This window comes from Lichenostomus cassidix, chromosome 9 (assembly GCF_008360975.1).
Source record: "Lichenostomus cassidix isolate B80296 chromosome 9, HeHo_3.0, whole genome shotgun sequence".
In the NCBI taxonomy this organism is placed as follows: Eukaryota; Metazoa; Chordata; class Aves; order Passeriformes; family Meliphagidae; genus Lichenostomus; species Lichenostomus cassidix.
In genome coordinates this window covers 22,293,858-22,430,353 of record NC_139490.1, presented here as the reverse complement: position 1 = coordinate 22,430,353, position 136,496 = coordinate 22,293,858, and the positions used below count along the sequence as shown (strand labels likewise).

The 136,496-nt window shown below is 54.5% G+C and overlaps 8 protein-coding genes across 16 annotated transcripts in view; 4 read left to right on the top strand and 4 right to left on the bottom strand.

Moving 5' to 3' along the window:
* Positions 1–16,003, top strand: part of TRPM2 (transient receptor potential cation channel subfamily M member 2) — an 18,327-nt gene extending 2,324 nt beyond the window's left edge. The window contains exons 4-33 of one of the 5 annotated variants that reach the window (XM_085069872.1): positions 401–569; positions 1,020–1,200; positions 1,601–1,767; positions 2,313–2,493; positions 3,093–3,154; positions 3,336–3,536; positions 3,893–3,995; positions 4,220–4,341; positions 5,291–5,641; positions 6,035–6,172; positions 6,814–6,943; positions 7,229–7,374; positions 7,507–7,619; positions 7,749–7,962; positions 8,569–8,687; positions 8,977–9,109; positions 9,246–9,417; positions 9,676–9,859; positions 10,041–10,219; positions 10,361–10,493; positions 10,607–10,694; positions 11,261–11,348; positions 11,689–11,840; positions 12,337–12,413; positions 12,504–12,605; positions 12,871–12,957; positions 13,100–13,205; positions 13,767–13,868; positions 14,329–14,445; positions 14,709–16,003. In XM_085069872.1, coding sequence (XP_084925998.1) covers positions 401–569; positions 1,020–1,200; positions 1,601–1,767; positions 2,313–2,493; positions 3,093–3,154; positions 3,336–3,536; positions 3,893–3,995; positions 4,220–4,341; positions 5,291–5,641; positions 6,035–6,172; positions 6,814–6,943; positions 7,229–7,374; positions 7,507–7,619; positions 7,749–7,962; positions 8,569–8,687; positions 8,977–9,109; positions 9,246–9,417; positions 9,676–9,859; positions 10,041–10,219; positions 10,361–10,493; positions 10,607–10,694; positions 11,261–11,348; positions 11,689–11,840; positions 12,337–12,413; positions 12,504–12,605; positions 12,871–12,957; positions 13,100–13,205; positions 13,767–13,868; positions 14,329–14,445; positions 14,709–14,834 — 4,243 coding nt within the window. In that variant the 3' untranslated portion in view covers positions 14,835–16,003. Of the gene's footprint in view, positions 1–400; positions 570–1,019; positions 1,201–1,600; positions 1,768–2,312; positions 2,494–3,092; positions 3,155–3,335; positions 3,537–3,892; positions 3,996–4,219; positions 4,342–5,290; positions 5,642–6,034; positions 6,173–6,813; positions 6,944–7,228; positions 7,375–7,506; positions 7,620–7,745; positions 7,963–8,568; positions 8,688–8,976; positions 9,110–9,245; positions 9,418–9,675; positions 9,860–10,040; positions 10,220–10,360; positions 10,494–10,606; positions 10,695–11,260; positions 11,349–11,688; positions 11,841–12,336; positions 12,414–12,503; positions 12,606–12,870; positions 12,958–13,099; positions 13,254–13,309; positions 13,702–13,766; positions 13,869–14,328; positions 14,446–14,708 lie in introns of those variants that run through there. The other 4 variants (XM_085069871.1, XM_085069876.1, XM_085069875.1 and 1 more) reach the window with 4 other exon arrangements.
* Positions 16,004–16,846: 843 nt separating this feature from the next.
* LRRC3 (leucine rich repeat containing 3) lies at positions 16,847–19,813 on the top strand. Its single transcript, XM_085069870.1, has 2 exons — positions 16,847–17,079; positions 18,419–19,813. Exon 2 carries the CDS (start codon positions 18,432–18,434, stop codon positions 19,296–19,298), a length of 867 nt encoding a protein of 288 aa, XP_084925996.1. The 5' UTR covers positions 16,847–17,079; positions 18,419–18,431; the 3' UTR covers positions 19,299–19,813.
* Positions 19,814–20,526: 713 nt separating this feature from the next.
* Positions 20,527–30,800, bottom strand: TSPEAR (thrombospondin type laminin G domain and EAR repeats). The gene is made up of 12 exons (XM_085069869.1): positions 30,189–30,800; positions 27,722–27,942; positions 27,072–27,310; positions 26,855–26,945; positions 26,294–26,450; positions 25,784–25,915; positions 24,927–25,159; positions 23,716–23,902; positions 22,804–23,033; positions 22,529–22,716; positions 21,858–21,959; positions 20,527–21,591 (listed from the first exon to the last, which is right to left on the bottom strand). The coding sequence occupies exons 1-12, from the start codon at positions 30,280–30,282 to the stop codon at positions 21,438–21,440; spliced, it is 2,028 nt and encodes a 675-aa protein (XP_084925995.1). The 5' UTR covers positions 30,283–30,800; the 3' UTR covers positions 20,527–21,437.
* A 7,612-nt stretch (positions 30,801–38,412) lies between these two features.
* Positions 38,413–58,589, bottom strand: UBE2G2 (ubiquitin conjugating enzyme E2 G2). Of its 4 annotated transcripts, none has more exons than XM_085069867.1 (6): positions 58,434–58,589; positions 52,997–53,032; positions 52,866–52,911; positions 47,454–47,572; positions 43,558–43,763; positions 38,413–41,770 (listed from the first exon to the last, which is right to left on the bottom strand). In XM_085069867.1, exons 1-6 carry the CDS (start codon positions 58,474–58,476, stop codon positions 41,741–41,743), a joined length of 480 nt encoding a protein of 159 aa, XP_084925993.1. In that variant the 5' UTR covers positions 58,477–58,589; the 3' UTR covers positions 38,413–41,740. The 4 variants fall into 4 exon arrangements, with proteins under 4 accessions (XP_084925993.1, XP_084925992.1, XP_084925994.1 ...); XM_085069866.1 differs by having other exon boundaries at positions 43,623–43,763; positions 58,434–58,580; XM_085069868.1 differs by lacking the exon at positions 58,434–58,589 and adding an exon at positions 58,210–58,380 and having other exon boundaries at positions 43,623–43,763.
* Positions 58,590–60,399: 1,810 nt separating this feature from the next.
* On the bottom strand, positions 60,400–63,124 carry LOC146433479 (small ubiquitin-related modifier 3-like). The gene is made up of 4 exons (XM_085069864.1): positions 63,008–63,124; positions 62,590–62,718; positions 61,093–61,164; positions 60,400–60,781 (listed from the first exon to the last, which is right to left on the bottom strand). Exons 1-4 carry the CDS (start codon positions 63,026–63,028, stop codon positions 60,719–60,721), a joined length of 285 nt encoding a protein of 94 aa, XP_084925990.1. The 5' UTR covers positions 63,029–63,124; the 3' UTR covers positions 60,400–60,718.
* Positions 63,125–74,138: 11,014 nt separating this feature from the next.
* Positions 74,139–83,078, bottom strand: PTTG1IP (PTTG1 interacting protein). The gene is made up of 7 exons (XM_085069863.1): positions 82,925–83,078; positions 80,200–80,252; positions 79,103–79,211; positions 76,478–76,580; positions 76,301–76,366; positions 75,871–75,917; positions 74,139–74,916 (listed from the first exon to the last, which is right to left on the bottom strand). Exons 1-7 carry the CDS (start codon positions 83,001–83,003, stop codon positions 74,873–74,875), a joined length of 501 nt encoding a protein of 166 aa, XP_084925989.1. The 5' UTR covers positions 83,004–83,078; the 3' UTR covers positions 74,139–74,872.
* Positions 83,079–95,815: 12,737 nt separating this feature from the next.
* LOC146433477 (diacylglycerol kinase beta-like) lies at positions 95,816–121,008 on the top strand. 2 transcript variants are annotated; one of them, XM_085069860.1, is made up of 25 exons: positions 95,816–96,120; positions 101,157–101,423; positions 103,589–103,665; positions 104,679–104,844; positions 105,573–105,812; positions 106,546–106,716; positions 107,020–107,069; positions 107,638–107,712; positions 107,802–107,921; positions 108,804–108,921; positions 109,222–109,310; positions 109,631–109,747; positions 109,857–109,955; positions 110,104–110,217; positions 110,305–110,378; positions 110,487–110,561; positions 110,650–110,735; positions 110,940–111,029; positions 111,389–111,549; positions 112,525–112,589; positions 113,473–113,563; positions 116,135–116,336; positions 117,472–117,592; positions 117,676–117,736; positions 118,163–121,008. In XM_085069860.1, exons 2-25 carry the CDS (start codon positions 101,357–101,359, stop codon positions 118,259–118,261), a joined length of 2,628 nt encoding a protein of 875 aa, XP_084925986.1. In that variant the 5' UTR covers positions 95,816–96,120; positions 101,157–101,356; the 3' UTR covers positions 118,262–121,008. The 2 variants fall into 2 exon arrangements, with proteins under 2 accessions (XP_084925986.1, XP_084925988.1); XM_085069862.1 differs by lacking the exon at positions 95,816–96,120 and adding an exon at positions 100,511–100,637.
* Positions 121,009–122,985: 1,977 nt separating this feature from the next.
* Positions 122,986–136,117, top strand: ETV5 (ETS variant transcription factor 5). The gene is made up of 13 exons (XM_085069859.1): positions 122,986–123,131; positions 123,617–123,752; positions 123,908–123,995; positions 124,145–124,192; positions 124,295–124,345; positions 129,225–129,354; positions 129,464–129,727; positions 131,396–131,655; positions 132,362–132,421; positions 132,834–132,902; positions 133,253–133,422; positions 134,136–134,237; positions 134,399–136,117. The coding sequence occupies exons 2-13, from the start codon at positions 123,708–123,710 to the stop codon at positions 134,618–134,620; spliced, it is 1,509 nt and encodes a 502-aa protein (XP_084925985.1). The 5' UTR covers positions 122,986–123,131; positions 123,617–123,707; the 3' UTR covers positions 134,621–136,117.
* The last annotated feature ends 379 nt before the right edge of the window (positions 136,118–136,496 follow it).

Genomic DNA, 136,496 nt, shown 5'->3' with positions numbered 1-136,496 from the left:
CCCTCACCAGGAGAACAGAAGTGAGGTTTGGTGACAAAGCCGCAGCACCAGGAAATCCCATCTTTCTGTCACAGGGATTTACAAACCCCTTTTTGACTGGTTCTTCACCACGTGGTGAATCACCAGATGGCTGAGATTCTGTGTCCCAGTGAAAAACTTTTCCAATGCTTTTGCATGCAGTCATTTCCAACCTAAGTACTTCTGTCCTAAATCTCTACCGGTGGAAGTATTTCTTCTTTTCTCTTAATTTCCCCCCAAACAATGCCCTTGTTTCTGCACAAGCTCTGAGCTGGAGGAGCAGCTGGGTGGGAGATGTGGGTGCCTGTGCTGTTCTAAGGAGGTTGGGCTCTGCCTTTCATGTTCCAGCTGTTCCCAACAAAGGTGTTGGTGTGTGTTTCAGGAGGATCGTGTGTGAGTGTGGCTATCTCAGGGAACAGCATCTGGACGATGCTGCCAAACCTCCCATCTTCCTGGGGAAGGAATGGGACGCCAGCAGGCACATCCAGGAAATGCCAACGGATGCCTTCGGTGATATCCGCTTCACAGGCCTGGGGCAGAAGACAGGGAAGGTGATCTGTTTGTCCCACTGGGGGTGCAGGGGCAGCCAGTGTTGGGGTCTTGCCATGGCAGATGGCATGGGAGTATTTCCCTCCCGAATGAGAGGACGTTTGGATTGCCCCAAAGGCAACAATGACTCAGGCAGTGGAGGGGGTAAGACAGGACCCCTCCTCTCTCTCAGCCTTAGACCCTTTCTGAAACAACAAGACCCATGATTCAAGGAGTGGCTGTCCCCTGTCCCCATCCTTAGATTTGTCTAGGGAATGTTTTTTTCTGGGGAAATGAATGGGAATAGGGTCATGGACAAAGAGTTGGACTGGCAGCAGCATTGCTTTGCTGTGGAATGACTTTGGGAAGCCTCTGGTTCTTTGGTGGGACAGGAGGAATTGTGGTGAAGGTGTCCTGTTACCCTGATTCCATTGTTTATACCCAAAATGTGTGTGTGATCCCTTGTTTTGCAGTATGTGCGTGTCTCCTCGGATACCCCTCCACGGGTCATCTACCACCTCATGACACAGCACTGGGGCCTCGATGCACCCAACCTGCTCATCTCAGTCACTGGGGGAGCCAAAAACTTCGTCATGAAGCCAAGGCTGAAGAACATCTTCCGGCAAGGGCTAGTCAAGGTGGCTCAGACCACAGGTAAGAGACCACGGAATAATAAAATCACAGAATCATAGAATAGTTTGGGTTGAAAGGGACTTTTAAAGGTCATCTGGATGCAGAGGGTCTCCCTGTGATTGTACCTGGCCGTGCCAGGTTCAGTAAGTTGGGCTGTTCTGGTGATGCTAAGCTGTTTCAGGAGACTTCTAGGTCCCTACCTGGACCACGACTACCAGGGATGGGCTGCTCCTGCTCAAAGAGGCTCAGAGGGAGCTGGACTCAGAGAGGTGCTGAAAAGGCACTGCCTGTGCTGCCAGGGCAGGGAAGAGACATCTTCTGGGGGATGAAGCATCCCCAAGGACCCACAGCCATATGGGGGAGGCTGGGAGATGGCTGTGGGCAGAGCCTCTCCCTTCCCACGCCCCTCTGTGACCCCCAGGAGCCTGGATCATCACAGGAGGGTCCCACGCTGGTGTGATGAAACAGGTGGGAGAGGCAGTGCGAGACTTCATCCTGAGCTGCAGCCACAAGGAGGGCGAGATTGTCACCATTGGCATTGCCACCTGGGGGACCGTGTACAACCGGGAGAGCCTCATCTGCCCCATGGTGAGCCGGGCAGAGCCAAGGGGGGATTGCTCTGCCTATGCCTGGGCTGCCGGAAAAGTCCTGCCAAGGACTGTGGTGGGAAAAGGTGCTTCCAGATGTCACTGTGGCTGGCAGCCCTGGAAAACCCAGCGGTACCAGAAGTGATGGTCATTGAAGTTCAGAATGGTTTGGGTTGGAAGGAATCTTAAGGCTCAGCTCGTTCCACCCCCTGCCATGGGCAGAGAACCTTTCACTAGACCAGGCTGCTCCAAGCCCCATCCAAGCTGGCCTGGAACACTTCCAGGGATGGTGCCCGGCTGGTATTTGGTGAGAAGCTCCACCACCCTACCCAGTGTCTTGAGTAGGCCCTGTGCTTCCCCTGGGGGGACTCTTGTGGGTGTGAGGGCAGGTGGAGCATGGGGCAGGGCTGACATGAGCGCTGTGGGGCACAGCGACTCTTTGGCCAAACTGTCCCCACATGCTGACCCCTTTCTGTCCCCACGTGCTGGTTACTCTCTGGTGCTCCTCTGCCAGGCTTCTCCCAGAGTGTCTCCTGCACTTTACAGGGAGGCTTTCCTGCTGAGTATGTGCTGGATGAGGAGAACCAAGGCAGCCTGTCATGCCTGGACAGCAACCATTCCCACTTCATCCTGGTGGATGATGGGACCCATGGGAGGTACGGCGTAGAAATCCCCCTGAGGACCAGGCTGGAGAAGTTCATTTCGGAGCAGACCAAGGTGAAAGGAGGTAATGGCAACACACAGCCCAGCCTGAGGCAGGGATGGGCCGTCCCCCTGGGATGGTGTCCTTCCTGGGCTCCAGCAAGAGGCTCAGGCTTCCCCCAGCAGATCCAGGCACAGGGTGTGAGAGGATTGTCACGATGAATGTGAAAACTGGCTCCTCAGTGACACAGATCAAAGGGGCTTTCTCTGCCAGACCAATGGGATCACTAAAGGGGTGCCCAAACCTCATGATGATGAGCTGATCAGGAGGAGTCCTTTCTCCCACAGGGCTAGGGCCCAAGGGAGCTTCCAGGTGTCAGCTTCTCACTGTGCAAATGATCTCCTGTTATAAGACATGCACACGTGCTCACAGAATGCCCTGAGATGGAAGGGACCCATAAGGATCCTCGAGTCCAACTCCTGGCCCTGCACAGAACATCCCCAAAAATCCCACTGTGTGTCTGACCTGCCATGCCAGGCAGTCACCTGGTTTCCCTCCCCTCTCCTGAATCCTGGCATGTCAGGGACAGTGCTCCCACCTTGCCTTTCACACCCCACTCAGAGGTGACCATTGTGGGGGATCAGCCCTATGGGAAGGTGACCCTGGATTTTGCTTCCCTGCAGGCGTTGCCATCAAGATCCCCATTGTGTGTGTGGTGCTGGAAGGAGGCCCTGGGACTCTCGATGTAAGAACTGCTGGTGCCAAGCTGAGGAGGGGGTGGAGGAGGGACAGCTCCTTGCCAGGAGCAGCCAGGGTGCTGCTCTCGGTGGTGCCACCCTGACAGGAGTTCTGGGAGCAGCAGAGGGACCCAGGAGACTCTGCTGGAGTGTGGGTGGGATCAGACCAACCTCCCCACTCTGCTGCAGACCATCTACAACGCCATCACCAACGGCACCCCCTGTGTGATCGTGGAAGGCTCGGGGCGCGTGGCAGATGTCATCGCGCAGGTGGCCAACCTGCCCGTGGCCAAGATAACCATCGCCTTGATCCAGAGGAAACTGAGCGTCCTCTTCCATGACACCTACGAGCTCTTCACTGAGAGCAAGCTGGTGGAGTGGACTAAGAAGGTGAGTCCCTTGCAGGCTCCTCTGAGGTTTGGGAGACCAAAGGGGTCCCAGGGGTCCTGGCCCATGAGCAGCAAGGATCCCAGGGGGAAGTTTAAGGATCATAATTTAAGGCCCCCAGCCACCCTCATCCTCATCCTGGTGGGCACCCCAAGGGCTCAAGCTCTGCTCCTCCACTGCCTGCTCCTTTTGGGCAGGTAGGGAGTGCTTGTGACCAGCCCTGCCATGCTGGGGGACACAGCACAGGAGTTCTGCAGGTGACAGAGGGGAGTGAGGAATCACCCTGCACAGTGCAGGGGCCTGTGGGAAGCAGGGAGGAGATGCTGCTGCTGATTGCTTGCCCACGGCTCTCCTTGTAGATCCAAGACATAGTGCGGAGCCGGCAGCTCCTGACCATCTTCAGAGAGGGCAAATATGGCCAGCAGGACGTGGATGTGGCCATCCTCCAGGCCCTCTTCAAAGGTGAGGGTTGGGGACCTTCCTGGGAGGATGGGGTGAGGTGAACAGGATAGGGGTCAAGTCACCTCCTACCACTGCTTGACTTGTGGGGTCACCAAAGCACTCCCCAAACTTTTTACTGGGGAGAGATGATTATCCAAAGGGCCACACCTCCAAGGAGGATTTCATGCAGTATCTTCCCCCCGTGTAGATGATCCTCTGTTCTAACACATGCACTTTGCATGCAGCATCCCGAAACCAGGACCACTTTGGTCGTGAGAACTGGGACCACCAGCTGAAGTTGGCTGTGGCCTGGAACAGGGTGGACATTGCCCGAAGTGAGATCTTCACAGATGACCACGACTGGAAGGTAAGGCAGTCCCTGAGCTGTTTTTCTGGTCAGGCTTACAGCTTGTCAGGCCTGTGGATATGGAGGGCACTTCTCACCTTGGCTGTGCCTGGGGAGAGTTTCAAAGGGATTTCTTTTGGGCCCTGAACTCCCAGTGCATTAACAGAGGGGCTGTTTTTCAAAAATGTGCTTGAACACCCAAAACAGAGATAAGCACACACAAAGACAATTGGTATTTTGTTCAAAACCAGTGTTTTTAAAGACAATCTGCCCACCTAGAACCTAAAATACCTCTTGACAGCTGTGCCCTGTGGTCACTGCTTAAATAGCAATTTGTCTCTAAAAGCAGCCTGGTGCTTCCCTGCTCAAACTGTACCACAGAGTGGGGCAGGAGCCAACTCTGCCATCCCATGCCTGATCCTGCTGTTGAGAAGCCAAGGCTGAGCAGGGTTGTCTGTCCTTTCTGATGGGGCTGTGGGACTTGGAAGGGATTTCCCTGTTCCAGCCAACAGTTTGGGTTCCCCCAGGTCACATACCTTTGATAGGACTGGGAAGGGCTGGTGGGAACTAGGAACCCAAAAGTGAAACATTTGAGGATATATGCCCCATCCCTGGAAATGCTGAAGGTCAGGCTGGCAACCTGGACATCTGCAAGGTGTCCCTCCCCCTGTCAGGAGATTGGAAGGAGATGAGCTTCCAACCCAAACCATCCTGTGATTTTGTGATATTCATGAACTTGGGATAGATGGTCTCTGCCCTAGTCATCCCTCTGTCCAGTGGCCAAGGGGGCAGAGGGCTCCACTGCCCTCTTCTAACCCCCTGGGAATATCCCACAAATTTTAGTGCATCCCAGATGCTCTTTCACATCCAGAAACTCCTCATGTGCTTAGGGATAAAATCTCCCCCCCAAGTGGGGAGCATGGTGGCTTTAAAACCATGGAACCCCTCACCTCTGCCTCTGGCCTGCCAGCCCTCAGATCTCCACCCCGTGATGGCAGCTGCCCTGATTTCCAACAAGCCAGAGTTTGTGAAGCTGTTCCTGGAGCAGGGAGTGCGTCTCAAGGAGTTTGTCACCTGGGACACCCTGGTTTACCTCTACGACAACCTGGCACCGTCCTGCCTGTTCCACAGCAAGCTGCAGAAGGTGCTGCTGGAGGAGAGAGAGCACACAGCCGGCTCCAAAATGCCAAGGCTGCAGATGCACCACGTCTCCCAGGTGCTGCGGGAGCTGCTGGGCTGCTCCACGCAGCCTCTCTACCCCAAGCCCAAGCACACAGAGCGGCCCCGGCTCTCCATCCCTGTGCCACACATCAAGCTGAACGTACGCATCTCCGGGTGACCTTGTGGCAGGGGTGCAGCAGGGAGGGGACACTGGCTCAGAGAGTCATCCTGGAGGTGCAGCTGGGTCTCTATCCTCTTGTCTGCTCGATAATCCTACTAAAAGTGCCTTAAAGCTCTGCCCTGCATTGCAGGTGCATCTCCCACCTTCCTACACCTGTAGCACTGTGTGCATGTGTGATGCTGGTGGGGCAGGACCTGGTGGGGTGGGTGCACAGCTCTACATGATCCCAGCCCTAGAAAAAATGAGATACCCAGGAAAAGTCCAGTCTTGGCCACCCCTCTATCTGGGCAAAGTCCTTTCCATGAGTGGTGGATGAGGGGTTTGAGTGGCTCTGTGCTGAGGGAGCAGCTCTGAGCACTGCACACCTTGCAGGTGCAGGGCTCAAGTCTCCGCTCCCTCTACAAGCGCTCTGCTGGCCGAGTCACCTTCACCATGGACCCTGTCCGGGATCTGCTCATCTGGGCTGTGGTCCAGAACCGCAGGGAGCTGGCAGAAATCATCTGGGCCCAGGTATCACAGCCCAGAGCTCTGGTCATGGCTGAGGGACTCATCTGGGGCCAAACCTCCCAGGCCCAAGGGGAACAGTGGCACCTGCTGGGATTTGGGATAGCGGGAGAGCTGTCCTGAGCTGACCCCAGCCAAACAGGACAGGCTAGCCAGCCTGCGGACACCTGGTGTTCATCCTCAGCCACACCACAGGGTCAATTCCCCCTTTCCTGGCTGAAACAGGAAGAGAGGATGTGCTGGGCCAGAAGTGGGCTAGTCCTTGCACAGGCTGAGAGAAGGCTGTGCACACAGAATCACAGAAGGTGGGGTGGAGAAAGCTTCCACCCATAAACAGTGTTTCAAGCCAGGAGGCAGTGTAGCTGGTGGCACAGTGGACATCCCAAGGAATCACTCCATCCCATCAGCCAAGGCATCCCACAAAGTGGGCAGGGCTGTCTCTGTATTCCCCATGGCAGTGGGGTTATCCAGAGGGGAGCTTGGCTCAGCCCTTGTCATAGCAAGCTGTCCATCCTGAGCACCAATCCGTTTGGGACACCCTCCTTCCCTCCTGTGGGAGCTGGGGAGGGCTTGGCAGATCTTCTGGGACGTGACAGACAGAGTCCATGTTGTCTTGTCCATACTCTCCTTATCCTCTACTGTGCCAGAGCCAGGACTGCATGGCGGCTGCACTGGCCTGCAGCAAAATCCTGAAGGAGTTGGCCAAGGAGGAGGAGGACACAGACACCACAGATGACATGCTGGCCCTGGCCGAGGAGTATGAGCACAAGGCCATCGGTGAGTGGGAGGGCACCAGCACCCCAGAGCTGCTCCTGCACCCCAGAGCTTCTCCTGCACCCCACAGGGCTGGCAAGCTTTACCCAGGAGATAGCTGGGAGTGACAAATGAGGGTCCCATCCTCACAGTCTGGGTCATGATGCTGCAAAGGCCATGCCTGGATGGTGGTGGGAGTGCAGGGAGTAGCACTGTGTGGTTTAATGTCCTGATCCTGCTCCCAAGGGTGACTCTGTGGGTCCCTGGCCTTGGAGTTCAGCCTCATCTTCCTGGTTCTGGCCCATCCAGGTGTGTTCACAGAATGCTACCGCAAGGATGAAGAGAGAGCCCAGAAGCTTCTCACCCGTGTCTCTGAAGCCTGGGGGAAGACAACCTGTCTGCAGCTGGCATTGGAGGCCAAGAATATGAATTTTGTGTCCCATGGGGGTGTCCAGGTGGGTTCCCAGAGGTGGTCCTAGGAGGGAATGTGCCCAAGTGTCCCCAAGATCTCAAGTTCCTCGTGGGTAGCAGTGGGACTCTGCCCTTCAGCCTCTGTAACCAGCACTCCTCTTCCTCCCTCTTCACAGGCTTTTCTAACCAAGGTCTGGTGGGGGAAGCTGTGTGTGGACAATGGGCTTTGGAGGGTGATTACATGCATGCTGTTCTTCCCCCTGCTCTACACCAACCTCATCACCTTCAGGTACTGCTGGCAGCTACACACCTGCACTGAGGCAGGGTTTGCTCCAGCCTCACCCTGAGGCTGGCTGGGGGAAGCTGCCATGGCATCTCCCTGGGCAGCCCAGCCCACATCCATCCCTGCTCCCAGCAGGGAGAAGAGGCTGCAGCCCATGGGCTGCCTGACACGCCTCCGAGCCTTCTTCACAGCCCCCATCGTCATCTTCCTCATGAACATCCTCTCTTACTTCACCTTCCTGCTGCTCTTCGCATACGTCCTGATGGTTGACTTCCAGCCGATGCCGTCCTGGAGGGAATACCTCATCTACTTCTGGCTCTTCTCCCTGGTGTGCGAGGAGACCCGCCAGGTGTGGGCAGGCAGACCTGAGCCTGCAGGTGGCACGGGAGGAGGGACACCCCGCCGGGTGCTCCTGGGAGGTCCCACTCAGCTCATGTTCCCATGCTGCTCCTCATGTCACCATCTATTCAGAGAGGTCCCAGCTTGTGGGACCACCAGACCCCCCATCTCTGAGGCCATGGATTCTCCCTGGCTGCACTGGGCTTGGCCCTACACATTTGCAGAAGAAAATGCTGTAAGGCTGGTGGGCTTTGCCCAGGAGGTGTCTGGTGTCTGTTTTGGGAATGTCAGGAGATGGAGGAAGCACAATCCCAGCAGAATTTCCAGGCTTTGCTTGGCATCTAATATTTTTCAGTTTTTGCTTCAACATCTCAGTGCCTTTCTCCTCCTGAAGAGCCTCATGTCCCAGGTGTCCCCACGCTCCTTCCCAGGTGTCCCCATGCTCCTTCCCAGGTGTCTCCTTGCTCCTCTCATGCCCCTAGAAAAAAAACACATGGGCTTAGGTTGCCTTTGGGCCAGCAAGAGTGTTTGGTGATGGGCAGATGATCTGTGTGGTCTCTCCCCTCTAGAAGGCACATGAGTATCTTATACCCAGCCCCTCTTCTCTTCCCAACAGCTGTTGTATGACCCAGATGGACTCGGGATTGTGAAAATGGCTTCCCTGTACATCAAGGACTTCTGGAACAAGTTGGATATCTGTGCCATCCTCGTCTTTATCGCAGGGCTGACTTGCAGGTGAGCTGCAGAGCTCAATAGTATTTTCATAGAATCATGGAATCTCAAAATGGTTTGGGTTGGAAGGGACCCTAAAGAATGTCCTGTGCTACCCCCTGCCAGGGACACCTTCCACAAGACCAGGCTGCTCCAAGTCCTGTTCAACCTGGCCTTGGACACTTCCAGGGGTGGGGCAGCCACAGCTTCTCTGGGCAGCCTGTGCCAGGGCCTCACAGTAATTCCAACTGAAATAATTCTATATGTTTCTATGGTGGCACTGAGGTGTTTCCTTTCCTCTCTCTGGGTCCAGACTGATCCCATCAACATTATATCCTGGGCGCATCATACTATCCCTGGCTTTCATCATCTTCTGCCTGCGCCTGATGCACATTTTCACAGTCAGTAGAACACTGGGGCCCAAGATCATCATTGTGAAGCGCATGGTGAGAGCTCCCCTCTGTCCTGCTGGGGTGATGCTGGACTGTCCTGCTAGAGTGGCTGGATATGCCACCCATGTTATCGCATCCTGGAGTGGGGCTTGCTCCAGGACACAGCTATCCTTACCCTCTGTCTTTGCAGATGAAGGATGTCTTCTTCTTTCTCTTCCTGCTGGCAGTGTGGGTGGTGTCCTTTGGGGTGGCCAAGCAGGCTATCCTGATCCACAACGAGGAACGTGTGGAGTGGCTTTTCCGTGGCGTGGTCTACCACTCCTACCTGACCATCTTTGGGCAGATCCCCTCCTACATCGATGGTAAGGGACTGTGACAGTGCATGGCATAAGCAGGGCAGCTGTGACAAGGCTGATGTACCAAACTCATGCCATGTGGGCCCATGGAAGACCCACAAAGGTGGCAGTGAACAGAGAGAGCACTTGGGATGATGCAGATGGAGCTCAAATCCCTGCCTCGTGCTAAGCTCCCTGGATGCTGGCTGCTTTCTGAGAGCAGAACATGCTCCCTAAGACACCTGAGGTTTGGCCATCACGGAGTCACACTGTGCTCTCCTGCAGGGGTCAACTTCAACATTGACCAGTGCAGCCCCAACGGGACTGACCCCTACAAACCCAAGTGCCCAGAGACCAACGCGGACAACAAGAAACCCATCTTCCCAGAATGGCTGACAGTCATCTTGCTGTGCCTGTACCTGCTCTTCACCAACATCCTCCTCCTCAACCTCCTCATCGCCATGTTCAAGTGAGTCTGGCAGGCTCTAGATGTGGTGAAAGTAGTGGGATCCCACTTGGGGCTTACAGATGTGGTGGAAGTAGTTGCAGGTCAGGGTTGATCAGGGAGGAGGGTAGAGCTGGGACCCCATTCAGACACAATGTGCTCCCTTCATCGCCACGGCACAGCTGACACCTGGGCTCTGCCCCAGCTACACCTTCCAGCAGGTCCAGGAGCACACAGACCAGATCTGGAAGTTCCAGCGGCACGACCTGATCGAGGAGTACCACGGCCGCCCACCTGCTCCCCCACCCCTCATCCTGCTCAACCACCTGCAGCTCCTGGTGCAGAGCGGCTTGCTCCACCGGCCAGCCACGCGCCACAAGCTCAGTGAGGACCAGCATCCCCTTCATGCCCTTTGTCCCCTCCCCAGGGCATGGTACCACATGCTGAGGTACAGGGCTGGGCTGTGGCCCTGGGGTTTCGGATGCCCAGAGATGTGACAGCACTGCTGTCCTCTTCTTTTGGCAGAGGAGAAGCTGGAGAAGAACGAAGAAGCTGCCCTCCTGTCATGGGAGATGTATCTGAAGGAGAGCTACCTGCAGCACCAGCAGTGCCAGGAGAAGCAGAACACGGAGCAGATGATCCGGGACATTGCACAGAGGTATTGCTGCTCCTGAGAAAGGAAGGTCCTTCTGTCCTTCAGTGTCCTGGGCAGAGTTGGGATCAGTGCAGGGGTGGCTGCTGAGGGTGTTCCAACTGGCACTGTACCTCCAGGGTTGATGTACTGGCAGAGCTGCTGGACTTGGACCGGGTGAAGAGGACAGGGGTAGTGGAGCAAAGACTGGGCTCTCTGGAGGACCAGGTGAGGCAAAACCAGGGCAACTACCCAAGAAGGGTGAAATTTTTCCAGGGGCTGAGTCAACTTCACCGGAGCTCAAAACCTCTCTGAATCAATACCCTTGAGACAGTTCGAGTTTCCTTGCCATTAGCATCTGAGAGGAAACGATTCATAGGAAAAATTCAGTTTGACTCCCAAGTAAACAGGATGCAGGTGGGAAGTGGTGGGATGGGCCACAGCCTCCACTAGTCACCCAAACAGAGCTGACCCAGCTCTCCTTGGCCTGAGAGGACCCTCCAGGCCTCCTGGAGACAGAGACCCTCTGTCCCTTCCCTTTGGAGCTGCATGAGCACTGGGGTTCCCAGGGAGCCAGCCCAGCCCTGGCATATCCTGTTTGTATTTCCCTTTCCACCTGCTTTGTACAAATATTTCCCTGGAGAAGGTTTTCCCAAGGCAACCATCAGGACACAGCCACCATCGCTGCTGCCCGCAGGGAGCGGCAGTCAGTGTCAAGGGCAGCGGTGCCTCCTGCCAGGGCTGGATCCCGTGGGGGGCAGAGGGGCTGGGGTGACCCTTGCTGTGCCCTGCAGGTGCATCAGAGCGCCCAGGCCCTGAGGTGGATGATGCAGGCGCTGCGGGGCAATGGCTTCAGCTCAGGCGAGGATGTGCCGCCCATGGGTAAGCACAGCCCGACTCCTCCTCCCTCACCGGGAAAGCTCAGGGCTCCGGGCTGGGGCTGAGCAGCCCCTCGCACCCCTCTGTCAGGCAGGGAGGCAGAGGTTCCTTTGGTCCTGGGAGGTTGGTGTCTCCGTGAGGTCATCCGGCCCTTCCCGAGCCTGTTCTCACTCTCCTGGGGTTTCTACCAGGACCTGCCAGAAGGGAAGCCAGGGTCCACATTCCCAAGGGACATCAGCATCCCCACGGAGAGACCCAGCCAGCCCCCTCAGCAGAGCCCCAGTCCACAGTGCAGGACTTGGCACTGCTTTGTGGGACCCTGCTGTCTGTGTGTGCCTCACAGGCTCCTCCAAAGCCTTGGACACCAAGGAGATTGAGCTGGAGGGGAAAGCCGAGGAGAGCCGCCCCCCGTGCCACGTGCTTGCCCGAAACCTCCTGTACCCAGGGTCCCACACCCTCCGCTTCCCTGTGCCGGATGAGAAGGTGCCCTGGGAGGTAGGAGCTGAGATGCTGGGCAGTGGGGCTGGGAGGAGGAGTCTTGAGGTGTATCTTGACAGTGGTGGGAAGAGGAGCCCATCATCCCATTTGAGAGCTCTTGTTCTTCCCAGCCATGGGACAGCTGGATTCCTGGAGTTGCTGCTTGAGGCTCCACTAAAGGAAAGGACATCATTCCTGCTAGGACCTGCAATGCCAGGAATGCCTGGGGGTGCTTGGTTGGACACAGAGGGTACAACCACCCACCTCTGCATTTCCTGAAGCAGGGCTGGCTCAGGGTCACAGACAGGATCTCCACTGGCTTCCTGGGGTGTGAGCTCTCCAGCCAAGATGCTGAGCTCAGCCCCCAGCAGAGCCTGCAGCATCACTTGGGGGTGATGCCATGAGCCACGCAGAGGAAGAGACTGGGGCATAAGGGGTCCCTGAGGTCTCAGTGCCTGCCTGCTGTGAGAGCAGGGGCACAAGCAGGGGGCTGACACGGCCATGTCTTGTGCAGGTGGATTTCCCGCTCTACGACCCTCCTGCCTACTCGGCTGACCACAAGGACATGGCTGTGCAGGACCCCTTCAGCCTGTGAGTCTCCGCCCATGCCTCCCCACTCCTCCACCCCTTCCCTGGGTGGCACAGCCAGCCCTCCCTGCCGGGCTGCCTCCCACCCTCCAGCTCCTTGGAGTCTCTCCTGAAGATCAACTACAACACCATGGATGGGCTGATCGACCGGCAGAGCTTCCACGGGCTCTACGCCGTGCAGGACGGGCTGCCACTGTGAGTGCTGCCACCACAGACTGGCTGGGAGCTGCTTGGGGGGAAAGCCCTGGGACACAGAGGGGCCAGGGGCACCTGGGCACGTCCATCCCATTCCCAATTCCCTACAGCTAATGGTGGGGCAGGGATAATTGCATGTGTTGTCCTTAGGACTGAACCCCCAAAAAACACCCCAAAAGATGTGGGATGCAGTGGTAGGGAAGTGTCACAGGGGTGCACAGAGGGAGTCTGGCGCTGCCCCAACCCCCTCACTGTCACATGGCAGGAATCCCATGGGCAGGACAGGGCTGAGAGGCCGCGGGAGGCTGCACTGCTTTGGGCCCAACCACGCCCTGCACCCTGTGGTGACACGGTGAGTGTGTCCTGCTCCAGCACGGGGCTGAGGTGGGGTGGGGAAGGGGGCACGGGGTCACCTCAGAGACCTGGCCAAACCCCACATGCTGGGCAGAGGGGAGCCAAGTCCAGCTGCAGCATGACAGGGGCCTCTCTCACAGCTGGAGGAGGAATTTGGATGGGTCCATTATCAGGAAGAGCCTGAAGAAGATGCTGGAAGTCCTGGTAGCCCAATACCCGCTGTCAGATGTCTGGGCTCTGCCTGGGGTAAGAGCTGAGGGAAACCAGGGGGTGCAGAAAGAGCCTGGGGGGTGGGTGCAGTGGAAGGAAGGCAAGGCAAGGCAAGGCAAGGCAAGGCAAGGCAAGGCAAGGCAAGGCAAGGCAAGGCAAGGCAAGGCAAGGCAAGGCAAGGCAAGGCAGAAGGAAGGATGTCCGACAAAAAGGGGAATCACAGGTGTGTGATGCAGCTGGGGGAGCAGTGGTCTCCTTACACACACTCACCCACCCTCACCCGCTGTCTCCTGCCTCTTCCTGCCTCTCCCTCCTCCCCCTCCATGGCTTCCATTCTCACATGTCCTTCCTGGGAGCCTGTTAAGCCATTGGCAAAGCATCCTTTGGCAGACATTGGATCGGGCAAACTCAGACATCCGCTTGGGCAGAGCTGAGGACTTTGGGCAGGCGAGGGAGGATGGGAGGCACTGGCAGACCTTGTGGCATCTTCTGCCACAAGTGGTGGCAGGCTAGTGCCTGATGGCCAGGCTGGTGGCAGGGAGGGAGGCTGGACTGTGCTGATGGCAGACCCCATATCTGACATCTGCTTTGGCACAGGGGTCACTGGAGCCGGGAGAGACACTGCCACTGAAGCTCAAGTGGATCCTGCGCCGGGAGTTCTGGCCCCAGTTCCAGAACCTGCTGAAACAAGGCACTGAGGTGGGGGCAGAGGGCTGTCCCAGCAGTATCGGGCCACAGGAGGGTTCAGGGGTATGGGGGCATGTGGGCATCACCCTAGCACAGGGACACACAGGTGTCATGGTGGTACAGGCACATGGGGACATCACGGTGTCACAGGGCCACATAAGTGCCTCAGAGCAGGGTGCATCACCTCTTGGCCTCTGCTCCCACCAGACAGGAAGGGCTGGGAGAGGCAAAGACATGCCATAGTGCATGTGTGGGGTCAGGGAGCAGCCCAGAGACGCTGGGGGAGGACTGCGCACACCACTGTCTGTGCCTGCTGTGGTCACTCCCCATGGCTCCAGCTACCCTGGGAGTGGGGATCTGCTCTCCAGAGGGGCAGAGGAGTTGCAGGTAAATGCCCCACCCACCCCCAAGGCCCTCAGGGTGCCCTCAAGAGATGATGAGGGCTCTGCTCATGTGGCATCTCCCTGCACAGGTACACAGGGGGTACCTCGATGACCCACGCAACACAGATAACGCCTGGGTGGAGACAGTCGCCATCAGTGTGCACTTCGACACCCAGAACGACGTGGAGATGAAGCGGCTGAATTCGGTACGGGGCTGTCACCCCTGAGGGCTCCCTGGCCCAGCTCACAGTGGGTCTGGGGCACAGGAGCCTGATCTCCACACCCAAATCTCCGCAGGACGGGAATTCTCTGGCTGCATGCTGTGGGGGAAGAACATGGGGATGAACATGGGGTGGCCTCTCAATATGTGCCCCAAAAAGGGGCAGGAGGTTGGGCACTAGAGGTGCTGTTGAGCATGGCCACCATGGCCCTTGTCAGCAGCACACGTGTGACATCTGTCCCCTTCCAGTTCCTCCAGGGCTGTGACCCAGAGCTGTGCATCCGCTGGCAGGTGCTGGACAAGAGGATCCCCCTGCATGCCAACCACAAGGAGCTCCTGCACAAGGTCTCAACCCTCCTCGGTGCCTACTACTGAGGCCTCCTGCACAGGCCAGGGCTCCTGCAGGCTCCAGGGCTCCTCCAGAACCAGGTTCTGGTTGGGACCTGCAGCTCCACCCCAGCTCACCTGAGACCATGGCAGCTGCTGGAGTTGAGGTACTCTGGGTGCCTCTGTGAATGTACATTGCAGGTCTCTGGGAGGAAAAGTGTCCCCTCCCTGGGGACAGGGGCTGCCTGGGCAGTGCATCCCAGTCACCTGAGCCACCAAGCTCAGCCCCAGCTTGTGTCTTGGTGCTTCCACATCAGCCCACAGCACTAGCCCAGGGCTTGGGCCACACAGGGCTGTTCCTGTGAGATGATCCTTCTGTCCAGTCCAACCTGTTCTTGGTTCTGGGATGAGCACTGAGGGCTCACCAGTCCCAGCTACCCCTCCACCAGAATATCCATCCCTGCTTCCTGCTCCTGCTCAGGGCCCTGGCAGCCCCACTGCCACAGATCCTGAAGGATTGCTCTGGAGAAGGCTCAGAGTCACTCCTGTGGTGGCTGTACCCATATCTCTGGTTGCCTCAGACCCAACAACATGGTCCTGAGCTGTGATCCAGCACTTCTGAAGGTGTGAGCAGCTCTTGGCTTATATACCTATGGTTTCATAGCTCTGCACAGCCCCACCTGCCATGCCCCAAACTGATATGTGATCCTACATGTGTATGCAGCTTGTAGCTAAACTTCCTCCTTCTGTCTGAGCAATGCCCCAGCTATGCATCACCTGCCTGTCCCCATCTCCTTGTGCACATGGATAGAAAGGGGCAGCTTGCTGAGGCACAGGTGATCCATGCTCTGTGCTTCCTTGGGCAGGTAGGAGAGGGGACATCATGTGTGAGTCCCAGACATCCCTGCTTTCAAGGGGTCTTTCATTTTCTGTTGACTGCCATGGGGAGAACAAGGCACAGCTGACACATTTTTTGATCATCCAAAAGAGCCCCACTGTGGCATGTAATGCCTGGGACTGCTCAGGAAGGGATTTTGGTTCCCTCACCATCTCCCAGTGGATCAAACATTGGCCAGTCAAGGCTGTTCATCCCACACTGATGGCCAACACAGCACAACTGTGGTTTCACCAGTGATGCACAGGGGTTTGTCAAGGGGAGGGGGCTCAGTCTGGCAATGTATTCAACCCAGCTCAATAAACCATGTGTTAAACAACCACAGGCTGGTGTGTTTTACAGCTGCTTAACTAGGGGCCATTCCTGGAGGCCATGCTTGGAGCACACTTTGACGTTAAGCTCAATTCCCACCCCAATCTCGTACAAACTCATTTTGCCTGTAGACTCACCCCCAGTGATGGTGGAATCACAGAATGGTTTTGGTTGGAAGGGGCTTTACTGATCATTTCATTCCAACCCCACTGCCATTGGTTGGTCTACCTTGCAGCAGACCATTGCTTGAGATGACTTGACCCGTTTAGGGTTGGTATGGGAGCTGTGCTGCAAAGTGATGGCACAGTACCTTCTCCCATTGCTCCTGGATGCTTGATGTCTGCTCCTGGTCTCCCACCGCCGAGAGAGACAAGAGACCATCTGCTGAGAGTCCACGTGAGCCTGGGGACATCCCGGCCAGGGCATGGCCGGGGAGGGGGACCGTGCCTTACAGCAGCTGATCCAGCTTCTAGACCCGCAGCCTCGGGAAAATTGCTGAAATCTCATTAGCAGCACTTAATTTCTGCACGCTGGGGCTCCACGCGGCCACTCTCCTGCAGCCCGGCGGGGACGCTGCCTGGCTGTCCCATCACCCCGGTCCCCTGCTCCCTCCGCCCCCGTCCCCCGCACCGCCTCCCGCTCCCGCACCGCCCCCGCAGCGCTCGGTGCCGCCGAGCGGGACTGCCCGGCCCGGGGCAACGCGGGAGCGCAGCAGCAACAGGTGGGCTGAGCGGCCGCGCACCGCACCGCACCGCACCGCACCTCATCGCACCGCACCGCACAGCACCGCACCTCATCGCACCTCACCGCACCGCACCTCACCGCACCGCACAGCACCGCACCGCACCCGCACCGCACCTCATCGCACCGCACCGCACAGCACCGCACCTCATCGCACCGCACCTCATCGCACCGCACCTCATCGCACCACACCGCACCGCACAGCACCGCACCTCATCGCACCGCACCGCACCGCACCGCTCCCGTACCTCACCCGCACCGCACCGCACCGCACCGCACCCGCACCGCACCGCACCGCACCGACAGCCGGAGCCGGAGCGAAGCAGAGCCGCTCTGGCCCAGCCGGTAAGCGTAAGGGACCCGCGGGGCTCCGGGGCGGCGGGGGGCGGTGGGGGTCGGTCGTGCTGCCCGGCGGGGTCCCGGATCCCCAGCACCCGGACAGGGCAGGAGGGCGGGTCGGGCATCACCCCCGCACACCCCCGGGGTCCGGGGAGGCTGCGACTCGTGTGAACCCCTCGGAGCCCTTTCGGGCGGTGGGAAACAGCATCGCATAACGCGTTCCTGTTCCCCGGAGCGACGGAGCTGTCAGAGCTGCCATAGCCCGGTACATTTCGCAGCGACAGAGGGACTCCCGGGAAGCTCAACTTCATCTCCCCGGGAGGAATCCACAGCTCTGGGCAGGCGGGCAAAGCGACAGAGAGCATCCTTCAGGTATGAGCATCCCTCGGGTATGAGCATCCCTCTGTGGTACCCTGAGGGTGGTCACACCTGAGGGATGCTGCTGTTACCAGGAGGATGCCCTTAGCAGGAGGATGCTGGTACCAGAGGGACAACAACTTGGTGCCCATAGTGACATCCCCAAGGGCTCCCTTGGCTTCCCACCTCTCCCCTCCATGGGATCTCTTCCCCCAGCCTGGCCAAGGCAGCAGGAGAGGTGTGAGCAGCACAAAAGGCAGAGGAAAGGTATCCCACCTCCTTCACCTCCCGCCTCACCCCTGGCAGCACTGGGGTGTCCTTTGGTGTTCCCACATCACCCCTTTTACTGTGATAGGCAGTGGCTCCTCTCTTCACCTCCAGCCCCCACAGTCAGGATATCAGACCATACTCTTTGCTTACTTTAAAAAACAAACTCACCTCCAAACCCTTCATGGTGAAACCCTTGGAAACATGACTTGTATCAGCTTATGGACCAGAAGGGAAGGTAAAGGAAAGCAAAAGAGCTCCACATCTTGTTATTTAAAACCTTGGTGGTGATTAAATCAGTCTGATGATCCTCAGAGTCTGACTCATCATTTTCTTTTAAACACTCAGGGTTGGTGAGATAGGAATTTACTGCTGCTGTTCTCCAGCACCAATCTACTGCATCCCCCCTGGAACCTGGTAGCAGGATGGGGCAGAGGCTCCCAAGCCAGGCCCATCTCCACACCTCCACCTTGCAGCTCCCTTTGTCCACCTGGGTGGTCTCTGCAGAGACAGGGGCAGGGGAGCTGGGGTTTCAATCCCCAGAGCTCTATTTCTAATTAAACCAAATTAATCCATCCTGGAAAAGACAGCCAGTGTCACTCCACCCTTGTTTTCCGGACTCCTGAGCCCAGCCTCTCACCCCTTTGCCAGGGCACATCATACATGAGCCATATCCAGTGTTCCAGGAAATAATGCCGTGTCACATCCCCTCCACCCACAGCTTCCCTTCAGTGATGGGAGAGGCCTTGCAGCAGCGCCGAGGGGCCGTCCTGCTGCCCAGGAGCTGCTGCCACTCCCAGGGAGCTGCCAGAGGCCATGCTGAGCTGGCTGGCTGCAAGATGACCCTCGCCACCACCACACCAGCCACCAGCGTGGCCCAGGCTTTCTTCTGCCTGCTGCTCTGCATCCCCTGGGGCAGCTCCTGCCCCCCCAGCTGCCAGTGCACAGAGCGGGCAGGGGAGAAAGCCGTCCTCTGCAGCTCCCAGCACCTGGAGGAGATCCCCAAGGACATCCCCAGAGATGTGGTGTTCCTCAAGCTGGATGCCAACAGCATAACCAGGATCCCCAGCAATGCCTTCAGGCACCTCTCCCACCTGCAGGAAATTGACCTCTCCAGGAATGCCATCGAGAAGATCGACAGGGCAGCTTTCAAAGGGGTGGCAGCTGGCCTGAGGACCCTCGATCTCTCCAGCAACCGCATCCGCAGCATTCCCAAGGAGGCCTTGCTGGCCCTCAACGCCAAGCTCCGGCTGGCCAACAACCCCTGGCACTGCGAGTGTGCCTTGCAGGAGGTGCTGTGGGAGGCACGGCTGGACCTCGACTCCGTCCAGGACATCACCTGCCACACAGCCCCGCGGGAGGAGTACGTGGGCAAGCCGCTGCTGCAGGTCCTGGATGCCGGAGTCAACTTCTGCAGCGTGCGCCAGAGGACCACAGACGTGGCCATGTTCGTCACCATGTTCGGCTGGTTCGCCATGGTCATCGTCTACGTGATCTGCTACGTCCGGCACAACCGCGACGACTCCTGCAAGCACGTGCATTACCTGAAGTCCCTGCCGAGCGCCCAGGCCCATGCAGAGACCACCAGCACCACCCTGTAGCTTCCAGCTTCTTTGCAGGGAGCCAGTGGCCACCTGGTGGGCATCCAAGCTTCTTGGTGGGATTCCCCAGAGCTTTCTTCTGACAAGGGCCACCAATCTCCCTGCCTCGGTGACACTGGACTGAGCGTGAGCAAACGATATCGGGGAGCGATGCCAGGGACAGCCCTGCAGACCTGTCCATGGAGACCAGGGTCTGCCAGAGACTCTGCTTTGTCCCTAACAGAGCTGGGAATGCAGCTCGCAGGGAATGCAGCCACAGCCACATGCTTGTGATTTGGAGAGAACAAGTCCCTGGCAGGGAGAGATGGGCTGTGGGGCCAAGAGGCCCCTGGGGTGCAGAGGGTCACTGCAGAGGGGTCACCTCATCCTGGCTCCAGTGAGGGACCAGTCTTGCAGAGGGCAGCACCCCAAGGCCCCTGCACAGTATCTTGGCAGTCTCTGCTTGCCTCCAGCAACCTGGGGGGGGACTCCAAAACCTTTGTTTCCTCAATAAAGCCCCAAAGTTAGGAAAAGACCTCAGGATTTTTGCTTTGCTGGGAGCTGAGTGTCCAGGGAGGATGATGGTACTGCAGGGGTGGGAGTGTGGGTTTGATCTTGTCCTAATTCAATCTCTCCCAAAGCAGACCAGCCTAAATTCAATGTACCAGCACGACTCCCATTAGGTGCCATCCTCTCCACCCTCAGCTGAGCAGCCCAAAAGCATCTGGTCTTGCCTTATCTTGCCTTATCTTGCCCTTCCTCCGGGCTGAATTAGAGTTGTGCATGCAGCTCAGTGATGGAAGCAAATCAAGTTCTCCCTTGTCTCACAAGGCAGAAATGGTCCTTCCTGGCAGAGCCAGCTGCAGCTGCCCTGAACAGGGAGAGGAGGGAGAGATGCAGAGGCCCATCCTGCAGGTCTGGACCCTGGGACAGCTCAGGCTGTGACCCCCCAGCCCTTCTTGGGGGGACTGGCACCTCCTGAGGGCTCGCCAGTTCCTGGGTGGGTGGCGCAGCTCAGCAGGAAACCTGGGTCTGGGGAAGGCTGAGCGATGCTCTGGGACACTCAGATGAGGCAGTGGGTCCTGGGTGGGGTGAAACAGGGCACCCTCACCCCAGCACACTGCTGTGCTCAGGGCCACCTCGTCCTTGTGGGCCACCTATGGCCATGGACATTTGGAAGTAACTTGCTGGGTGAAGGGATGCCTCTGCTGTGAGCAGAGCAGCTCAGTTACCCATGTGGGAGAAAGGCTGGGTGCACACAATTTATTAGAGCTCTGCTTAAGCCAAAGAGTCCCCCAGCAAAGGTGAGGAAAAGAAAAGAGGCCACAGTTTCACCTGAAGCAGTTTTGGGTTTTCCCCATGCCTGTAGCAGCTGGATTGGTCCAAATGCCAAGCAGGTTTTCTCGGGAGTTGCTAACCCCACTCAAAGGTGCATGGAGGGGCAAAAACCAGCACTGGTCCCTGAACACAACAACAGCTTTTTACAACACACACAGCACTCGGTGAGGGAGACCCAAACCAGCCATGGCAGAGCAGGAGCGTGGGCAGGCACCTGTGGCAGTGGCATGGGATGGTGAGGCCACCAAAGATGACATGAAGAACAGCTGTGATATCAAACCACATGGTCCTCAGGAACATCACAGCCCCAGGCAGACAGAGCCAAGCCTGGACCCCCCTTTCCCCTCAGTTTCTCACATATTTACTCCCCTCTGCCATGCACCCACCCTGGCAGCTCATGCTCTGCTCTGTCTCTTCCTTCCCTGGCTTTGTGCAAGCTTTGGCCACAGCTACTGGCAGCTCTGGGTCCCTCCTGGGGACTGGAAATTGCCAAGCATCATGGTGCTGGTAAGCCAGGGGATGCACCTGGGCTCCAGGAACCTTGGGTAGGACATGGCTCTGCAGCGTGGCAGCAGAGCTTTCCCAGGAGAAACAGCTCCATCACTAGCCCTTGGACAAGGCTGCAGGGAGCTCTGGAGCTCCACCCTCCTTGTTCTCGTCCTCCTCCTCCTCCTCATCCTCTTCCTCCTCCCTTCCTGCAGAGCATACAGCCAGCCTCTGCCCAGCTGATGCTGCAGCCATTCCTGGGCTCTGTGGTCCATCTTCACCTGGATGCCCAGCTTGTCCCAGTGCTGGCGATGAGCTGAGAGTGTCTGAGCCACCTCAGGTGGTTTTCAGCTTGAGCACCTTGGAAAGCGGCTCCTTGGCGCTGGAGTAGAACAGGTAGGATCCCTCAGCAGTGTGGAAAGCCTCCCAGTCTCTGCAGCCCACAGTGGGGAGGTGGTGAGCTGCCACAAAGCCTTCGTAGCCTTGCCACCTGCAGGGAAGGCAGTTAGCTCCTGGGGTGTGAGTTGGGCACTGGGAAGGGCAGGGAAGCTGAGCCTTTGGGCTGGCATCTCCCACCTCCCTGCTGGGGTTCAGGGTGGGATGTCCCTCACTGGGGCTTCCCATTCCTGCCTGAAAACAGGGAACAATCCCATCTATTGTCCCTGGGCAGATGCACCAGGCTGTGCCCATGCAGGGATGTTCCTGCTGGGAACAACCCCAACCCCCCAAAGCCCCAAACCCTGCCCTCTGCAGTACCTGTAGATGATGCTGTTAACAGAGAAGGTGAAGCCATCGAAGGAGTTTGCTACCACCAGAAAAGAGTCATCTCCCACTGAGAAGAACTCCCAGTCCAGGGCACTGGGGATGAAATAAACAGAGGGGCAGGTGAGGTGACCCCTGTGCTGAAGGAGGGGCTGTGTGTCCATGGGGCTAAGCCCACCCCAATCTCTGACACCCTGACACACAGAAAACCCTGCTCTTCCCAGGCTGTTCCTGAAAGAAATCCATCCTCATTCCCAAATCCAGGGCCTTCTCCCAGCTCCCACTGGGATTTGGTGCCGAGGAGCTGTCACCCATCGCCCTCCCCACTGGTCTTGGTCCCTGGGAATGTGAAAGGCTGCAGGAAGCCTCCAGGAGACAAGCGAGTTCAGTTCTAAACTAAAAGAGGAGAGGCTCTAGCACAGGTTGCCCAGAGAAGCTGTGGCTGCCCCTGGATCCCTGGAAGTGTCCAAGGCCAGGCTGGATGGGGTTTGGAGCAGCCTGGGACAGTGGAAGATGTTCCTGCCCATGGCAGGGGGTGAAACAAGATGGGTTTTAAGGTCCCTTCCGACCTAAACCAGTTTGGGATGCTATAATTCTATGAGAACTCTGGGTTACCCAGGGGAAGGATGTGGACTGAGGAGCACTCTGAATCCTTGCACAGGTACCTGTAGGTGAGAAGGTCCTGGAATTTAACAAACATCTGGGCCGTGATGTTCAGCTCATAGATGGAGGAGTTGATGGCATAGAAGTTGGAGGGTGCTGGCATCGCGCTGTCATAGCTGTGGCTGTTGGCAACAGCCAGAAAGACTCTGTCTCCAATATGAAAAACCTCCCAGTCAGCAGCACCAAATGTCTGTGGAGAAGGAGGCCATGAGAAGCTGGATGTGGCTGCCCTGTCTAAACCTAGAGCAGGGACTGAGGAGAAGTGGGCAAGCCTTACCAGGATGGACTGGAAGAGCTGGAAAGAGCCACTGAGCCAGATGTAGATGTGTGAGTAGATCTTAGTGGATGTGCCATTGAATGTGTTAGCTACAGCCAGGAAGGAATATGGCCCAATGGTGAAAAATTCCCAGTCATAGGCTCCAGAGGTAGGAATGGTCTGGTTGGTTTCAAACAGCCCTGTCCTGGGGTTCCACCTGTAGATCACACTGTCTATATTGTGGTTGTTCCCTGGGGGAGATAGATGGACAGATGTGCACTGTGAGGGAAAGGAAACCTGGTTTGTGAGATAAACAAGACCCAGAAATATGATATATACCCAGAAATATTCACTCTCAGCCATGTCAATATTTGCCAGCAGGTCACGAGGCTGTTTGCAAGTAACCTGTTGCTCTCCAAGAAGTAGCCAAAGAGATTCTACAGCCTCCATCCTTACCAAAAGACCCCCTCTATACCTAGTGCTTCCATCCCTACCTTGCATCTTCATCCCTACCTAGAGCCTCCATCCCATGGGACACACCAACAGTTTGTCCTGAGTGCACAGTGGCAGCTTTGTGGCAGCCCAGGCAGAGGAGGGACAGGCAGGTGCTTTATCCCCACACAAGCAGTGCTCCAGAGGCACTGTGCCAGCATCCCAGGGTGGCCAAGATCTGCTGGCTGTCCCACAATGTGGCCCTGTGTAGTGGGGCCAGTCCCAGCTGTGTCCCAAAAGCATGTGCTCCATCCAGCTCCTGGGCTCTGCTCTAGCACCTCAAACTCGTGCCTGTGTGCAAACCTCCCTGGCTTTGCCCTGCTCTCCCTTCCACCTCAGGATGCACAGGGAGGATGCTCTCAGCAGGGCACCTGCAGAGGGCACCTGCCATGGTCCCAGATATCACCCCAAGGCCTGCAGGGAACACAGAGGGCTGGCTACCTTCTCTGTGGTTGACCACGGCGAGGAAAGCCTCTCCCTCAATGACAAAGGCCTCCCAGTCCCTGGCACTGTGCGTGGTGATCCTCTGGTATGTGATGAATTTTGCTTTCCTGCGGCTCCACTTGTATATTACAGAGAACTCCTGACCCCTCTCATTCTGCTCAAAATTCGCCACTGCCAGGAAGATCTGGAAAAGGAAAAGCCAGGACAGCTTCGTTTTCTCCTCTCAAAGGAGCATAGACAAGAGCACATAGGGGGGGTAGGATGGAGGGTAAGGGATGGAGGTGGCTGGTGTGGGACAAGATGGCTCTGGCTGGGGTCTCTCAGCAGTCCCCAAGCAGCACAAAGTGGGGACAGGGACACAGTGGCCTGTGGGGGTCTTTGCACGTGGCAGGGGAGCAACTCACACCCAACAGCCTCTTAGACAAGGGGAGGGAGAGCTGAGCTGTGTCCTCTCACATCCCTCCAGCCCCTGGAATGGGGACAATGGACATGAAATGTGCTGGGGAAGGAGTGGGGTTTGGCTACCAAACCCTCCTGTAAGGAAAGGTGGTTCAGAACAAAACAAGACAGGCATGATAACATTAACAATGACAATAATGATAACAGTTCCCTGAGACAAAACATTTTCCAGACCAAGACACCCCTGTGCAAGTGTAAGAGACAAGCGTGGTGCAGCAGAGGTAATCAAGTGCAAGGCAGGGAGCAAATCCAAGCTCTGTCATGCTGGCTCTGTGCCACTCCAGTGTCCTTCAGAGGGACCAGCAGAGATTATGCCCCAGTTTGGGCCATAAAGAGGCACAGGGCCACAGCCCACGAGGAGGAAAGAGTCAGTGGGGAAGTCTCCTGTCCCCTGGCCTGTGCAGGACCCTGCCAGCACCAGTCAGGGGCTTTGTTCAGCCAAGGGGTGGCAGCAGGTCCCAGTGCAGGACACCCACAGAGGTGCATCCCACCTGCCCTGTGTCTGGGCAACCTGGAGACACCAGTACTGGGGGTGCTGCTGGTCTAACACCTCTCTGGCCACCATCTCCATGAAGAAATGTGCCAAGCTGATGGGAACCACCTTGAGACTCCCCAGTGTTCCCATCTCCTGCCTGTGAGGGTGCAACTGGAGTGACAGAGAGCAGCACTGGGGGTGTCAGGTGCATTCCCAGCCCAAAGCCAGCAATTAAATACACTGAATTTTGGAGGCACCTTCCTGGCAGACTCACCTTCTTCCCAATGGTGAAATACTTCCAGGACTGAGCTTGGTAGGTGGGAATGTTCTGGTAGTGCACAAACTTCCCATCTGTCCACCTGTAGATGGCTGATCCCGGGGGGCTGATCCGGTTGGCCACGGCTGCAAACAGTCCCACCTTTGGGATGGTGAACACCTCAATGCCCATCGACTCCGAGTTGGTCACCAGGTTCTGGTATTCCTCCACATAGTCCAGCCTGTGTTTGACTGAGAGCCCACAGAAAAGAGGGATGGGGTTAAAACCAGATGATTTTGGCTGGAGAGGGGCCCCACCAGGGCTCAGTGGCACTTGCTGCTGTGCAGAGCTCTGGCTGCTTTTTCCATCTTGATACTCCCACTGATTTCCTTCCAAAGTGCCCCACCAGAGCCCAGGTGACACTGAGATCTGCATCTGCCACCCTCCCAATCCTCCCCAGTATTTCTGGCAGCTGATGAGTTTCTCTGATCCCCCTTATCCATCCCACAGGTGCTTTGGCACCAGGAGCACCAGTGCCTTTGGGAACCAACAGAAGGGAGCACCCCCAACACTCTGAGCATGGCACTCCGTGGGGTGAGCTCTCCTGCTCAGACAGGGCAGGAGCTCATCCTGCCCAGAAAATCCCCAGGGGGGACAAATAATGTGGAGAAGATGGATGGACCACAGAGGCACTCAAATCCAGAGGTGTTCTGGGTGTTGCTGTGGGCACTGAGAACTAAGCAATGCCTGGCCAAGCAGGGGAGACACAGGGGAACACCCCAGCCCCTCACTCTGCTGCTGATTCCCATTCAAGGGCAAATCTCAGCTCCTGCTCTGCTGCAAGGGTGTCCTTCTCTCCCCCAGAGTGTCAGTACCTTCCAGCATGGAGACCCAGGCACTGCCGTTGCACAGGTACAGCCCTCGTCGGGAGGCATTGAACCAGAACTGAGCCTTCTGCTGCTTGGTGCAGCGTGGACGAGAGCCCAGAGTCACCTTCATGTCAGTCTCTGGCCATGGAGAGGAGGGAAGCAGGAGCCTCTTAGAGCACATAGTGGAGGAGCAGAGAGGCAGGAGGGGTGGATGTCCTGGTCTCATGCTGATGATGGGCATCAGGCGATGAGGGAAATGGAATCCCAGCACAAATCTGGGAAGCCACGGACTGGAAAATCCATTGACACGAGCCTAGCTCTGCCAAGGGACCCAGACAGGGCCACCCCATCTTTCCAGGGAGATTTGGGACAGGGATCCCAACACACACACACACACAGAAGGTGCTGAGAACATCCTATTCCTGTCTCCTCCTGCTTAATTCCCAGCCCCATGCAAAGACTCTTCCTCACAGAGGTGGAGGCAGCCAACAGAGCCTGCACCTCAGGGGCACTGACCATAGTGGTATTTGAGCACCTCGTTGCTCACTGGCTTCGCAGGGACATCCTGGAGGACAGTGGGGACAGAGAGCGTTGCTACTTTGAAGTTCATGGTGCGGCATATCCGAGGGGTGGCATCGGCTCCTGGCAGCAGGACAAGCTGTCTCAGCAAACCCTGGGAAAGTGGGACCAGAGGGATGGAGACCAAGTCCAGCAAGATCACAGAATGGGAGCTGCAGGTAATTCAGGCCTTGGATTTCCTGCTAGACTTCTGCTTGTTGCCCTCCCTCCTGGGGGCAGAATTGTCCATGGGATTCATGCACATTTATCAGATCCCAGGTGCCCAGCTGGGATGGGTGAGGGGAGCATTGGGGCTCAGAGCTGCAGCTGCCTTTCACTGCCTCTCTGGGAAGGACCCACAGCCACCTCTGCTTCCTGTGCCATGGCCCAAGCCCTGCCAGCGCAGGGGACTGAGAGAGGGCTGTGGGTCACCCCAAGGCCAGCCACGAGCACCCCAGGCACCCCTGGCTACCCCCGGGCACCCCACACCACGGGGCACCCACACCACGGGGCACCTACCGTGAACACGCCTTTCCTCCTCCGCCTGTTGCCCAGGTAGAAGTTGGCTCTCCTCACCGACAGCGAGGCTGGAAACGGCGTCTCCACCACCCTGGGGACGGGCAGGAAAGAGGTAGGGGACAATTTCACAGCATCTGGTCATGGCCGGAGGAGATGCTGGTGGAGGAACATCACCCTGCCCACCCTGCTGAGCCCCCCGCCGCTGCCCCCGACCTACACATCCTTGGGGACGCTGCAGTCCACTGTCAGGGAGAAGGACTGGCCCGAGACAGCCAGGATGAGCGTGTGCCACTGGTTGTCGGAGAGGGAGACGTTGGGGAAGGTGACGCGGGTCTGCCAGCCGCCGGCGCGCTCCTGGCTCCAGAAGAGGAAGTGCAGCTTGTCGGGGGCGTAGCGCAGCCCCACCAGCACGCTGGGGCTCTCCTCCACCATCAGCGTGAAGATGTACTCGTTCCTCTGCGGGAGGGCACGGCTCACACCCGCGGGGCCGAGCGAGCCGTGCCCCTGCCCTGCCCGTTCCCAGCCCGTTCCCAGCCCGTTCCCTGCCTGTACCCAGCTCGTTCCCAGCCCGTACCCAGCCCGTTCCCAGCTCGTTCCCAGCCCGTTCCCAGCCCGTTCCCAGCCCGTACCCAGCCCCTTCCCAGCCCCTTCCCAGCCCTTTCCCTGCCCGTTCCCAGGTCTTTCCCAGCCCGTTCCCAGGCCTTTCCCAGCTCGTTCCCTGCCCCTTCCCAGCCCCTTCCCAGCCCCTTCCCAGCCCTTTCCCTGCCGGTTCCCAGCCCTTTCCCAGCCCCTTCCCAGCCCCTTCCCAGCCCCTTCCCAGCCCCTTCCCAGCCCGTCCCCAGCCCGTGCCCTGCCCGCCGCGCTCACCTTGGCGGGGCCGCTGAGCGCCCGCAGCGTGACGATGATGGAGAACTCCTCGGGGAAGCGATCGCAGTGGATGAAGAGCCGGGAGGCGGGGAAGCCCAGGGCGCGGGGCCGAGAGGCGGAGAGCTGGAAACCGCGCACCCCCTGCACCTGGAACACCCGCATGCCCCGGGCCAGCCCCCCGGCCGGGACCACCTCCGACAGGATGTCCAGCGGGCGCAGGTCTGTGCCAAGAGACAGCACAGCTCGTCATCCCACCCTGTCCCGCTGCGGGATGGGGTTACCGCAGCCCTGGCTGATTTTCTCAGAGGCAGAGGGATGGCCTGGCGTGCCGCAGCAGCCTGCTGGTCCTTGCCTGGGGTCTGCCCCGAGCCCCTGATTCAGGACCAGAGGGAAGATTGGCCGTTCACACACCAAGGCTGGCATCTCCATCCCCACAGCAGGAGCACCAGGTGTGCAGAACCAGCTCACTGATACAGCTCTGAATGCTGACATTGGAGCCAGGACCTGCCAGCCAGGCAGCCCCAGGCTGCCGCCAGCTTCCTCGGGATCCGCAGGCATCAGCAAGCGCAGCCGGCGCCAGGAGAGCAGGCAGGGGTCCGGATTTGCTCGCAGGGCAGGGCAGCCACCCATCCCTGTCCCTGTCCACAGGGCAGTGGGGACAGTTCTACCCCTCCAGTCCCGGCTCAGGCTCTCCCAACGCAGCCCTAATTGCACACATGCACACGCACTCTCCCAGCAGGCACCAAAAGCACTCATTAGAAATAATTATCCTCTCCCCAGAGAAGAAAACGCCGTGCCCAGCCCCAGGGCATCGCCCCGGTGAGAACGCACAGCACAAGAGCACCACAAAGTGCCATCCCACAGAACAGTGCCAGGTCCAATGTCTCAGCACAGGAAGAGCTGTGCCAGCTGTGGGGACTTCTCTGACCTTCCTGGCCTTGGACCCTCCTGTTTTGCTTTTTGAATGCTTTTCTGGCAGGGAAGGGAGATGATGCCCAAGAGATGACATCCCTGATTCCATCCCACCCCGCTGAGATTCGGCTTTTAGCTCCAATTTGTACTAATAAATCCGGGCTGCTGGGGCACAGCAGGAGAGCTGGGAAGGAGGGAGCTGGGAGCAAGGCTGGGATGTGTGTCTGAATCCAAACCAGCTGGAGAAGGGAAGTGCTTCCTCCAGACACGCCGGGCCAGCCCAGTTCCAGGTGGGCAGAGCAAATAGGGATGAGCTCATGTTGCTCCATCCAGCCCCAAGCAGGGAGATCGGTGAGGTCCTTCCCACCCTGGCAAATCTGTGTACCCCCTGCCCGCCCCACCACTGGTTTAAGCTGCTTCTAAAGCAAAGTTTTGGTGGAGTAGTTTTAACTGGAACAGCTTATTTCAAAAATGCATCACTCAGGGAATGGCCAGTTCCTGTTTTCCCCAGCAAAAAGTACAAGCTGAACTCAGGCTTGGATTTGCAGGGGGGTTTAGGAGCCCCCAGTTGCCTCTGAGATGGTGGGATGGGCTGGGGTGCTCCAGCCCAGCTTGGGCAGCACAAGTGGTGTCAAGGGGCCTCGTGCTGGAGGTCCCCAGGATGACGCTGGGGACTTGGCACCCTAGATCCCTCCAGCCAAGGCTGCCTGGGGACAGCAGGGACATTCCCAGAGAGATTGGAGCACCTCGGTGAGGAGGCAGTGGTCAGAAACTCTCTGAACTCTCCCTGTTTTTCTTCTCACATCATCTGGCCTGTAATAAAATGCAAATCTAGTTGCCATCAAACTGGGACAAGCCCCAAGCACACAGAGCCTGGGCCCAAGCAGCCCCAAAAACTGAGCTCAGGCTTCACTGCCCACACAGCACAGGCATGGGGATGGGATGGCAGAGCCAGGGCATGGCGATGTTTTTCGGCTCAGGCTCTTGGAAATGCCACTGGAGCTGCCAGCTCCTCGGCTGGGGACGGTGGGACAGAAACTTTTGCCGCAGGGAGGGCGGAGGTTGTGCCCGTAAGAGCACAGAAGAGTCCGGGACGGGAGGGACTTTCCAGGGGAACTCCATGGACCTCCTCTCCTCTCCTTCTTCCAGTCCTTCCCCTCCCTTCCGCCTCCAGCAGAGCCTGGGACAAGGCTTGTGCCACAGGGACAGGCGCACAGCTCTCCCCACAGCTCCGAGAGGGCTGGCTGCTCCCCGCCTGCCGCAGTGGGGGCTGCGGGCACAGCAGTGACCGCTCCTGCTGTCCGTGGGTGCTGGCAGCCTGCAGCACCTGAGCCATCGCTGTCACTCGGTGCGCTTGGGCGGACACTGAGCACCGAAATACTGGGGCTGGGCTGCCAGCGACAGGCTGACCCCCACGGGCCATGCCCCCCAAAACAGAGCACACCTTCTGGGGCTCGGGGAACATCCCATCCATGGGAACACGCCAGTCCCAGCTCGATTCGCAGCTGGGCCAACACCTGTTCCCCGGTGCAGCCCACCAGCCCTCCGCTCCTACCTGTGCAGTGCTGCCACGTCCTGCCTCCCCGGATGAAGCCCCCGCCGCTGGCCCAGCGGAGGAGGATGAGCCAGAGCAGCAGTGCAGCCGACATGGAGGGTCTGGCCTTAGGGGGTCCATCCACAGGGACCCCCGCGCTGTCCACTCCTCCCTGCCCCGGCTCGGCTCAGCGCTCCGGGGGCTCTCGCATGCTCTGCAGTGGGACCCCCGGAGACCCCAACACCGATCCGGGGTGCTGTCACCACCCCAGGCTGCTGAAGCCCGGCTCTCTGCCGATGCTCGGCGTGGCCATTTCCCCCGGGGACACTGACGGGGGTCTCCGGTGGCGGCCGCCGAGCCAGTGCCGGCTGCTGCCTGCACACAGACATTTAAATGAGAGGTCGGTGGTGGGAGAGGAGGAGTCCCGGCTCCTCCGAGAGCTTTTATCTTTTGCCCAACCCTCTGGAAGGCGGCTTTGGGGAGGGATTTTTTAATCATTATTTTTTGCTTGCTTTCTTTGCTTCCTTTCATTTTTGGTGATTCTTTTTTCTGGGCTCACATGGGAGTAGGTGGAAGATTCACCCCTGTCTGGAGACACCTGGGTGGGAATCTTCCTGTCCCTGAATACACAGATTTTCAGCTTGTACTGGATGAGAGACCCTCTGACCCCTCTGGACCAATCCACCATGCCCATAAATAAGCCAGATCCCAAAACCTGCATCTTTCTCCCCTAAAACTGTCCCAGGCAGGTGATGCACATCCCGTGCCCCAGGCAAGGCTCCATCCCAAGGGCCAAACACCAGACCCAAGCTCTGCCACCAGTTCAGAAACCCTCCAGATTCTGCTGTTCCAATGGGAGCAGCAGCAGTGGGAAAACTCCCTGCACACAGTGAGCTCTGCTGGGCTCCTCCAGCCACAGAATGAGTCTCTTCCATTCCCCAAACAATTGAAACAGGCTCCCACCCCCCTCGGCCCCAAAGCCTTCCCGCAAGGCGTGCACTAGAATGGGAAGCGGATGGCCAGGACCAAACGCCAAAACTGTGTCGCAAACTGGGGTTTTGTCAGCAAGGAGCAGCCTGAGCTGGACCTGTGGCCATGTTCACTGCAGGTCTGTCTGTACCCCAAAACCAGCCATGCTGGGGCTGAGAGTGCAGCCCAAGGGGTGCAACCCATGGTGCAGTGCAGCTCCCTGCACGCAGCTCAGCCCCAAATCCCGAGAGGAGCTGTACTGAACCCCACAAACCCCAAGACACCAGGATGTTGGTGCCTCTGTCTCAGAGCCTGGAGAGTGGCTGTGTGCCTGTCCAACAGCCCTGCAGGGCTGCATGGAGCTCTCCCTCTCCAAACAGCCTCTCTCTGGGCATGCTCCCAATTAGGGCTCTGCCAGGATCATGCTTAAACCTTCTCTGCAAGAGAGAGCTGCAGAGGTGAGGCACTGCTCCCTCCTCATCATCTCCATCCTCATGCTGGGCTGGTATCCAGTGGCACAGCCATAACCAAACCTGCGAGTCCCAAATGGCAGATAGGGGTCCCGAATGGCAACTGCTGAGGTGACCACAAGGGATGCAGGAGGACAAACCATCCCATCCCCCTTAACAGGCACAGTCCCCCCTGATACTCCCCACAGCCCTGAGGACACCCACCAGGGCTGGGACTGGGAGCAGCCACCTCACTGGAACCCCAAGCCACGGGAAGATGGGGACTGGCGTTCCAAGCATGTCTGGCAGAGAGGTGCTGTGTTGGAGGGGAGGCTCCCGTCAGGTCGGAACTGGAGAAAGCATCACAAATAAGAATCAGAGCTGCCACATCTCCCAGGGCTGCACACATGTGTCAAGTTAAGCGTGGCTTTGGGAGCTGGCAGCGCCGCCCTGAGCAGGGGATGGATTTGGGGAAGGCTCCTGCCAAGGCTCTGCAAGGGTCCAGGGAGGGAGGGAAAGTCCTGGCAGAGATTCTGGGTCGATTGGTTTTTCAAAGGGGATGCAGCCACCTTTGAGTGCTTTTTTGGCCAGAAAAACAGTCAGCGGGGACACCTTCAGAGCCAAGGACAGAGCTGTGGGTGTCCGTTCCAGAAGAAGGGAGATCTGTGGACTCCCAGGCAGGAGGTGGAGGGACTGAAGCCCCCACAATGAGCATGGAGGACATGGTGGGCTCAGGCTGCTGTTCAGCCACGTTCATAAACAGCCTCCTGATGAGGACAGGGATGCTGAAGGTCCTCAAGGGCTTTCTCCATTGCTGGGCTGGGGATGCTGGCAAGGCAGAAGATGGTGGAGTGTCTTGGGCAGTGCCTGGTGCTTTCCTCCCTGCATGGAGAGCTGAGCTGTGATGTGAAGTAAGGACAGGGACACATTGCTCCCCACTGTCACACTGGGTCCAGAACCTGCTCCGTGTCCCAAGGACATTAGGAAGTGGTCTGCAAAATAGTTCCTAAGCACACAGGCACACATTCCTATGTGCAGAAGCAAGCACGAGGGGATGAAATAAAAGAGACAAACAGTGAGACGTTTGCCTAATTCGCATGGGGCATAAATAAAACCATGTGGCAGCCCTGAACAAAATGATCCTTGGATTCTCACCAGAAAGGTTTGGCCATCCCTGGGTTAGGAAAGGTTGAGAAACCCATCTGTAGGCAATCCATTTCAAGCAGAGCTTTCAAGCAGGGGACAGTGTGAGGAGGGCACCTCCTTGACGCCAGGGACTGGCTGGACTGTGCACACGGGGAAATGTTCCTGCTCTTCCAAGGCTGTAACTCATTCCTTATTATTTGCAGACACAAAGTCGTGTTTCAGGGCTTCATGCCTTATTCATTTCAGTCTTTATTCCTGACATCTGTATATAATCAGAGAATCCTTTAAGTTGGAAAAGACCTCTAAGTTTGTCAAGTATTTTCCCCTGAAATGCAGCGTGCACAGGCATCAGCAAGGGCAAAGCTTGGAGGGACCCCATGAGTAACTGATGGACAAATACCCATCTCATGGTGTCCCCAACCTTCCTCCACCCTCCTGCCTGCACCAGCAGGGCCAGGGAGCCTGCCACACTCACACCCATGGGCATGGAGCTGGAGGTCAGTGATGAGCACAAGAAGCCATTCCCACCTGTGTGAGCAGCAGGGTAAGGATCAGCCCTTTGGGATCAGTTATAAAGGGGATGGGAGGGAATTGTTCTCAGTGACATCCCAGATCACAATTCCCCAAAGGACAGTTTGGGTTGAACAACTGGAACACCTTCTCCAGGATGAGGTCTCCATCCTCAGTCATTTCCAAGGCTCTTCCCTTATCACCTCTGCCCTTTCTCCCAGGCTGAAAATCTTCCCTGGTTTTCCTGGAACTACTTCAACTCTCTGAGTCCAACCCACCAACATACAGCAGAGTTCCGGCAAGAAATCTCCGCACCAGGAAACCTGTCAGCATTTTGCAGAAGCGCAAACGTCTTTAACCCCAATGCCTTTCAAAAGCTGAATTCCCAGCAGTTTTGGAGAGGTTCTGCCAGGAAAAGTTTTGTGAAAGACTGGGAGGATTGCAAAAGGCACCGTTTTTAGGAAAACCACCAAAAGAAAGGACAAAGCCGCCCCAACGCAGCCCGTGCTGCTGCCAGCTTCCCAGCATGGAGCTGCCTTCGGGAGCGATCCCTGCCGGGAGGTGGGAGCCACCAGCATCGCTCAAATCCCAGAGCCCTCCATGTCCCCACACCCACTGCCAGCCTCAGGGAATGAAGGAGCCAGGAGCACCCAGCCAGGGCTCCCTGGCTTTGGCCATGGCAGCAGGCAGTGGGTTGCAGCCCATGTCCCTGCCCAGGCAGCCAGGAGCAAGCTGAGCGTCCTGCCCCACATGTGGAGGACACATGGCAGCTGAGCTGGCAGGCTCTGAAAGGGCTCCAAAGAGCAGACACTTAACTTTCACCAGTACAAGGGAAGACAGGCTTTGAGACCGTGCTTCCATGGTTTTGGATGGGGCTATACAGCACCCAGAGCTGCACCTCCCCTTGTTTTGCCCCCACACGTGACCAATAGTCCTTCACTACTGCCTGTCCCTTGTTGACATAGTTGTTCTAATTTTTATCACCTTCCTCCAGTGTGCCCAAACCTGTTGAAGAGGCTGAGCCACCTTGCTGTAGCCGCAGGATCCTCAGACTCAACACTCTCCAGTAAGGCAGCTCTGTATGGATGGAGGGCATCCAACCCAGGCAATCATGAGCATGCTGACAATGGAAACAGTGCTCTGGGTATTTTCTGTAGGTCTCAGACCTACACAGAGGCAAAGGAACAGGAGAGAGGCTCACACGTCACTTGGTGGTGGTGCAGGAGATCCAGGAGCTCTGCCTGGACCTCCTGCTCCACCTGGAGTGGGAAAATTCTGCCTGGTTTTGAGCTCAGCTGAGATCTATCCACAAAGGGAATAAACATTGTTCAGAGGCTAGGGAGGCAACATTCCTGTTCCATACTTACCACCTGTGCTTGAATCTCCTTCAGCAACAGCACTTGTCCCAACACCCTGGGCTTGCGCAGAGCAGCTGGAGGTTTGGAAACATCTGAGCTTTCCTGCCTCAGGAGCAGCAGCTCACCAGGCTGACCACACACACCTGGGGCTCTGTGTGGGGAACTGTCAGCTTGGCCAAGCAAACCCCGTGCCAAGTGCCCCATGCTGAGAGTTGCCCAGAGATGTTGTGGACTCGCCATCCCTGGAAGTGTCCAAGGCCAGGTCAGATGGGGCTTGGAGCAACCTGGGCTATTGGAAGGTGTCCCTGCCATGGCAGGGGATTGGAGTGAGATGAGCTTTAATATCCTTTCCAACACAAACCATTAAGGGATTTTATCATTCTGTGATCTCTCTCCATAGGCTGCCTTGTAGTAACACCTGAGCCCCGGGGCTGGCTCTGGAATGGGAAGAGGAATCTCCCTTGACAGTGCTGGGGGAAACCCTCCTCTGCCTTTGCTTGTAGCCCTTTGATCCGGGCAGTGACCATACGGACCAGCTTACAACAGGCAGATGGTGGTAAGTGGCACAAAGAGCAGGGAAACCCAGGGATTTGCATCCTTGGGCCCATTGAGGACCGGCAGGGATAGAAAATGGGAAGCACAGTGCTGCTTGTGAAATGATCGCATGGCTCCCCGGTTAGGGACCAGTCAGCACCTTCTCTCCCACAAGTCCACCTCAGACCACCCACCCTGGGAAGGTGTGGGCATCACAAACCCCTCCTCAGTGCTGGCAGCAAATCTGGGCTGAGAGCATGGGCAGCAAACAGCAGCTTTAGAATAATTTTGCTCTGCAGCCATAAGAAAACCTCCTGCCCCCAGACACAGAGAACCACTGGCCAATTTTATCGCTCACTCACATGACAGTGTCAAGCTTTAATTATTACACGAGCGGCGATCCAGGCTCTGGAGGAGCCGGCAGGCGGCAGAGCAGGCGGTGCCTCCCCGGGTGCCAAGGCGGGAGCACAGGCAGCCACGCTCGCTCTGCCCACCCGCCGGCAGCAGAGCGCGGCTCCATCTCCTCCGACATCCGGGAAGGAAAGGGAACAAAGGCAGAGAACAATTCCTATTGTTTTCCATGACTTTCTTCAGGGCAGTTCTTCCAGCGCAATGCTGCTGCCCAGCCACTCCAGCTCTCGGAAGTGTGCAGATGCTGGTGGGGACATGGTTCCCATGCCGCGGTGCCCACAGCCCAACCCTCGGAGCCTGGTCTCCTCCAGCACACAAACAGAGGCAGCGCTCTCAGCAGGGTTATCCCACTCACCACAGCTCCTGTCCCACTCCACAGCACTGCTGGGATTCCTGAGATGCTCAGGCATGGGAATATAGCAGTGCTGGGTTGATGGTTTGACTCCATGATCTTAGAGGTGTTTTCCAACTAGATGATTCCATGATGATCCAGCTTCCTGTAACTGGCCAAGGCACAACGCTCAGCCCAGGCTCAGAGTGAAGGAGATCACTTTCGTGGGTGTCAAAGGGGGAATAGAAGCGTCTACAGAAGGATCATAGAATGGTTTGGGTTGGAAGCAACTTTAAAGCCTATCTCATCCTGCCATGGCAGGGACACCTTCCACTATCCAGGTTGCTCCAAGCCCTGTCCAACCTGGCCTTGAGCACTTCCAGGGATGGGGCAGCCACAAATTCTTCTCTGGGCAAAGAAGAAGGTATTTAACATGTGAGAGGGAATTCAACCTATGAGTTTTGCTGGACAGGGATGAATGGATAAAATAAATCAAATGCCTCCTGGTCACTGACTGGGTGTTCCAGGGATAGATGTCAAAAGTATCAAATGCTAAGTCTCTAACACACCTGTCTCATAGAGTGAGATCCCCCAGCACCTGACCTGCTGACCAAGCTTGGAGGGATCTGACCAGGACTGGATCTGATGAGATCCCTGAGAGGTCTTCCTCTGACTGGCAGAAGACAGGGATCCTGATGAAGCACCACACCAGGAGAGGAGTCTGTGTGATCTCACCCCAGGCAGACCCAGCAAAGAAATCCCAATTCAACATCCCCGTGCCACCCCAATTCGGTTCAATTTGCCAAATTGTTTTGGCACAGGGAAAACTGTTTTGGGCCCAAACTTCCATCCCAGCTGTGGGTGGAGAGCTCTGCACCCAAACACGTGGGTTCCCCCACCCCCTGCATGTTGCATCCTGCATTTCTGCTGCTTTGAACCCACCTCTCTTGCCACCCTGCAGCCCCCAGAGGGGTGGCTACAGTGGGGATGTTTGCCTTCACTCCTCAGTGAGCCCTGTCCCCTTCCTGGCCACCCCCTGCAGTCCCTCCAGCCAGGGACACCTGGCTCTGGTCAGAGCTGGGACAGAGCCACAGCCTCATCCCCCACTCAGGATGCCCCACACACAGAGGAAGGGGACTCAGGCCAGGACTTGGTTCATCTCCCCCCATGCCCTTCAGGGACACGACCAGCCAGACCCACTCCCAAATTCCTCTGGAGCTCACACAGGCAGCTCCCCTGTAATAACCCACAGGCTGTGCCACTGCCATGAATTATGTATTAACATACCCCATCATCTCACCTGCTGCCCAGTCCCATCTCGGGGCAGGGAGCCACCTTCAAAAGCCATCTGGCTGGTTCTCCTGGGGCTCTTGCACTGCCTGCCCTGGGAGAAGAGCCATCAGAGCAGGCAGGGGTAGGTGGGAAGATCACCAGGGCTGGAGTCATGGGGAAGGCACAGATCTCCCAGCCATCCCATGCTCCCGTGGGGCCATGAGAGCACCAAGGATCACCAAATGTTAAGTGGCTTGAACAAATCCCTCCTGAGTGATGGGTTTCATCCCTGCAGCCCCAGGGAGCCTGGCACAGCACTTTTGATGCCCAAGACATTGGGTGGCACGTGGCAGCAGGACAGAGGCACCAGAAGCCCTCACTAGGGCTGTCAGCTCGGGCCCTCAGCTAGATGAATTCTCCAGATTCCTGCACCTTCCCCTTCCTGTGCTATCCCAACCCTGCCTCCAGCTGGCAGCAAGACCCCCAGCATCCCTTCCCTCACACTCCTCCAGCCTCTGAGCTTCCTGAAGGGCAGGGATTTCCTTCTTCCCCTGAGTCAGGGAAATTTTAAAGAAAAGCCACATCAGACATGTGACCTGTGCTGCTTCTTGCCAGGGCACTGTGAGAACCTCATGCTCAACCTCCATCCCTGCCCCTGCCCCAGCTCAGCCCCACAACACAGGACAAGGGAGGCTGCTACTTCAAGCTCCCTTCTAGAGCTAAAAGCTGCACCAATCCCATATCCTAGACAACCCCAGGATCAGCAGCATGGCGGGCACTGGGGATGGACTTTTCAGGTCTGTGCTGCTTCTCCTTTCCATTGTCACACGCAGAGCATCCTCACCAAGACACAACTTCAGGACAGCAAGGACCTTCCCAAGGTGCAGAGCTTCCTTGTTGCATCCATCCCAATTGTAGCTCACCACCTTCTATTCAAGATATCGCTCCAGAAAGGCCAAAAAAAAGCTGGCAGGGAGCCCAGGGCTGGCTCTGCCCCCAAGCTGCAGCCGTTTCATGTGGCTCCAATGCCTCTCACACTTTCAAAGGCACACCAACCCAGTTAATGGTTGTCTCACAGCCCACTGTGTGTGTTCTGACACAGCCCCTCTGCCAAGGAAAAACAACAGTGAGCGTGTGTGGATGTGTGTATATACAAAGGCTTTAAAGAGGACGTTGCTTGCATTTTTACAGCTTTGTTGAAGGGTTTGGTTGGGATTCTTCTTTTAATATAAAAGCCTAAAGCAAATATAATCCAGAGAAAAGGATTTAAAAAAAATCTTTAATACTTCACCTACATGCATAACACCTGTAGAGCTTTGACACTCCCCAAAGAACATGTTTTATAATAAGTGTTTCAGCTGAAAAAAGACAACTGCTCAGAAAAACATTGCTACTGCCCAGCACTGCACATCCTGCCAACATGAGTGCTCATTCAGGAAGGGACACAATTAAGTCTTTAGGGAAGTCTATCCCAGGAGCCACATGGCAGTTTTACAAGCTTTAACTTTCAGGTGTTTCCCACCTGCAACAAGGTGCCTGACCCACGAGACCCTCTCAGCCAGTCACAGCAGCAGCCCACACACCTCCACCATGTGAGCTGAATCCTCCTGTTTTATGCAAGGATTCAGTTTGTTGCAGAATAATTATTAGTTCTTTCCTGCAAGTAGAAACAGGGAATCTGCCTGAATCACACTGCCACCTTTAAACCTTCCACAGAATCCCAAAATGGTTTGGGTTGAAAGTGACCTTAAAGTTCACCCCACTCCACCCCCTGCCATGAGCAGGGACACCTTCCTCTATCCCAGATTGCTCCAAGTCCCATCCAGCCTGGCCTTGGGCACTGCCAGAGATGGAGCAGCCACAGCTGCTCTGTGCAGCCTGTGCCAGGGCCTCACCTCCCTCACAGGGAAGAATTTCTTCCTAAATGAACACAATGAACAATTAATTTCTTTTGATGAACACAAAGGCTCATCACTGGCTTCAGCTGAGTAAACAGGCACCAAATAGGACAGTTCTCACCTCAACACCAAGCTTTCATCCTCTGAGGTAAACTTCTGCCTGCATTTTGTCACCTTCAAGACTGCAAGATAGCTATGATCACTGGGTGGCTTCAAACCCCCATCAGCAAGCCCACTGCATGTCAGCCACTTAGAAAGGATTTTTATTTCTGAACAGAAATTTGAGGACTATGGAAATTCTGAGCAGGAACTGGACATCTGAGAAACCTGGTTGAGTGGAAGGTGTCCCTGTCTATGGCATAGAATTGCAACTAGATGGCCTTTAAGGTCCCTTCCCATCCAAACTGTTCAGTGATTCTACCATAATCTAAGTATCCTCCTCAAATCCAAGGGCTGATATCAGCACATCCTGAATGAATTCACCTGTTGTATGTTACCAAGAACTTCCCAGGCCAGACACATGGATATAACAATGTTTGTAAAGAGCAAACTACACCACACCTGCCTACCATCAGATTCTACATTTTTTTTTTAATAACCCAGCCACTGCCAGCTTTAGAGACAAGACACTTGCCTGGAAAGTCCATGCAACCATGTCAGCTCTTCCACTCCTCCTGAAGTATCCCATGTTTTAACTGGGTTAGAATGAAGTCTCTTGGCTGGGTGGTTACCCATATACAACACCCACTGCGATACATTTGTGTAAAACTATGAAAGGAGAAAATATAATCACTTTATTTTCAGTATACAGACTAAATCCCACCATAAAATGAAGATAATGAGCAAACACATATGAATAAAACACTCTGCACTTAAGCAAACCCCACTTTTGTCCTGTGTTTCTGCAGTGGCTCTCGCAGCTCTCCAGCATTGTTCCTAAAGGTGGCTGCAGTACTCCCATGAGCAATCCTCCCTCTACGCCAATTCAAAAAACACTCCCAGTTTGCATAAAGTGCTACATTTTCCTGTATGCCTTGAAATACTAGTTAGGTACAACACTATTTCATCACCTCTGCTCCCAAGCTATGTCCAGTCCCACTCCCACCCTTACATCAAAGCCACAATTACTTCTACAAGGAGGTAAAATCAGCAGGTTGTAGCAATACAACTCTTGAGAGGTGCAGAGCGATGGCGAAGGGCGATCTGCAGCACAGACAGCAAGACAGAAACGCTGACAAGTTGTACCACTCACATGCACACCATCACCTCTGTAAAGCTTTCCCCATGGTGTGACTCCTTCCACGTCACACGCTTCACAGTAAAAAATAACAAACCAGCCCTTGTCAAATCTAGCCTGTTTAAAGCTGCCAGCAAAATTGGATTCCGTGTGCTATCAACGGGCATGTTATTGCTTGTCGTAAATTGGAGAAGTCTGGACCTACACATGAGATTGGCTTGCAAAGCAGAAAGGTCAGCAGAGGCCCCTCAGCAGTTTTAGGAAGTGACCAGCTGGTATTTCCTGCACCCTTCACAGTGGCTACAACACTGCAGTCCAAAGCACGCGTCGTACCATCCTCGAGCAAACAGCCTGTCTCCTCTGGCTCCTATTTCATACACAAGAGCACTCCGTGTAGAGTGTCACAGGGAATTTTAACAAGTCCATCATGCTAATCTTGGCTCATTCGTCTCAAAATGGGTGACCTGGGCTGTAAAAGCAAAGCAGTGCCAAATCCTCTCAACACTCACTTGTCACCACAGTGAGTTGATATTCTTGCAGAGCTATTAACATGCCCAGCAGAGCAGACTTTTCCTCACTGGTGTTTCCAACTGCTAATGACCTACCTTGCCCAGGTGAACTTGGACCAAAGTGTTCAACAATCCAGCCTTTACACCTTGTGTCTCTGAGTGTAAAGTTTACAACTGAGTGTCTTCAAGGAGTAATAAAGCAGCTCTTGGGATTTCTGCCAAGCCAACACTGATTCAAAGGCTCAGTACAAACTCACAGTGTTACACAGGAACACCAGCCCATTCCAGACCCCCAGCCAGTCCTCACAGCTCACTCCCTAAAGTTCCTCTCTTTGCTAACACTGACTATAATCCTGCTTTATAGCCTCTCCTGCTAACTATACTCTTCCAATCAGATCTGACTGCAAATGCTGCCCTTAACCAACAAGTATCATAGAATGGAGAGAGTATTTCCTGTCTACTGCTGCTCCAGATGCAATGCTACCTATAAAAACACAACTAATTCTTCCCGCAGATGATCCAAACCAGCACTGCTCTCCAACAGCAGATGGGTGAGGGAGGGCTGCAGATTGCCAAGTCTCCAAGTCTCCAAGTCTTTCCACACCACAAAGTGAGGTAGCAACCAGCAGCCTTTGAAACAGCATTGTCTCTGTATTTTTGTCTACCATTAAATCCCTTTTCCAAACAATTTAGTGAGTGAACTAGAGGCTTCTCTGGAGCAATGGAATAAAAGAGATGGTAAATAAATAACGAATTATAAGAACTAGGCCAATAGTTTAACGAAGTTTTCCTTTTTGGTACCAGCACGGAGCACTGCTCGTTTCCAGGTGGAGAGAAATACAAAACACTTCAGTCTCTCTGTGAGCTTAAAGTCCGAGTGACTTCTGCACAATCTGCTTGGCAATTTTGTTAAATTGTTCTCTGTCTTCCCGCCACATCTTGGAGGCATCTACATTGGCTCCACTTTCATCATTTGGCTCTGAAACAAGAAAGACAAAGGTAAGTGGGCAATGGAGCTTCTTGCTTCTTCAAGAGTGCCACTTCCCCAAGGCTTTGATAACACTTCTCCTCCTTGGGATTACAGAAACACCACTAAAGCAAATCCAATAACAGCTCCTGGATTCCCAAAAGGCTCTGATTTAACTGACCACAAGAAAAAGGATATCACAACAAGGTCGAGTTTAGGCAAGTAGCAAGTGGCACAGGAGCAGGATTTCCTCTTTTGGTGCTTTCAGCAGTGGAGCCCCACCATGCACATGGCCAACACAATGTAGCACCCCCAGCGCTGTCAAGGGCTTTTAAAACTGCATGTTTCTCCCTGAAGAACAATCTTTTTCTTGTTCTCCAGCTTCCCAGACACAAAGCCCCTCCAACCAGGCCACCCAAACAGGCTGTCACTCATTGGGATGGCTTGTTCTATTAAAAACCAACAAAACAAACCAAGGAAACCCATAGAATATGCTTTCATTTCTGCAACATCTTTCATCCAAGGATTTCAGAATGCTTTACAAAGCACATGAAGTGCTGGAGTCCCAGGGGCTCCCCATTTTGTATGGAGGTAAATTGAAACCCAGGATTTATCAGGTCTGTGGGCAGCACACAGCAGGATGTGTGCCCACTGATTCCATAAGGCACTAACTCTGCTCATTTCCCCTGCCACACTAGTCCACACCCACCCTGGTCCAGTTCATGGCAGGTATTTTGGGCTCCTATCCTTCTCAACATCATGCTGATAGTCCACCTTAAAAACCAGCAGATGTGTAGCTCACCCAATCTGGTAAACTTGGGTTCACACTGCCTGCAGAGCCAGGGCTGAGAGATTTCCAGTACCCTGAAAGAAGCTGACCACTGGTGTTTTAGCCTAATTTCTCCAAAAGCCATGGAAAACAGGATGCACAGGCACAGAATGACACCAGGTGACTCCCACATTTATCAGTCCAGGCAAGGCTGTTGCACAAAGCAAGCTCTTGGAAGCCACGGGAAGCCCACAGGGTACTATTTGCCTGCACAGCTTCCCAATAGCAGGTTACTATTCCAAAGCTAAAACACTCCCATGTAGGGAAAGCAATCTCTTGCTCGGTCTTTGGCCAACTTTGCAGCTTCTAAACCCATTTATTCTTCAAAACTGCTTCTAAGGCACATGGCTCTGCCCTCTTCAGGCAGTTCAGTGGCTGTGTCCACTGTGTGGAAAATGATCCATCTTTCAGAGCTGTATATGACAGTGCTGATCCACAGCCCTTGTTAGATTTAGGGAAAACTACTTGAAAGGCTGCACAAAAGGTTTTTCACCTCAGGTCTCTTCTCAAGAAGCCTTCCTCTGAACCAGAGATGGCAGAGTGGAGCACATTCCCAGGCTAGGAATAACAAAGAGAAACAGGGTGCTGGCTTCTGAATCACAGGCCATGGGCTCCAGTTCACTGTACTGCTTAGGTCTGGTAACCCTTCTGCCAAAAGCCAAATCCAACACAGGCTGTAATCCACACCTTTAAAAGCTAAATGGACAGCATAGCAAATACAAAGAAGGTTTTGTCCAGGAGCAAGGAACTAGCTGAGCCTCTGGACTCACCTGACCCATCGCTAATGGCTGAGTTGCTACCAAACTGGAAGGAAAGCCTTGCAGTCACCTCAAAACAGGAACGCTTGTTACTCATTCAGCTGCATTTTTTCCAACTCTTTTCAGAGCACTGATTCACTACTAAATAAATACCAGGGCTTTAAGAACTGTGGTTGCTGCTGAGCAGCTTTCCACGTGCTTTGCTCACTCACCAAAGCAAAAAGCAAGAGGCAGTTCCAGCTCACCCAGGAGCTGCTGACAGGACAGCAGTGCTCACCTGCCAGCATGCTAACAACCGACAGGAGGATCTTCTCCACACTCTGCACAGGACTCCACCGCTCTGCGCTGCTCTCGTACCCCATGGGATCATCCCCAGGAGCATGAAGGATAGAGATGCACACTCTCCCATCTGGGTAAACTGCACAAAAGGTACAGAAGATTGGTTGTTACTCAGTGGAAATGCTCAGCATCAGTCTTGAGACTTGGCTTTTCTATGACTAAAACTAAATCCAGGTTTAAATTTCCTCTTTAGGCAAGAGGACACAAAATCTGAAGGACAAAAATTCAGGAAAAATCTTCTTTAAGAAAATCTAATAAACTCCTTCCCCAACAGAAACCTGCTAGGAGCACTTGTGTCATTTAATAATCAGTGACAGACTCAATGGGAAAAATTGAGTCTGTCACTGATTGAGTCTGTTACTCATTATTAAATCAGAAAAAAGATGCAGCCTGGTGGAGTAAGGCAAGGATTTATGCACAGACACAACTCCAAGCAGGTAACCAGTCCTACTTAAATGGAAATGAATGCACTGAATGCACATTGGAATCCTCCACTGGACTGTGACCATGAAAAGAATTAAACAAAGGAGGGAAAAGCGTTATGATATGTTATGAACATGAGAAAAAAGAAAGTGTTATGTTAAATATACTAGGAACAGTAGCACAGATCTTATTTTGAACATTATTGAGGTGCAACTAGAAGAATTCCCACTGCTTTTTTTTTTTTTTTCATTTTGCTTAAAGCTCAGCTGCATTGAAGCACCTGGAAACAAGGAAACCTACAAATTAAGGATCCAGGTGCTTCCCCTCCCACCTTTAGCATAAGCAATGTCTGCAACAGTACAAGTTGCCTTCACAGAAACAGGACTCTACTGACTTGGTTACGAAACCAAACTAAGGTTGAAGAGGCAACACAAAGAGAAAATACTGCTCTAGAAACATGGCCTAACTCTGCAGCCTCCAGAGGAACGACAACTTTAGCGCAATAACTTCAGGCCTTCTATTCCTCAGGTGACCAAATCGGTGCCATTGCCAGGAAAGCAAGACAACACAAAGAGAGAATGACTGCTGGAAGCAGCTGTGCTCATTTCCAGTTCCTTCCATGCACCCAGCTCTGTCTGCCCAAGCGTGTAAGCACTGCGGACGACTTTTATTTACAGCCCTTCCTGCAGCCCCAGGCTGGGGACTGGAGCTGGTCTAACCATAGCTGGAAGAGGTGAAAACAGCAGGTGCTGAATCAGCACTTCTTGCAAGCCAGGAACCCACTGGTAGAAGGTATTTCCCTGGTGAGTGAGTCTCCTGTTTCTGTGCAGTGCCTCATTCAAAACAGCTGCAATACAGAGGCACAGTCAAGACATCAAAGGCTGATTCCAGGAAGATGTATGGATCTTCTCCCCCTCTGTTCAGGTGAGACCTACCTCTGGCCAGCTGTGGGGCCCCCAGTCTAGGGACGTGGAGCTGTTGGAACGAGGCCAAAGGAGGCCACAGAGAGATGCTCTGCAAACAGGCTGGGAGAGCTGGGAGTGTTCAGCCTGGAGAAGAGAAGGCCCCAGGGAGACTTTAGAGCCCCTTCCAGTGCCTAAAGGGCCTCCAGGAGAGCTGGAGAGGGAGTGGGGACAAGGGACAATGGCTGCACACTGCCAAAGGGCAGGGTTAGACGGGACTGTGGGAAGAAATTGTTCCCTGTGAGGGTGGGGAGGCCCTGGCACAGGATGCCCAGAGAAGCTGTGTCTGCCCTTGGATCCCTGGAAGTGTCCAAGGCCAGGTTGGACAGGGCTTGGAGCAACCTAGGATAGAGAAAGGTGTTCCTGCCTGTGGCAGGGGCTAGAACAAGACGGGTTTTAATGTCCCTTCCAACAATCCCTCCCAAACCACCTCTGATCCTATGATCTCCCCACGTTGTCACTCAGTGCAAATGCAAGCAATGCCACTAATCACAACTTCAAAGTTACTTTTGCCAGAGCATCCAAGAAGGTCATTTTCATTCAAGAGAAGACAGTTCTGCAGCATCTCAATTCGCCCTTCACATAACATAAACTGCAAAGGTGAGGGAACACACCAGATTTTTTCAACATTTTCCTTGCTATTTCTCACAAGGGGAGGAATAAACAGAAAAAGCACATCCCAGACACCCCCCTTTTGCAGCCTTTCTGAGTACAGCCAGCCCACCATAACCCCAGCCAAGAAGAAAAATTCAAGTTTCTACTTCAGGTGATCTCAACTTCAGATTAGGAAGACTCCAAGTCACAGGACTTTAAAGAGCTGAGCTGACCAGTACGTTCGAATTATCCCATGGAAGAAACATCTATGTGTAAAGCCACTCTCCAACACAAGAGCCAGGCAGTTTGTGCTTCTCCACACCCCACTCCTCCTGGCAGTGCTGCACACAACACAGCTGTGAGCAGTGAACCTCAAGCCAAGGCCACAGCTGGAGCTGCAGGGACATGGATCTGCTCACACAGACCAGTCCTGGCAAGAAGTTTGGGTGAATTAGTCCAGCTGGAGCAAGGTGCTGACATGGCTACACTGCTTCCAAGTGCCAAATGCTGCCCTGCTGTGGCCATCAGAGCTCCAAAGATGATGCCACACTGCCCTGGGCATGTCCACACAGTTCTATGCTGTGACATGCAGGTGTGTCTTCCACAGGAAAATTGTGGATTAAATGGCAAGAACCTGCATGAGTGGTGCTTCCAGAAGGGAATAACAGAGAAACTTCAAGGAATTGCAAAATTCCTTGAATATAGGATGAAATAAATCAATTCCCAGCTAAGATTATGACCTGTGTTTTCCAAGTGCAGGAATGTCAGCTGGAGAGGAAGCACTAGGCAGGAGTGCAGCATTAGCCTTTTCCTGCTCTCGAAATTCAGAGACCTGACAGCCTGAACACAGATCCAGCCCTTCAAACCTGGGTAGCAAAAAACAACCTTTGCACACTCCATGTTGTGTCAGCAGATGTCAACAGCAATGACTTCACACAGAATGCCAAGGCTGATTCCAGAAAGTAGTGGTCCTGCAAACAGGGGCTTTAAGATTTTTTCATGTCCAAAGCTCAAACTTGTCTCTGCAGTTACTCCTATCGAAAAATCTTCAGATAATATTGTCACCATCATAGATTCACTAATGTTGGAAAAGATCTCTGTGCTCATGGAGTACAACCCAATCAGTATTGCAGAGCAAAGGCCAGCAAAGTCTTAATATTAATCACCTGCAAATGCATTGTCTATTTGGACAGAGAACTCTGTATTTCAGAGAGATCCCCTCAGAAATGTTACACAAACCTGTAATTTCATGTGGCAAAAGCCATGCTGCCTAATAAAGCTGCACCCATGAACGCCTTTTCACTCATTAAAATAACACCAAAATACCTAAATATGAGCCATAGAGCAAGACTGGGTTCAAGGTGTGCTCAGACAACACTCCCAGGCACATGGTGGGATTCTTGGGGTGTCCTGCACAGGGCCAGGAGTTGAACACCATGATCCTTATGGTAGCTCCAAACAGCATATTTTACGATTCTGTGACTGGAAACAGCCTGTATTGATTCACTAAGTCTTACATCCTGTACAGAAGATTTAAAGGCATGGAATATGCGGGAATCCTTATAGGATTGTTTATGAGTAAAAAGTTGATGAGGAATTACATGATAATGAGAAAAGGACCCTAAGAGAGAACAAAACTGCTGGACAGCTGAATGCTTGTAGTGCATGCTCGAGGTTGGAAAGGGGGAGAACCACCCTTGGGAAGGATGCCAGCTCTCCTGCTGCAAAAGTTTCTTTCTAAGCTGCACAAGCATCCCACTCCCCCGTGCATCTTGCTGCATCAGACTCACTGTTGGGATGGAACATCTCACACGTGAACCTCATCTTCGGAGGACTCAATGGGTAGTCGAGTGGAAAGCTCAGGATAGCAGGGAAAACCCCATACTCGAAACAGGTGTCTTCAGGACCCCTGGAAACAGAAAAAATGTTATTCACCAAAGTTTTAAACAGCTCTTTCACCAAAATTCTTGTCTAATGAGACGTGCGATGCTTGGGTTATATCATCTTCTCCAGGCAACAAAGAGTTAAGGTGCTCTTACCCCACACCTCATAAAGTTAAATCCAAATATGAGGCTTGGGAGGCAAAGGGGAAATCAAAGCTTGCACACTAAATTACTAGGAAGGTCACAACACTGTTTAATTAGCAGGGTGTGTCTGGATATAATTGGAGTATCTGGCTCCAAGGCATGTTCCAGGATTTGAGTGTCTGCACGTCAAGAGAAAGCAGAGGCAGGTGTGGGACTCCTGTGCCTTTGAAGATACTGTTATGCTCTACAAGACAGAGATGTCAAATGCTGGAGCTCAAAATTAATTTATAAATCCCACAGAGATCCCAACTGCCAGTATCGAGCACAACCACACAAACACTTATCGCTGTCTGAAGCAGAAAACACAGCAAAGGTTTGTAAAAATAAAAACACAGCTCAGAGATCATCATTGTCAGATGAGATGAAGGACAATGATGTGTCTTTACAGACTTCAGGTATTGAGTTTGCCCTCCCTCAAGTGCAGGTGGAGAACAAATGGCTTCGTCAGGGTTCTTGTAGAAACATTTCCTTATTGTGTTCAGAATCTAGTTCAAAGTGCAATCGAGTTGAGAACATAAAGCCAACTATTTTACCCTGTCTACATAAAACACTTGTGGAAAGTGAGGAAAAAACAAGTTTATTAGCTATGATTTATTCATACTTGATGAACCATCTGGAAGTTGTAAAACAAACATGATTTCCCTTGATTGGAAAAATGACGAAAAAAGCTTCAGCACTGAAAATCGTAGCCAAGGAAACCTCATGTATTTAGTAAAAAGCCCTGCAAACAAAGGTTCCACTGTCTGGGAAATAAGGTTCAGGAATATATTCATGCCTTTTCCTCCCAATCCACATTCTCCATGCCAGAAAGAACAGTAAAACTGGAGAGCAGCAAATCCTAAAGCCCTAGAAGACTTACTCTCTCAAACTTTGGGATTCAAAAGACTTGGCTGGTAGATAAACACAGGAACTATGTGATTGAAACATGAATATTAACACTGGCAGGTAAGGTAAGAGAAATGCATCAACATTCTGCAAGAATGAAAGCTAAACCATCTCAACCACTTTGTTCTCCTTCTGGCCTTTTCCCTAAATTTAGTCAGGATTCAATTCACATCTGAGAGTAAACTGAATGCATTTTTTCATGACCATTTTAATTCCAGCTGCATTTTAAAGGCTTATTGTTGAACTTCTGAGAGTATGTACATACAGGCATTGAAAAGCTGGTGGGTGTCTATGTTCTGTTTTGAGAGCAAACCCACAGCCTTAAGGGCTCTTCTGTCAAATACACTCAACCCAACATACTCCATTTTAGGCTCTGTATTATGTGAGCAAAATGCTTTTGTTTTAGCCACTCAGCGCTGCCAGGATCAACTTCAAAGAAATTATTCAAGTTAATCCAAGACAGCATTTGCAACTACAAAACACTCAGCATTTGAACTTGACAGCCTCACTTTTAGCTCAAAAAGGACATTGGTAGGGCCAGGGAGGTAAGAGCATGGCAGCTTCTGCAATCACCCCGTTGCTCTGCAGCCATTCCAAAGCTGACAGAAGACAAAACATGAAAATGAGAAGCTCTGACCTCCAAGAGCTGGCTGGTACTCAGACAAAGGGCAGAAAAGAGTGGTGGGTATCAGCCAAATAGGAGAGAGAAGTACCTTGACGAGGACAGCTAATGGGAGTTGTTTAGTTTGGAGAAAGGCAGCTCAGAGGGGACCTTCTGCTACAACTCCCTGACAGGAGGGTGGAGCCAGGTGGAGGTCAGGCTCTAGTCCCAGAGAAGGAGGGACAGGTCAAGCAGAAATGGCCTCAAGTTGCACCAGGGGAGGTTTAGGTTGGATATTGGGAAGAAATTCTTCCCTGAAAGGCCTTCAGCCTTTTCTTCCCTTCAGCCTTGGCACACGGCAGTGGTGGAGTCACTGTCCCTGAAAACATTCAGAAAACACATGGATGTGGCACCTGGGGACATGTTTAGTGGTGGATTTGGCAGTGCTTGGGGAATGGTTGGATTCAATGGTCTTAGAGGTCTTTTCCAACTTTAATGATTCTGTGACTCTAATTCTATAATCACAGCTTCACGTATATTTGCAAATGGCTTATTTGTAAAAAGATGCTGGAAAAAGACCAAACCTCACAGTCATCAGATGCCCAAAAGGGGAATGGAAACAAAAGTCATAAGCCTAATTATAGATCTAATTACCTTTCTAGACAGCTTTGTGATAAGTTGACTTCAATTTATACTGTTTAGTTTTCAAGAAATCTTTAGGCTAATAAAGTTCTTAACCATCGCGTGCTTGTGTGTCTTTTGGGGATAAACTTTAATAGCAACACACACTTGTTCACGCCAACCAAAGAGGGCAAAATTTGGCCTTGAAATGTGAAATTCATGAACATAACATAGCCTGAAGGACCTCACGCAGTGCTAAGGAATAGAGCAACATAAGGTAATCTCTCCTGAAATTATGTTGCAAAGATCTGGCTTTCAAAAATACTCCCCACCTCCGCTCTTCAGAAAGGTTTCCATGGGGTATTTTCAGTTCTGTGTCTATCACCCTTATTTTGGGAGTGTAAGATCTGTTCTCTCCTTTAGACATGCCAATACAGCCTTAACATTTATATGTTTCACATTCCTTCAGCATCGCTGCTGCGGGCAAGAACACTGGAAATACAAATTATTATTTCCATTATTTAAAAACACATTATTTTATCTCCAAGCCAAGCTCTTACATCAATCTGTGTAACATTACCCAGCCTACCTCTGACCTGATAAATGAGAGATGTCTTTTCACTCTTAGATCTCTCTTTTTTTTAAAGTTATGTGTCATTGTATGTGCTCTAGCTTTATACAAATTGGGTGAAGGAAAAAAAGTATTTTGTTCTTTTCACAATTATGTTACTTACCTTTTGCACTTCTCTGTCTAAAAATTTGAAGGCAGCTTTACTCTCATTTTCTCATCTACACACCTCATTCCCTGAATCTCACACAGCACATGTGAGATTACAAAACACTGGAGGAGATCTCCACAGACAAACACAAACAAGTCATGTAACTTGCTTTCCAAAAGTATTGCAAACACTGCTACTAACAAGGTTTGTAAAGAGATGAAAGTAACCAAATGTGTTCAGGGTAAACATGTTTCTATTGTATCACAGCTTCAAAATTGAGCAGATCTTAAAATATAACTTTATTATGACACACACACAATACAGAAACCCAAATTAAAGCACCTCCGCCTCTCATTTTACGCTGACAAAGACCTGAAGCTCAACACTCAGCACTTTAAAGGGCTTTCAAGTCTGCAAGCAGCTCCTCTGCTCTTTAGGGATGTGATGGGAAACATCAGAAAAGGCATTTTCTAGGCAATTCAGAAGTACTTCTGAGTGTCCCTCATGAAAGCTCTACTCAGCCACACAACCTCTGCTATGAGAAAGTACCAACAGGCAGGAACTTCCTTCTGTACTCCAAGAAGAGCATTAAACCCTCTGGGATTTCCACCCTCCCAGCAATCACAGCTGCCTGACCCGAAATCTGGCCCATTACAAAGCACATGTGCTGACTATGCCTCTCACAGAAAGCACAAGACCCTGCAGCCAAAATCTTTGGTGTCAGGAAACAAAACAACCTATTTCCATGCTAAGTTCTTATTTTCAGGGAACTGAGCTACCAGGAAGCACAACCTGTTATCCCAGCAGAAATCACTGTACATAAGCAGAGGCACTTGCCAACTCTTCCCATCAATGAGCAAACAAGCAGTGGTAATCCAAACCTCCACTTACCAAGGTCTAAAATAACTCGGAGGCTCTCGCTTGGCGTGCAGCAGAATCACCCACACAGCCGGCTTGTGTGGAATAGGGAATTCACTACAGCTTACCATGCTTTTGTATTGGTTGCATGCCTGAGCCCAAGAGACAGAAATCTTGTTTTCCATCCCTAGACAACACATTCCAAGCAAACCAAGCTAGGAAAGCTCTGCCACCCACGCCAGATGAGAATCTCGCCAGTCAGCACTGGTGGTTGCAGGGAGAGCCTGCCCAGATCACAGCAGGCACCGAGCAAGTGGGGCCACAGCCACTGTCTGCTGTCCCCAGGCTCCTCTGGGACAACTCAGCCCTGGCTGAAGGAAAGGAAATCACCAATTCTTACCAACGGAATCCTCAAATACAGAGCCAGCATCTAACAACAGACCACCAGCTTCAAGATGGACTTACCAGTTTGGAGCTTCTTCACCTTTTAATTGTGCAGTATTTGCATAAATTGTCAGATGTGAGTGACAAACGTCTTTTTTTCCTCTCCTCTACCATTTTGAAACTTTATTTTGTGAAAATCACCAGTTATTCCATGTACTCAAAGTTCCCAAGGAAGGTACAGCATGAGCAAGAGCACAAGCAAGAGAAAAGACAACTTGTAAGATGCTGGGCAAAAAGATTTTGTCTTTTCATGGCAAATTTTGCTACCAACAACCACATCCATCAGCTGGTGAGCAGAGGAGAGAGTAAACAGCTTTGTAAAGGAGTCTTCATCACCCCCAAAACACAGCAGGTCATGATCAGAGCTATTCACCAACAGAAGAGTGAATCTCTTTCCACACAAAACCACTGCATCCAATTCTTGAAAACACCAACTGATTCATGAAGTGTAAAGAAGTTCAAAACAATTTTTATTTAAATTTCAATACTTTTTCTAAACAAAACCTTTCAACTTTTCTAGAAAAAATTTGAACAGTGAGTAAACTAATTTTAGACATTGATTTTTTTTTCTCCTGTCACTAATAATCTGTGTATTTTACTCCACTTAAAACCTGTCCTGCATTTGCAGTTAGGCAATGTTCCAACAGGTCCATCTCATCTACAAGTAACTGTTTGTTTCCTACAGCTTTGTAAATGTAACATACATCCAAGGGAGCCCAAATGAGGATTCCTGACAAATTTGCAAGCTTATTATTATGACACCTGTACAAAAAGTTCTCATAACAAGTTGTACACATCACCAATGCTGCCTCTGTCACCCTGTTTAAAGTCCAAATATAACTCCCTGTTTGGATCAGAGGAGTTCCCAGCCTAAGGTAGGCCAATGCTAATGTCATACAGAACTGATAGTACTTTTTAACATCCTTGCTCTCCTAGAAGCTAATCCCAGCAGCTGCTAATTTCAGACACCAAACAGTATTAACTCACATGATCAGGGCTTCCCACTCGAAGAAGTTCTCTTCATTCATGGGACCTGTGAAATAAAACAGAACAATGCTCAGTGCTACCTGAAGCAAGGTTACAGCTCCAGAGTGCACAAACCCTGCTTGGCTCCTCACCTGCCACAATCCCCTCTGGTGGGTTCAGGGTCAGCTCTGCAAAAACAAAAACACAAGGAAGATTGAGGTGATCTGCAAGCCCAAGCATTTCTGGGGGTGTTTGAGTGGCCATGGCTTAGCACAGGGGCCCCACCACCATTGCTTAATGCAGGACAGTCTTCTGGACAAAATTATTTGGCACTTTGGGGTTCTTCAGGCTGCTAGAACTAGTCCTGGAATCACAGAATTGTTTAGGCTGGAAAAGACCACTCATCAAATTCCCCGTCTTCACAGAGGCAATAATTGAAACCTGAGAAGGAAGACAAAAACTCTTTTCACAAAGCCTGGGAAACACTCTTTTCTTGCACCTCTGTGGTATCTGCTGGATACCATAACAGCCTGAAGCTTGTACTCCTGTAAGCTCTCTGCACCCATTCGGGTTTGATGCACCTCAGTGCAAAACCCAAAACAACACAAAAACAGGAGAAGGAGACACATGAGAGATTTGACAAGCAGCTCTGTTCCCTAAACTCAATCCAACTCCCCCTGCATGGCCTGGAAAAGAAGCAGCAATAAAACAGCCATGGCTGCACACTGCAAGTTTGGATGTATCAATCCTCACTTTCTCTAGGAAACTGATACAATCGAAAATTTGTGAAATAACCTTTGGCATCAGCCCCTTATTTCAAGTTGGTGAAGCCCAGTGCACCATGTGCTGAAAAAATAACAACCATATTTCCTCCTATCTAGTGGAATGACCATCAGCTTCGAGTTTCTGATGTTCTGCAGGGAGGCAACAGCTGAAGCACAGTTCAGCTGCAAACAGGCAACCAATGGGCCAGCAGTCCTGGGGGCTCAACACCAGCCCCAGTGCTCTGAGTGAGCCATGGGGCAGCCACTGGATCTGGTGGCAGGAGGTGACACTCCCAGCTGCTTCTCCAGCACAGTGTTTTCTAACCAATGGCCTCTGGAACACCAGTGGAACACAGAATGCAGCCACAAGAACTTCCACACACATTCCCACGCAGGAAAACAAGCAGGAACAGCGACCCAGAGAACATGTGAAGTCACAAACCAATAAATGAGACACACCACCTAATTTCTGTTTAGGCTATAGGTGAAAACTGTGGGTAGTGGTGCACAGAACAGATTTCTGTCTTACAACAGCTCCTTTACTGCAGGATTCAAAGATGATGCCCAGATGCACTGCCAGGAGAGATCATGAAACTCTTCTGTTTGCTCAGGTTGCTCCTAACCTTGGCACAGACCTCTCTGAAGTTCCAAAGCCCAGCAGCAGACTGAAACTCAGCCTTACAGTTTTCCACAATGTCCTGGTGTTCAACAGCAGGTTTTTCCAGCTTCACAGTGTGTCCCCGATAGCTTTTCTTCTGGATGTTTTTTAGACAGAAAGAGGAAGATGTCAAACACAAGAGCTCCTGGAATCATTTTGCTCCATCTTGTGGCTCTCTCTAAGAAGCAAAGCCCTCTGATGTTTCCCAAGATTTTCCTGGAAAAGCTGGCAGCAGTCCCTGCCTATCCCCTGAGGTCACAGGAGTGTGTCATACAGCACTCCACCCCAAGGAGAACAGGGGCAATGGGAAGAAACAGCCGAAGCCCACAGAGCAAAGGGTCTTCATGAGGACAGAAGCTCAATTCTCCACTTGCAGGGCTGGAATAAAGTAATGCCTGCTTCTGAATACTACACTGGTGTTAAGGAGTTTTATTCTGGATTTTCAGTGACATTCCTACAGAGCAAATGCACAAGCAGCACCATCCTATAAATGGATTCCGAAAGGTGGAAGGACAAGCATTAAATTTGGAAAAAAGGATAAACCAGCAAACCAGGAAAATAACCAAGTTTGAAAGAGTTAAAGGGGAACACCAGGAAAAGTCCCTTCCAAGTCTTCCCTGTAAGCTTAAAACAGAGCTGACACTACAGAAGTGTGATGATTCTGTTTAGAACTCAGGGCAGATTTGTTGCACACACAATCCGTGCCTTCCTTTTCATTTCACTGCCCTTTGTAGAGTCATTAAGGGCCAATTACACCTTGGAGATGGTTCTCAGGAGAACTGAAAACACACCTTCTTGTTAAAGCACTTAAGAGACTGAAAAGATCATCCTCAGAAGAGAAGTTCAACAGTATGTTTCCTAAAATCTACAGCCATTTAGTGTATCTCCAAGGGGATTAAAAACCCAGGACTCAGGAAATATTATGGGCATGCAATCACTGCAGTATCTGACAGCATCTGGAGTGAGATGCTTGAAAACAGTCAGTTTTCTTCTGGCTCCACACAGCAGGAAGTCTCCTCAAGCAGTAAGGATGGGAAGTACCCACTGAAGCACTGCCAGTTTCAGAAGGTTTATTAGTTCTGTGACATCCCAAATCTCACAATTCATGTAAATCTCTTATCTCCAACCCGATGGCACTTCCAAAGAAACCTGCTGGCATTACAACCCACCGCTCTGTTGCCTGTTTGTACCCAGAAGGAAATACAATGCACACAATCAGGCACTACAATTCTCGGGTCTCTAGAGATTTAATTCTTCAGGAGTAACCCATTTTAGATTTGAAATTTCAGCAAGCATAATACATCTTCAAGATCTTGCATCAAGAAACAGTAAACATAGAAAAAGGTTTCCATCTCTTAACTCTCACAAATATAAGCTGCTACTGAGAGACTTGTGTCAAGCCTTAATACTATTGTACATCTAGAATTAACAAGACATATGCTCTAATAAAAACAATGTCCTTTTTTGTATCTCACTTTTTTGGGAAGTTTTAGCCAAACTAGTTCTGGCAGAGTAGATAATAAATCTGAGACAGCAGAAAGTTAAACAAGCAAAGATCTAAATGCAGACAAAAAACCCAATCATATCACCTGGCTGTCCACAGCCACCTTCCCTTCCTTCTTCAAAACGAAAGAAAATCTGCAATTTCACAGCTTCTCCCAAAATGCAGTAATGTATTCGGGCTCCAACAGGTAGAAACTCTTCACCATGTCAAGCATTTTTCACAGAAGGCAATGATTAATCTTTAAATAAAGATTTAAACACGTGTGCGCACGTGAACAGAGAAAATCAAAGACAAAAATTGAAATAGAAAAAAAGGGAATGAATTAGAAGTCTGGTAAGGAAAATACACCCACCAGCAAGGCACTGACTGGCAACCCCCACTGTCATGACTAAAAGTGACTAAAGGGAAGAGATAAAGAAGAGGAAAAATAAAAAATAAAGATTGTGTCCACAAATTTGTACACAACACATTCAAGCTTTCATCCAAGGTGTGCAGTCAGGAGGTCACTGAAAGCCACTTCCATGCCCACATTCACCCAGGGCCTTGCAGTGTCCACATCCACACCAGCAACACACATCAGGAGGAAGAAACTTCACACTGAGATGAACCTCAGACTCCAGCCCTGTCCCAAGGCAGGACTTGCTCTTTTTCTGCAAAAAGAGGCAGCAGAATTACCTACAATCAGAAGCCGTTTTTATTTTTCAAAATGACTTTTGCTGAAAATCTCTACATGGCTAAGAGCTTTGGAAGAGCTATAACTAACTGTAAGTCTTCACTTAAACACTCAGGAAAGGTTCTAAGTCAGGCTTGATTCTGGAGTTTGTAGCAAGGTTTGATGGGCTAAAGGAAAGTAACAAACCCAGACACACAGCAGAGCAGAATCCACAGACACCAACATGTCTCACTCACTGCACTGCTGCAACTTGGGCTTCCAGAAAGCACTGTGCAATTAGCCACTGCAAGTTACATTCACTTTTCACAATACTGTGTTTTATTGGACATGGGAAAGTGTTTGTAAAGGCAGATCGCAGACAAAACGTTATCTCAGTTCATGACTAGTGTTACCCTGGGAAACCAGGCAGAGAAGATTCCCCTCATGTCTGCCTGTGGCATTAAGTCATAATCTTTCTGATGTCATTTAGTATCATTTTTCCTAAAGATTTCATTCATACAAGACACTCCAGTAAGCTCTCTGAGATCCTCAACAACAAAGGATCAAAAAAGGATCAAAAATGCTTTTTGAGGCTTAGGGGATTGATACGAGAGGCCAGAAGCAGAGCCAAGTCTTTCTGTGGCTGTTTTTCAGGTCACTGCTTCTGGATTACAAGGGGAAAATGCAGATTTCTAGGACACACGCTGTCAGCACAAGCTTTACCCACACAGCCACAGGGCTCCCTCACCACCCCCAGCTGTCAGTGGCAGCAGCACTGGCTGGGAGGCTCTGGCCCCACAAACACCTGCGTGACATCTCAGCCTAGAGACCTGTGCTCTGCAGAGCAGCCTCAGAATAGGCACAGTGTTGGCAGGAAGTGTGTCTATAAATACTCTCTTTTACACCAGCTGGAGTCTTCCACTAAATGATGACACAGAGAAACAACTCCCCTTCCCTGGACAGCCTGGGGAGCACAGTAAGTGACCTTCCCTGGAGGAGATGGCCAGTCCTTACAGTGCAGCTCCCTCCATCCCCACCAAACACTTCTCCATCCTACTTCCCTGCTGTAAATAAAAGCCAGAACATCAAAGCCCAAAAACACCTACATAAACAAACAAATATTTCTTGCCAACAAACGGCACCTCTGGACACCTCTCAAGCTCACCAGGGAGCAGATGATCCATCCCAAAAGATGGGGGACCCACCCCCTGCAGCTGGTCTCTGCTGCCTGTGGTGGGACTAGTGAGGATCACTGCTTGCCAACTCCTGCAGTCACATCTCACACTGGTTTTTAAACAAACAAGTCTGCATTCTTGATTACTAAATTCGAGCTTAAATCCTCTAACTAACCACTTTGCTTCCATTAAGGACTTCACAGAATTACAGACTTGTTTGCGTAGGCAGGGACCTTACAGCTCATCTCGTTCCACCCCCTGCCATGGACAGGGACACCTTCCACTAGCCCAGGTTGCTCCAAACCCCACCCAACCTGGCCTGGGACACTGCCAGGGATGGGCACAAACAGAAGGTATCTGTCCTGACAAACATCTCTAATTATCTTTGATGTAACAGAGCTCTGCAACAGAGATTTCCATTCTGGTATTCTGCTCCATCTGGAAAACTTGACAGGGCAAAGCATTAAAATAACTGGCCACTTGCCCAGGGTTCTCAGCCTCCCCGCTGACTAAGCTCTCGGAGCCACGGAACGCCAGCGGTGTCACCCGCACTCCACCCTCCCCTCGGTGACCCCTTCCCACAGCCCCCTCAGGGCCGGCGGTGTCCCGTACCCGCTCGGTGACCCTCACCGCCGCCCCGGGGGCTCTGCACGGACGCACAGAGGGCCCTGCAGCCCGCGAGGGGAGAACCAGCGGCCGGCGGGCACGGGGAGCCGCCCGAGCGCCGGGAGGGAGCCCGCGGCCATCACCGCCCCGCCCGGCCCGCGGGCCTCCCGGGCTTTGGGAGGGATCCCGCCGGGCAGGCGGCGCGGGGGGCCCAGGGGAGCGCGACTCACGCTTGTACTCGGCCATGAGCCGCTTCAGCGCCGTCCCCGCCATGGCGCGGCCCCGCCGCCGCTTCCGGGTGAGCGGCCAGAGCGGCCGCCGGCTGGCAGGGGGCGGAGGGCGGCGCTCTATCCCGCCGGTTCTCCTCTATGGTAGCGGCCGGTCCTCCAGTCGGCACGCCCGGCGGGATGGCTCCGGGAATTCCCGCTCCCGGCGGCGATCCTGGGGAAACGACGGGAACACTGCAGCTGCTCCGCTGGTGGGAGGAGAGAGGAGAACACGCAAAATGCTGTGTTGTGCGGCAAGGTGCCCCACGGAGCGGGGGTTGTGCGGTTCGTACCGGGGATTTGCTGCATTGAAATCTGACTGGAAGCGTGTACTGCCACGTGAATTGTTGCTGCTGAGTCCCACCCCAGACTCTGCCACTCATCTGCTATGTTTTAGCAGGCAACCGACTCATCTGGTTCCTTAGAGACGACGTGTTAAATAGAGACGTGACCACATCACTTGCGAACTGTGGTGTTAGTATTCAGTTCTGAAAAGCTGTCGACACTTAGAATTCCCGTTTATTTCAGGTGGAAATAACGGTTAGATGGATCTCAGGAGCATTTTTTGTAATGTACATGTTTGAGAGATGATTAATGGATGAGAAGTTTATAGAAGTTTGGTATTTTGAATGTACTAATGCTTCTGGTTTTGCTTTGGTGGAATAACAAAGTAGAAAGAAACCAAAGCACATTAGCGAGAGATAAGGACAACACTCAGAATTCCAAGACTGAAGGGAGACTATTGCACTTTAATATCATCTGATTCACCAGTGCTGATGCAAGCACATTTTAGTCCAATAAAAAATTGAGTGTAGCTATTTTCCAAAAATTATAGCTGGTTTAATGCAGTAAATCCTTCGGATTGCCTGGAGCAGCCCCTCACACTGCCTTTCCTGCCAGGATGGGCCACAGAGACAGGAGCCCGAGGCACAAACGGGATTTACTGTGTAAATTACAGAATGTGGAAATCAGGGAGCAGACAATGGGATCCATGGCATATCCCACCCCAGCTCACCAGGAACATGGAAAATAGGGGCCTTTCCAGCGAGATTTCAGCAGGCAGGAGCATAGCTAATGCGAACAAATGGAAAGAGAATAGGCTGATTGTGATTCCATGGAGCAGCAGGACAGCCTGAGTTAAAATTCCTCTGGAACAGCTTCACGGAGCCTGTTTAACAGAAATGGTTAAACCTCAGCAGGGCTGGAGAGCAGGTAATTATTATTATTTTGAAGACACCTAAACGTCTCTCCTCACTTACTAGCTCTTCTGCAGTTTGGTGACATTAAAAGGCATTTTCTCCCCCGCTCATTTTCCAAGCTTAGCTTCCAAAAAGAAGTAATAAAAAGAAATCTGAGGCTACAGACTTCCAGTACCCACAGAGAGAGTTGAAGATAAGGGAGCAGGAGAAAGGGACAGATGCTGCCCAGCCCTCAGCAAACAGCTGGAATTTCAGTGATGGGATTTTTATAAGCTTGCACAACAAAATGCCACAGCTACTCTATCACAAGCATTAAGTTTTTGGACCAAATGCACTGCTACCTCCAGTTCTGCAATAGTGCAGGACAAAAAAAAAATCTCATTTCTGCATTAAAAAAGTGTATTTTGGGTGACTTTATCGTAATATGAAAAACACATGAAAGCCTGAAGTATTTAAACTCTAAGCATAGCATCATGTTCCAGCCCCATGTCAAGAGTGCCAAGCTGCCCAAGGGATTGACTGAATTTGCAAGACAAGCTAAAAACTTAAAACCAGTGTCTCTGTTCCTTCTCTTGGACACATCTTAAAAGGAAACTTTTACATTCAATGTAACTGGCATGAAAATACACTGAATGATTTACATAATTTGAGTTAAAACAGAGGGGCAAGGCCAACCAGAGCCGGGAATGAACACTGTGTCCCAACACATGGATAAATGCTTAGGCCACAAGTTTAAGGAAAAAAAAAGGTAATAAAACCAATACATTTTTAATAAAAGGCTAGCAACAGAGAAACAACACACAATGACTTAATCTGAATTTAAAATGGTTCAATTCAGACATAGCTCAATCCCTGCAGATACTGTTTTGACTTGCGCAGGCAGAATGTCAAAGACAATAAGAAACTTCGGTAAATGTCCTCTGAAGTTTCAAAGAACCCCATGTGTGATTGGCATGTTCATTTGTTCACTAATAAAACAGTACATCCAAGGACAGATGACAGAGTGAGGTGTGATGAGGATCCCTAAACTCTTCCAAAAGATGTTGTGTCTTAGCACCTTCCACCTGTCTGCTGCTGGTACGCTTCGATCATGTCTTTGTCTTCCATCTCCAGCTGTGGGAGTAACACAGGAATTATTTTAACATTTTAAAAATACGGAAATTATAAATAATACAGAAAACTTGAAAGACACATGGTGACAAAAGCTTGGCTCTCTGCTCCTAACCAGCAATAGAGCACTTCAGAGATAACATTAATTAACTAATGCATAAAACACTTTGCCTCAGTCACCTTGAACAAATTAGTTGGAACATGCTAAACTCACAGCAACTAATTCAGGATCATTTTGATCTCAAACCCCTTTGATCATCACTCAGACGTTAGAATATCTATGTAGCAATTTGGAGTAAGAGTGTTTTACATACCTCTGCAGGTGTGTTAGCTTCTTCAATTAGTTGTCCATCAAAGAGAAACCTTGTATGTTTCATTAAAAGACCCTGCAAGTTCAAAGTTATTAACATGAGAAACCACATTTGTGTTTCTAAATCCAAACTAAATATTCACAGATTTACTGTCAGAACACATGTTAACAAAACTAACACTCAGAAGACAAGGGGATGACAGAAGGTAGATTTAGATTAGGTATTAGGAAGAAAATCTTCCCTGTGGGAGTGGTGAGGCCCTGGCACAGGTTCCCCAAAGAAGCTGTGGCTGCCCCTGGATCCCTGGAAGTGTTCAAGGCCAGGCTGGACAGGGCTTGGAGCTGTCTGGGATAGTGGAAGGTGTCCCTGCCCATGGCAGGGAGTGGAATGAGATGGGCTTTAAATTCCCTTCTAACCCCAAATCATTCTGTGATTCTATGATTAAGATTTAACCATCAGGACACTGAGCATATTTGTCTTGCTGTCTATACACTGAGGAAGATTGAATGCTGGTAACTTTGTGTTGCCTTTAAAACCTGGGTTAACACATGACTGAATCGTGTTCTGACAATGTTTAATCACATGAGGAAGTCTTTATTCCCTGCATCAGGGATTGAGGACCTTGCTCTGCCCTCTAAAATCCTTCAAAATCCCTGTGTAGTTCACACTTCTGTCACACACAGGAATGCTAAAACCCCCTGCACCCCTCAAAAAACCCAGAGAGGTGTCAGGGTGCAGCAGGCACAGAGGAGGGCAGTGTGTAAAGTTTAAATAAGCAAAGAAAGCATCCTGCAAGTAACAGACAAGGGGATACATCCACAAACAAAATCCGACTCTGCTTCCAAAGCCATTTGCATGCCCACCCTCTGCTCTGCATAAAGCAGGGGCATAGGGAGCTCCAGGCTCAGGAACTGAGCTGTGGGGATACATCCTTCTCTTGCTCAGCTCAGGATGGCACTGAAGAACAGCCTCTGACACAGAGCAGCCAGTGAACACCCGTGGAACACAGCAGTCACAACTGTGCAGTGAGCAGCAGGAGACACAGGAAGGGAGAATGAAAAAACCCAGGAGGAAGCTGGGGCACGGAAGAATTTATTTTGTGCCATTTTTCCAAACAGAAAATGCACTCAAAGTTGATGAAGTTTTTGGAGATGACAGGACTGAGGGTTAGTGAGCTCTCTCAGAGCCAGTATTGGAACTCAAGGAATTTTGGTAACTCTGTTAGGGAGCACCTGAGGAGGAAGAGGCAGCATCCATTCACCGATGAGAACTCCACACTGAGGAGCTGCCAGCATCTCAGCTCCTTACTCTCCCACACAGCTGGATACCCTCAGCCTGCCCACAAGCATATTCCACGACCCGGGCAGAGAAGCAGCGAGGGTTCCACCCAGCAGGGGGATGCATCCCCGGGGAGAGGGGGCAGGCCGGGGTGGCAGGAGCCCTCCGGTTCCGTGGGAGCCCTCCGGGCCGCAGGAGCCCCCGAGCCGTGCCCGCGCCTACCTTTCGGCAGCAGTACGCTTTCATGAGCTTGCTCAGCGGGGTGTGCCGCTTTATTCGGAACAGCACCACGGAGCCCTCCTGGCAGGCAACTTTCAGTTCGATGTGGTCGTTCTCCTTTTTCACGGCTACCTGGACGGCAAGCCGCAGGACGCGGCGGGCTCAGAGCCCGGCCGAGTGAGACCCGGGGTCCCGCTCGGGCCGGACATCACCGGCCACGTCCCGCGGGACCCCGGTCGCCACCGCTCCTGCTCCCCCCACCCGGGACACCTCGACCGCCTCGCGCCGCGGGCGGGGCGGAGCAGCACCGCAGCCGTGCTGCCCGGGAGGCGGAGGGCTGGCCAATCCTCCCTCCGGCCCCTCCCGCCGTCCCTCCCCTCCGTCTGCCCCTCCCCTCCGTCCGGCTCCTCCCGCTCCTCACCCTGGGCTTCTTCTCCGACATGGCGGGGGGGTAGCACGGGACTCGCGCTGAGGGGCGTGGCCAACGGTCAAGGGGCGTGGCGGGGCCGCGTGCAGGCTCGTCCCCGCTGAGCCGCAAGGGGGCGCTGTGCGCCGGCCTGGCGGGACCGCCGTGAGGGACACCTCCGGGGCACCCCCGGCACCTCTGCCCTGGGCATTCCCGGGACCTCTGGGCATCCCCGGGAACCCTGATCCCCGGGGCACCCTCGGAACCCCACCGTCCCGGTCTCACGGCACCTCCTGCGTGCGGGGAAACAGGGGACGAGAAGCCTTCCATCGAAACACAGCCCGCCCAGGGTCTCCAGCCCAGCCCAGGCCAGACTGGTGCTGGGGTGTTCGGATCCCCTGAAGGGGAGGACAGTGAAGTTTGCCTCGATCCACAGTTGCGGAAATAATTAGATTTCTAACACACCCGAAAGCGAGAGGAGGCGGCAGGGCGGGATGTTAGTGCTGCCAGAGGTGCCCGTGTGGGGAGGGGCGGGAAGGGCTCCGGGCTTCTTCAGAGGAGACCCCCTAAATATGAGGTCCATCCCGGCTGAGTCCACTTCTCCCACAGGCAATGTCCTTCAGCCGACGGCTCTGCCAGAGCTGCCTCCTCAAGCCTGGAGAGCCTCTCTGGGATCGCAGACTTTCGCAGCATAGGGATGTTGTGGGGCCAGGAGAGAGGATGAGGTTCTGCCCCAAACCTCCATCTCAGCCTCTGTCCTCACCCTGGCCGTGAGGAAAGCAGATACTAGTCCCTTGAGATTATGCTCTGAGCCTGAAGGGATTTTCCCTTTTCCATTCCCTTTCCCAGCTGCACCCCCTCAGAGATGAGCAAAATGGCACAGAAGCAACCAGGAATGGCCCCTCTCTTCCACTCCCAACATGCACATTCCTCCCTTTCTACCAGTTCTTCAGCCATATCGATACTATTAAAACATCAAATAGCACATGCTCTGAGCTCCAGGAAACATGAATGGTGGCTCTACAGAACCACATGGCCTTAGATTATCTGCTTGCAAGCCAAAGAGCGATGGGTGCTACTATAGGACAGGAATTTTGCCCTTACGTCAGTGATGGGGTTGAAATCCAACAGACAGGAATCACCTCAGTAGAAAGAGCAGTAGAAGGGTGGCAGAAAAAAGTGAATTCTTCCTGGTGGGATTGGCTTACTTCATGGCTGCCAAATTGGAGAATGCTATGAAATGCATTTGTGGCAGTCACTGTAATCATTGTATGGTGTGTACTTGCTTGCATTCAATATTACAGTTGTTGTAACACTTTTTGCTGGAAAATGAAGTATTGAGACTTGGCTTAAAGAGACAGTCTCAAGAAAAGGGGGGGCTTGATAAATAACACAGAGAACAGAAATTTTCAGTTCCCCTGAAACTGCTGAATAGAGCTTAAAGACTAACTAGGAGAAAAAGATAAAATGTTGTAAAGGTATGCACAAAGGAGGATAAATGTAGCTGGAACCAGTGGAGAAACAGATAAAAGAGGACTACAGAGGGCTTTTATGCAAGCTGTGTAACAAAAAGCATGCCCAAAGAAAGGTGACCTGTAATATTGAAACACTCAGTGAATATGACCACCATACACCCCTTTAGATGACCCTCCAGGACCAAAAAAGGACTTACAGTAGGACACAAATGCATGCAAATTAGTTCCAGGAAAGTGGTGTTTGTATATTAGCTAGGAGGCACATTGCGATGAACATGTATGATCAGGACGGAATAAATACTCTGCTGAGAAGTTTCACCACACACATCAGATTAAAGGAGATACACTTCCATGTGTCCCGCACTAATAAAAACGCCTGCTTTCTAATGCTTCAAAATGAATAAAAAACTTTATTTTCTAACTAATTTCAGTAACAATATCCCACCCTCTCCCCAAGTTCCCAGAGCTGTATCCTTTTTCTTCTACATCTCCCACTCCCTCAGTCTTGCAGTAATGAGCAAGCAGGCAGAAGAAACCAGGCGAGGCTCTTCTCGGCATCCTGGTTTTCAGTTCAGGGCGGCGGTGGAGGCAGAACGGGAATGCGCACGTTGTCTCCTCCGGACAGCAGCTCATCCATGGTCCTCGGCACCCACGGTCCCTGCGCTGGCCCGTTTCCGCCCAGCTGCTGCAGGTCTCTCCGGGCACGCTGGCGGGGCACGGGGCTCGGTGCCCTGTCCCCATCGGACAATCTCCGGCGCCGGCGATTCCCAGGAGCTGCCTGCTCCTGCTGCTCCTGCTCCTGCCGCTCCTGCTCCTGCCGCTGGCGCCAGCGCACCACGAAGGGATGGAGACGACGGCGACGACGTGGGGCCACCTCGGCACGGCTGTCCTGCCCTTGCAGCAAGCGAATGGCCCCAATGGGCCCTTGGCAGACTGGGCAGGTGCCAGCGCCGTCGGGGGCAGCCTGGGGCTGGATGCAGGCATGGCAGAACACATGTCCGCAGGGCTCCACGGCAGCGCGGCTTTGGATGAGGCTCACGCAGATGCGGCACACCCTGACGGCTCTTGGCGCAGCTGGCTCTTGTCTGGCCTCCATTGGTGCTGCGAGGACTCAAAGGCTTGGCTTCCTCTTGTACCACTCGAGGGTTCCACGACCTCTTGTGGGACTCGGAGGCTCCTCGGTCACAGGCAGGACTCAGAGGCTCTTCGATCACTGGAGTCACTCGGAGGCTCCTCAGTCACTGGCAGGACTCAGAGGCTCTGCCTCCTTCACTGGAGTCACTTGGTGGCTCCTCAGACGCTGACAGCACTCAGAGGCTCCTCAGTCCCTGGCGGGACTGGGAGACTCCTCACTCGCTGGCAGGACTCGAAGGCTCCTCACACACTGACAGCACTTGGAAACTCCTCAGACACTGATAGCTCTCAGGTTCCTCGGACGCTGAAAGCACTCAGGCTCCTCGGACACTAACAGCACGCGGAAGCTCCTCGGCTGCTAGTGAGCCAGAGTCTGGTGTGCAGTGGCAGTACTCAACGCTCCACGTGATGTCATAGTGGTCATGACTGGTGGTGTCACAGAGCTCTTAGGTGACACCTGCTAGCAACCCTGGAGCTCTGCTGTCCACAGAGACACACCCTGCAGCACAAAGCCGTCCCAGCAGTGGGCTGCACACTCAAGTGTTCGCCCAGCTCCCTTCCAGACGGTCCCTGCTGGGGTGGTGCTGTGCCAGTCACACTCGACAGGACTTGCTCTGCAGAGCTGCTTTCCATGGTGTGTCCTGGTGCCTGGGGCTGCACCTCCCCAGGGGAGAGCTCTGCCTGGCCCTTGGTTGAACTTCAGAAAGTTCCATCAGCACATTTCTCCAGCTTGTTGAGGTCCTTGTGGCTGCAGAGGTATCCTCTGGTGTCTCAGCAGCTCCTTCCACTGTAGGAAATTCAGCAAACTTGCTGAGGGTGCCCTGGGCCCCATTATTCAGACCATGATCAAGAAGTACCAGGAGCAGTCCCAGTACTGATGCCTGGGCTATACTGCTGATGATCAGCCTCCATCTCAGCTTCACGCTGCTGATCAACACCCTCTAGTTAAAAACCCAAAGTATCAATAGTTAAAATCATCTCCTCGCTGGGCAGAGCTATTTGCAGTGTTCCACCTCCCCCAAGCCTCCTTCTCCAAACTCATGAGAAATGTCTGGGTGATCATTTATCAGCCCCAATGAGCATTTTTCCCTTCAAATAAAGCAGCTCTAGAATACAACGTAGGATCTTTTGAATTGTTTGCCTCTTCCTCCACTTTTCCTGAAAACACCATTGTAGCAATACACACTGAAAACACCTCTTGGAATCATTTTGTGCCCTCTGCAAAGACACTGAGGTTGTTCAGTGGAGACTCTCCAGCACCAGGCACCCACAGGGCCCCGCTGCTGCTGCTGCTGCTGCCACCATCCCTGCCACCACAGCCCTGCTGTGAATGCAATGGAAGAGGCTGTGATGACAACAGGCCGCCCCAGCACAGTTCACCTGCAGCTGGGAGGCCTGTGGTCACAACTCAGTCTGTGACAGGGATTTCACCTGTCAGAGTGTTTGGCTCTTTGTCCCACCTTTCCTATCACTTGGTTGAAATCGGCCCAGTGCCACCTTTTTGTGGCCTTTCTGTGCAGGGCTGTTGAGCTCTGCTGTGGCTCAAAACCAAGCTCCCTGTCATATCTCGTTAACCCCTTCTTTCCAAGTTCCCTTGTGCACCCTCCTAGGGCCCATTGCAGGTGCTGGGGCACTGTCTCACTCCTCAGCTGGGGTGTCCCCATCACTAGCTGCTCCCACACCCCAGTCAGGACAGCTTTCCATCATGGCAGCCTTGCAAACAATTAGGTAATCCTCATGAAGTGTCCTTTAAGCTGTCGAGCTCCACTGTCAGTTACACTGCAGGTGCTTCTTCCCAGACCTGAGTAGGCACCTTGGCCACCCAAGGACACAGCTTCACCTCCCCACCATGGCCCAGCCAAGCCAAAGGGTTCACCAGCTTTGCAGTGCATCAGCCACATGATGCCTGCACACAGCAACCTTCACAGGAGGAATTAGAAACATCAGGAGTAGCTCCATCCCAGGTTATGGGAGACAGCCCCTGATGAGGATGCTGGGACCCAGGATGAGAGCAGAGGACACAGTGCCTCTGCCCAGGGACACTGGGTGCTGCCCTGGCAGCATGGCATGGCCTCTGCTTGTCCCCAGGACATGGCCACATTCCATCCAGGGCACCTGGCTCCCAGCAGGTTTCTCTGCTGCCCTGGCTCAGCAGAGCAGGACAGAGCCAGTCACAGCTGGGGTCTCAGGAAGGGGAACTTTCTTGCAGGGGTCCCTCATCCCGGATGGGTTTGGAGGCACCACCCCTTAGTGCTGGGAGCAGAGCCACTGGAAGTGCTCAGGGAACCCCAAGAGATGATCCCGATCCCAGTGCCAGGGCAGGATGGGGCCTGGTGCAGCCCAGCATGGGAAGAGCAGCTCGAAAGGCTTTAGCACAGCTGTGCCTGGATGCTGCTGGCTCTCAAAGTCCCCACAGCATCCCCTATAGCTTTGGTTGGCAGGGGCACCATGGGCTGTAGCAATGGCCCTCACTCAGATGAGCTTGGGCGACCAGCTACATGGAGCGAATGACACTGAGGAAGGGCCCTGGATGTGAGGAGACCTTTTGAGTAGGGTGACAAAGCAGTGCACACCCAGGACACCTTGCGGCTGGCATCCTCAATATGCATTGGACAACGAATGCATTGGCCCTGCACATCTCTCCCCTATCCTTCTTTAGTTAAGGGGCTAGAAAGTTCTTCTTTTTTTCCTCTAGTTGAGTTTCCCATTGGGTTTCAATCCAGGAAAGCCCAGGGCACAACCAGGACCCTTCTCAGCATTTTCCCTTCTCTTGCCAGGGCTCCACAGTTCATCTCCCATGCACAAGGACATTCAAACCAAATGGGGATCTCTGTGAACCATGATCTCCAGGCTATGCACTCCCAGGCATGCTGCTGTCAGCACTGCCCTCAGCTCCTACCAGGCAGCACCAGAACACAGCCCCTGCCTGGACAGTCCAACTGCCTTGGACAGAAGCTGGCAGAGCAGCCCCTATGAGAGCTTGGCAGAGTCAGCCCCTTTGCTCCTACCACCCAGAGTTTCTTCTGGCAGCAGCCACAGACAGTCTGGATCAAAAGCCACCTGCAAGTCCTGCCCCTCAGAGCATCATGGCAGCAGGGCCTGGCAGCCGACACAGCCCAGGCAGCAGCAGCGAGGGCTCCCGGCTGCTTCAGCTCCTCAAGTTCAGCTGGAGCAGCTTGTGCTGAGCTCCACAAGCCTGGCCATGCAGAGGGGGCATTTTATCCAAGCCCCAGCAGCGCTCCAGCCGCCCAGGGAGTCCCCCTGCCTGGCAGGAGGCCACAGGCAGCTTTTCTGAGCCCAGACTCTCCCAGACTGTGCACAGGCTGCACACAGGGCTGCAGGTGCTGCTTGGTCAGTTCTGGGCACGCACTGGACCATGCTGGAGCAGTCAGCTCCATCCTCCTTCCCCACCCCAGCTCCCCACACAGCTCGGGCTGCAGTCTGAGTCCCCAGGTCACCCCATGGACACAAAGGTTCTCCTAGAGGTGCCAGGGGACAACAGGCCAAGCTCTTGTCAGAACACCCAGCTCCTTCCTTAGAGCAGCCTGATTTCCATCCCAAGCTCTTCCTAACACCTGAACATCTCTGAGAACAGATTCCTCCTTTCAAGCCCAGCAAGAGCCTGAAGCAGCCTTGCTTCCAGCTGCCCCCTGATGAGTCAGAGGCCTGTAACAGTGACAACTCCATCAGCCACCACCACCAACCTGTGCCTGCTATGGAAGCACAATTAAACTCTTTCAGAGCAGGACAGTAATTCAATCAGTTTAATATACAGTCAGCATATTGTAAATGCATTTGAATCTCACAGTATTGCTAACAGCGGTGGCCATTGAACTCAAGACCATCTTTCTAGAAAGGCACAGAAGAGGCAGGAGAGTTGAGGGATTCCCTCAGATGAGTTGCAAGTGAGAAGGTACACATGAGACCTTCCTCATGAAGATGAGGGGCGTGGCCAACGGTCAAGGGGCGTGGCGGGGCCGCGTGCAGGCTCGTCCCCGCTGAGCCGCAAGGGGGCGCTGTGCGCCGGCCTGGCGGGACCGCCGTGAGGGACACCTCCGGGGCTCCCCCGGCACCTCTGCCCTGGGCATTCCCGGGACCTCTGGGCATCCCCGGGAACCCTGATCCCCGGGGCACCCTCGGAACCCCACCGTCCCGGTCTCACGGCACCTCCTGCGTGCGGGGAAACAGGGGACGAGAAGCCTTCCATCGAAACACAGCCCGCCCAGGGTCTCCAGCCCAGCCCAGGCCAGACTGGTGCTGGGGTGTTCGGATCCCCTGAAGGGGAGGACAGTGAAGTTTGCCTCGATCCACAGTTGCGGAAATAATTAGATTTCTAACACACCCGAAAGCGAGAGGAGGCGGCAGGGCGGGATGTTAGTGCTGCCAGAGGTGCCCGTGTGGGGAGGGGCGGGAAGGGCTCCGGGCTTCTTCAGAGGAGACCCCCTAAATATGAGGTCCATCCCGGCTGAGTCCACTTCTCCCACAGGCAATGTCCTTCAGCCGACGGCTCTGCCAGAGCTGCCTCCTCAAGCCTGGAGAGCCTCTCTGGGATCGCAGACTTTCGCAGCATAGGGATGTTGTGGGGCCAGGAGAGAGGATGAGGTTCTGCCCCAAACCTCCATCTCAGCCTCTGTCCTCACCCTGGCCGTGAGGAAAGCAGATACTAGTCCCTTCAGAATATGCTCCGAGCTTGAAGGGATTTTCCCTTTTCTATTCCCTTTCCCAGCTGCACCCCCTCAGAGATGAGCAAAATGGCACAGAAGCAACCAGGAATGGCCCCTCTCTTCCACTCCCAACATGCACATTCCTCCCTTTCTACAAGTTCTTCAGCCATATTGATACTATTAAAACATCAAATAGCACATGCTATGAGCTCCAGGAAACATGAATGGTGGCTCTACAGAACCACATGGCCTTAGATTATCTGCTTGCAAGCCAAAGAGCGATGGGTGCTATTATAGGACAGGAATTTTGCCCTTACATCAGTGATGGGGTTGAAATCCAACAGACAAGAATCACCTCAGTAGAAAGAGCAGTAGAAGGGTGGCAGAAAAAAGTGAATTCTTCCTGGTGGGATTGGCTTACTTCATGGCTGCCAAATTGGAGAATGCTATGAAATGCATTTGTGGCAGTCACTGTAATCATTGTATGGTGTGTACTTGCTTGCATTCAATATTACAGTTGTTGTAACACTTTTTGCTGGAAAATGAAGTATTGAGACTTGGCTTAAAGAGACAGTCTCAAGAAAAGGGGGGGCTTGATAAATAACATAGAGAACAGAAATTTTCAGTTCCCCTGAAACTGCTGAATAGAGCTTAAAGACTAACTAGCAAAAAAAAGATAAAAGGATGAAAAGGTATGCACAAAGGAGGATAAATGTAGCTGGAACCAGTGGAGAAACAGATAAAAGAGGACTACAGAGGGCTTTTTTGCAAGTTGTGTAACAAAAAGCATGCCCAAAGAAAGGTGACCTGTGATATTGAACACTCAGTGAATATGACCACCATACACCACTTTAGATGACCCTCCAGGTCCAAAAAAGGACTTACAGTAGGACACAAATGTATGCAAATTAGTTCTAGGAAAGTGGTGTTTGTATATTAGCTAGGAGGCACATTGCGATGAATATGTATGATCAGGACGGAATAAATACTCTGCTGAGAAGTTTCACCACACACATCAGATTAAAGGAGATACACTTCCATGTGTCCTGCACTAATAAAAACGCCTGCTTTCTAATGCTTCAAAATGAATAAAAAACTTTATTTTCTATCTAATTTCAGTAACAATATCCCACCCTCTCCCCAAGTTCCCAGAGCTGTATGCTTTTTCTTCTACATCTCCCACTCCCTCAGTCTTGCAGTAATGAGCAAGCAGGCAGAAGAAACCAGGCGAGGCTCTTCTCGGCATCCTGGTTTTCAGTTCAGGGCGGCGGTGGAGGCAGAACGGGAATGCGCACGTTGTCTCCTCCGGACAGCAGCTCATCCATGGTCCTCGGCACCCACGGTCCCTGCGCTGGCCCGTTTCCGCCCAGCTGCTGCAGGTCTCTCCGGGCACGCTGGCGGGGCACGGGGCTCGGTGCCCTGTCCCCATCGGACAATCTCCGGCGCCGGCGATTCCCAGGAGCTGCCTGCTCCTGCTGCTCCTGCTCCTGCCGCTCCTGCTCCTGCCGCTGGCGCCAGCGCACCACGAAGGGATGGAGATGACGGCGACGACGTGGGGCCACCTCGGCACGGCTGTCCTGCCCTTGCAGCAAGCGAATGGCCCCAATGGGCCCTTGGCAGACTGGGCAGGTGCCAGCGCCGTCGGGGGCAGCCTGGGGCTGGATGCAGGCATGGCAGAACACATGTCCGCAGGGCTCCACGGCAGCGCGGCTTTGGATGAGGCTCACGCAGATGCGGCACACCCTGACGGCTCTTGGCGCAGCTGGCTCTTGTCTGGCCTCCATTGGTGCTGCGAGGACTCAAAGGCTTGGCTTCCTCTTGTACCACTCGAGGGTTCCACGACCTCTTGTGGGACTCGGAGGCTCTTCGGTCACTGGCAGCACTTGGTGGCTCCTCAGTCCCTGGCGGGACTGGGAGACTCCTCACTCGCTGGCAGGACTCGAAGGCTCCTCACACACTGGCAGCACTTGGAAACTCCTCAGACACTGATAGCACTCAGGTTCCTCGGACGCTGAAAGAACTCAGGCTCCTCGGACACTGAAAGCACTCAGGCTCCTCAGACACTAACAGCACGCGGAAGCTCCTCGGCTGCTAGTGAGCCAGAGTCTGGTGTGCAGTGGCAGTACTCAACGCTCCACGTGATGTCATAGTGGTCATGACTGGTGGTGTCACAGAGCTCTGAGGTGACACCTGCTGGCAACCTTTTGAGTAGGGTGACAAAGCAGTGCACACCCAGGACACCTTGCGGCTGGCATCCTCAATATGCATTGGACAACGAATGCATTGGCCCTGCACATCTCCTCTCCCCTATCCCTTATTTAGTTAAGGGGCTAGAAAGTTCTTCTTTGTTCCCTCTAGCTGAGTTTCCCCATTGGGTTTCAAATTTTGTACTTTCTCTCCTCACATCCCCATTCCCTGGTGTCCCTGTCAATCCTGTACCTCTCGTGCTCCTGTTGTTCGTCCTTTCTAAACCCCTGCCATGCTGCAGCCCCTCTTAACCCCTTGCGCCGTCACATTCTGGGCTCTCGAGCTCCAAACCCTGACTGTATCTGTCCCCTGCGTCCCTCCCTGATTCCACCTGCCTTCACCACCCTGCTGCTCCTCCCAAAAAACCACTGGATTCTGATCCCGTGAGACTGCATTTCTTCATTATCGCCTTGTCTCCTGCCAGCCTCTGTCCCTGGAGGAACTCCGTGCCTTCACCTGAGAGCTTCACTGCTGCTCCCGGCCCGTGCGTGGTGGTCGCAGCAGCTCGCCCACTTCAGTGTGGCTTCGGGGCTTGCTGCCTGACGCAGAGCAGAAGCCATAACGGGCCCTTTGGGCCAGCGCACCCAGGAAAGCCCAGGGCACAACCAGGACCCTTATCAGCACTTTCCCTTCTCTTGCCAGGGCTCCACAGTTTATCTCCCATGCACAAAGAGACTCAAACCAAACGGGGATCTCTGTGAACCATGATCTCCAGGCTATGCACTCCCAGGCATGCTGCTGTCAGCACTGCCCTCAGCTCCTACCAGGCAGCACCAGAACACAGCCCCTGCCAGGACAGTCCAACTGCCTTGGACAGAAGCTGGCAGAGCAGCCCCCACGAGAGCTTGGCAGAGTCAGCCCCTTTGTTCCTACCACCCAGTTTCTTCTGGCAGCAGCCACAGACAGTCTGGATCAAAAGCCACCTGCAAGTCCTGCCCCTCAGAGCATCATGGCAGCAGCCAGGGCCTGGCAGCCATCACAGCCCAGGCAGCAGCAGCAGCAGCAGCGAGGGCTCCCGGCTGCTTCAGCTCTTCAAGTTCAGCTGGAGCAGCTTGTGCTGAGCTCCACAAGCCTGGCCATGCAGAGGGGGCATTTTATCCAAGCCCCAGCAGCGCTCCAGCCGCCCAGGGAGTCCCCCTGCCTGGCAGGAGGCCACAGGCAGCTTTTCTGAGCCCAGACTCTCCCAGACTGTGCACAGGCTGCACACAGGGCTGCAGGTGCTGCTTGGTCAGTTCTGGGCACGCACTGGACCATGCTGGAGCAGTCAGCTCCATCCTCCTTCCCCACTCCAGCTCCCCACACAGCTCGGGCTGCAGTCTGAGTCCCCAGGTCACCCCATGGACACAAAGGTTCTCCTAGAGGTGCCAGGGGACAACAGGCCAAGCTCTTGTCAGAACACCCAGCTCCTTCCTTAGAGCAGCCTGATTTCCATCCCAAGCTCTTCCTAACACCTGAACATCTCTGAGAACAGATTCCTCCTTTCAAGCCCAGCAAGAGCCTGAAGCAGCCTTGCTTCCAGCTACCCCCTGATGAGTCAGAGGCCTGTAACAGTGACAACTCCATCAGCCACCACCACCAACCTGTGCCTGCTATGGAAGCACAATTAAACTCTTTCAGAGCAGGACAGTAATTCAATCAGTTTAATATACAGTCAGCATATTGTAAATGCATTTGAAACTTACAGTATTGCTAACAGCTGTGGCCATTGAACTCAAGACCACCTTTCTAGAAAGGCACAGAAGAGGTAGGAGAGTTGAGGGATTTCCTCAGATTAGTTGCAAGTGAGAAGGTACACATAAGACCTTCCTCCTGGAAGCACCAGATCACCAGAAACTTGTGCTCTTTGAGAGGACTGCTAATGTGCTGGGATAAGTGCAAGCAATGGAGTGACAGCCAAAGCTTCCTGCTGACCCACATGTCAGGAAACTCTTGCTGGCTTTTGCATATACTAAAAGAAAAAAAAAAAAAGGTGGGGGGGTAGAAGGGGCAGGGCAGAAGACTCTTGCTCTGTGTGCATGAAGTGCTCTTGGTGAGGCAGGAGCAAGGGAGATGTGTGACATTGCTGTCGCCCTTGGCTGGGACAAGGACTTCATGTGCATTGCTTTGGACACCACAACCACCCCAGGGGTGAGTGAGAAGAAATGTGCCATCCTCCAGTATTGCCAGCATGGTTTCTTGCACCAGCAGGGCAAGAGCAAAGCTCTGGCCAAACCAAGCATGTGGAGTGGGGACAATGGTGTCACCAAGCACTTGGCTCATCTTCTGTGGCAGCTTAAGTGGCACCATGGTGGTGGGGGAAGCCTGGCGATTTTTGGCTCTGCAGAAGGCACTGTTCACCAGGGTGGGTGAGTCCGGAGATGCTAATTCTCAAATTTTGCGTAAGGGTTCTCTTCCTTGAACAGGCCTAGAAGAGAGGAGAGTTTGTTCACACAGCAGCTCCCACACTGGTCACAGCCAGCAAGAAAACCAGTCTTTGGAAACAACTCTGTCAGTTGAGCACCTTCCAGTCTCCTGGCTGCAGTCCTCCCAAAAGACCTGCTCTTACTTGAGCTGTTCCCCCATCAACACTGTTTTACTCTCCCCTTCTGCACAAGAGGAAACACCTGATGAGAAGCTTGACCTGATGGCAAACTCCTCTCCTGGCAGTCCATGCACAGTCCAGGTAAAGCAGCCAGAGCCCTCCCTCTGCACACCCCTTCTGTCAGACTGGACTTCCAAGCAGAGAGTCCAGACCCAAATTAATTTAAAACTGTTCTTAGACTTGCTTCCCTGCTCCTGCACCGAGACTGGGAGACAGCAAGGCAGGGTATAGCCTTTGTTTTGGGCTAGGAATGAGCTATGTACCATGCTGTTTGCTGCTTTCTCAGCCCAGCACTTTTAAAGAACAGCCAGAAAGGACAAGATTGCAAACTCTGGGGTCAGGCTGCAGCAAGACAGCCCCAGAGCACAGCTCTTTCCCAGGCAGGTGCTTCCCCCACCAAGAGCTCCTTTAGACACACCTCTGCCTTTCTTCCCCACAGCATTATGATGGTGCTGTCTGCCAGCTGCTGTTTCTCCCCTCCAGTCAAGCTCCATCAGCTTCTCCCACATGGCAAGCTTGGAGGGCACAGGTTCTGGGGAACATTATACACTGCCTCTTCTCTGCCCAGGAGGAATAGCCATTGTGTGGGCTCACACACCATGACCCCAGCATCTCTACACTTGCTCTCAGAGAGCAATTCACAGGGCCAAGAGAAGCAGGGACCATTTTTTCCCTGTTGGCCAGGTCTCATCTACAGCTGTAACCATGGCAAGGAGCAGAGCTACTGAGGCTGCTTCATCTAAAGCTTAGTTTGAATCACTCATGTCAACACTGTACCATATTTTCTTCGGATTTCATCATGCCGTGATTTCATCTCTGCTCTCCTGCAAGAAGCAAACAGAAAAGCCATGAGTCATTAACTGGTGATACAAAACCAAACAAGAAGAGCCACAGATCCTTGCTTATTCCCAACCAAGGGAGCTCCAGGCTGGCAAGTTTGCTCAGCCTCCCACCTCCTGGAGGCACTGGGGACCACCAGAGCCCACACACATCAGCAGCCCTTGGGGAGTCGCATACACAATACTTGTGATGCTGCATCCACTAGTCACCCCACCAGGACGCTCCTCATGAGGCCTCTGTGTGAGCTAGGGCTGAAGCAGCCACTCACTGCATGTGTTGAGCCCCACGTGCCTCCTGGCATCATGTTTGACAGCACACACAGGAGCCAAATCACTCTGTAGCCTGAGGGCCTGTGGTACAAACTCACCTCTCCTCCTGCCGCACCCGCCTCTTCTCCCGCTCCCTGGCTGCTCTCTCGTCATCCTTGTCTGGCCTGGCAGACAGAAAAGCCCCTTAGAGCACTCAGCAGTCAATTCTGCAGCAGCACATGGCTGCATCTGAGCTGCTTCACACAATCAGGGGACCCCCCCCCCCAGATACTTGCTTTTTGCTCTTTTTCTTACAACAGCAGCAGCAGCACACCGCCAACATGATCAGGAGCGCTCCTCCCACCACGGACATCGCAATGATGAGGGCTTCAAAGTTCACTAAAGGATTTGACAAAACACATTTAGCACACTCAGACACAGCTGCCTGGAGTTACAATATAGGATCATAGGATCACAGAATCATTAAGGTTGGGAAAGCACTCTAAGATCGTCAAGTCCAACTGTTCCCCCAACACTGTGCCAGGTCCTCCAGTAAACCATGACTTGAATTGCAACAGCTACATGTTTTTTGGATGCTTTCAGAAATGGTGACTCCACCACTACCCTGGGCAGCCTATTCCACTGTCTGATCACCCTCTGAGTGAAGAATTTTTTTCCTAATATCCAACCTAAAGCTCCCCTGGTGCAACTTGAGGACATTTCCTCTTGTCCTAAAGCAATTTCCTCTTGTCCTATTTACGAACATAAAACTACTGTCACCAACAGCTTCAGTCACTGGGCTGGAGATGCGTAACCACCTGGGAAAGCAAATGGACATTGTCAGCTGTAGACATACCAAGTGTTGGTACCCACAAACACACACCAGCTGAGTACGTGTAGCTGCTAACAGGAGTGCTCAGTTACTGGCCATGAAGAAAGGCAAGGACAAACACACGCAGGTCAAACTCCTCTGGCAGAAACAGGAGCAAATCTGTCTTAATCACTAATCCAGGTGAAAAGTAACCATCCATGGGAAAAAAAACCAAACAAACCAGCAACTGAAGGCTTCAGGGCTAAGGAACAACCTCTGACAGGGAGGAATTACTGCCCATAGGAGCCAGCCTCAGAAGTCACCCACGATGAGATGAGCACTTATAGGTGTCTGAAGTCCTTGGGCAAGAGATAAATTGAAATAAGATCTGTTGGGATTTATCAGTGCTGCTTCCTGCACCTGACTGCCATGTCTTCCCAGGGCTGGGGAGATCTGCTTGCCCACACACAGAACAAAACCTGCTGGAACATGGTGGTGAAGCAGCAGACCTGGTCCCTGCTCGTCCTACTCAGCTCCTGCAGTAATGGCAGTAGAGACATCAGCCAAAACTGATACATCTAGATGCCAAGGATTTCAGTCGACAACAAAGAGGAGTTTCTTCCAAGTATGATTCAGACTGCTCATAAACTTAAGCCTGTGGAAATATTTGTTTAGGAGCCACTTTGCACACAACAGCCAGGTTAGTGAAATCCGAGTGCACCTGAACCCACTCAGAGCACTTCTGAAGGTCATCTACTTCCACAGCCAGGGACATCTTCCACTAGACCAGGCTGCTCACAGTCCTATTCAACCTGACCTTGAATGTTTCCAGGGATGGAGCATTCACCATCTCACTGGGAAGCCTGTCCAGTGCCTCATCACCCTCATTATAAAAAACTCTTCCTTTTATCTATTCTAAATAGATCCTCTTTTAGGTACTCCAGGTTGAGCTAACTCCACTGCTGAACTTGTATTCAAAGCCTTCAGCAGCATCAGTGCTTCTGAAATCCTGGATTTCAGGGTGAGCCTGGGGTTCAGCTCCCCTCTTCCCACACAGACAGGTCTGTGGCAGAGTGCCAGGCACTCCTCCAGCTGATGATAAAGGCTAAGTCACACATACCAAAAATGCAGGCTCATGTAAGAGCTAATCTCCCACAGGACTAATCTCCTCTAAAGCAAGTTTTGCGAGCTAAGGAATGTGTTCTCCTATAATGAAACCTTTTGTGAAGCTACTCACATCAAAACTAGTATTTCAAGGTCTTACAGAAGTTTCAGAAAAGCATACCACAGGGCGCACAAAGAGGAGATTCTTCCTCCACAAGCACAGGAGCAGTTTGAACTCTTGTGGGCAGAAAAGAGAGCCCAGCCTCAAGCACAACAGATGACAGGCAATGACAATTCAGCTCCAGGCTCCTCATCATCAAGTCCCAGCTTGCTTCTTTCCTGCTGCAACCCCTAAAAGCTGGGTCCTGTCTCTGAGTATGAACATACACTAAGCTTGATCTAAACAAGGCACCAGTCTCTCCAGAAATCCTTCAGAAAACAGCAGCAGCAGGAAGGAGAGGCAGCCAAGAGCCAGCTGCCCATCAGAAAAAGCTCCCAGAGGAGACCTGCATGTGCAGGGGTAGTTTTGGAATAGGATTTTTTCTCAGGGGAGTAAGAGCTGAGCAAGACTATGGTACACACAGGTTCCCAAGAGAAGTCACCACACTTCCAGCAGCCCACCTGAGCCAGCAGCCACATGAAGAGCCAGAAGAGGCACATGGAGCAATGTGCCAGCGGCAGAGGAGAGAGCTTCTGGGATTCAGACACCAAGGAAGGGCTGCACAGGCCCACAGAGCACCTTTCTCTCCTGTTCCCAGGCGCTAGCCATGTCTGGAGCCTCCATCACACCACAGCATAAGGGATGTATTTTGGAGTAGCTAAATCCTCACGGGTCCTACTTGCCAGAAGGCAGGGAACTGCTCATACTCCGCTTCCCCACCCACGCTTCAGGAAGTTTGCAGAACCTTGACTGACTTCAGCCTGTCATTGCTACACCAGCAGAGAGATGGGGAGGCAGGGGAACCTCCCACCACTCACACAGTCACCACCCCAGGCTGGCACTTACCCCAGCAGACTCCCCAGCGCGCAGAGCGGAGCTCACACAGGTCGGCCGGGGGAAGGATTCTTCGGACAGGGTATTCCATGCACCTCCCGCTGCTGGCACACCACAGGCACTGGAATACAGGAACCAGGCAGCAGTGTCACTGGTGCAGGGCTGTGCTGCCAGCGAGCAACACTTTGCTTCGGCAGCTGCAGCACAGGGCCACTGCTGCCGGCTCACAAGAACCAGATACCACCCTGCAGCACCAGGATGCTCAGGAAAAAGAGCTGTGTCAGCACAGAGCACACCAGGAGAGGCAGGCGAGGGGAGTGCAGGGTTCTAGAGCAAGTAAAGATGCTGCGAATCCTTCTCCTGGCTTAGAATTGTAGATTATCCTGAGCTGGAAGGGACTTACAAGGATCGTTGAGTCAACTACTGGCCTGCATAGGACAGCCTCAAGAACCCCACCATGGCTTGCACAATTAATAACCAAATGCTTTATGTTTATTTTTGGGATAAGAACACCTTTGAGACAAAGCACTCCACACACACAAAGCTGATGAGCAGGAGAGGTGTGTGGGTGCCCAGCCACTACCAGACTATGTCGGGTTTTGCATGCTTCTTTCCTGGTGGCTCCAACCCCCAACCCCAGCATTCAGTAGGGTTTGGTCAAACTGGTTCTGGCTACATCAGTGAGATCCGACTCAAGTTCAAGTTTGCTGATATCCAAGATAAGGCAGCAGAGACTGGCAGGACACCAGTATACATCCTGGATCCACCCAGTGCCATGGCACATACAGACTGGTGGAGGGGCATCTTGGTCAGCCAGTCCAGCCCACTCAGCCCCTTCTCCATGCATGCCCTCCATCTGTGAGGAAGCAGCCCAGCAATTCCATTACTCTAATCAAAAAGTACACAACAAAACCCAAGCAGTTCCTAGCAGTGTCCTTCCAGAGTAGCAGAGAGGAATTGCCCTCTCACCATCACAGGCGGGTGGAATTTGCAGCATGCCTGGGATAAGAGCAGAGGACCAACCACCCTTCCAGGAGGGAAACCGCTCTGCAACAGCACTATGTTTTCAGGCATTGGGAGAGGTTGGGAGTCTTTCTGCTGCTACTCACAGTGACATTTTTCAGGCACTCTTCACAGCTCTTGTTCGTATACTGGTTACAACCTGCAGGAAGGAAAAAAGAGCTTCAGTGGTTTAAAACTTTGGGCTCCTCCAAGCCAGCTCCTACCCACTGCTTCACCCACCACTGGACCAGCAGCAATGCATGGGCTTCAGCATGGGCTCCATGTCACAGTGGGAGGCTCAAATGCAAATGGAAGTTCATCTGCTTGCTCTGCTGCCAAAGCCCTGAGCTGTGAGTTCCTCTCCTGGGTTTCATTTCCCTAAAAGCCTGAGCATCTGCTGTGGCAGTAGGACAGCCAGGGGACACAGCTGGGGTCAGCCTGGAGGGACCGTATGAGGATGAGGGCAAGCACTGAGCAGGTGGTACAGTCCTGCAGCACCAGATGATGGAGCAGCTCAAGCAAACAAGCCCCAGACAGAGAAGTTACTACCAGGAGAAGCAGAGGAGCACACAGGGACACACACAGAGCTACAGACCCTGCAGGTGCCCTCCTGCTGCACATGAGGATCGTACCCTAACCCAGCCAATTCATCCAAATCTTCCTTCAGCAGGACTCAGTCCAGGTGGTGGAAACAGCACCACAGCCAAAATCTGTGTCCATGTTCAAAACCTTTTTCCACCCCCATTTGGCAGAGGAAGCCCCCAATTCTACAGACAGAGGTGGCTCTCAGAGCCAGTGCCACTATGGATGATGGCATCCCCAGGGGATGCACCCAGCTGGGCAGGGGAACAGTTAAGGTCCTGATCACAGGACAAGCTGGCCCAGTCCAATCCCCCTTCTGGGCGCACCTACAGCTCACAGCAGTGCTCTTGGAGAAAGTCTTCTTACAGGATATTCACCTGCAATTCATTGGTGTGCTTCCCCAGATCCTCAGGAAGGGTGGTTTGCCAAGCCTTCAAGAATGAGCCATTTAAAACTCACCTCTGCTTAAGAGTCTAAGCACCAGCCTGTTTGACAGTGGTTTAAAAAAACAAGCAAAACTCAAACCAATTTTTCTGACCACTCACTTACTGCTGGATGAAGGATCACTGCTTTGCAGTGTCGTAATCAGGAAAAAATCAGTCCCAGAGGTGCTTGTTTTCCACCCTCACAATCAGCAAAGCTGTATTTTCTCCCTCCAGCTGGCAGGAACCCTCAGCTATGACCCACTGTCAGCAGTCACATGCTCTGTGCAGCCCTCCAAACAACTGGGCAATTGATTAACATAGCTCAGATAAGGGTGTTTACACACCCAAAGAGGCTGAGATTGCAGATTTTAAACACTCTGTGAAGCTGCATCTTCTCCATTTCTTCAACTGAGGCCGGAAAAGCACAACAGCGCCTGTGCTGCCCTGGGACTGTTTCCTTACCAGGAATCACAAAATACCCTCCCACACTATGGGAGGCCAGTGGTGGGCAAAAGCAGAACCTGTGGTTTTAACTCAGCTCTGCTTTCCCATGGGGTATCCCCTCTCCTGGCACTCCCAGCGGGGGATCATCCTCCAAATCATTAAGTCAAAGCCACGCACTTAAAGCTGTTTGGGAATGGGCTGCTTGCAGGACACTGCAGTCCTTCAGGATTGGGTTTGTCCAAATGCCCCATCTCAGGGGAGCAGACAGCTCAGGATGGCAGAGGCATCTGGATGGCAGAGGTAGCACTGCACTCCTCAGGGACAGAGATGGGACAGCAGTTCTTGCTGTGCTAGAAGCCTCCTGGATAATGCTTTTGACAGCTGGCTACGAGAGGAGTGAAGGGAACAGCTTGGGGAAGAAAGAGCAAAATATGCTGACCCTCAGTCTCCTCCCTGCTGAAGCCACCACACAGGCATCATCACATGGAGAACAGTTCATTGCTTGGAAGAGCACAGAGACTTCTTAGAACACTCTGAAAGCAGTTGTTCGCACCCTTTCCTACAGCTTCTTCTCCATCTGGTGCAGCACTGAGGGAGCTATGCTCCATCCCCCACCCATCAAGGAGCAGCAGCTGGACACCCACTGCTCCACACCCACCCGTACCTGACAGCACCAACCTTCTTCCTGGTCTGAGGCTGCCCAGCCAGTTTCCTCTGTCCTGAAGGAAAATCTCCTCCAAAGGGCCATCAGCAGGGGCCTGACTGCCCAGTGAGTGCCTTCTGGTCAGGGCAGGTAACCAGCTCTCTCACCTGAGCCGTTATCATCACTAAATCACGGAATCATTGAATGGTTTGAGTAGGAAGGGCTTTAAGCCCATCTTGTTCCACCCCCTGCCCTGGGCAGGAACACCTCCCACTAAACCAGGTTGCTCCAAGCCCCATCCAACCCGGCCTTGAACACTTCCAGGGATGGGGCAACCACAACTCCTCGGCGCATGCAAGTTCCACTGCAATGGAAGCTGGAAAAGCGGCGAGCAAAGCTCCACTTCCAGCACCCACTCGACTTTCCAGAACTCGAAGGGACACACCGCGCTGCACCGGATCCCACCGTGCATGACTGCCAGCGAGGACAGGGCCTTCCCTCCCATCTCTCGCTGCCCGGCCCCATTCTGAGTGGCCACAGCGGAGGTCAGTGGGTTCGGAGGTCACCCGCACCCACCGGGTGCCCGCACGCAGCCCATGGGGTGCCCGCCTGCTTCTCGCACCGGGCATCCCGCAAAAGCGGGCTCCAAAGCAACTGCCCGGCCGTGATTTCGGGGCGCTGTGCGAGGAGCGCCGGCAGCCTGGATCCCCCCAGCCCCACGACGGGGTCACCGCTTACCTCCCGCCACGTCCTGCGCGGCGGCGGCGGCGGCCAGCAGGGCCAGGGCTAGGGCACAGAGCCGGAGCGCCGGGGCCATGGCGGAGCGGGGCCGGGCCGGGCCGGGCGGGGCGGACACCGCCGCTATGTAGGGCCGGCCGGGGGCGGGCCGGGGGCGGCCCCTCGGAGCAGCGGGGCAGCGGGGTTGCCGGTACGGACCCGCCGGTGGGGAGCGAGGGCTGGGGGCGGCGGGTGGCGGAGCTGTCCCGGGCGGAGAGACCCCCGGGGTTGCCGGAGCGCACCGGGCGGGGAGACCCCGCTGTCCCGGCGCCGCCCGCAGGAGGGGGCCAGACCCCCGCTGGAGCAGCAGCAGGAGGACTGGGAGAGAACCAGCTTTTCCACATCTCCCCGGCTTAATCTCCAGGCGAGAACCACCGCCTGCCCCGGCGCAAACCGACCCCAAAGGGTCCCGCATCCCTTCCCGCAGCGGTTCATCAGCACGGAAGCACGTTAATGGTAAAATACATGTTAGTTCTCGTGACACGCAGCGATATGATGAGGTAGTGGAGTTTTATTGCAGACTTTGGTATTGTTCGTGCTGAAGTAAAGCAAACAAAAGGACAGCCCGGCCCTGGAGAGAAGGACTTTGCTTTTGGGAGGCTCAGAGCAGTCCCTGAGGGATAAAGAACAGTTTTATCCCTAGGATGACCAAGGTACCACAGCATCCCAGGCTCTGAGACTCTCCCAACATCATCTGGTGTCACAGGTCAGTCACTGCAGCCAGAGGGACTCAAGGACACCTGGATCGATAAACAAGCAGAAAGAGAGCAGCTTTGCCAAGTGTTCCTGTGATTGGAGATCTGTTGGTGTGTCAGTGCTCAGTCATGTTGTACCTGAGTGCTTGATGGATGTAAGAACCTCATCTAAAACCACATCTGGGTGCCCTGATTTGGCTGGGACATCTCATGCCCATGAATAAAAATTTACACTTGTAATTCCATGCTTTGCATCCCAACCTTGGTCAGCATCGGTCAGGCATGAATTTTGTGACACACACTGTGCTAGGAGCTCCCTCCTAGGCAAAGCCAGACCCAGTACTGGCACTGTGGCCAGACACAACTTTGTGGTCCCTTGGAGGGACCAAGCACTGCACAGGTCTTTCTCTGTGGGAAAGCTGGCTGGGTTGCTTGTGGGAGGAGGGCAGGCGGGGGTTGTGGGGTGGTGTGAAGGTACCTATAGGAACGGGGTGCAAGGCAATTCTGCAGAGCAAAGTGAGGGTGCCAGGGGAAGAGCTCTGGCTTGAAGAATCATTGAATTCTCAGCATGGAGGCAGCTCAGGGAGAAAGGAGAAAATATTTGGGATTGTCCTAAACAAAATGAAGAAGATAACTAATATTTTTCAGCAAAACCCCATAGAAAGCGATCCCATAGCTTGAACAAGCAGCAACACTGGCCACCCCTGCCACTGCCAGCCGCATCGTGGAGTTCATCATCCATCTGCTCAGAAAGCTTTGCTCTCCCTGCCGTGTTCTTGGTGTGCTTGAGAGACAGATGGACTGGCTGCTGGTGACAGAGCTCCTGCAGGCTGGGAGTGTAAGTGGCCAAAGGCGCTCTGTCGGCCGAACCACGGGATGTGGGAGCTGAACCACGGGATGAGGGGGCTGAGCCATGGGATGAGGGGGCTGAGCCGTGGGATGTGTGTGACACAGAGGTGAGTTCCTTTCACCACCACAGGCGAGCGCTGTGATGCCAGCAGCCGTCTCTTGCCTGTGGTTCAAGTTTTGGCAGCTCCTCAGGAGAAACACAGGGCTCTTCACGTGTGATGGGGACTTGGGCTGTCAAAGACATGGAACTTATGCATTTTCTGCTCCAAAAGCAGCTGGTGCTTGAAGCCGGGCAGGCACTGATAATCACCCTGGCATTAGCTGACACAGGGGAGTCTCCTGAAGCCCCCTCTGGGGCTGAGCAGTGCCCTGACAGTGGAGTCACTGCTGGATGGTTTGGGAAGCAGGAGGAGGCATCAACCAAACCAATTCTGTCTGCAAAGCACCTCATTCCTTTGTCCTGGGTCTATCCATGAAGCAACACCTGGACTACAATGCATCCCAGGCAGTGCGAGCAGGCAAGGAGCTGACAGGCAAGGCGGGGAACACCACTCTAATCCCGGTGGCCTTTCCTCTCCTTCTCCTTATTTGTCTCTGAAGGGGATTTTCAAACCCTTCAAGATGGCCTCAAGTGGTTTCCAAGGAGACGGTGCTAGAGTCATCACTGCCATGGAAACCCTCTCTTTGGCATCATATAAATATTTCCCTTGAAGGAGGCTGGATGAGTGGGCGATGCACTATTTTCTAGCACTCCCTGGCTGCAACAGGACAATCTCCAGGAGATGGGAGGGAGCTTGGGAGGTTAAAATTAGCTTGCCATGCCGGCCAGCAATGGAAGGAGGTGATTGCTGATGTTTCAGCCCAAAACCTGGGGTTGTTTGTGTCATTGAAATGAAAAAGACTTACTCTGTAGGGAGATGAAAAGTAAAGGGGGGGGGAAGGGAAAGTAAGGTTGAAAAGTTGCACTTTTTTGCACTTCTTCAAAGTTTTCCCTTTAATCCCAAGCCCACATCCTCTTGGGTCAGTGCAGGCAGATGGGGGTCCTCTCCCTTAGGCTCTTCTGGGATCATGTGCAAGGCCTAGGTGTCTTGCTTTGCTTTTAATTGCTTCCCTTCTGTCTCATCAACTCACCAACACCTTTGCATTAGCCCAGGGAGAGGAGTCTACCTGCAGCCCTGAGTGTAGATAGTGGAACAGGATACCCCAAAATACCCTCTTGTGCTATGGTGTCCCCACACTGGGGGACAAGGTTGGTGGTTCTGCCATCAGCTCCAGTCCAGCAGCCCCTCCAGCCCCCTGCCCACCCAGGGCCCTGTAGCTGCACTGTGCTCAGCACTGGGGCACAGCTCTGGAGAGACTGCCAGCATTGCCAGTGCCCTGCATGGCAGGGACACCCCCCAGACCCCTGCCCCCCAGCACGTGGTAGTCCCCGCTGTCACCCCACTGTGCCAGCTCTCATCAGCCACCAGCCAGGATGGATTTCTGAGCTGCCATGGGAGCTCCCAGAGCTGGTGGTTTCATAAACAGAGACGTCTGCCTTCATCACTGGGGCCAAGCTCTGAGCAGGGCAAAGGTGCCAGCAGCACGATGGGAGCTGGGACAAGGCTCTGCAGAGCTCATCTCTGCCCAGGCTGGCATAAACACCTCCTGTCCCCGAGCAGATGGCTCCTCTCACATCCTTGCTCCAGGCAGATACCAAAGGGCTTTCCTGACAAATAAAGCACTGAGCACGCAGGCCTGGAGCGCTGCTGGCTTTCCTGGAAGAAGGGGATGCTCTCTCCTTGTGGGACCGCCCAGGCTATTTTTAAACCTCCATAGCAACCAGAGGATGGGGAGACACGGTGTCCCCCCGCCACACTCTCGCCTGCTGGCTGCTGGCCTTTGGCAGGGCTGGGGATGAATGCAGAATCCTGGCTGGACTGGACGATGGGGGTTCACCCTGTGACCCCCCAGCACCACCCCAAAAAGCCTCCCAGGAGACAGAGAGCTGCTCCAAGACCCATTTGCTTTCCCCACTCCAGAAGGTGCTGCCAAGGATATCGGGAGACCAGCAAGGTCAGACCCCAGCACCTGCTTTCCTCTTTCTCCCTTCAGAAAAAAAACCTCACCCCAAATCCAGAGCATACAATTAAAATGTTCCAGCTGCTGGCTCAGAGCAGCGATCCCAGATAAAACCCCAAGGATCTGCCAGCTAAAAATAGCCTGAGCCCCATAAATTAAACAAAAGCTTTTTGCTGGGCTCTTGGAAAGCCAGTTCCAGTGCAGTTTTCTCTATGTAAGGTATAACTCTAACAGTATTTGTTATTATTAGCCCTACCTCCCCCATGTCACTGACCTTCCCAATGCCATTGTTTAGGAACAGGAATTTTACAGAGCCAGACTTTTTCCTCCTGACAGCTCTTCCACTGGAGTGGGATCACCCCTCAGCCACTTTCCTGCCTTTTTATATCACTTTAAATTTTTTTTTCCCTGTCGGACAACTGATGATTCAATACTCAGACATCCTATGTTTTGTAACGCCATCCTCATTTAAGGCCTGTCTCAGACATCTGCTTAATTTTTATCCCTATCAGCTGTCCTAGGAGCTGTGGAACTTTAAATAAATTTCTTCTTGGAATGCAAAGGTATTGGGCAGCCCTTTGTGGATACTGTGCAAGCCAACAACATGCACGTAGGGGCTTGTTTCACCTCCTCTCTGTCATCAAGCCTATTAACAATCTTTTCTCATACCATATTATATATATATATGTATATGACGTTAGACAACCAATGACTTACAGCTTTCTGGGAGTTTTCTCCCCCAACCCTTTAAAGAGCTCCCAGCATCCTGCTGCCTCAAGCGCACGAGGCCGGCTCATGAGGATGAGTTCTCTCCACTTCCCCTCCAACGCTTCTCCCCAACGCTCCATGCCGGGTGTGAGGAGCACATCCAACACCTGCTTCCCCACCCCAGATATTTAGGCTTTGTTGCTTTTTCTATGCACTTTTGCAAAACTATTTCACCTGCTGCACCCAGAGCTGCTGCATCCCAAAGCCGCTGAGATCCAAGCCCCTTGCTCCGTCCTGATGCTGGGCTTTGATTTTGTCGCTGCATTTGCCAATAGTTCTATGGCTGAGTAATCAAGCCCACATCTCCAAAAGGTGTGAGCAGAAAATCCACACCGCCTTTTCCAAGTGAAAGCACCATCTCCTTGCCGAGTGTTTTCTCAGCTTCCCATCACTCCTGACTCCCAGCAGCAGGACTGGCTCTTCTGAAACCACCCAGCAAGGCTTCTCCTTGCTGAGCTATGTGGGAGTGAGTTTCCACAGGTGTCACCCACTTGTCTTCTCCCATGTCATCATTTTTTGGCTCTCTGCAATGATTTTGAGGCTGATAGACCTTTCTGGGCGGGGTGTGAGGAAGAGGACACCTCGCCTGGTTCTTCCCCAAGGGCAGGAGACAGCCTGGGTGCTCTGCACCCACATCTACTCCAACCCTCGGGACCATCCAAGGGTGGGCAGGACAAAGGGTGAGGTTCCCATCCCCCCATGTCCTTGGGTTTGTAACTGTTTGTAAACATGCCTCTCCCTGCCCCCCTCAGCAGGGCACAAAAAACCCCCCAACACGCTATTTTAAGTGAACTCAAACAAAAAAAAAAAAAAAAAAAGTCAACTCTGAGGCTGTCATGTCTATATTTAGTTGGAACTTTTCTGTCCAGGATTCAGACTCTATTTGGAAACCCTGTGCCTTGGCATGCAGCCAAGCATCTCAGTTTTATACAGTAATCCCTCAGCATATGGCAAACGTTTCTCTTCTCCCAGTGACTGCGGCAGTGGCAGCCTGGCATGGAGGGGTTTAAGCTGAACCCAAGATAAGCTGTCAGGCCACGATTGAGGATTCACATTGTAGGGCCAGAAAGTCTTTTAATAGCAACATATTGATGTAGCTTTGGAAATAAAATCACTCAGGGTGCCCCCCTGAGCATTTCTGGGGCGCAGACCTTGGGACATCTCTGCTGGCTGCTGCTCTGGGGTGATGGGGAGGAAGATGTGGGGCAAGCCAAGTCATGTCCCCAGGTCTCCCTGGCTGGTTCAGCTGTCAAGGTGGGAAACAGCTTCTGGTTTATTTTTTCTCTCTCTCCACTGAAAATATAATGAAAATTCTCATCCATTGTTCCAAGATTTCACATTCCAAGAGTTCTGGGATTGACATGACTATTGCCCAGCACATGGTGTAGTTCCCAGTATGTGTTTTGTCCCAGATGGTGTTTCAGTGTCAACAATTTTGTCCTGACAGTTTGCAGGTCTCTGATGGATGTTTGGGGAAGCAGCATCCTCATGAGCCCTGCTCCTCTCCTCTCCTCTCCTCTCCTCTCCTCTCCTCTCCTCTCCTCTCATGAAACAAGTCTTGGGACAGCACCTCTCATGAAAACCCAAGAAAACTCTCATGAAAGTAACCGAGAGCAAACCTGCAGGTTTCCAAGTGCCACGCATGTTTCCCCACTCTGTGGCAGCTGTGGGATAGAGAGGCAGGAGCCAGCTGAGAAAAGGTGATCACACAGTTATTTATACAGGCCTTCCAAATATTTGAGGCTCGTGACATGCATGATGATGTATAACAAAAATATCTCCTTCGAAAACCTTCCAAGTTAAATCCCACATCCGTATTTTAATTCAGGAGTTCAAGGGATTTAAGGAAGTGTATACTTCAAGTGATTCTTATCGCTCGCAGTGAGGGGTGCTCCAGCCAGCCCTCGTGGACAGTGGGGCAGGGCTGGGGACAGACCTGCAACCCAGCACCTTGACTCTGGGAAAGAGGAGCCTCAGTGGGGACACAAGCTGGGCCACCTGTGGGAATAACATGAAGGGCAAAGGTCTGTGAGGATGTACAGGAGCAGCACTTTTGATTTGATCCCCTATCCCTGGCAGAGGGGAGATTCTGTATCCCCTGCAGCCTGGTGCTCCAATCTGCTCAACATAATTGGGTTTCTAATGAAGTTAGTTTAATTTTTCTCACTCAAGAGAGGTCAAATTATCCAAGGGAGTGCTCAGAGCTCTGCAGAGTCCAGGAGCTGGGGGTGGCTGGGCTCCTGGCACCAAACATTCCCTGGGCAGGGCTGTCCTGGCAAAGCTCAGCTCACACCAGCATGCCCTGCTGGCACCACATGCTCCACCCCAAGGCACCCATCTGCAGGTCTCTCCCCCTGCTTTGGGGGTGGCAGAGTGCAGGGGACCCCCATGGACACCACAGCGTTTGGTTCCCCTGCAAAGGTTTCCCCAGCTGCAGTGGGAAAATCCTGGGAAACGTGCAGAGCACGTTCCTGCACGCCCAAATGTCTGCCGCAGCTGAACCAAGCTTTACAGATCATTTTAAACACCCACCAGCGTGTTCCCTACAGCCCTGTGATTCATCGATAGCCACTTGACTCAGCTCTACCCTTTCATCATCCTCGAATGTGGCATTTCCCAAATCACATGGGCTTTTTCTGCTGCTATTCCACACCTACAGGCCCAGCTGCTCCCTTGCAGACTCTGTGTGGTGCCATCCTGCGCCAGGAGTGCCCACTGCCCGATGACACGTGCTGCCCTGAGGTGACACACGGGTTTGTCACGGCAGATTTTGTCCCTACAGTCTCCCTACAATCCTTCTTCCCACAGACAGGGATTTCCTTGCCACGGTTATTGTCCCATGCAGCTGCCTGTGGTGAAGCAATGCAGGACAAGAAGGATGGAGATTCAAATAAATGTCTGTTGGCTCTTCATGGTTGAAAGGCTGGTGGAGGACCTGTTCAGTTTTTTGATTAAGGATGCAGGATCCATGTGCACATTCCCAGGTAACATGGGTGTGCACAGGAACCAGGTACACCACCAGGAGTGATCAACTGGATCAACACATCCCAAAAGATGCAACGAGTCACCCAGGAGCTCTGCGCTGCAGTGAAGATTTTTGTTGCAATCCTGATTTTCTCACTCTCACCCTGAGATGTTTGAGCTCGTGGTGCCAAATGCTGCCCCAGCGTGTTTATTAATGCTGATTGTAAAACCTTGGCAGTAGCATTCACCATCAGGCCTGCAGAAATCCTGCCGGATCTGCTGCCTTCCAGACAGATGGGCCTTATTAAGAGGTGTCACACCACTAACAACATCTGACAGCTCCTGTACTCCCTTCCCTGCTCTTCTCCACACACTCTGCGAGCTAAGCAGCAGCCAGAGATGGAGACAGGAGGCAGGATCCCTCTGTTCCCATGCCTGCCCCGAGGGCACAGAGCTGGGGCTCTGCCTTTGCCTGAATTCCTGCACCCCAAATCTGCTCCAAGCTCTTCCCCTGCCCTCATCCTCCCACCGCCCTTCTTTGTGATGGAGGCACCCAGCTGCACCCATGAGGTGTCACCCACAGCACTGCATGCTTGAGGTTGCAGATGATACATCAATACCTCTGTACAAGAGGAGGTTTTCCATATATTTTATCAAATTTGGGATTTTTTTTTCACTAGGCTAAAAGAGCCTGGTGCTCTCTGCCAATGGGTTCTGACGTGGTGATGCTGTGACACCATCAGGTTCTGCACTGTGCATTGTCACTGTGGTCACCCTCAAGTCCAGAGGAGGCCACACAGTTGGTTGGAGGGATGGAATCCCTCTCCCCTGAGGAAATGCTGAGGATTGTTCAGTCTGAGGAAGAGAAGGCTCCAGTGAGACCTTGTTTGGTTTTTCAGTACCTAAAGGGAGTCCAAGAGAGCTGGAAAGGGACTTTTGACAAGGACACGGCTAGGTGATAGGACAAGGCAGAATGGCTTTACACAGACAGAAAGCAGGGTTAGATTGAATTTGGGGAAGTCTTTCTTCCCTGTGAGGATGGTGAGGCCCTGGCACAGGTTGCCAGGAGAAGATGTGGATGCCCCCTCTCTGTAAGTGTCCAAGGCCAGGTTTGATGGGGCTTGGAGCAAGCTGGTCTAGTGGAAGGTGTCTCCACCTGTGGGGATGAGGTGTTGGAACTGTTGACTTTTAAGGTCTCTTCAAACCCAAACCCTTCAGCAATTTTAAAATTCTGTGATTACCTTCAACTGGCTCAAGGTCACTTGAGGGGAAATAGGGCAGGGACAAAATTTCAAGTACCCATGGGTGCTCTGACTCACCCCATAACACCACTCTCAGCCTCCCAGCTCCTTCCCTCCTGGGTTTCTCGAGCTCCTGGGCTCAGAGGCAGCTTGCAAGGCTCCATGTTCTGAGCATGGAGTCTTCCTCCAGCCTTAGAAAGATGCCACTTCCCCTAAATCCCTGACTCACAGCATCTTTCCCTGACAGCAGGCTGGCTCTGCGATTGGAGCTGGGCTTGGGCAAGAGCCACACAGCCATGGAGAGCTGCTGCTGGCACTACTACATATGTTCCCTCTGACTGCACTGCTGCAGCTCTCACTTGCTCCCTGTCAACCCCATGTTTTCCCAAATTAGAGATATTTCACCCTCCAGAAAGTCATCCTGCCTAAAGTCATGCTCTGGGGGAGAGCCATGCAGGCTATTCCCAGAGGCAGGGATGGAGTCAGCTGGCAGCCAGCAGCTGAGTTCTTGTTCCCTCTCTGATGCTCATCGCCCCTAGGTTTGGAAAAAGCCTGCAGGGGTGACACCAGGTTCCTTGGGAAAATCCACAGTAGTGCAGGAGCCAGTGACTGTCCTGTCCTGCCACCAGCTCATCTCACTGGGTGCAGGAGCCCCAGCACAATGCCCAGGGACACCCATGTCACCATGGCTGGCAGCTGGGAAGGGACCAGTTCAGCCAGGTTGGCATCTCCTGGCTCTCCAGCTGAGTCCCTCTCAGGGGACATCACAGCCCTGCGGCGTTTTCTAATTTCCAACCTAATCTACCTCTCTCCAGGCTCACTGAGACTTAATATAACACTGGCAACCACCCATGAGCTCATCCTTCTCCCAGGGAGCAGAACTGTACTGAGCAGAACTGTACAAAAAATAATCCTGGAAATTTCTTTTGATTCTATGTGGGTTTTTATCACCTTTCCTGCGGTCACTGAGAAATAACTGGGCTGTGAAGGCCTTCCCAAGCAGCTGTTTGTCTTTGAAGCAAGAGCTGGGAGCAGGGGAGCCTGGGCTCATTTTAATTTTATCTTGACTGCAGTGCTCGTTGCTCTGCAGTTCCCATTTGTAATCACACGTTCAGGAAAATAATCAAGTTATAATTGCTTGGGATTCCTTCTCTCTTACGTCACAGAGCCCAGGAGGGGAAGCAGTGCTTCAACTGAGTCAGCAGCCAGCCTTGGCGTTGCCTTGGGCCAACATTTCAAGAGAAAATTAACCAGAGTTAAAGCAAGAAAAGAGCTGATAAAAATCTCCTAAATCTACCCAGGTGATTAAAAGACATTTTTAACCTCTCCTTTCCTTGTCACACTAAAAAAGCAACTTTTTCCCTTTGAGTGCCCCCAAAATAAGGCTGGATCAGTGCCCATCCTTTGCAGAGCAATCATCTCCGTGGGAACATGTGTGCCCAGGGTGGGCAGGGAAGGGACTTCAGCCCCTTCTCTGCTGATCCCTGCTGGGTTTGGGCTCTGCCAGGGGGAACCAGTGAAAAAGAAGAAATCTCTGTGCATCAGAACAAGGAATCACAAGTGACTCAGGCTTAAGAAGAGCAAATTTTTGCCAGGCAAAATGTAATGGCTTTTTTGGACAGGGATAGAAAACAGGGCTGCAGCTCTAATTAACCCATCACTTGCATTAGTTTGGAAAGCAAGTTGGGCAGACCTGGCCTTGAGGCACAGGGCTTGGCAGGGGTGCTGTGCCAAGGGGCACCTGCAGGCACAGCTGTGGGGTGTTTGGGGGGTGCTGGGCCATCCCAGGGAGCCATCAGCACACCAGGGAGAGTACTGGCAAACCAGCAGGGACCAGCAAGGCATTACAGATCCCCAGGATAGCATCCCTGTTCTGGCACCTTGTCCTTCCTGCTTCTCCAGACTGGGCTCTTCCTCCTGTGTGTGCAGAGGCAGTGCTCAGAGGCTTCGGAGCTCCTGCCAGCACCCCTGGGCCATGGTCACTGCCACCCCAGCAAAGAGATGCTTCTCCTCCCACAGAAGGACCCTCCATGCACCGTGGGTTGTGTGGTCAGGGCTTCCAGACTCAGGTATCAGTGTTAAGTAGCTCTCATCCTCCCTAAGCTGACCCCAGTGTCCCACTAAGGGAATGGATTTGGGGTGAATCTGCTGCTTCAGCCCTTTGAGGGACTGGGAGTGTGTCAGGACACAGCACACAGACCTGCAACAGATATCATCACCGGGGCTTGTGCCTAATCATAATCATTTGGTCTTTCCACCCTTTTAATTTACTAATTAATCCCTGGAAGGGATACTTACTTGGATGCAGGGAAAGAATTAAACTCTCTCATCTGGGAGTGCTGAGAATGTCACCATTAGCCCTGGCAGAGCATTAGCAAAGTCAAGGCAGAGCGGAGGAGTCCAGCATTTCACTGGGTCAGCAGCTTGTCATGATCAAGCTGGCCACTCTGCCTCGAAAAAATATTCATGCCCCACTCCTCCAGGGTCATTCCAATGGCTGGAAAACCTGTGAGAGCTCCTGGACATCTGGAAAGCCCTGGGAGATTGCTGCTGGCTGGAAATTACTGCTGGAGGTAACAATGCATTCTGAGAGAGTTGCTCCCACGCAGGCTGGGATCAGCCCTGAGCTGGGCAAGGTGTCATCTGGTGCAAGTTTTCTTTTGGGAAAAGGGCTCTGTGTGTGCCAACTGGACCCCTGCAGGAGGAATTTCACCAGCTCTGGCCAGGTCTTATCCTGCCCAGCCCAGGCACCACATACTCTGGCACTCTGGATACAGACAGCACAAGTGTTCAGCCAGGAGACTCTTCATCCTCATCCTCCACCTCCTCCTCCTCCTCTCACCCACATGTTTGGCAAACTGTTACCTCCCTGCAATAGTTGATAACAAATGATAAAACTCATTTATTACAAATTTCCCACCCTGCCTCCCCCACAGTGGCAGGGCTTTCCCCACATCCCACCAGCCCTGCACTGCGCCCTGAGGCCTCACTTTTCCATCCTCATCCTGGTCCCCAACCCAGTCCCCATCCCCAGGAGGGAGAAGTAAGCCAGACAGGATGAGGACAGGGAGGGGACACTCTTCTTGGGGGAGAGGAGACGTCACCTGCTTCGGCTCAGTGTTGACACAGGTTACAGCTTCTGAGGGAGATGGTTGGCATGGATGGGAGCAGGGAGCTCAGGGTCCTCTTCCCACTGCTCTGGAGTGTGAGACTCCTCTGTGCTTCGACACAGCCCTTCAAAAGAGACCAGTTAGTTCTTTGAAGGGATGCTCCTCCTTCCCAGGCACGGATGACAAGTGTTACCATCAAAACTTAATGGTTGGACTCAATCTTAGAGGTCTTTTCCCACCTAAATGATTTTATCTCCCCAGTGGCTCTGGGGACTCAGTCATTCTCAGCATCCCAGCCAGGAGCCCCAACCCAGGAGGGGTCCCAGCCAGGAGGGAGGGAGGGAAAGTGGGGCTGGGACTGGAGAGATCCCCCATATAGAGCAGGAACGTCATCTGGGATGGGCACTCAGTGCACAGCTATGGCTGTGGAACCTGCTCCTGTTTCTCTCAAGAAAGTTCAGTCCCAGCTGTCAGTCCCCTTCTCCTGCTTTTTTTGAAGTTGGAGAACTACGTACATGGATGGCGTCTCTAATTAATATAAATATAGCGAAACATAAATAATAGACATGCCTGAAATAGTGTCACTCCCAAGCAAGCAGGCAGACGCGTCATGGAAAGAAAATAAAAATGCTTTTTATCTGTTTTGGCATTTTTTGTTTGTTTGTTTTCAGTGGTTTGTTCTGTTCCTGAGGAAAGAGCAACCTTTGCCATGCGTGAAACTATTTGAAAGTGAGAGACAGAGGTGCCGGGGAGGGGGAGAAGGCTCAGGGAAGAGAGTGAAATGGGGACTGGGATGGGGACAGGGACGGGGACGGAGACAAGGATGGGATGAAGATATGGATGGGGACAGGGATGGGATGGGGATGGGGACGGGAATGGGGACATGAAAGGAGACTGGGACATGAACGAGAATGAAGATGGGGATGTGGGCGGGGATGGGGACAAGGATGGGGTTAGGCAAGGGGATGGAGACAGGCACGGGGACAAGGACAGGGGCGGGGATGGAGACAGGGAGCGTCGGGGGTGAGGGGCAGTGTGCGTGCTCAGCGGGAAGCGGGGAAAACCCTGTCGCCGCGGGGAGGTGGGAATTCATCACAAATGAGTTGTCTCGTGGAAACACGGCTCCCGCCGCCCCCGCAGCCGGCGGCTCCCGCCACGGTGCTCCCCGGAGCTGCCCCGGGCTCGGGGGGGAGCGGGGGCGCGGTCGTGGCCGCCGGGCTCTTCCCTCCAACTCCTCCTCCTCCTCCTCGTCCTCCTCCCCCTGCCGCCCCGGCCGCCCGGTGCCGGCGGAGGCGGGCGGAGCGGAGCGGAGCGGCGGGGCGGGCCGGGCCCGTTCGCATCCCCCATCCCCGCCCCGCAACCGGAGCGCGGAGCCGCCGGGCTGTCCAGCGCTGCCAGGCATCGCCAGCCCCGCCGCCGCCGGAGCGCCCCGGCCGGTCCCGCCGATGGCACCGCGCTGCCGCCGCCAAGTAAGGGGACAGCGGCGGGGGGACGCGGGGCTGGGCGGGGGGGCGGGGACGCCTGTGGGATCACCCCTTTCGGTGGTGGGCAAACCCCCCGAGCCGCTCGGGACCCCCCACCCCGCTCGGGACCGCTCGACAGCGCGCGTCTGTCCCCGTGCGCTGCCCTCGCAGCGACCCTCCCGCCGGCCAGCCCTGACCCCTTCCCCAGCGCTTTGGGGAGCTCTACCGGCGGTGGAGGAGTGGGGAACCCTGGGCTTGGGGAATCGGGGTTCCCTGGTGTGCGGCTCCGCTCCTGAGCAAAGCTTCCCGAGGGCTGGAGAAGGAGAGGGCAGCATACCCTTGTCCCTAGGGTGAGGAGGATGGCAACCAGCGAGCCCCTAAAGCAGCCCAGGGGGCTACACCACCTTCACTGGTGTCTCAGCATGTGTTGGTTCTCAGCCCGGCTATAAAACCACCCGTCCTTTGGCTGGGCAGACGAACAGCCCAATCCAGCTGTTCCTGTGTGCTGCCAGGCCGGAAAAGCTCGTTAGTGTCTTTCTTGTTAAGTGAAAATTGCTGGGGCCGTTGGCTTTGGAAGGCAGGAGGGCTGAGGAGGTGCTCGGTGTGGCTGGCCTGTGGAAGGAGGCTGGATATGACTTGTTCTGCCGGTTGTGTTGGGCGATGAAAGGGAAGAACGTCTTTCAAAGCTTTCGGGAAGCAGTGTTATCCCACACTAGGTGTGGTTAACCCGTGGGACTCACAGACAGAGGATTCCCACAGGGAGAGAGAGCCAGGGCTTCCATCTGCCAGGTTTGTAGGTGTCCTGGAGCCCTGGGCTTGTATGTGCAATGTGATGGAGATGGAATCCCAGGAAGGATCCCAGTCCTTAGGGGGCAGGGCCAGCATTTGCTTCCCTGTCTGGTGTGGGAAAGGGCTTTTCCACGAGACAATGTCTGGTCTGACTAGGACCTGCATGGGCGTTGGCAAAGGGAAGGGTTTTGTTCCGAAGGCATCCTAGCTCAGATCCAGTCTGCTCCGAACTCAGCCAGCAGAATTATTCTCTAAAAATGCAACAGTAGTAAGTCAGGAAGTTGTTGGTGTCCCTGGGGCATGAGCCGAGCTGGCCCTGGCGAGTTCCGAAGGAGGCTGTGCTGAGTCCCCCATGTCACAAGGTTGAGCCAAGCTCTTCCAGCACCCAGCTGGGAGTTGGTACAACCACAGCCCAGCCCTGAGGCTGGAGGGCTAGCTAGGGCCACCCACCTCTCCCTGCGTCACTGTGCGGGAGAACATGGATGCACCCCTGCCAGCACCTTTCCTCACTCTGGTGGCACGAGGGTGCTCAGTACCCAAAGCAAAGTTGGTGTGAGGCACCTGGACAGCGTGCCTTGCTCTGTGTGGGTGGATGGTCAAAGGCTCAGGGCAATGTGTACACAGCAACAGGTTTGGAGAATGGAAAAAGCTGATCCAGAGTGTCTCCTTGGGCTGGCGAAATGCAGAGAAGCGCTTTCTCCTGTCACTGCAGAAAATAGTTTGAGCGTGACTTGGTTGGGGTTTGTTTGCTGCAGTGGGACAGGAGGGATTTATACTCCACCCACCGCCTCAGGGGCCTCTCCCCATCCAACACAAAAATAGGCTGATCTTTCCAAAAGATGGGGAGGAGGCCTGGAAAATGCCATTCCTGCAGGGACCTGCCATGCTTCTGCCCCAGGAGATGTGGCGCGTGACTGTGGCTTTCTGCAGGCCCAGGCAGGGATGTGCAGGGAAGAACCCAGCATTGTGCCGAGCTGTATCCCTCTGCTGCCAGGGAGCCACAGACTCTGCACGTGTGTGTGTGCTCAGCAGGAGCGTTGCCTCCTCGTGCCAAGCTCAAGGAGATGATGTTTTTCCTTCCCAAAGGGGATCTGAAGCAGAAATCTCCAGCAGGCCATGAGCTGCAGCCCCATCCACACGCTCCTCTGAAGCCATTCAGAGGCTGGAGGCTCTGCCAGCACCTGGAAGCTGCCAACCCATTGCCTCTCTGCCCCAGTGTGGGCAGAATTAGGTCCCCATCAGTAGGTGTGGTCATGGTGGGGCTGGGGGGTGGCAGTGGAAAAAGCCCTTCCAATCCCATGGTGACACCCAGGGCTCTGTGCTGTGGGATGGAGGAGCTGGGTGTTCCTGCAGGGCTGGTGAAAAGGCTCCTAACAGAGATGCCTGGCTGGGAAAACACCTCCTCTGCCATCCCATTGCTGCTTCTGGGAGTCCCTCATCCCTGGATACTGGAGGAAAGCCCTTTCTTAGGGACACTGACATGTTCCACTACCCGTGTCTTGGTCCTGCTGCTTGTTCATGATCCGCTTACTGTGTGGAGCTGGCCCATGGCTAACTCCTGCCTTCATTTCCCTTGCCGAGGTGTTTCAGGCCCTACATGGCTGCAGCCTGGCTCCCATGGAGTGTCACCTCCGTCTGCATCCATCGATGCTCCCAGCGGCACCTCCTTCATCCCTGGAGCTGGCAGGATGCTCCGTGCATCTTCCCAAGGGCTCCAGCACCACTTATTCCCCCAGGGGGGTTTGGGAGGCTCCACGCTGCCCTCTCTCCATCCTCCCCCAGCCACTTTGGCCGCCGTGAGTGACGCCAGGCCGGTGCCGGTGGAGCGGCCAGCCCACGCACACGGCCGGCGGGCACGGAGCGAGGAGGGGCGAGGGGCCGTGTCCCGGTGAGAGCCTTCAGGCAGGGTAATCCGCTCTTATTTGTAACACTAGTAGGGAGCTATTTTTAGCGAGAGGCAAATTTGATTTAATAGAACATAATTTGCCGCTGACAATTCAGAGGGCGGTCAAACGAGGAGCAGCTGGATTCCTAAGGAGGCTTTTTCCTGCCCTTCCTGAAATCCGAGACTGACGCGCCAGAAGTGGCATTTGTTATTCCAGCGATTGCTGGGGGAAAGCCCCTTGGGATGGCCCAATTAGCTCTGCTTTGCTTTCCTTCTGGTGCTTTGTGCTGCCCTGTCACCCGGCCCCATCACCCACCTTTTAAAGAAGTGAGGGATATTTTTGCTGCCCTTTGTTGTGTAAGGGTTCAGTGCCCCTGAACTCCTCTGGGGAGCTGGAGCCAGTTAGGTCTCCCCTCACTTTGTCTTTTCTTCTAGCTAGTTCTGCACTCTCAGCCTCTCCTTGGATAAATTTGGGATTTAAAAGAGGTTCTGATCAAATCAAACAACTTGTTCACCAGGAAACATGAAGTCTGTGTGAGTTCCTGGGCATTTCTTACAGATTGAGTTCTTCTGGACCAGCCTCAGAAATCCTTTGGGACAAACCCACCATCCAGCATAGGAGCAAACACCATGATCTTGCTTGTGCTTTCACCAAGATGAAGATCCCCACAAAACCAATACCACGGTGGGAAGATGTTGGGTAGTTCTTTCCCAGCCCTGCCACTGTTGCATCCAGCCTGTCCCCGTTGGTGGCAGGGGGACAAAGAGCTGCCAGGATGAACTGGGGTAGTCACTGGCTGGAGGCTAGTTGCCTTGGGGCTGCAGGGCCCCAGTGAGGGTGAGATTTTCCCCAGGATTGTATGTTATCCCTCCATGAGTGCCTCAGGGCAGAGCAGTGAGGACACTGCTCCCTATCCTGGGACAGCCATTGCTGTGGTCCCAGGCTGTGGAGAGGTGCAGCAAGACCCCAGTGACTTTGTCCTCCTGGCAGGAAAGGACTGGGAAGGACTAAGGAGAGTTGTGACATTTAACTCCAGCAAATGTGCACCCAGGGTTTCTGGTGGGCTCCTCTCTAGGTGTGCAGTCACTCCTTGCAGCTGGAAAATCCCTTAGCAGCCATCTGCCTGGGTGCTCAGCCCTGTGCTCTTTCCTCGGGGGTCACCATCCTCCCTCCCCACAGCCCCAAAGAGCTCCTTCCTCTGCCAACACCAGGTTTTGCCCCTGGGACCACATCTTACCCTGGAGCACTTTCAGCAGCTGAATATAAAGCCAAAATAGCTTCAGTAAACAAATATGGGGAAAGTCCGGAGGACGAGGGGTTAAGTGAGTGCTCCTGGTGCACCCCACATGGGAATGTCCCTAGGGACTCTGTCTGGGGTTGGTGTGGCATGTGGGACCCGACAGCTCCCCAAAATTACTTGTTCACCTTAATCAAAGATATTTTGCTGTGAACAGAAAGGTACAGCCAGCTGGGGGATGTGGGTGCTCCCCAAGCATCATCCCAAGTCTCATGACCTTTCCCAGCTCATCCTTGCTCTGCTTTCTCCAGTCCATCAGCTCAGGCTGGTGGACACTGGGAGCCAACATTTAGCAGGGAAACAGCCCTAAAATGGAGATTAAACTCCTTGGAAAACAACCACCTCCTTCAAATGCTGCCCTTTGCCTGATGACCAGTTCAGTTAAATGGAAAAACTAATAAGTTTCGTAGCCTATGAGCAGGTGTGCTGGAGAGGGACCTTTGGCTGGGGTTTCTCTGTGGCACAGGTTTTCCCCTTGCATCCAGTTTTGACTGTAGATTTTCATTTACAATGATTCTCTGGGAGTAAACAGAAGCTTCAAAGGTGCAAGAGTAAGCTGCCAGTTTCTACTCTCTTGCTTTCTCTGCCTCCAGCTGTTGCATCTTCTTTAAATAATCGTGCCCTTCCTTCTGCTCCCTTTTCCCCTGGAAAATGCTGGGGGTGACCAGGTCCTTTCCCTGCCCAAGGCGTTTGCTTGACCTCTGTCCTCCTCCAGCCACTGTGAGCTGTGGCTGTTATGGCACAGGGTGGCACCAGGCTGGCTCCATGGCAGAGTGGCTTCCCCAGGGACACCAAGCCCTGGGAATGCTCACACAGCGAGGCGCCCTGTGCTCCTCCTTATGCTCACCATCATTGCACTGCAGCCCACACACTCCCTTCCCTGTTCCCTGGAATATGAATCCCCCACCTCTGCAGTGTGGGCCCTTCCCAGCTGGAAAAGCACCCTGGCACACCATTTCCAAGTGCCCCACAGACCCCACTAACAAATGTGACTGTCACCGAGGAACTGTGGCAGCAGGACCCAGCCTCTGCTTTCTGCTGACCCCATCCTCTCTTTCTGTCCCCTCCAGGGAGGAAGGTGCTGACCAGGTGCCCTGAAGCTCTGGAATTTGCTTCTCACGGGCTCAGCAGAATGATGCCAGCAGTCCGAGAGCCTCCCGTGCCCCTCGCCATGACAATGTGACCGAGTGGCTGCTGGCACCTGTGGCACTGAGCCTGGCACGGCAGCACAGCGGCTGGTGGCCCCTGCCACGGGCACTGCCACCCAAAGATGAGTGATGCCATGTGGATCTCGCTCAGCCCCACCGAGTTTGCCCAGCTCCAGCAGTACACAGACTGTGAGTACCCTGTGCAACCTCCTGGGACAGGGAGAGGAGGGTGGAAAGTCCTGCTTATCTGTGCTGGACTCGTGTCCTACCCTCATTAGTATCCTCCTGCAAAACTGGGTGATTCCTTAGGTTTCAGGTGGAGAGGTTGGAAAAATCCCTGACCCCTACCCCTGGCTGCTTGGGGTCCCAAAGCCTGGGTGCCCAGGAGGATTTGGCTGAGCTTTGGGGGGACACGTGAGCACAGCTCAGTCCTTCCGAAGGCGGCCAGCTCCCACGTTCGTTAGCGAAGCGAAATGCCAACCAGGAAAGCAGACTGGCTTTTCCCAAACACACGGAGCTGCTCCACAGCTCGCTTTGGGCTGCCAACCCTCTGCGGTAATTTTCCTTAGTGCTTTTGCAGAGCAACTCTCTGCTGCAGCTCCTGCCGAGGGAAGGAGATTTGCAGCAGCACCGAAGGGGTCCTGGGGCTGGGAGGAGCTGGAGAGGGAGCCTGGGCAAAGTGCAGGGGTCCAAAACCAGGTCCTTGAGGTTCTGCCTGCCAGAGAGCTGGAGCATGGGTGTGCTTTCCACAGCAGTTGATGGAGAAGCAGTGCAGCCCATGCAGCTGCTGAGAGCAGGGCAGGGTGGGCAGAAAATCCCAGCCGGGAGCACAGGATGGAAGGAGGGATGTAAAATCACAGGGGTGCTGCTTTGCAGGATGGGCACGACCCTGGGGAGAGCAGGCTGGATGGGAGATGACTGAAAGGCAGAGGGGACCCTGTGAGCTCCCTGAGGCTATCCTTGGGGACACTGTACAGCCAAGGGGTGAGGCTGGGGGCAAGTTGCTCCCATCCTCCTGCCCTCCAGCCAGAGACCTCAGGCAGGGCTGCAGGCAGAGGTGTGTCTGCAATATCCCTCTCTGCATCCCGTTCTGCCTCTCTGGAGGATGGTGGGCTTTGCTTTCCTGAATCCCAGACCATAAAACACCATCTGTAACGCTGGACTAAGAACACTAATAGCAGCTTCGTTTTGTTAATCAAAGTGTGGCCAGCAAGGCTGCAGCGTGGGCTGCTGCCTCCTCCCCAGAAAGATGGCTTGGCACCGGGCTGGGGAACAGGGAACAGGCCAAGGAGGCCCAGGATCCCCTTCCTTGAGTGCCCCAGACATCCCAGACAGTTGTGGTCCAGTGCCAAGTTCTGTCCCCAGCAGAGGGCTGAGGGGATCAGAGCCAGCACAGCCCCCGCTTGGAGAGAGGATTTCACAGCAATAAACAAGGCTGGTGTGTCCAAAAACCTTTTAAATGCACTTGCCCAGATATGTGTGTGAAGGTGAGGGCTGAGTGTTGATCACCTTGATCTTATTTCTTTCTGCTTTTCCCTTTTTTCTCTATTTTGAAAGGATGAATGTCCCTCCAGATACTCCAGCCCAGGACACTCAGCCAGGGAAAGTCTTTAGTATTTGTGTGGAAGCTTGCATGGACCAGTCTAATTATAGGGCAAAAAAGAATGGCCACAAGCTGCACTAGGAGAGGTTTAGATTGGATATTCACGAAAATTTCTTCCCCAAAATGATAGTCAAGCACTGAAACAGGCTGTCCAGGGCAGTGGTGAAGTCACCATCCCTGGAGGTATTTAAAAACTATGGAGATGTGGGACATTTCTATCTGATGCAATTGTGCTGGTTAATGGCTGGACTTGATGATCTTACAGGGCTTTTCGAACCTAAATGATTCCATCATTCTATCAATACTTTCTATTTCTCCCTCCTGGCACCTCCTGCAGATACCAACGGGCAGCCCAAGGCAGCCTCTGGCTTGACTGAGCCTGCCAAGGCGTGCCAGCAGCCACCTGCAGCCTTGCACAAGGGGCAGGGACATCCAGGGGTGTGCTTGGCACACCAGAGCAGCTGGGACAGGAATGTGGTCCATGCCTTCCTTGCTTTGCTCTGGGTCGGTGTTTGTTTTCACACTGGTAGGAGGAAGCTCTCTCTGTATGTAAAGCTCCCAAGCCAGCTTTCCATATCTGCCCTGCCCTCTGAAGGTGGGAGGGGAAGCAGGGCAAGGGTGGCCTCTTCCAGGCACAGAAGGATCCAGAAATTGTACATGAAGCTGATAAACCCCTCTGCACCATGCTGCTGGTGGATGGTGAAGGCAGCCCAGCAGGGCCATTCTGAGCACAGTGCCATTGTCTCCCCAGACTCCAGCAAGAAGCTCAAGGACGTTCTGGAGGAGTTCAATGGGGACGGCGTCCTCTCGAGGTACAACCCCGAACAGGTATGGCCCTGTGCCCACCAGTGTCCCCCCATGCTGCTGGCAGCTCCCAGTGCCCCACCAGCTCCCCCAGCCCAGCTCCAGCAGCTGGAAGCAGCCAGGAGAAGGCAGGGCTGGCTGGCTGGCCCCCATCTCTCCCTGTGGTGTTGCTCCCAGGATTGGATTCCCCAGCCATCCCGGGCACCATGCACACTGCATGGCCATCCCACCCCATCCTACCCCATCCCATCCTACCCCATCCCATCCCATCCCATCCCATCCCATCCCATCCCATCCCATCCCATCCCATCCCACTGAGAGCTTTTTGGGGCATTCCTTTGCCAGGCAGAATCCAGGAGGGATTTACTCTCCCGCTAAAAGCAAATGACTTGGCCAGCAAGGGGATGGGATAGCTCTGTGCCCTCTCGCTCTCCTCCAAAAAAGGCTGGGATTATTTTTTCCAAGGAGTGCTTTCAGAGAGACCTATTAGTGTGCCAGCAGGACAGAGCCTTCTGTGGGGGCTGTAATCACTAGAATCAAGGCAAAATGGGAAAAATCAGTGAGTTGAATGTGGTTAGGAGGGGCACAAAGCTACTCTGCTATTCCAAGGCACCACAGGACTCTCACTCCAGCTGGGGCCACAAAAGCCTTTGGAAAACATTATCCTCATGTAATGGCAATGCCTGGTGAGGAAGGAGGAGGCCCAGAGTCCCCATGGGGCTGGGGCTGGGCTGGTCCCGCTGCTCTGCCCTTCCCTGCCACTCCTCCAGCTCCTGTCCTGGCTGTTGTCCCTGCTCCCAGCACCAGTCACCTGGCTCAGCCACGCTGGCACTGGTCATTTCTGGCCCTGCTGCCCCTGGGTCCCTTTAGGTTATAGCCAACTACTGGGATTTGGGAAGCCAGTGGTTTTGCAGAGGGCTCTGCTGCTGATGTGCCCAGTGAGGGGGCTCAGGGCATGAAGCCCCACCTCACGGGCAGCTCTGCACCCTCACGGTGGCCTGGGGCACCTCCATCCTCCTCCTCTGTCCTCTCCCCAGCCCATCGACTATGAGGGCTTCTGCCTCTTCATGAAGACCTACCTGGAGGCAGATGTGCCTGAGGAGCTTTGCCAGCACCTCTTCACTTCCTTCAAGCGTAAGATCTGCCAAGCCTCCCCCGAGACCCAGCAGCAGAGCCCTGGAGCCTCACAGCACAGCACCCTCGGTGAGCCAGCCCTGTCACCCAGCTGGGCACGCCAGGGCAGCCTGGCACGGTGGGATTGCTTCCACACTGCTCACAGGAATGCAGGTCAGGGGGTGGCACCTGCAGTGGGTGGCATTAGGACCAGCTCACAACCCAGCTCTGCCCCACCCCAGGGTGCTCTGGGCAAGGATTTCTCTAGGATGCAATGGCTCATGCCCTTTCCTTGCACATTCAGAGCCCAAGTCACCCCATGTCAGCATCTCCATCTGGATCGAGGTGTCCTGTGCCTCTGCCACAGGTGTTGGTGCAAGCAGCCACCCTGCACTCAGCTGCACCTAGAGCAGGCTATGTGTGCCAGGCAGCCAAGTCTGCCTCCCCCAGCCCTTTCCGGTTGGATTCATGGCTCGTGGAGACATCTGCTGAAAGGACTATAAATTGCAAAAGGAAAGGGAGAACCTCCCTCAGTCTCGGCTCTAGCTGGTGACAGAGGAGCACATCCTCCCTGTGTGGTCCTGAGCACTGTGGTGTCCATCAGCCAGGGATGGGGGCCCTGCTGGGAGCTGCTGGGCCAGGCAGGAGGGTGAGAAGCCACCTGTTGTGCCCCTCAGAGAGCCCTGGGGCTGGGATGCCAGGGCGGGGAGGCACAGGGCTAGCAGAGAGGACCCAGGGCGAACACCCAGCACCATTCCTGGAGGAAGGGGCACAGACACCCTGCTGTCACACTGCCCTTGGACATGTCTGCTCTGCAGGGATCAACGGGAAAACACTTCGAAGTGCCCTGGGACGTCACACTCCTGAGCCCAAGAGCTGCCACAGCAACACAGCTGAGCCACAGGCAGCATCCCTCACCCCGGCATCGATCCCCAATGCCTCCCCCAGCTGGTCCAGATCATCCTCCCAGAAATCCACCGCTGGCACCACTTCTGCTCACAACTCTTCGGGCTCTTCCAAGATCTCCTCTGGGTCCCTGCTCAGCCCTCAGTCACCAGGTGAGCTTGGCTGGGGCTCCACAGGGTGACACAGGCAGTCAGGAGCTCTCCCCAGTTTCTGGTCAAGTCCCTGTCGCAGTGGCAGTGACGTTCCAAACTCACCAGGTTCCTGGCAATCTCGACACCTTCTCTTGGCAAACTGAAGCCACCAATCCCATCCCACAGAGCACCTGCCAGTCTTAATTACCTGGCAGCAGCTTATAGAGAGGGGGAAATGGGGTGGTAAATCATGGCTGCCCCTTGCCCCAGGCCCTGCCAGCCCCCGAGGAGGGGAGCACTGGGAATGGCCCCTCTGCCAAGGGCTGCTGTTGGCATCAGCAAGTGTAAGCTGTCCTGGCACCCTGGCAAGGTGCCTTGCTGCCCACTGAGCTTCTCACTCCTGGGTGGGTGCTTGTTCCCAGCAGGGATGTTTCCGTGGCTCCAACTGCTCACCACACCCACCCCTGGTGTGATGGAGGTATGAAAGTCTGTGCCCCAGGTACTGAGCAGCTCTGCCCAGCCCTGTCCTTGTGATGGCACCAGTCCCACACCTGCTTTGTGCCCCCAGGCCTGTGCTGACACCCAGCCCCAAGTGCCCTTTTGGTGCCCATTCCTGTGTCCCCTCTGTGTCTCAGCCCTGGCCCCGTGGTGTCACTCAGCCCCACGCTGAATGCCCCAGAGTTCCCATGTCCCACCCGGGGACAACTCCTGGTCCAGTGTCATCCCTGTGCATGGGCTCTCTCCCTGCCCACAGGCACGAGGAGTGGGGAGAAGAGGTTACACTTCAGCCTCCGGAAAAGCTCCAGCTCCCTGAAAGCCACCCCACCTCCTCCTCCCACCCCCTTGGCCCAGGTGGTCCACCTGAAGGACATTGTCTGCTACCTGTCCCTGCTGGAGAGGGGACGAGCAGAGGACAAGCTGGAATGTAAGTGGGACTCTGGGGTCATGCTGTGTGGAGAGGGGACCAGTGGCTCAGGGGGGGTTGCCTGAGGATGAGTGCAGGGCTGCATGCTCCTGTGCCCTTGGGAAAACCGCTCAGCATCCCTTGCTGCTCCTGCCTGTGTCACTGGGGTCTGGCCAAGGGGCTTCACTCTGATGCTCCACAGCCCTGGGGTCACATCTCACCCCAGCTCAGCCAGCATAGTGGGGCTTCCACCCTGAAGCTCCAGCAACCTGGAGCAGGGTGCCCTGGGGCTCTGATTATCAGCAGCTTCTCTCCTCCCTCCAGTTATGTTTCGCCTCTACGATACCGATGGAAATGGCCTCCTGGACAGCTCGGTGAGCATTCCCTCGAGAGAGAAAGCAGGGGCTGCTCAGAGGGCTGGAAACATGCAGGACAATATTGGGGTGCCCACTCCTCTGGTGAGGTGCTCCAAAATGGGCAGGGATGTGGAAAGGCAGGAGGGAAGCAGCAGCTGGGCTGCAAAGCTGGGGATCACATGCTAAGTCTGCTGCATCCAGCAGGAGCTAGAAAAAATCCACCCACCAAGAACTGTAGCTCTACATCAGGTCATGGTATTTGAGGGAAGAAAAAATCATGCACAGCTTCTTCTCCTGTGATGTTTTCTCTTTATTCTTTGGTTATCATCCTTGAAACCTGTTGCAAATAAAACCTGGCTTATCAGAATCGTTTTTCCCAAGGAAAACCCCTTACAGAGTTTCTTGTAGGTTTTCAGGGCAGAAGGCCCTGAAAAATGGAGGACTGGGGTGGTGCTGCCCCTCGTGTGTAGGTGGGCACTGGGGTGGCCTTGGGCATATGGGAATGTAGATCCTTGGGGCTTGGGGTTGGACACTGTGTGCCTGGAGCTGTCCCTAACCTCGGGCACTGCTGTCTCTGTGTGCTCAGGAGCTGGATCGCATCATCAACCAGATGGTGCACGTGGCTGAGTACCTGGAGTGGGACTCCACCGAGCTGAAGCCTGTGAGTGCTGGGGCTGGGGCAGATACAGGGACTGCCAGCCAGAGCCCTGGGTGGCATCACTGTGTCACCACATTTTCTCCCTCCTGCAGATCCTGAAGGATATGATGGAGGAGATTGATTACAACCACGATGGGACTGTGACACTGGAGGAGTGGATCCGGGGTGGAATGACCACCATCCCCTTGCTGGTGCTCCTGGGGATGGAGACAGTGAGTGTCCCTGCAGAGATCTGCTTTGTCTGCTCCAGCCTAGCCCCAGCAGCACACCACACAGCCCCTTGCTGCCCCCAGCCCCTGCTGACAACCCCACCCTGCCCCCTTCACCCCCCAAATCTTTCCAAGCTCATTTTTGAGCTGCAGCCACTGCGAGCTGCTGTGCCCAAGCAGGCTGGGCTTGCTCCTTGCTATCACAGTGCACTCCAGTTTGATAAACATTTAATCAAAACCTAAGATGAGTACCTAAAATGGCATGTCCTCTTGTAGACTGGGGTTCAAAGAGCAAAGCTGGGGTTCTTGGGACCTCCTTTATTTTTCTGTCTTGTTTTTTCATCCTTTTCGCCTTCATTTCTTTCAAGTGCATCCCTGGCCATCAGGTAATAATTTGCAGGGAAAAATGGTTTTGCTCATGATGCCCATTGTTCTCATGGAGAGGTGGGGATGTGGGACAGGCTTTCTGGCAGAAAAATTGAAGAAAGCGGGGAATTTTAACTGGCTCCTGCAAAGCAGTCATGCCTGGCCCCAAATTCAAGAGGTTTGCTCTTTGATCACCCCATGGTGGTGGTGGTGGCTTTGCCTCAGATGTGAAGTCACCTTCCTGTCAGCCACCAAGACCCTCCCTGTGGCTGGGCTGGGCCAAGGGTGCATGAGAGCTGGAGGTGGATGTGCCCAGGGAGATGTGGTGGTAAGGATGCTCTGGAGAACACCAGAGAGAAGGGAAATAGGGGGAGCCCATGATCCTGCTGGAAGCAAACTCCCAGAAACACCATGGGGTTTTCAGGGGATGAAAAGTTGATAGAAATGCTAGGCTGAGGGCGCTGGGACTCTTGGCTGTAGGGGAGTGACCCCCTCACCCTCCACTCTCCTGCCCTGCAGAATGTGAAGGATGATGGGCAACATGCCTGGAGGCTGAAGCACTTCAAGAAACCTGCCTACTGCAACTTCTGCCGCACCATGCTGCTGGGGGTGCGCAAGCAGGGCCTCTGCTGCTCCTGTGAGTCCTGGATCCTTGCCAGAATGTTGCACTCCCAGACTGTGGCTCCTGCCACATCCAGTGCCCAGGGGAGGGGGGATTGATCCCTGTTAGTGCTGAGCCCCGTGGGTGCTGCAGGGTGAGTGGGGAGGGGGCAGCTCCCATGCTGGGGAGTGGTGCTGACCACCTTCTTGGTGGCACCTGGGGATATGGGTTAGTGGTGGCTTTGCTAGTGTTGGGGTAACAATTGGACTCAAGGGTTTTAGAAGGCTTTTCAAACCTGATTGATTCTGTGGCTCTGTGATTTTTCTCTCTCACCAGTCTGCAAGTACACAGTCCATGAGAGGTGTGTGTCCAAGGACATTGCTTCCTGCATCAGCACCTACGTTAAGTCCAAGAGAAACACAAGCGTGAGTAGGCAGCTGGTGCATTTCTGAGCCAGGGGTTCTCCTGCTCTGGCTCCCCCCAGCCTCTTCCCCTGGGTTTTGCCCCTCACATCCTGGACAGCAGCTCGTGGGCATTCCCAGCATCCAAAGCCTTGCAGGATGTGCCCCATCCCCAGTCCCCAGGCACCCCCAGCCCCAAGATTTGCCATGGCTCCAGATGGGGCTCATGTGAGGGGCTGGATTGGATCAACCAGCATCCCTGCAGGACAAGCTTCCCAAATCCTGGCAGACACCCCTAGCAGGAGGGAGATGCCTGTGCCACAGCGTCCCCCTGTGTCTTGCAGGTGATGCAGCACACCTGGATCGAGGGCAATTCCCCCGTCAAGTGTGACAGATGTCACAAGAGCATCAAGTGCTACCAGGGCATCACTGGCCTGCACTGCGTCTGGTGCCAAATCACCGTGAGTACAGGGCTGGGACACATCCACAGTGCCTGCACAGCCAGCTCTGCTCCTGAGCAGGAGATGGCAGGTGTCCCCTGTCCAATGTCCCCTCTTCCCTCTCCACCAGCTCCACAACAAGTGTGCCTCCCATGTGAAGCCAGAGTGTGATGGGGGCCCACTGCGGGACCACATCTTGCTGCCATCCTACATCTGCCCTGTTGTCCTGGTAAGTGCCCCCCTTGTCCTGGTAAGTGCCTTGCTCCTGGCTGCAGTGACAGGGACCCAGCAGGGCATCCCCCAGGCCGATCTGCCTGCCCTGGCTGCTGGCACTGCCTCTCAGGCAGTGTGGGCATCCATGCCTTGGTTCCCCAAAGGACAGGCAGTCCCACTGCCGACGATCGGAGAGCGACTCCCCTGCCAGCACCAGCCCCGAGGACAGCCAGGGCTTCAAGTTCAACTCCACCACAGTGGATGGGCAAGGGCTGCAAGTAGGTTACTGCACGGGGCTGCAGGTGAGCTCTGCCACTGAAACCAACAGTAGGCAGGAATTCACAGCTGCATTTTCTGCCCTCCAGATCACCCCTCAGCCTGGGACGCACCCGCTCCTGGTGTTTGTGAACCCCAAGAGTGGAGGGAGGCAAGGGGAGCGGTAGGTGGGAACAGCTTCCCCCCAGGGTTGGGGGCTGCTGGTCCTTCGGGCATCAATCCCAGTGTGGGACTCACCTTCATGGCATTCCTCACGTCCCTCTCTTGCCAGGGTCCTTCGGAAGTTTCACTACCTGCTCAACCCACGCCAAGTGTACAACCTGGACCGCGGCGGGCCCGCACCAGGGTATGGAATTGCTGCAGGTGATCCTCTGCCCTCTCCCACCGGCCCCTGCTCCCCCATGTCACCCCTTGTCTCTCCTGGCTTTCTCCAGGCTGAACTTCTTTCGGGACACTCCTGATTTCCGTGTGCTGGCCTGTGGAGGGGACGGCACTGTGGGTTGGATCCTGGACTGCATAGGTGAGCAAGGGACAGCTGTGTTCCTGCAGAGCAACATCCACCTGCATCCTTGATCTGCCAAAGATTCCCAATATTCCCCCAGTGAACGTGGGGTGGTGGTCTTGCCAACAGCATCATTCCAGGCTGCTGGCTGAGGAGGGACATGGAGAGGAGCAGGGAATGAGCCTTGTCAGCCTCAAACTTCTCTTCTCCCTTGAACTGCAGATAAGGCAAACCTGGCGAAGCACCCACCAGTGGCTGTCCTGCCCCTGGGAACAGGCAATGACCTCGCACGGTGCCTGCGCTGGGGAGGAGGTGAGGACAGGCGAGCATCGCCCAGTGGGTGGCTGGTCCTTGGGAACCCTTCTGTGTGGCTGGGTGGGTGCCATCCCAGGGGAGAGAGGAGTCCTGGCCTCCTGGGATGCAGTTCAGAGCTGCATCTCAGCCTGGTGCCTCTAACTCCTTCCAAAAAGAGCAGCTGCTGCTTTCTCAACCCCCAGCAGCCAGGCCCTGCCCAGATTTTTCCATTTGGAGAGCCCTGCCATTAGCCAAAATCTCTGCCACCGCTACGAGAATGTGCCACAGCAGCAGCCCAGCCTTCCCCAAGTGCTTGGCACCTGGCTGTGACATGCCTGTGCTTCCCTTCATCCTCCTTCATCCTTTTTCCCTTCCAGGCTACGAAGGAGGCAACCTGATGAAGGTCCTGAAAGACATAGAGCACAGCACAGAGGTGATGCTGGACCGCTGGCAGATAGACATCATTCCTAGTGACAAGGAGGCCAACGGAGATCCTGTGCCATCCACCATCATCAACAACTATTTCTCCATTGGGGTGGTGAGTTCCATGGGGCAGGAGTTGGTTTTTCCCTTCCTGTTTCTCCTTACACTCCCAGCCTCCCTCCATCTCCTGGCCTTGTTTTTCTGGTTTTACTGTCGTTTGTAAAGGCAGCACTTAGATACATGAGCAGGCATGGGATCTCTCTCTTCCCAGTGGGAATGCTGCAAGACTGAGTGTGAGAGGAGCTTAAACAGGGTACAGGGAGGTTTGGGGTCCCAGAGACAGGAACACCCCACCTGCCAAGACAGCACCCATCAGCAAAGCCCTGCTTTGGTGTTTGGACCCACATTCCCCCATGTTTTCCTGACCTAGAGAGGTTAGGGAGCTTGGGGAGGATGACAGCCGTGTGCCACGGGGGTTTCCCCCAGTGCTGGGGGACAGTCCTGAGAGCAGGAGGGTTTGGGAGAAAGCCCTTCTCTTCCTGGGAGCTTGTAGCACTTCTATACTGTGCCAGGGGTGCCACCATGGCATGGGTCACCCACCTGCAGCACTGCAAGGTGCTTCGGGGCTCATATTGGCTCCTGTGAATGCCAGGGGGTGTCACTGCAGGTGGCATTTGGTGACAGCTTCTGAGTTGGGCTTAAACAGCCCCACTCTGCATAAGGAGAGGTTGTGATGAGTGTCAGGAGAGCTGCCAGGGGAGCTGTCAGGTGCAGGGTTTCGGGGTGTCCCCATGGCCCGACTGCTCTATTGGTTGCCTTTCCTCCCCTCTCATCATCCCCTCCATGCAGAGGCCCTGTGGTGAGGGAAGGAGGCCAAGTGCAGTAATTACATCTCACTTAACAAGCTTTGAGAAGAGCCTGGCTGAGGGTCCCTCCATGGCCTTGGCGTGGCCCCCTCACCGTGTCCTTGTGCCACAGGGACCAGTGAAGAGCTGGGCACCCATATCCTGGCATGTGCCCACAGGGTGCAGGGCAGAAGCTCTGTTTCTCTGCTGCCCCACTGATGTCTCTGTGCTCCCACTCTCCACAGGATGCCTCCATTGCCCACCGCTTTCACATCATGCGAGAAAAGCACCCTGAGAAATTCAACAGCAGGTAAGAGCCCCCCAGGGCCCCCCTGAGGGCTGGGGGTGGGGGGACACCCTGCCACTGCCATGCACAGTGCCAAGAGGATTTGGTGTTGGGCTGACCTTAGGGGACAGGCAGGGCATGTACCAAGTGTGGCTGGGATCCAGGGCCAGGCATGGTGGGGGTTTGGGATGCTTCTTCGAGGTCCTGTGGTGCGGCAGGCTGCTCAAACTTGGCCCCACACCCAGTTACGTTCATTCATGCTTTATAATTAGTGTGGAATTCCAGGACGGGCAGGAGCAGGCCAGGCAGTGAGGGCAGGGCAGACAGCAGGTCGCAGCTCGTTCCCAGTGTGCTCAGGGTGCATGGAAATGGGGCGATGGCAGCAGGAGACATGGTTTGTGACCCCCATCCTCAGGTTTAGAAATACCTGCTAGAAAAATCTCGAGTGGACCAAAGCATTCAGCTCCTCTCACCTTACAGCCTCTCACAGCTTCCAGCCTCCCCCTCAAAGCCTGGCACAGCAATTGATGCAGGGAATGAGGCATGGTCAGGGTGCCAGGAGGGTGCTGAGACATCCTCTCTGTAGGGTGCCCTGTCTCTTGACAGCCTGTCCCACACTAGGGAGCACCCAGCACCCCAGTCCTACCCCTCTGCTGGGTATCAGACCCAGGTCTGCTCAGGCCACCTCCTGACAGCCCCCCAACCCCCAGACACACCCCCGTCCCACCACACAACTCCATGAGGCCAGGATGCCAGTGGTTCCTCTCCACGATGGCTTTTGTCCTCATCGTGGCTCATGTCCCCAGCACAACAGCTCCAGGCAGTCTCTGGCAGCCCATCCTGCTGCTGACTGGTTGGTGCAAGGTGCTGCTTCCAGGTGGGATGCTGACATGTCTCTGTGCCCCAGGATGAAGAACAAGCTGTGGTACTTCGAATTCGGGACATCAGAGACCTTTGCAGCCACGTGCAAGAAGCTCCACGACTATGTTGAGGTTGAGGTGGGTCTCCTAGGATGGTCCCTGGCTCCAGCCATGGCAAAAGGGCTTTTTGGAGCCATTGCCCATGGATCTCTCAGACAAGGCTTTTAGCTGTTTGGGGAGAGGGTGCCCCCATGGCTTTGACCCCTCACTGTGGCAGAAGGACACAGTGGCTGGCAGGACCCCCTATGCCACCATGCAGAGCTTGCTGCAAAGCTGGCCAGCTGTGGGCAGAAGAATAACCCTGTATTCCCCACTTCCAGCTGTATTTGAGAGCATGCCTGGAATATTCTCTCTGTAAATTCCGCGCTGCTCCCAGCCCTCATTGGATGACATGGAAACAGCCTTTAATTAGAGCTGAGAGGAGGGCCCGTGGTTGCTAAGAGCGCTGTCACTTCTCTGCGCTGGCGCTGGGGATTTGGGCTGTAAACTTCCGTCTCTCCCTATCTCTGGATAATCCACCCTTTTATAACTTAGGCTGGAGGGTGAGGGGGGAAAATAGCACTTGCTGCAAGGGGTGGTGGGAGTCAGAGCAGGTGGTGGGTGCAGAGCAGAGAGCTGACCCTGCAGATATGTGGCCACGGGCAGAGGGATTCCCAAAGCCTGGGGTGGGTAGCTTCACCCTTGGAAACTCGTGGGAAGGAGCAGGACCAGCATCTCAACCATCTCACCCCCTTCCCCATCAGTGCAGCAGTGTCCCGGGTGGATAAAGTCCATGTCTGTGGAGTTCAGTGCTGCTGGAGATGGGCACGAGGAACCCCCCCATTTCTTTTCGGGGTGCTCCCCACCAAATGTGTGTCCCCACCAGCTGAGCCCACTGGCAGGAAAGCGTTAATCCCGCAGTATTTGAAGTTGAAAGCAGCCGCCTGTCCTCCCTCCAGCTCCCAGGCAACTGTCAGCCTCGAAGAGAAATAGCAGTTTTGTTTTGGAAATTGGCACTCGTTCCCCCTACAACTCCTGGAAATGAATTTGCTTTTTCCCCCAGCTGCAAATTTCTCCTTCCAGCCTCGCTGCCAGCGCGCCGTCAGCTGCCCCTGCTCAAAGGGCCCATTGTAGCTCGCTGGCACGAAGCGGGGAGGACTCTGCAGGGAGAATCGCTGCTGCCCGCGGCTGTGGGCAGGCGTGGGCGGCTGTGGGCAGGAACAGGCTCCTGCAGCATCCCATCATCCTGCTCTCTTGGCAGCCGACTCCCTGCCATCCCACCGTGGCTGCGCTGGTACCCGCTGCCTCAGAGGCAGGTGGGAAAGGTGCCTGTGGTTTGGGATGATGCTTGAGCTGTGTTGTCCATCCCACAAGGTATCTCGCTTGGTATCCACTGCTCGGAGCACTGAGGTCTTTTCTCTTCCTACAAATCACAATACCATTAAGATGTATTGAGAACTAAAGGATTAATATCCTTTCCAAGCCTTGGGGAGACAGCTCTTCCCTCCCAAACCAGAAGATTCCTGCTTTTTGCTTTCAGTGTGAGGCTAAAAATAAGATCCTGCAGCACCAGGGGAGGCAGAAAGAATCTGACACACCGAGGCATTAGATCATATGAGCACCCAGCTCCACATACATGGGGTTGGTGTCCTCAGTGCTGGCCGAGGGGGTGGTCAAAATAAGCTCCAGACCTTTGTTAAATGAGAGCAACCAGAACTGGAGCAGCAGCAGGGGCTTATTAGCCCATTTCATCCCTCTCAGCACAGCAAGTGAGGCCAGAGAGGCCTTTGCATCACCAAAATGCAAGGAAAACACTGTGCTGGGATTTGCTGAAGCACAGACTGAGAGGTAAACAGCAGATGCCTCAAGGAAAATAGGAATGGTGTAGAGAAATTCCAGTTGGGTGAAAAAGTGGCTGCTTCCACCAGAGGTGTCTAGGAAGGGGATCCATGTCTGGGTAGCGTGAGAAGACCTGAAGTTAGGAAATGCATTTCTATGGCTGTTGCTTTCAATCCTGTGAGAAAGCTGCAGGCAGTGGGTGTTTTAACTTTTAGAGGGAATTTTCAGCTGAGGCAGTCCTGCTGCATGACAGTGAAGCCTGGGATGCCAGTTCTGTGTGCTGTCTTGTGGTTTGCTCTCCAAAACCTGACATTTTTCCCTCTGACACCTTTCCCTTAATTTCCTTCCAGCCGTATTTCTAGTTTCCAAATGGCACTTGAAGACAAACTGGTTTGAGCTACTTTTTGGGCAGCCAAAATTTCCAGTCCTTTGGAGTCAATTTGGGCAAGGAGAGAGGGGGAAGCACATGCTGGAGCTCCTTGGGTAGAAGTCACTTTAGGGCCAAGACGGTGTTGTCTCCTATTTTGGGTCACAGCACCGAGCCTGGACCAGGTTTTATGTTGTCTCCCAGGAATTTGCATTTTTGAGACTGCCATTTTGGACCTGTAGTACAACCCCCTCAGAAACAGAAGGGAGGGTGAGCACAAGGAGTGGACAATCACCCTGGGAAAGCAAAGTGGCAGGATATTTGCATCTCCAGCCCCAGCCACCGCACTGGGTGTCAGGCTGTGCTCAGGGATCTGTGCTTCTGCAGTGGGGAGAGGAGCCTGAGCTCCATGGCGTGGGCACAGCTCTCCCAACCCCCCCTGACACTGCCCCTGTCCCTGGCAGTGCGATGGGACCCTGCTGGACCTGAGCAACACCTCCCTGGAGGGCATTGCTGTGCTCAACATCCCCAGCATGTACGGTGGCTCCAACCTGTGGGGTGAGACCAAGAAGCAGCGTGGCTACAACCGGCTGGGCAAGAAGGTGCCGGAGAAGCCACCAGGCACTGTGGTCACCGACGCCAAGGAGCTGAAGTTCTGTGTGCAGGGTGAGTGGGGGGCAATAGGGGAGTGTGGGGTCAGCACTGGGCACCCACCATCTCTGGAGCAACAGCACTGGAGGAGTTGTTGAAGGCTCTGTGTCTTTTGGGGCACTGGGGTGACCCCACAATATGGCAGAGGAGGAGCTGGAATCCAACTGCAGAGCTGGATTTTGTGAGCATCTTGCCAGGCCCCAACACCAGAGCTGCCACCCTGGATGTGGGGTTTGGGGGCAGCACAGGACCTGCACTGGGACCAGCTGGCACCTGGCACCCACTGCTGCAGCCACCAGAGCCATCCCCATGGGCAGGGACAGCCCAAAGTGCTGGCAGTGTTCCCCAGTGGGGAGCAGTGGCAGAAAGCAGCCAGCAAAACAGGCAAGGTGCCTGGGTTTGCCACCCACCACCTCCCACAGCCCGGGGCTGGGGTGGGAAGCAGCACCCTGTGATGTGGCTGCCAGATCAGCAGTGTCACATGCCAGAGTGTCACTGTCTGTCCCTTGCTGCATGAGCCAGTGGCAACAGGCGGCAGGGAGCAGAGCCAGTCCCAAAGGGCTGGTACCCTGGGGACATCCCCACTCGTGGGTGGGTAAGAGGGCATGGGAGGCTCAGAGGACTTCACAGGGTTAACAGGGGGTGTGTAATAGAGAACTCTGAAGCAGAGTTGTGCCAGTGTCAGGTGTCCTTGCTGGCAGCCCAGAAGAGCAGGATGAGCTGTGAAATGAGGTGATACCCTGGGATTTGACCAGATTGTTCACAGTGAGGACTCTTCCATGCATGCTGACTCCTGGGGAGCTGCAGCACCCCAGGGCACCCGGGGAAGGTGTGTCACCATTTCATACACTGCAAACAAACAGCCAAAGGGCTGGTGGGGATCTGAGCTGGCACCCTGCAGCCATGCAGGCCCAGGTGCTGTTTCGGACCAGGAGTACTTTTGCTCCAAAGATTTTGGATAACAGCATTGCCCAGCGCTGTAAACACCCAGCTTGGTGATCTCGGGACACAGAGGACATCAGGATAAATCCCCACAGTGCCACCAGCACTGCTAAGCTTCAGGACAGCCAGCAGCCCTGGTGCACTGGCCCTGCTGTTTTGGGGGATCCCTGGGGATGGGGGGACCAGCTCAGATCCCTCTCTCCTGCAGACCTCAGCGACCAGCTGCTGGAGGTGGTGGGGCTGGAAGGCGCGATGGAAATGGGGCAGATCTACACGGGGCTGAAGAGTGCAGGGAAGAGACTGGCCCAGTGTTCCTCTGTCATCATCAGGTATTTGTCCCCTTCACAGCTGAGTGCCCGACCAACAGCGACACCTGACACCTGTGTCACCCCTGTCTCTTTGTGCCTTGCAGGACGTCCAAGCTGCTGCCCATGCAGGTGGATGGGGAGCCCTGGATGCAGCCGTCCTGCACCGTGAGTCCCCAGGGAGGGGCAGGAAGCCGGGCTGGGCAGGGCTGGGCAGGATGTCAGGATTGGGCAGGAGGGGCTCGCAGCACAGCAGGATGGGAAAAAGCCTCTGGATTTGGGGGGAGGCCGCAGAGCCTGGCAGGATGTGACTCTGCACCCGTGACGGGCCTGGACTCATGACTCGCCCATTTCTTGATGGATGGGTGGGCACAGCAGCATTCCTCCCTGGGGGAGCTGCAGTAGAGTCCCCTAGCATTTCACCTCTTTGCATCCCAGCACTGCCTGGTCATGATTCCAGAGCTCTTCTCCCTGGTGCTGAGCTGCTTCCAGCTCCCTGGGGTCACTCCTGAGGGTCCTGGGGCTGGAGGGTGCCTGGGCAGGTTCAGGGCCCAAGACCCTCTTACTGAGCTGGGTTTTTCTACTTCTTTTTAGATCAAAATTACACATAAAAGCCAGGTGCCCATGCTGCTGGGCCCCCCTCAGAAGAGCAGCTTCTTTTTCCTGAAGAGGAGAAACAGAACTCGGGATTAAAGCAGCACCCAGGGATCTGCAGCCTGGAGGCACTCTGTGTCCCAGCCACCTGCCTGATGCAGGGGTCCCAAATCCCCATTCTGCGTGGGGACAGAAACTCCCCCTCCAAGCCCAGTGGGGATTATTTATCTTGGGAAGGAGCACTTGTAGGCTCCTTCCCAATCACCACAAGCATCCTCTCAAGCTGGGATGGAAGAAGGGGGTGAAGGCAGGTTGGCATGCAGGGAGCACATTTGCTGGAGCAGCACTAGGACTGGGATTTTTTCCCCCTTTATTTAAATACTCTCCAGCCAAGCTGCCAGTGAATGTGCTCCTGAGGCAGCACCAAGCTCCACTTATTTATTTATCATCCTCCTGAAGGCCACTCGAGGTGTCGCTGCAGTGGCTTTCTGTCCCCCAGTCCCTGCAATGGGAGGAATTATTTATTTCCTTAGCCTACAGGAGCCATCTTGGCCACTCACCTCTGTGCTATGGGGTTTAAGAGTGATGCAAAGAGCCACTGCTGCCAGACCAGTGAGCCATGAGGTGTGGGACAGGCAATGCGCAGGGACAAGTGTGGGGTAGATGGGAGGAGGCTGTAGTTTTACAGGGAAATAGCAAAAAAAAAGGGGATTTTAGAGGGAGCTGCCCCAGCTCTGGGCTTTGTGTTCATATTTATGTATTTATTTAGCAAACTTTCAGGGGGACTCTGAGGGCCACCTTTTTACGAGCCCGGATTTGACACAGACACCACCTCCCTTCTCTGCTGGCTGTCCTCCACAGTACCTCCTTCCACATGGACTTTCCTCTCTCCTAAAGCCTGCCAGCCTGTGCCAGGGGCTGGAGACCCTGGGGATAGACAGCTAGAAGCTCTTCTCCCTTGAAAGTGTCCCCACCATCTTTTACACATGTCCCCATGTGCTCCACCAGGCTGGTGCCCTCCCTGTGTCACCTCTGATGCTCCTGGATGGCTGCAGGGAGTGGGGCAGCAGGATTGCACCTCAGTTTCTCTATGGCCAGGTCTCCCCACAACCCACTCCAAACCCGAGAAGCCTCACAGGTGCTGCTGCCTGCATGACTGCTGGGGACCACTGGGATACACAGGCAGGTTTTGGTGGCATCACCCATGGATGGACAGATTGGGGATGCAGCTTCTCTCCAGGATACACAGGGACCAGAAAACAGGTGAATGCATGGAGTTTGTGGTGGTCTGGATGTACTCCAAGGAGCTGGCAAGACTGGCCCATGGAAAGGGCTGCTGGTGGCTTCTGCAGTCACCCACTGCCTCCAGCAGTGGGCCTGCATGCTGGATACACCCAGATCCTGAATTACCCCTCCTGCTCCCAGGCAGCTCCCTTGGGGCTGGTGGAGGCTCCTGTGCTGCTGGAAGCAAGCTGGGAACAATGTGTGCCCCATGGATGTCACTGCAGGCAGGAAAACTGTTGCTTGTCCCCACTGTGTCCTTGCCACAGGGCTGGGGCGTCACCCTGTCCTCCCCAGTGTGCCCCCAGTCCCTCCTGGTGCTGCAGGTCCCCATTCCATAGCATTCCCCAGGCAGAGGGTACTGCCATCACTATGTTTCAGAGTGAACACTGAGTGGAAGGGAACTGTTGGTGACCTGTGTAGGCAGGCACGTGTCACCTGCAGTGCATAAATCCACCTTCTCCTCGTCACCCCAGGCGGCTGTTTATGAGTAGCCAGGTGAAAGCAGATGGAGTGAGGCCAAACAAACCCCAGGTCCCACGAACCAGCTGCCTGCATTTCCCTGGCCCGTCGCCAAGGGCTGCTGTGCCTCACAGCCCCACACTTGGGGAGCATGAAAAAAACACCTCCACCACCTCCAGAGCTTTGCCAGCAGGAGGGTGACAGGTTTGTTCCATGGGATGGCAGCACACAAGGTCAACAGGTTTGGTTCCATTTCCCTGCCTGCTCAGCCTCAACCTGAGGTTTATCCCAGAGCCTGCATGGAATCAGCAGTGGTTTTCCTGCTCCTTGCCCCCCGTCACAGTTTGCTGGGCTGCGGGCAAAGAGCAGCACTGGGGTCTCTGCTGTGGTTTGCTGTCGGTGTGGAGCCTGGGGAAGCAAGTGGGCACTGTGCCTGTGCCTGCAGCCTTGGTCTGGTGAGGAGCTGAAATCCCAGGGTGAACACTCAGCCATATGTCCTGCAGGGCACAGGGAGCCCAGGGCAACCACCCTGGGCCAGTGGGACGGTGATACACCAGCACCACTCTGCCAGGTTCCGATAGATGTCCCCTCTGATGGCAGGGAGACGATCCCTGACACCTGCCCCAGGGCACCCAGCTCCAATCTGCTCCCACACTGCCAAAGGCATGGTTCAGTGGGCCTGCCAGCTCCCGACCTCCTTAGTCTGATGGTGCAAAGGTCCTGAGCCCAGGAGGTACCCACAGAGGCTGGGACTTCAGCCCAGCTGTTCCCAGCTCCAGGGAAGGATATGCCATATAGCTGAGGGGCACTCGAGGCTCTGATCCCCCCCATTCCCTAGTGTCTCCCAGTTTAGCCCAGTTCCCAAGTGCGTGGGATGGAACCAAACCCACAAACAAACCCCTAGGCAGTGGTGCCAGTGCTGCACTGGGGGTCTCCTGAGAGCTGGGGAGCCTCATTCCCACAGGAGCCCCAGCCCACTCCTCTGTGTGTGTGTGTAGCTGTGGTTGCCTGCATGGAATGGTGTCCGTAGCGTAGCGCGTGTTGCTGTGTACATCTGGACTGCTGTGGGCTTGCCTCCAATAAAGATGGTCATGAACTCCTCAGCTTCTCCTGGGGTGCATGGGGTGATTCCTGGCCAGGTGTGGCATCCCCACCTCCGGGGACTAAAGCAGATTGTGCCCAATGGGGGGTGCCGGGGCTGAAGGGGTGCTGGCAGCAGCAGCGCAATCGAGCGGTGCTCAGTGGGAGCTGCATCCAGCTAAATTTGGAGCCTGCAAAAATTTTTTTTTTCCCCTCAGTGGGCTCTAAATTTAGCAGGCACTGGTCACCATCCCCCCTCCCAGCCCTGGCTCTCCAGGGGTTTCGGCTCTTCCTGAGGCAACCCTGTGACCTCCGAGCCGCCTGTCCCACCGCTGCGCTCGGCCTCGTCACCTCTCCGTGTCCCAGGGGTGTTGAGCAGCCCCCAGACGGTGTGGATCTGCAGCTGACATGGGTTGCCCATTGCACCCCCCAGCTCTGCAGCGACCCAGCTCATCCCCACCGCCCGCTGTGCTCCCCAGCCCGGGTTTTGCCACCCGCCCGCCCATGTGTCATCTGCTAATTTTACCTGCAGTGATTTAATCCTGGTTGCCTTTGTGCAGAGGGGAAGTGAGAGCAGCAGTGCCTGCAGAGCCCCCCGGGAGCGAGCTCCGGGCAGCAAGGACACCCCGTGCCCTCTGTGCTTCCTGCCCCCAGCACGCAGGCATCCAGCACGCGGTGTATCCTAGCAGCCCCATCATTCCACCGGGGACAGGATGGCACATGAGCTACCTGCCATGACCACCGTCATCCCTGGGGGTGGGGGGGTAGAGGTGGCCCTGGAGGACTCTGGGAGCTCATTAGTAACCCAGCATCGACAGAAGAGTTCCTTCCAGCAGCCCAAAGACATGCTGGGCAGCTCTCCCAGGACACTGACAAGCCCGTGACCTGAGGATTTCAAGATGGCCTAGACAGCTCTGTACTGACAGGCTTCCTAATCCCTGGGCAACTTCCCAGCATCCAAGCAGAAGGTTCCTCTCCTTCCTAAGGTGAGATGTGCAGTATGGAACCAAGCACTACCCCTTGGTTTTGCCTTCTCCAGCAATGACTTCCTAGTCTCCCTCCCTGGCAATGTGAGGCCTCCACACAATCCATTTATCTTGTGCAAACTGCTGCATCCTCCCTGAGCAGCCACTGACAGGTCCCCAGGGCAGGTCTCACCACCTGCAGTTACAGATAGGGAAACTGAGGCACTTAGCAGGTAAATGCTGTAGTGGGAGGCCTGGCAGGCCCCCAGCAGCACCACTCTGTCCTAAACTCATTCCCAGACCTCTGGGACATTTGGAGTCCTTCAAGAGTGTGTGTCCATGAATCTGCTTGGAGGGATCCATGGCAGGGGCAACCCCAAAGCCCTTGCAAGTGGGAACTGTTTTTCCCATGGCCCTTTTAAAAGGCAACCCTGGCTTCAGGGTGCCTGCAGGGGAAAGGCTGCCCAAATCAGTATTCAGGCATGGGTGAGCGCCGGGCTCGCAGGGGGTCCCGTGCGACGCTGTCTTGCTTGTGAGCATCCACTTCCCACGAAAGCAGAGGGGACCCCACGGCCTGCGTGCCCCAAGGTCTGCTCCATCTGCACGGCTTGCTGTGCGGCAGGTTCTTGGGCACGCTGTACACGGACCCGGTCCTTCCTCGCCGCCCCGGACCCGAGGGTTGTCCCACCAACTATCCCACCCTCAAGGCCGCCCGCTAACCCACCCCATCCCCGCTCTTGCAGCGGGCCGCGGCCCCTTTAAATCCTGCGCGGCCCCAGCCCCACCCGCCAGTCTTTTCCCCCTTCTATTTTTTTATGAATGAAAAACGTTCTGGGCGGAGCCAGGCAAATCCCAGCGCGCCCATTGGCCACCTCCGCCCCCGCCCACTCAGCCGGTCTCAATGGGGCTCGGCGGAGCGGAGCGCGGGCGGGCACGGAGCAGCCCTGCAGCCAATCAGATGGCGCGGCAGGCCGAGCGGCGGCACCCCATTGGCCAGCGCGGAGGGTAAACAAGCGGCGCGGGGCGGGGCCGGCGGAGGCCGCTGGCTCGGGGGTTGCGGGCCGGCGCAGAGCGGCAGCGCGGTGCCCGGGCTCGGAGAGGCGCCGCGCCATCCCCGGCCACGGTCCCGGCTCCGGTCCCGGCTCGCCCCGCTGCCGCTGAGGCCGCGGCGCGCCGGCCGGGTACGTGGGGGCCTGGCGGCGGGGCGCAGCGCGGCCGGGGCCGGGGCCCGGGGCGGGGGCGGTGTTTATGAATGGCGCGGGCCGCGCGGTGTGAATGGCGGGGGGCGCGCGCGAGCGGGCGCTCGAGCGCGCGCTCGGGGGAGAGGAGGAGGGGGGGCGGAGTTTATGAATGGGGCGCGCGGGGTGGCGTGGGAACGAGGCTGGCTGCGGCGCGGCCCCGCAGCGGCGAGGGGCGGGGGGAGGGGGGAGAAGCGCGCGGCCCGCCCGCCCCCCGCCGCCTCCTCCCGCTCCCACGGCGCGTGATGTCACGGCCGTTTCTATAGAAATTAGGTGACATCACGAGCCGGGGGGCTGCGACCCGCCACGGCAGGAGCGGGCCGGCTCCCCGGGGAGGCGTGGCGGCCCCGCGCTCGCGCCGAGCCAACCCCGGGGGCGGCAGAGGCCAGGGCCTGACCCCTCCCCCTCCCCGTCCCCTCCGCCCCCAGCCGCGCACCTGCCGGAGCCCGGGCGGGACCCCCTTCCCGGGCCGGTGTCGATGCTGAGCGGGCCGGGGGCACTGCCCGCTTCCCCCGCACCATGGACGGCTTCTACGACCAGCAGGTTCCCTTCATGGGCCCCGGGGTAAGTTTGCCCCCCCTGATCCCTGTCGACGTCTTCCTCCCCGACCTTGGGGGCACCCCTTCCCCATCCTTGGGAGTACCCCCGTTGTCCTTGGGGGCACCCCCGAGCCTTGGGACCGCCACCCTCATGGGCAGCTGTCGCCCTTTTCCTTGCAGAAGTCCTGCACAGAGGAGGGCCGAGGCCGGCCGGGGTCCGATAGGAAAAGGAAATTTTTGGAGACCGACCTGGCCCATGACTCGGAAGGTAGGCAGGGCTGGCCCAGGCTGCCATGGCCTCTCCGCAGCCCCGTGAGACCACTCGCCTGGCTTTCGTTGTTTTAGAAATAATCCTGCAAATAATGGCAGTGTTATTTATTCTTCTGTGGAGCCCATAAGTCTTTCACTCTGTTCCAGAGCTCTTCCAGGATCTCAGCCAGCTCCAAGAGGCCTGGCTAGCTGAAGGCAAGTCTTCACCTCTGCCTTTTGCCATGTAAAATCTCTCTGCGAGCATTTTTTTGAGAACTGAAAACGCCATAAACCCACTTTTTTGTTTGTTTTTTTTAGCTCAGGTCCCCGATGACGAACAATTTGTCCCAGATTTCCAGTCTGACAACTGTAAGTGATTGTTCCGGGTTTTTGTTCTCTGGGGGTAGATGTTTGGGTGCCTGTGCAAACATTTGGGTTTGGAGTTGCTTCCTTGGAAAAGCAGTTGTTGCTGGGGCTGAATCGTGGGCTTTGGGGAGAAAGCACGTGTGGCTTGGGTTCATCAAGATAAAACGTGCAATATTCTGTCTTTTGTTAATGAGGCATATTACAGCCAAATGCATGGAAATATCTCAATCTGCTCTCTGGGTTCCTCTGAGACGTGCAGCTTGTTCGTAGTAAGGTGGATTCGCTTCTGAATACTCCTTTTCCTTTTCAAGTGGAAGAGACAGCCCGTGCTGGGCTCCTCGGTTAGCCACAATCTCTGCAGTTTCTAGAGCTTTTTAGAGTCCTGGCCCAGCGCTGTTGGCAAGAGCGAGCCTGAGCGGTGAAACTTGAGCCGCTTTAAGCGGCATTAATCACTGGCAAGCGAGCGTCTTTAAAAGGAGGCCAGTGAAAATGCAGTCCCTCGTGAATTGCATAAGAGCGAGAGTTGGTTCTGAGCCGCGGTGTGTTGCCAGAGCGGGTTAGTGGCGAGGGCAGGGGCCAGGGAATGGCGTGTGGGGCTTGTGCAGCTCCAGGCGCTGCTCTGGGGCGTCGAAGGGTCGGTTGCAGGAGAAGGGGGGGCAGTCAGGATGTTTTGAGTTGTTACCTGGCAAACGCAAGTAGTAGCTTGGTGTCGGTGGCTGGGATTTGCTGCTGAGCCAGACAGCTACGGAACTTAAAGGAAATCAAATTTAGCCTGCAGTCGAACAGATTTTTCATTCCAGCTCTGTCACAGCATGCAGCGGGGTATCTCCTCCGACAGCAAATGCATGTTAATTATTGCTCTTTGATTACTTCGGAGTGGGAAGCTTGCCATTAAGCTGGTCCAGACAGCCCAAGTTTCAGATGTGTTTTTTCCCCGTCTCCCCTGAGATAAAAGGCGAGCCCGGAGTCAGAAACACAACGGTCTGTTGACATCCCCAGCACAGCCCAGCAGCTCTCGCTCGGAGCAGTAGAAACTGCAGTGTGCGTGGGAGGGTGGCTCTTGGAGCTGGAGCTGTTTCCAGTGCCTTTTGGCAGTCTCTTGTTTCCTTGTAACCTGAAGAGCTCAGAGAGGAGAGAAACTTTTCTGGGTGATGCAGGGAAAAGAGGAGAAAAAGAAAAAGGCATTTATTTGGTCAGGACTCTTAAAAATGTTCTGACCTGCTCAGCCCTGTGGATGTGGTGTTGAAATTACTTTGTCACTTGGAAGATCTGCCTGTGTGACTCCCTGCAGCAATAACCTTCCTTAACTTTCCTGGGGAGAGAAAGCAAAGGTTTCAGACTGAGGCAGAGGGGAACAGCCCAGCTCTTCCATGCCTCCACTGGAGAGAGTTTACAGAGGAGGGAAACTCCGGTTTTGAACCATGGGCCATGTAGAGAGGAAGAGAAAGAGGGCTGTGGTGCAGCTCCAGTCTGCACCCAGCTTTCACTAGCAGGACATGCTGCCTTGCTGGGCTGGCAGTCACATTGGAGTTGAGCATCTGTTAGCTCGCAGGGAAAGGAAAATCCCACCTTAGTCCCTACGGATGTTTGCGGCTTGTGTTGGACTCTGTTTCTGCAGTTGTGTAGCTCTGTGCCTTTTCCCTGAGAAAACTCTCTTATCTTGAGCAAACCTTAACCTTGTGCCCCATCTTGCATTCCTAGGGCCGAGCTTCCTTGGCACAGAGGCAGAAAGGGACAAACCAGGCTCAGTTTGGACCCCACTGCATGTTCCACATGCAGTTTGGAGATGCTGCATGTGCCACGTGGAGTTTTGGAGATGCTCAGAACTGCAGCATCCTTCTTGCCTTGCTAAAACCCCCTCATAGCTGCCGGCAGCTCTGCTGCTGCCCACTCTCTGTTCCCAATTCTGTAGCCAAGATCCCTGGCAGACAGGAGCTTAAAGCTGGGGCTTGGGAGCAATATAACAATTTGGAGGGCAGTGGGTCGCTGCGCTGGGGAGGAAATCCCGCTGTAGGGAAAGCAAGGCTACTCCAGATGAGGGATGCATTGTTTTTAGCACCCTGGACCAAGCGGCAAGAGGCCAGATTCAGTGCTTTTAAGTTACCCAGGGAAATGGTGGATCCTTCCGTGAAAGTGAGGAGGCTGTGGGTGACTGCAGAGCTCACCATGCTGGCCCTCATACTGCAGCCCTGGCTGGGCATGGGTGTGGGCTCACGAGGATTGTGGTCCTGGGGCCAAAGGTGTACATATTATGTCCCCACTGGTTGTTCAAGTACCTGGGCATTGATGGGATCGTGCTGAGGAGATCGAGCACCACAGGAGGTGATTTGTTCCCAGGGTACCTGTGGCCTCCCCGTGCAGGCAGCACGTGGCAAAAGCCACGGGCAGGGCACGGAGTTTCTTACACACCAAAATGAAAGAGGGAGGTTTGTTTGTGAGGAAGAGTTGTTTAAACAAAGGAAAGCAGGAGCCTGGCTTCTATTTCTGACTCCTCTCCTGGCGTGACCTTGGGTGCGTCCTGTAGCGCTGGGGGATGGAGGGGCAGGCGCGGAGCTCGGCTCCCAGGTGACAGCTTGAGTGGGTGCCAAGGTCCCTGAGCTGGCAGTGGTGGTTTGGTTGCCTTCCCCTTGGCGCATTCAGTGGGTGCCAGTGGAAGCCAATGTCCACCCAGCTTAGCCTCGTGGAGGTCCAGTTATGCTGATGGGTGGGAATAACCTTGCCCTGTCGTCCGCCAAGGGATTCACTGGGAATTCAAGGCCTCGAGTGGCTTTGTGGTGTCTCCCTTTTCCGTGGGAGATATCTTGGCTGATGGTTGCCAGTAGGGGCATTTCCAATTTGACTGCTTGTATGGCACTGGGGGGCTTTGCCTGAGCTCCCCCACCTCCCCTCCTGGCTGGGCACAGCAGTGGCACATGTGGCTGGTCCCTTGCCTCGCCACCCCAGGGTCTTTCCATCCCGAGGGGCTGTCAGGCACACCGGGGTGCTCTAGCTGCTGCTGTGGCTCAGCCTTGGCGTGGATCTGCCGACGCATGTTCTCCTGCCCCGTCTGTAGTTGAGCTACTCCCTCTGCTTATTTTTATATATTTTTTTAGCTTTTAATTATAGTGCCGAGGGCAGGACCGGAAAGGGTAAAAGTGCTCGTGGACCCAATGTTCGTTTGAGGGGTTGGGTGCTGGGGCAGGGCAGCTCCTCCCAGCTGGCTGCTCTCTGAGGGGTCCCAAACCCAGCACTTTCCCCCAAAAGCTGCACCGCTGGCCTCGTTGCCCCCTGGATTCCTGCAGCCTCGCTGGCCGTGAGCTTGGCGTAGGAGCACGTCGTGCTGAGCAGCGCCGGCCGGCCCTGCAGTGTTTGTGTAAGGAATCCAAACGTTGCACAGAGTCCGGGCTTGGACAGCTGGTCTCTGTTAGGATCTTAAGGCTCATTTCCCTTTTTTTTGAATGGCAGTGCTAAGCTCTGGGGAAATTTTTCCTTTCTTTTTTTTTTCCTCCCTCAGCCACATGAATGGAGCACTCCGAAGTGTTTGTGAATGGAGGGTGGTGCCTGCTCAGGGACTGGAGGCTTTTTTTTCAATGAATAACCAGACCCCATTGTACGACTGGCGGAAAAACAACTCGCTCCAACAACACGGAGCCTGTTCGGGAGAACCATGCCCGCGATAGGCAGCTGGAGCCCTTCCAAAGCCAGTTCCCCTTTGCTTTCCCATGGCTCGTGGGGTGCCTGTGCTCTGCCGCCGCCATGCTGGCCCCCTTTTAAGGCTGGAAATGCTGAGAGTGGCAAAACCTCGCTGGGGAGGGGGGAAGGAGGAGTGGGATAAATCCGGCTTGGGAGCGAGTGGAAGGCGTGTGGGGGGCTGTGCTGGCTCAGCGCTGGGCTTTGTGTTTCAAATCCTTCTGGGGGGGCCAGGAGGGGGGGTTTATGCCCTTGGTACCAGCTGTACTGGGGCCTTTCGAGGGGGGGATGGGTAGAAAGGGGAGTCAGCAGCTCTTTAAAGGTTTTGACAAATTAGGGGAGCAGCTAATTACCTGGCAAGCTGTGAACAGTTGTCCTGGAGCTATTTGCTCCTCTCCAGTGTAGCTGGGCTGTGTTTAGGCTTTGCATGAAGCTAATACTCCACTTCCGATTAGTCTTGGCTCTTCTCTGAGGCACTATTTAGGTACAGATCTCTGAGGCGCTTTCCCTTTCCTAGGGCGCCTGCTTTTAGAAATTAATTAGCTTAAGCGTATATTACTCAGTTTATAATTATATATAGCAAGTGAGCTTGGGAGTGGGTGGAGAGGATTTGGGTTTAATGGGATGTTTGTCACTTGAGCTCATACAATTGTGGGACCCTAGGACTGGATCCCATTGGACCACCTTGGCTGCGGGAAGGTGGATCCCACTTACAAACTCTGGAAGTGGGTATGCCCCTGTGAGGATTGTTTATGAGCCCTGGGGAGCTCCAGGCTGTCAAGCCCCCTCACCCTTTGCTCCATGGCTCAGGGAGGCAGCCGGTGGTGCCTGGGCTCTGCTCCACTCACTGAGGGGCTGCTGGCCTGGCCACAGCACACGTCTCATCCAAGGTTGTTGTTGAACTGCCTGTTCCCTCTCACAGCCCTTGCTCTGCCCTTCTTGGATCCCAGTGGGGAGGAACTTCCCTTCTGCAAACAAAGTCCTGGGCTGCTGTGACTGTCCCAACTCTGCCCTCCCCTGCCACCCTGGCTCACTTCACCACCACTGCTGGGGTCTGCCAGGGCACCAAACTGCCCTGCTTCAGTTGCCTAGTGCTCTGAAGGCATAATTCAGCACCTTATTCCCAAAGCAAAGAGCTGATGCTCGCAGGGGTGATGTTCCCATCGCCCTCTCCCATTTGGGTGAGCCTGTATCCTCCTCGGTCTCCTTGCAGTGGTCCTGCACGCCCCACCTCCGGCAAAGATCAAGCGGGAGCTGCCCAGCCCATCCTCGGAGCTGTCATCCTGCAGCCACGAGCAGGCTCTCTGCGCCGGCTATGGGGACAAGTGCCTCTACAACTGCTGGTAGGTAGCACGGGGCCGTGGGCTGCCCGCTGAGCCCTCGGGGACTCCGTGCCACGCGGTGCTGTCCCCGTCGGCGTTGCCGTCAGCTCTGGTCCATGTCCTTTGGCAGTGCCTATGACAGGAAACCCCCCGCCGGGTTCAAGCCATTAACGCCGCCCGCCACGCCGGTGTCCCCCGCGCACCCCGGACAGGCCCTACCACCGCCGCCACCGCCGGCCCCGGCCGTGCCAGCGGCTGCCCATGGGGCTGCCCCGGCCCCGCACACCCTGCAGGAGCAGCGGCAGCAGCAGCCCTTCGCCGTGCCGCGGCCACCACACCCGCCCATCCACATGCCAAAGATGATGTCTGAGAACCAATACCCCGCAGAGCACAGGTGAGGTATCCCCCACCCCGGTGACCACAGGAATCATCTGGGGGTTTATGGGGACTCCTGGGGTCCCAAAGTGTGGGGAAGGAAATGCTTGGTGGTCGGTGGTCCCAAAGTGTGGGGAAGGAAATGCTTGTGCCTTTGTCGCCGTGTTGCAGTTGCAGTCGGTGGGCCAAATGTTGCTGCCTGTGGTCCCATGTGCCAAAACTTGCCACTTCCTTCTGGGATCTGGTGGCTCTTTCTCCTGCTAACAGGGAACTGCTTCTCCCAATCCCTCAACATGGGGCAGAGCCTTTGCCTCCCTCTTGGGAAAGGCAAGGGAAGCAGAGGCTGCCTCCTGCATCCATCCCTATTCCAACAGGTGATAGTCCTGAGTCAGGGCTCTGCTCCCCTCATTCCCACCCACTGTAGCTCTACCTCCCAAGCCAAGCACTGCTGGACTGGCGAGCTGTGACCATCTGTGTCCTGCCCCTGTGTACCCCGGGCTGGGGATTGTTCAGAGCTCCCCCATGCACTGCATGGCATCACCATGATTTTGTGGGCTGTGGGGGGAGACCCCTGTTCTCCCCTTCCTCTCCAAGCTGTGGCAGCATCCCCTATCACTCTGAAGTCCCTGGAGGCTTTGCCAGTCCCCTCCCTCACCCTGGGTTTGCTCCTATGGGTCCTCTCAGTAGGTGCTCTGCTTGTAGCCCTTTTCTGTGACAGCCACCGTGTCACCCCTGTAAGCACGGGGCAAGATGTGGCAGCCTGGCAAAGGCCATGCAATGGGGCTGTGGCAGCCCTTGGAATGTGCCCAGAACAGGAAAGCATCCCTCCCCAGCAAAGTGGGGCTCCGTGTGACCTTCGAGCTATGCAGGGGGCTGGCTGCGACCCCTTGGGAAGCACCGTGCCAGCACAGGGCTTGAGTTTCATTCAGGAAGGGCAGAGGGACACGGCTCGGAAATGGAGTAATCCCAGCCCGGCAGCTGGGAGAGCTCTGGTTACAAAGCCAAATGGTGCAAGGCCAGCCGAGAGGAGCCGGCACGGAGATCCAAGATCACCTTTCAAGGTGCCAGAGGACGAGGGGATGTGGCAGCACCCCCTCGAGATGGTGCCTCATCCAACACCACCAGCAGAAACCATGCTAGGGCTCAGACAAGTGATGGCAGCACCCTGGAGCCGAAAATAGTGCTCCTTGCTGTCGAGTTCAAGGTTTAATCCCAGCTGCGCAGGCGGATTAGCAGCCGGCTGGAGCTGCGGAGTGGATTTGGCTTTGCATAAGCGCCCACCCATGCACAGCATCCCCTGGCCCCTGCCCCCCACGCTGGGGACAGATTTTACTGGTTTGCAGAGATATGACTGTTGGGGGGTGGCTTTTCGTTCCTTTTCTCATTCCATTCCAGATACCTGAAGCCCAGAATGTTTTACTGTGATGGCCCATGTGTTATCCTGCTCCTCCGTCGTGGGGTCCTCAGTGCTTGGAGGGGCAAAGGGGTTCTCAGCACCCCACTGGGTCCCCATGGGATGGGCCTTTGTGGTGGCTGTGCATCTGGGGAACCATCCCAGCCTGCAGTGGGGCACCCTGAGAGCACCCCAGGCTGAAGGCACCCAGCTGCCAGGCAGTCCTGGTCTGGGGTGGGAGCCAGTGGCAGGGCTGACCCCACTCCTCAGTAATGCTGTGTCCTTGTCCCCCAGGTTTCAGAGGCAGCTGTCCGAGCCCTGCCACCCCTTCCCGCCGCAGGCAGGGGTCCCAGGGGACAGCCGCCCCGTCTACCACCGGCAGCTGTCGGAGCCCCTGGGCCCTGCTGCCCCCCGCCCCCCTCAGGGATTCAAGCAGGAGTACCACGACCCGCTCTACGAGCACGGCGGCCCTGGTCTGCCCGGTCCCCCCGGCCACAGCTTCCAGCCCCCCATGGGCATCAAGCAGGAGCCCCGGGACTACTGCATTGACTCAGGTGTGTGTGAATCGGGGGCAGCCAGGTGCTGGGTGGGGTTACACCAGTGACACTCTGAGGAGCAAAGCATCTCTGCCATCAGCATGGTAGGCACAGGGTTGAGCCTCAGGCAGAAGGGTGCTGTGTCACCCTGGAGCTCCCTCAGTGCTGGGATCCTGCTTTGTCTTTCTCTTTCTTCTCTTTCCTCCTCCTTTTCCAAAGCCAGGGGATAGAGCAGGCGTTCATCTGATGCCAGTGGTGTGGTCAGTGCCGTAGCCACAGACTGGGGTGCCCCATGGTCCCTGGCGGGTCCCCCCTTGGCTTTGGCCGAGGGCCAGCTGTGATTGCTGGCTGCTGGACCCTACCAGCATCACGGAAAAATCCTCTAATCGCCTTAGGACCTAAAAATACCCCAACCTCGGGATGGAGAGTGGCACAGCCAAGCAGATGGTAGGGGAGGCGCAGCCATGCCTCCCTTCATGTGGGGCCTGCAAAAACTCGAGCTGACTTAGCCCTTGCTCCAGTCTAAATTCCAGTGCCACCCCAAACCATACTGGGCTTTTTTCCCCGATGTTGAGGATGGATGTAGTGGGCCCGGGAGTGTGGGGAGGGGGGAAGGTGCCTGGGCTTCACCACAGGACGTGCTCGGGGTGAAGAATACATTGCCAAATCCATGGTGGCACCCACAGGGTGTACAACCCTAATGTCATCTTCCTTTCCCTCTCAGAAGTGCCTAACTGCCAGTCCTCGTACCTACGGGGGAATGTCTTCCCCAACAGCCATGACGGTGAGTGACTCCCCACCGCCTCTCTCCCCCTGTCCCCCTTCCCACCCCTCCCTTGGGGCAGGCAGTACTCCCTGGGCACCCTGAAAACACCCTCGAGACACCGTGGGGCCTATGGGAGCCTTGTGTGCTGGCAGCAGCCCCAAAAGTAGCCGGCAGCCCCTGTGAGCGTGCTGTGAGGGCACAGCAGCGCCATGTAATCTGGGATAACGCACCTGACAGAGCTGCTAATAGGGTTTGGGAGCAGCGAGGTGGGCAGAGCTGTGCAGCACTCAGCCACTGATGTAACTGGGAATGGGGCTGCTCTCAGAGGTGTGGATGGGGTCCTGGGCTGGATTGGGCCAAGCAGGGTTTCTTGGGGTCCAGCCAGGGTGGTGGAGGGGCCCTGTGCTCACCAAGGGTCTTTTCCCCATAGGATTTTCTTATGAAAAGGACACACGATTGTATTTTGATGACACATGCGTGGTACCCGAGAGACTGGAGGGTAAGAATGTGGTCCCGGGGGGGCCTGCAGGGGAACTGGGGCTCACTGAGGAAGATGTGGGCATGCTGGGATCTGCATTTCCTGACTTATAAAGCCAAGCAATGGTGGCACGGTGCTCTTGAGAGCTGCTGATCATCCCATGTGGCAACTTGGCATCACTGCCATGCTCCACCTCTGTCCCTGACATCTACCTGCCTGCAGCACCATCCCCAGCACCTTTCCCCTCTCCCACCCCATGGTCTGATCCTGCTCAGGTGTCTGCACGGGGCTGACCCATGTTGTTGCACATTTTCCCTGCTGGTGACACAGGGAGAGGGGCAGTGTTTAACCAGGTGTCTTGGTGCGGGCAGGTAAAGTGAAGCAGGAGCCCACCCTGTACCGTGAGGGTCCTCCCTACCAGCGGCGCGGCTCCCTGCAGCTCTGGCAGTTCCTGGTCACCCTCCTGGATGACCCTGCCAACGCCCACTTCATCGCGTGGACCGGCCGAGGCATGGAGTTCAAGCTGATCGAGCCTGAGGAGGTATGAGAGGTCCTGCCCTGGAGCAGGGGAGTGGCTGTGGGGTTGCAGGAGTGGGCTGGGTCCTTCCCATGCGCTTGAGGCGAGACACATATCTCTACTCTCCAGTCAGCTGTGGAAATTTGCCTTTAATATCTTCTGCTGCCTCTTGGTGTGGCGTGTGCTGGCTCCTGAAGTGGGCACCAGCTGTGGTGGTGTTGCCTCTGTGCTGTGATTTGCTCAGACCCACTGCTCTGCCATGGCTCCCTCCTTCCCAAGCTGCTCCCATCCTTTGCCCTGGCTTTCCAGCAGCAGCTCCGTGCTGGCGCAGTGCCGTGCCAGAGCCATGTGGCTCCACAGGAGGGTGACACAGAGGAAGAAGCTGTTTGGGGAGTAATTGAAAGCAGCTGTAGCAAGCACTGAGCTGCGCATTGTGGGTAATTACCCATAATATTTCTTGCGCCATGCATGGAAATTGTGGTTTTCTGAAGCAGCCTTTTTGGCAGGCCTCCCCCTAATCAAACAACTTTTGATTTGGCCCCTGATTTGGCGGTGGCTGTGTGGTGGCAGCTGGAGCATTTGTCATAGCAGGCGGGGAACCACTCCCAGACTATGGGGACACCTTCACCCCTGGCTGCTCCAGCCCCCCCAAACAAGCCTCTAGCCTGCACTGCAGTTGTGATTTCCTCTGAGGATCCCTGTTCAAGCCCTGGTGGCTGCCATGTCTCTCCCCACAGGTAGCACGGCGCTGGGGCATCCAGAAGAATCGGCCAGCCATGAACTACGACAAGCTCAGCCGCTCGCTGCGCTACTACTATGAGAAGGGCATCATGCAGAAGGTGAGTGACCCCCCCCTGCCACCCCACAGCAGGGTGTGACTGTCCTCTGCTGTCCCCAGGGTGCAGCAGGAGAGGGATCAGGTCCGGTGTGAGGTGTGTGGTGCTTCCTCAGGGCAGGGATAATTTCAGGGCACCTCTCACAGCCTCCCTCCTCCTCGCAGGTTGCCGGCGAGCGGTACGTCTATAAATTCGTCTGTGACCCTGACGCCCTCTTCTCCATGGCCTATCCCGACAACCAGCGCCCTTTCCTGAAGACAGAGCCTGACTGCCCGGTGCCGGAGGAGGAGACAGTGCCGCTGACACACTTCGAGGACAGCCCGGCATTCCTGCTGGACATGGATCCCTGCGGCAGCCTTCCCTACGCGGAGGGCTTTGCCTACTGACTCGGCCGGCCGGCGGAGCCATTGGCACTAGCGCATCCACCTGGGGCAAACGCGATTTTCTAAAGAATATTTTTGGCTGTTCATATGGGGGAAAAAAAACAAAAACACCCGACGACAAACCGCATGGGTGCACACGCAAATTGGAGGAATTCAAAACGCCCCACGTGTGTTGCCGCCGAATTCCCACCCTTCCTTTCCAAGGGCTAGTGCACAGGACTGTCCGTGGCCGGCACCTCCTGCCATGCATCAGTGTGATGTCTTGGGGAGCCTAAAGTCGCAGTGTCTGCCCCAGGCCCTGGCTCCGGCAGTGCCCCAGGGCTGGGCTGCGTGGCTACCGAGCCAATTGTCACGACAATCTGCTTTGCATCGAGCACAATCCGCGTAGCTGCCTTGTGTGGTGGAAAGGGCTTTGATTTGCACAGAGAGGAGGGATGCGGGGGGCCGCCTGGGCCAGCACCCCGGGGCTGATGTGCGCAGCATCCTACCCCAACCCCAAGGAGCCTTCTGCCTTCTTCCCAAACCCCCTCCCCATATATAACCTGTTGTTCCCATAGAACCTCCTGCATCCTCTCCATGCCCTCGATCCTCCCCAGCTCTGGCTGTGGGCCATGGGTTGCATTTTAGGGGAGGAGACCCTGACACTAACTCTCTCTTTGGTTTTTTTTTTTTTTGGGATGTTTTAGGAAAATACTAAAGGTTTCTAAACTGATTTTTGTAGATTTTTTGTATTTTAAGGCAAAGCTATTTTTTGCAGCCCGGCTGCTGTTCCTGGAGCCCCTGGGGACACCCCCATGGCTTTCCTGGTGGCAGGGGGAGCCCTCGATGCCCATGGCTTCCTGGGATGGCTGCCAAAGGATCTGGTCCACTCCATTTCACTGCTCCAGTCCTCTTTCCCAGGGGAGCCCAGGGCCGAACCCCAGTATCGGCTCAGCTGTGCTCCCCCTGCTCGGCATGGCCTCGGAGCTGGGATGTAAGGCTGAGGTGGGCAGGGATGGGGGGTCCCCCACCTCCCTTCCTCAATATCCCACTTCCCTCCAGCTCCCCCCCGCTGCACCTCCTAACACTCCTCCACCACTCATATATCCATACCTGCCTCCCCTGCACCAGGCTACATGTTTTGTTGTAAATGCTGTATAGGAATTTTTTCTCTTCTTTAGTTAGCTTCGGTTGGAATTTTTGTTTGGGATTTTTTTTTTTTTTTGGTCTGATTCATTCTTTTTTGGGAAGTATGAAGATTAACTCTACAAAGACTTGGTTGCTCTCCCCATGGTGGCTGCAGTGGCCTGTATCTATGGGGAGCATTTGGTTTTGGGAACCCCACCTTGGGGACAGGTTTTTAACCATTTGCTCTGTGTGGCAGGTCTGCAGTGCAGAAGGGGTTAATCTGAGGACTGATTTGAAATATCTTTACTCAAGCAGGGCTATGTATCTCCTGCAAAGCTGCATTACATTCTGTACTGTGTACAATAAAGGATCTTGCTTCCTGTTCCTCCCTGACTGCCTGGGCTCCTGCTTTGCCTGCGCCATGGGATGCTGCCTGGGCTGGGAGGAGCCCCTGGATGTGCTTGTGGGGTCTGAAGTGCTCCAGGGTACAGCACATCACTTGGGGCCTGCAGCAGGGTCTGTCTAGGGCTCGGACCCCGTCACCCAGGTTGCTTTGTCCCCAGTCCCCCTGCCCTCTTCCCAGTTCTGGATTTGTTGCTCCTGGGTCTGGATGCTGCCACAGCTTTCACAAAAGCCACATCCCATGAGAGGATCCATTTGGAATGGGGGTGGCTTCTGTCTGCAATTTAATATTGTTTCTTCCCCAGGGTTTCTCAGTGAGTGCTTCACTCCCCTGGAAATCCAGGCAGCACAAGAAGCAGGGCTAAAGCTG

Excerpts from the sequence above, each read along its gene's own strand:
- LOC146433479 (XM_085069864.1), bottom strand. The coding sequence starts at position 63,028 with ATGTCGGAGAAGAAGCCCAGG. Across the intron at positions 62,719-63,007 it reads TGTCGGAGAAGAAGCCCAGG|GTAGCCGTGAAAAAGGAGAA; the intron begins GTGAGGAGCGGG and ends CTTGCCGTCCAG. Across the intron at positions 60,782-61,092 it reads AAGCTAACACACCTGCAGAG|CTGGAGATGGAAGACAAAGA; the intron begins GTATGTAAAACA and ends TTACTCCCACAG.
- ETV5 (XM_085069859.1), top strand. The coding sequence starts at position 123,708 with ATGGACGGCTTCTACGACCAGCAGGTTCCCTTCATGGGCCCCGGG. Across the intron at positions 123,753-123,907 it reads TTCCCTTCATGGGCCCCGGG|AAGTCCTGCACAGAGGAGGG; the intron begins GTAAGTTTGCCC and ends TTTTCCTTGCAG. Across the intron at positions 124,193-124,294 it reads AGAGGCCTGGCTAGCTGAAG|CTCAGGTCCCCGATGACGAA; the intron begins GCAAGTCTTCAC and ends TGTTTTTTTTAG.
- UBE2G2 (XM_085069865.1), bottom strand. The coding sequence starts at position 53,108 with ATGGCCACTCAAACACCCCCAGAAATGCTTGGGCTTGCAGATCACCTC. Across the intron at positions 52,912-52,996 it reads ACCAGAGGGGATTGTGGCAG|GTCCCATGAATGAAGAGAAC; the intron begins GTGAGGAGCCAA and ends TTTATTTCACAG. Across the intron at positions 43,764-47,453 it reads TGAGATGTTCCATCCCAACA|TTTACCCAGATGGGAGAGTG; the intron begins GTGAGTCTGATG and ends CCTTTTGTGCAG.
- PTTG1IP (XM_085069863.1), bottom strand. The coding sequence starts at position 83,003 with ATGGCCCCGGCGCTCCGGCTCTGTGCCCTAGCCCTGGCCCTGCTGGCC. Across the intron at positions 76,367-76,477 it reads TGTAAGAAAAAGAGCAAAAA|GCCAGACAAGGATGACGAGA; the intron begins GCAAGTATCTGG and ends TCTGTCTGCCAG. Across the intron at positions 74,917-75,870 it reads TGAAATCCGAAGAAAATATG|GCCTGTTCAAGGAAGAGAAC; the intron begins GTACAGTGTTGA and ends CCTCTCTTCTAG.
- TSPEAR (XM_085069869.1), bottom strand. The coding sequence starts at position 30,282 with ATGTCGGCTGCACTGCTGCTCTGGCTCATCCTCCTCCGCTGGGCCAGC. Across the intron at positions 27,943-30,188 it reads GACGTGGCAGCACTGCACAG|ACCTGCGCCCGCTGGACATC; the intron begins GTAGGAGCGGAG and ends CTCTTGGCACAG. Across the intron at positions 22,717-22,803 it reads AGCTCTTCCAGTCCATCCTG|ACATTTGGTGCTGCTGACTG; the intron begins GTAAGGCTTGCC and ends CCTTCTCCACAG.
- LRRC3 (XM_085069870.1), top strand. The coding sequence starts at position 18,432 with ATGGGAGAGGCCTTGCAGCAGCGCCGAGGGGCCGTCCTGCTGCCCAGG.
- LOC146433477 (XM_085069860.1), top strand. The coding sequence starts at position 101,357 with ATGAGTGATGCCATGTGGATCTCGCTCAGCCCCACCGAGTTTGCCCAG. Across the intron at positions 106,717-107,019 it reads AGCAGAGGACAAGCTGGAAT|TTATGTTTCGCCTCTACGAT; the intron begins GTAAGTGGGACT and ends TCCTCCCTCCAG. Across the intron at positions 110,379-110,486 it reads GGAGGGAGGCAAGGGGAGCG|GGTCCTTCGGAAGTTTCACT; the intron begins GTAGGTGGGAAC and ends CTCTCTTGCCAG.